This window comes from Trichomycterus rosablanca, chromosome 17 (genome assembly GCF_030014385.1).
Source record: "Trichomycterus rosablanca isolate fTriRos1 chromosome 17, fTriRos1.hap1, whole genome shotgun sequence".
NCBI lineage: Eukaryota > Metazoa > Chordata > Actinopteri > Siluriformes > Trichomycteridae > Trichomycterus > Trichomycterus rosablanca.
The window spans coordinates 15,992,272-16,136,450 of record NC_086004.1 but is presented as its reverse complement, the minus strand read 5'-3'; the positions used below and the strand labels follow the sequence as shown (position 1 = coordinate 16,136,450).

Below are 144,179 nucleotides of genomic sequence, written 5' to 3'. Positions count from 1 at the left end.
GTTCCCTGTATGTGAATTGTTTTTCCACTGTTACAAGATGACGAATGTATAATGCCAAATCAGATGACACAACCCCTTCAAAAAGGTCGTGGCCAAGACATGGGGGTAACCCTGGTTGACAGACATGAAAGTAACTGAGCTCATTAAACACAGAGTCAAATTTGACACCACCACTGGAACTTAAAGCTGCATCAGTACTCAGAGACTGGATGTGATCTCTATATAACTGCACTGTTCGCTTACTGCCTTTGAAAAGAGGATCTGCTTGAAATGCTGCTCTGTCAATGGTACAATATCTACAGAAGTACTCACTCTTACTAAAGTTCTCTAAGAATCCTCCTATATTATGCGCACCCAGATTATCCCCAACAATGGAACACAGTGTTCCCTTGCAAACCTGTCCATCAGGAAATGTTACGCCACTCACCTCTAGATCTTTAAGATCTTTTATTAGGGTACCCAGGACTTTCTCTTGGCCAAAATGCTTGAAATCCTGCTCTCTGCAAAGTAAAACAAGTTGCAGTTGGTCAATGCTTGATCTATGGTGTGGTACAATGTTTGCAAGAGTAGCATACACACAAAGTATTTTGTGTTTCTTCTTCCCAGATCCCAGAGGGTTGGCTACTTCTAAGGCATCCTGATATAGGATCAATCCAAATGAAGCCTCTGCCTGAAAAAACACATTTTCTGACATATTTTTACCATCCCAAACATCCTGAAGAATATCTTTACTTTGGAATGGTGTGTGCATTTGTTTATGATGTTCCCTAACTGAGTCAATCTGAAATAGAGACTCAATAGTTTCTCTGATTGGAACATACTGTGCAAAACATTCTTTGCCTGCCTCATTCTGCCCCAGACAAATTGGAACTGGCTCAATGTAATTGAAATTATTTTTGAAAACTGTTTTCCTTCTCTGGTCAGTTTTCAGTGTGTGAGAATTGCACCTTCGAAAAAGATCTTCTGTTTTCAAGACATCAATAACCACACTTATGTCAGCTTCATGAACCCCAAGTGTAGCCAACTTCTCTTTCAGTCTGAAAAATAAATGTGACTGGCTTATGTCATGTATTTCTTGCAGATGTTCAACAATTGTTTGTATAACAGTGGATGGAAGCAGACATTTGGCCTGCAGTTTTAGATAAAACTGGGCTAGACATCTCAAAAACAGAGCTTCATCAATGATTTCTGGGCAGACCTCTTCAGCACTTTCCTCAACATGAGAAGGATCACCTATCTGCATATCAGACTGCTCTGCCACAAAGGAGCAGTCAGGATTTACAATAAAGTCAACAAGATTTTGTTCACTACAATCCTTGTGCTTCCTAGATATGTGAGCAGTAAAGGTAGACACAATTGCAAACTTTCTGTTACACTGTCTAAATGGACAGGACACTTCTTTTCCCTCCCTAATGTGTGTTTTCAAATGAGCAAAAAAGCTCTTAACATTTTCACACCTGATATCACATAAATCAACATGACAGGTCAAGTCTAATATGGCAAATGGCCTAGACGTAATGGCAGACTTTCGTTTATGTCGATATGTGTGAGTTTTAAATGCCGAAAATTTTTGGAAGGTTCTTTTACAATCAGCAAAACCACACTTAAAAGCTACATTGGCGACATGCCTGTGAATTTGCATGTGCCGAACATGTGCGTTAACCGTACTAGCTTCATGTCCACAAACCTGGCAAATCATTTTACAGGACGTCGCACATCCAAAAGAAAAAACACTAAGAACACTTCATAAACAGAAGACATGAACAATTTTCACACTATTGTCCAATTATGTCACTATTAGCAGCAATTAATTGTGGAGCTAAATTCTACAATCAACTTATTCTACTTGTGCGATTTTCAGAAGATATTTCTGAGCATACTTTTTTGGCTATGGTAAAACAAGTGGTGACCAGGGACTTTCAAAGTAATGAGGCATGCCAGTTCGACACTGCAAATCTCTGTAAAATGCTGTATTATACCGTAATTTGAAACGTGACGATTCAGTTATAAAATCAGGATTAGCAAAAGCTGGCAAAATAGCTGGCTATTTAACTTACACTATCAAGCTGCTAACATTTAGCTAGGTTTAGTCTACATATAACTTACTTTCTTAGCTAATGTTTGTGATTTTTTTTTCTATTTGTTAAGGACACTTTTAACAGGTAGCAAAACAAAACTTAATTAAGGTAACAATTATCTTCTTAATGATGAACCACAGGAGAATTAATGCAGACAAGCAGCTTTCAATAACAGTTGAGCAATTATTTTAAAAAATATTGTACTACCTTAACGTAACAGCAAACACCTGTTGGTTTGCGTTTCTAAACAAACCAGTCAGCTCTCACATTCAAAGCCAGCTAAAACTTAATCATGTAGTACTGTTTTTCTTAGCTAGACATCTAATCTGATAATCAATCCAAAATTCCCCACACATCAAAACATTAATTTATTTTTACAGAGGTAGCTTACCTGATAGACAATGAAGGAGTAATCCTGATGGGTTTTGAAGACAGGGGCATCTGACCGTAGGCGGGGCTGAAGACGGCTTTGAGAAAATACTGTTCTGTACCGTAAAAAGCTTTACTGTTATTCTACTTCGTCAAAATACGGTAATACTGTGAATAAAGCGTTGTTATTCACAGTATTACTGTATTTAACAAAAAACAGTATCTTACTGTTGCAATTTGCCTGTATTTTTACAGGAATTTTTTACAGTGTGTATACTGTAAGTTGCTTTGGATAAAAGCGTCTGCTTATTGCTGAAAATGTATGTGCGGCCATCAACAGCAATGGGGTTCTGCATCATGATGTTACATTAGAGCCCTACAACACAGAACATTTAACATTTCTGGATGGTCTACAAGATGCTTTGCTTGGACTTGAGTGGGGGATCCTGAGCTGAGAAGCATCCTGTGTACATTGTCATTTGGGACAATGTGAGCTTTCACCGTTGTCAAAACATATGTGAGGGTTTATCAATAACCTCCATTTCATAAATCTAAGCCTTCCAGCATACTCTCTCTTTCTAAACCCAGAAAAGAATGTCTTTTTACAACAGACATTGTCTCAAAGCAACTTTACAAAATCCAGGACCAACAGATACAAAAAGCTGCATTATTTACACTCTATATGCTTCCACTAGGAGAAATTATTCATAAACATGGCATACATTTTCACTGCTATGCAGATGACACACAGCTGTATATATCAGTCAAACCAAATGATACTGACACAATCAGTAAGATAGAACATTGTGTAAACGACATAAAAAACTGGATGTCAGGTAATTTTCTGTTACTTAATTCAGATAAAACAGAGGTTTTACTTGTTGGCTCTAAAGCTGCAAGAGACAAGTTGTCTAACCTGGTGCTAAACCTAAACACTTTCTCTGTTACTCTTAGCTCTGATGTAAATAACTTAGGTGTGACAATAGATTCAGATCTCTCCTTTGATACACACGTTAATAATATTACTAGAGTTGTTTTTTATCATTTGCGTAATATTTCTAAAATAAGAAATATACTATCTGTTAATGACGCTGAAAAACTGATCCATGCGTTTATAACTTCTTGGTTAGATTACTGTAATGCTCTTCTAACTGGATGCTCTGGTAGATCCATACACAAATTCCAGTTAGTTCAAAATGCAGCAGCTCGAGTGCTAACTAGAACTAAAAAATTTGATCATATTAGTCCTGTTCTATCATCTCTACACTGGCTGCCAGTTAAATTCCGCATTGATTACAAAATACTTTTACTAACCTATAAAGCGCTACATGGTCTGGCTCCACATTAAGTGAACTTATTAATCACTACAACCCAGCGCGTCCACTTCGCTCACAAGATGCAGGGTTACTCATAGTTCCTAGAATTAAAAAGATCACAGCTGGTGGAAGAGCATTTTCTTACAAAGCTCCACAACTTTGGAATAATCTTCCTGCCTCTGTTCGGGATTCGGACACAGTCTCAATGTTTAAGTCTAGACTGAAAACATATTTATTTTCTCAGGCTTTTGATTAGACAAAGGCGCAGAGCTTGGGGGTTCTTGGTCATAGAAACTTGTGGTGATCAGGGATGTTGGGTTGCTGTTGTTCTGCCTCTCCTGTCCGATCACTCTGGTTTGGGTAGGGGAGGTGGGCGCTGATGTCCTGTGAAAGCCTTCATGACCTTGTTACCTGCTCGCTCTCCCTTTTAGTTATGCTGTAATAATTAGGGCTGCCGGAGTCTAAAACTCTCTGTAAAACTGTTTTACTTAACTAGCATTGTACATTATTAACTACATTCTCTATTGTTTTACCCCAAGGGCATTCTGATGGAAACCTGTTTACCCGCCGAGGTTAAGGATTAAAGTCGAGACTGCAGTGCCAACAATGCTGCTTCTGCCAGATGTGACGGGTCGGGAGTAACTGCACCAAGAATTACAAGAACTAACTACAGACTTTATTAAAGACTAGACAGAATAATAACTCTATTATTATTTATTTCTTTATTTGGAAACTAAACGCCGCGTTCAGTATTGAACTGATACAGGACGCGCTTTGTTCCGTATTTTTATCAATGGGAGACAGTGTGATGTGTATAAAACAGAAGGAAACTGCAGCTACTGTGGGTAGCGATGCTCATACAGCGGTGTATTACACAGGTTATATTGCGCACACACCGCGTTACTAAGAATAAAAGTGAACACTACTTAATATAATTAATTAAACAGCAGTTTCCTTCTGTTTTATACACATCACACTGTCTCCCATTGATAAAAATACGGAACAAAGCGCGTCCTGTATCAGTTCAATACTGAACGCGGCATTTAGTTTCCAAATAAAGAAGGATTCTGTATTTTACGGGATGGTTGGTAACCCTGGTTTGATTGTCTCTTATATAGTGAGTGAGATAAAACACAGCGCCAAAGCTTCATCAGTCCCGCACATTCCTGCTGCTTTAATATAAGCTCCGATACACCGAGTCCAGTGTTACAAAAGTGAAACAAGCTTCAAAGCCTCGGTATCAAATGTTCCGTCTCTAATAAACAATGTTTTGTCCATTTTGTGTTAATTATTTTCATTATTTCGCTTTTGTTGTTCTTGTGGGAATTCCTTAGATGTTTAGAAGAGCGGACGGTAGATAGAGATGCACACACCACGTCTAAACATCTGTACAAACTATCTAATAACTTTCCACAAGAAAAACAATAGCGGGTCAACTGGATAAAATGATTTCCACAAACTAGACAAAACCTTGTTTATCGTTACCATCACAAACTCCGTTCACTTTACCGCTGAGAAACAGTTTGATTGACAGCAGGTAAGCAACACGCACTTCCGGTTTATTGTACCTACCCTTTCCGTCAGAAATGTGCGGCCGAGAAGTGCAAAAACAAATTTACATTTTAGAAAACAAAATTACATATGCCGAAAACAAATTTACAAGTGCTAAACACTTTTACATATGCCAAAACAAATTTACAAACACTGGGTACCCAAGCACTTGTAAATTTGTTTTTGCTTTCGTTGTAAATTTGTTTTTGTTTTTTTGTAATTTTGTTTTCTGAAATGTAAATTTGTTTTGCACTTCTCGGCCACCGTAACTTTTTGTGTGGCGACAGTGGCAAGGAAAAACTCCCTTAAAAATACAGGAAGAAATCTTCAAAAAATTCCCATCAAATCTAGCAAAAGCAGCATTGTTGGCAGGCAGTCTCGACAACCTCAGGTGGGTAAACAGGTTTCAGTCAGAACCACCTAAAACAACAGGAAATGTAGTTAATATGTGAAATTGTTAAGAGTCAATTATCTGTTCTGCAGAGAGTAGCATTAGACTCTGGCACCCCTAATTATTACAGCATAACTAAAAGGGAGAGCAAGCAGGTAACAAAGTCATGAAGGCTTTCAACAGCAACCCAACATGCAGCACCAGCAAATCCTACAAACATGAGAGCACCAGACTGCGCAGACCCCAGACATCCAGGACCTGAGTCACACACCCCTAGTTTGGAAAGACTAATCAAAAGCTTGAGTAAATAAATATGTTTTCAATCTGAACTTGAACATTGAGACTGTGTCTGAATCCCGAATAGAGGCAGGGAGATTATTCCAAAGTTGTGGAGCTTTGTAAGAAAATGCTCTTTCAGTAGCTGTAATCTTTAAAATTTTAGGAACTATAAGTAACCCTGCACCTTGTGAACGGAGTGAACGTGCTGGGTTGTAGTGCTCAATAAGTTCACTCAGATACTGTGGAGCCAGACCGTGTAGCGCTTTATAAGTTAGTAAAAGTATTTTGTAATTAATGAGGAATTTAATTGGCAGCCAATGTAGAGATGATGAATTAGGACTAATATGACCAAACTTTCTAGTTAGCACTCGAGCTGCTGCATTTTTTAAATTAAAGTCTGTTTATTTAGTTTTTTAATACCATTTTACAAGAATAACAACAAAGAAAGAAACAAAAAAAAAAGAACCAAATCTGCTTCCCCCAAGCCAGTTTTTATGTATGTAAAACAAAAAAAGTATGTGAAAGAAAAAAATACCACCACAGTGAAGTTACATATATTAATTATATTGTTCTACTGTTAGCCCCCACCTCCCCAACATGTGCCAGAAAGGGCGGCCAAATGTTGTAAAATTTCTCAATGGAATATTCTCCCTGTATTATTTTGTGCCAAACTTCTTCTGATATAATTTGGTTAAAATCTGCTTCCCGTTTGCCTTTAAGAAGGTCCAGTGGTGTCGAGTTCAAGCAGGCCATAAATTGTACTTATAGCTCTGTTATTAGTGGGGTTGCAGTTAAAAATTGAGTCCAATAGAGTAGTGGGAGGGCATGCTGGAAAGCAGTCCGAGCTGGAAGCTACAAAGTTTCGGAGCTGTAAATATCTGTAAAAATGTGGTTTTTGGATATTACAGAGCTGTTGCATTTTGAACCAACTGGAGTTTGTTTATGGATTTATGGTAGAGCATCCAGTAAGAAGAGCATTAGAATAATCTAACCGAGAAGTTATAAACGCATGGATCAGTTTTTCAGCGTCATTAACAGATAGTATATTTCTTATTTTAGAGATATAAACAAATGAAAGAATGCAACTCTAGTAATATTATTAACATGTGCTTCAAAAGAGGAATCTGAATTTATTGTGACACACAAGTTTTTTACATCTGAGCTGGGAGTTACAGAGAAAGTGTTTAATTTTAGCACCAGGTTAGACAACCTAAACCTCGCAGCCATGTTTATACTCATTTAGAGCATCTTTCCATGCAATCACACTTCCAATGTAGTGCTCCACAACTTGCACTCTAATTTTCATGCTGCTTGTTTTAAAGCATGTGTTTGGTCATTGTGCCATGGAGCAAGCCTTTTCTCCTGAATCAACTTAGTTGTTCAGTACAGGTTCAAAGAGATAAACAGCAGTGGGTAGCTACTGTTCAGTCTTTCCAAAGGGAAGGAGATGTCAGTGATTTGACCTGCTTTTTTTCCTCATGAACAAGAAGAAGCTTGTGCTGTCTTGAGAAAGTACTGGAGAATCTTTAGTTAGCATGATAGTGATTTTGAATGTACTACACTGGTTCAGCACACTATTCCATTTTTGGATTCCATTCCAGTGAGGCAGCGGTATCCACGAGTTGAGATCTTTCTTAGGTTTTGCCTCTTATAATAGATGGTTTGTGAAGGGTGTGGTAGCCGTTAGTAGTTTTTTACGTTACATGCCAGAAAAGGTGTTTACTGTGGGTCACGCTGTGGCAGTAACAAAACAGTTTAGACCACTTCTCGACGTATTGGAAACTTCTCAAGACATTTGTAAACCCTAATATAATAATAATTATAATAAATATAATGTATATAACTAACTATAAAGATAATCATTTTATTTTGTGGATGTCACTTACTTCGTTGGAACAATAAATCACTATGCACAATATATAACGTGTCAACTGAAGTGTGTGCAAAACAAAGCAGCAGCTACCACATTTAAAGCCTAAACTGATTGATCGCTTTGGAGGGATTAAAGGACGCTGGACAAAAGATACGGAAAACCGTGAGTAAATGGGTAAACACAAAGAAGAACGAGTCGATGCGCTCACGTAGTTTGATATAGAGTGCATAGTAGCCACAGTTTAAAGTGGACTTGTTTAAAACTGAAACGGAGGAGGTTTCCGAACAAGTGGTTGAGGAGGAAAGGAAACTTTTAGAGTTGATCGTTAAGCGAAGGGGGAAGCTTGGTGTTTTAATGAGGAAATGAAATTAAATAAATGCTCTGTTTGAAGCTGGTGAAGATAAAGAAACATTAGATAAACATGTTGCACTCTTTTGTACTTATCTCACTGAGTTCACTGCTTTACACGAATCTGTGCAAGCTCTATTAGATGATGAGGAAATGCAGCAAATGAAAGGGTCTTTAAATCAGTACGACAAGGGTCAAAGTCAAGTGATTCTTCTATATCTGGTCCTTCACCTCCTTTTAGACAACAAACACCTCAAAGGCACCTCAAACACACACACATCATGCCTGCTAAACCAAGTGCGTTACCACCACCATCAGAGAGTGTTAAACAATTGCAAAGTGCAAAACGGAAACAGAGAGAATTGAGGTGCATCATTCTCAAGGTGCTGAACCTGCTGGCTCATTTGGGTATAATGCATTTGCAGACGTTATGGCAAAGCAAAATGAAATAACTGAGCCGCTAATTAAACAACAAAATATGTCCCTTCCAGAAATAGAAATACCTGTCTTTGATGGTAACCCTCTTCAATACAGAACTTTCATTACAGCTTTTGAGAAAACCAAAACCATTTACAAAAGAGAAAACCAAAGTTTAAAGACCTCCTTAAGTTTATTGAAACTCAGTCCCTAATTGCAACACATCCTGTATTTGGTGAAATACAAAGTCCAACAGACAAAGGGTTTTCCAAAGCAAAAAGGCATCGCTATAGTCCCTGTTAAAGTAAAGTTAAACAAAGGAACAAAATGTATTCACACTTATGCATTTCTTGATCCAGGCTTTTGAGAAAACCAAAACCATTTACAAAAGAGAAAACCAAAGTTTAAAGACCTCCTTAAGTTTATTGAAACTCAGTCCCTAATTGCAACACATCCTGTATTTGGTGAAATACAAAGTCCAACAGACAAAGGGTTTTCCAAAGCAAAAAGGCATCGCTATAGTCCCTGTTAAAGTAAAGTTAAACAAAGGAACAAATGTATGAAGACTACATTTTGCACCGAGGCACTAATGGCAAGACTGAACGCATCAGGAAAGAAAATGGAAATCCTTATAAAAACAATGGGCCATGAAAAACTTGTCAGTAGTTTTAGAATTTCAGGAATGGAAGTGGCTGCTCTTCAAAGCAACACTTTCTTGACATTGCCGGATGTATATACACAAGAAAAATATTCCAGTCACCAAGGATAACATTCCCAAAGAAGAAGACATAAAAAATTGGTCTTATCTGACAGAAGTGGAATTGATACCAATTGATGCTGGCATTGGGCTGCTTATTGGTGTAAATGCTTGGAGGCCTTGGAAAATAAACAACAGTGAAGGTAGTGGGCCTTATGCTGTAAAAACTTTACTTGGATGGGTCATTAATGGTCCTCTTAATTCTGGTGGAAGTTGTGATGATGGTGATTGTCTGTCAGCACATGTCAATAGAATCACTATGAATACCTTGGAAAAGATGCTAATTCAACAATACAGTCAAGAATTTGTGGAACAACATTATGATGAAAATAAAGAAATGTCTATGGAAGATCAGCAGTTTATGAATATAATGACCAACTCTACAGAACAGAAAAATTGACATTATTATTTGAAACTGCCCTTTCACAATGCTGATGTGAGTATGCCAAATAACAAACACATGGTGCAGCTACGAGCACAGCACTTAATGAAAAGATTTAAAAGGAATGAAGCGTTCTTCAAAGAGTATAAAACCTTCATGAATGATCTGTTTGAAAAGGGGTATGCAGAAGTTGTGCCTCATGACCAACTGCAACCTACAAGTGGAAAAGTGTGGTATATCCCAGACCATGGAGTCTATCACCCACGTAAAAAGAACTTACGTGTGGTTTTTGACTGTGCTGCGTCATTTGGAGGCAGTGGTGTATAAAGTACCTGAAGTCCATACTTGAGTAAAAGTACAAGTATCTTACCAGAAATTTACTTTGATAGAAGTAAAAGTCACCTTTTAGAATATTACTTGAGTAAAAGTCTAAAAGTATCTGATGTTTAATGTACTTAAGTATCAAAAGTAATTTGATATTAAATGTACTTAAGTATTAAAAGTAGAAGTAAAAGTAAATGCTGTTAGTATAAAAAGAAGCAGTCATTTAGAAAAATATGAAGATTGTTCTTTTAAGCCTGTAAACCACCTTAACAACCTTTTTCTTCCTTCCATCTGAACATGCCAATTCATGATTATAATCAGCTGTTCACATCACCTATTTGAAATCACATCATTATTTAACCTTATTTAACCTTATTACTAGCCCTAAATTGTCCTGTTCCAACTTTTTAAGAATGCGTTGTGGGCTTAAAATGCATGTTTATGTATGTTAAGAATTGTAATGAAGAACCAGACAAAACATGAAATATTTTGGGTCCATATAAGATGAAAAAAGAGTCGATGTAAATGTAAAAAACACTGCATCTATTTTATTTAAATTTATTTTTATACTGTCACATTTTTTTATTTAGGTTGTACATTCAAGTCATAGATACTGTATACATCCCAATAACCAAAAAACAACTGAATTTTGGCAGAATTAATTTGAAGCAAAATTTTAACAAAAAGTGGCACTTTTAGCACTTTAATGATCTGCTCAACCATTAGTTTAAATCGAAATATATGGGTAAAACACTGTATTTAAATAATCTTTTTGGGCCGTATCTACTACCTACGACGGCGTATTAGGGCCACTAAAGAAAATTTTTTTATTTGTTCTGAGATTAAAGTCGATATTATTCTGAGATTAAAGTCGATATTATTCTGAGATTAAAGTCGACATTATTCTGAGATTAAAGTCGACATTATTCTGAGATTAAAGTTGAAATATTATGGCCAGAGAGTGTGCAGCCGTCACAGGTTTGTCAGTTCAGAGAAACTCGGGTCTCAGTACCTGGATCGGCATGCATGCGCTGAGGGCAGTTTATAATGAGTGTTATTGTTGTAGCCTGTGGTACTAGGGTTTAGCCACAGGGAGGTAAATGGAGCACTAGGACCCTGGGGAAGAGACAATCTGTTGAAGCTGGGCAGAAACGCGATTTATAAAAGAGCCCTTGTGCGATCCGTAGTGGACCGGCATTATTGGAAAAAAAACGTGTGTAGAACGCCGCAGCAGTCTGGATTGTTCCGATTTACGGCTACAAATGCACTAGAAACGGTATGTGAGTTTATTTTATGCATCTCTAGTAGATTGCAGGTGTGTAGTGATGGTTAAATTCTGAGAGGTAGATGCCTAATGTATTATTATTTGCCCTGTAGTTGGGTGCAGTACTGGTGAGTGGCTGTTTTCCACTGAGTAGTATCGAGGAACAAGGGTGAATCGTAAAGGTATTTATGCTCTTTTGTTGAGTTAACTAGCATTGCAGTGCAAGCTACCTGTGCAGTGTGTATATGTATGTATATATAGTGGGGGGTAGTTTACATACTATTAGCAGATAGGCTAACTTGTAGCTTCCATTCATTATGGACTTGTGTTTTAGCAAATTATCGAGGAAGTTCTCCCAGGGCATCCACAGAGCTGAAGTAGCTGGTACAAAGGAAGGACTGGACAGGATAGTAGAGCAGAGACTGGTATAGCCACTGTTTTCTTCCGTTTTTGTTTCTTTTATATTTTATTTTCCTATTCTTGCGGGTTCATGTTTTGTTAACCCAAGTGTTATGAATTGATGGTGATGATGTGGGATTGTGCAATATGTATTGATGCTTAAGACCTATTGAGTAATGTGCAATGTCTCCTTCTATAATGGGTTGTAGTCCCTTGAGTGTATAGATGCAAGGGGGTGCTTGTGACTGCTGAACTTAGCAGGGTCTTGGGTAAAAGATCCCCAGCGCAGTCAAATCCACTACTGTGTTAACTTTCGCATGTCTTATGATTTATGTATGTTCTTTGTCTTCTCTCTGAAACCCACATAGTAAGCTGATTTGTGAACGGTGGTGGTTCGCGGATAGGCCGGTAAGTGGTTCCTGCCCAAATTGTATCGGTGATTGTGTGGTAGGTGTTGAAGATTTGTATTTCACTTGATATATCATTTGGTCAAATGTATACACGTGATTGTGGGGTAAATCTTTGTAGTGGAAATTTTGATGGTGATTGGCTTTTCCTTATATCCTTTATGTAGAGGGCAGCAGCCATTCCCCCCCCCTTCTGTGAAGCACCACCGGCCTATTTCATAACGTTGTGCGGGTTAAAAGAGGTTTTGGAGTTTTCCTATTCGTTTTAAAGAATTGAACTGTGTAATTTTATCGGTGTGACTTTCCTCCTCAATAAACATGTATTAAGACATCAGCTGTGTGTTTCATGTATATCATGATTAATTGAACCAGTGGGGAAGATTCCTTTTCTGTTGTTGTTTAAGTGGGGTCTCCCACCCCTTATAACCAGGGAGTGGCGTTGTCGGGTTTACTATCACTTTTCCTAAGGTGATTAAGGCCACATTGTGGTTATCCAATAACCCACGATTATTTTTGGGTGGCTGTTTGTATTGTACACTTCCATCCACATGACATGACGACTATACATGTCACTGCAATCATTTATAGCGATGTCATACGGTTTTAGTTTATCGTACGAGTCCATAAGGCTCGGTTGAGGTACCGGCGACGACGCAGACACCGAGCGCACCGGTGCTGCACGTTCTTCTAAATAAACCCAGTTTATTACAAGGCCGTTTCATTGTCCTTATACTAATAACAAACTGGTGCTGATGTGCAGGAGAGTGATTTCTTTATTTGTGTAACTGATATGAAAGTATAACAAATCATGAACACCCCTTATTTCAACACAAGGAGGTTGCTATGGCTATAATATTTTGACTTTAATCTCGTAATTATTTTGACTTTAATCTCGTTATTATTTCGACTTTAATCTCGTTATTATTTCGACTTTAATCTCGTAATTATTTTGACTTTAATCTCGTTATTATTTCGACTTTAATCTCGTTATTATTTTGACTTTAATCTCGTAATTATTTTGACTTTAATCTCGTTATTATTTTGACTTTAATCTCGAAATCGAAACTTATATGACTTTATTCTCAAAAAAAAATAAATAATAATAATTTCTTTCAAGTGGCCCTAAGATGCTGTCGTAAAATAAATAGACAGACACTATATATGTGAAATTATTGAATTTTTATTTTGTCAGATGCATGCATATAAACACATTTATTTTAATATAACTACAGACACAATCTCTTAGAAAGTGACTTCAGTTCCGAGAACCCACTGGCTTGGCTCAGCTCATCAGTGGATCCCCATAGCTGGTGTTGAGAAGCTCAGTTCTAGATATTATCTAGTATTTGATTTCTTAAGAGAATGCACAGTTCAGCTGCATGGTATGCATCAACAGGAGCAACCCAGCCATTTTCATCAATAAGAAGAGCACAAAGGTAGATGGTAGGAGGTAGATGGCGCCGCGGAGGTGGCTGCCTGTTGCAACAGCTCCTGCTCATGTTTGAGTTTTTTCTTACTTTTTTTCCCTTTATTGTAGTACTTAAGTTTTACTTTTGTTAGCTAAGTGTTTGTACTTGTCTTTATGCACAATGGACACCAAACTTGTGCTTGTTTTGGTTTTTGCACTACTATTTTCGCTGTTTACGTCTGGAGATCCCGTGAGAAGCCATGCTCCTATTGTTTACACCAGGGATCAGCTGTTAGCGCTTAGCAACACAGCTGTGCTACCGCACGAGAGGCATGACATCCCCCGCGAGCTGAGGAGGAGGAAGCGGGGGAGACGGGCTGGAGCTCTGCGTCGGGACAGAAGGAAACGTTATAAACCGGTTCTTCCTTCCATCGTTATGGGGAATGTAAGATCTCTCTCCAATAAGATGGACGAGCTGACGGCGCTAACGCGGCATCAGAGGGAGTATCGGGAATGTAGCGTTATGGTGTTTACAGAGTCATGGCTCAACACGCTCATCCCGGACACGCTCGTATCTCTGGACGGCTTTCACCTCATCCGAGCGGACAGGACAGCGGAGAGCGGTAAGAGGAAGGTAGGAGGACTGGCAGTATTTGTAAATGAAAGATGGTGTAACTCTGGGCACATCGCTATTAAGGAACAAATCTGCTGTAAGAACATTGAACTGTTAGCCGTTAGCATGAGACCGTACTATCTCCCGAGGGAATTCTCGCATGTTATCGCGATAGCTGCGTATGTCCCGCCCTCTGCTAACGCTGACGCTGCCTGTGACGTCCTGCACTCAGCTGTGTGCAGGCTGCAGACACAGCACCCACAAGCCCTCCTCCTCATCTCAGGAGACTTTAATCATGTTTCTCCATCCTCCACTCTGTCCACCTTCACGCAATATGTAACCTGCCACACTAGAGACAATAAAATACTGGACTTGTTTTATGCCAACACAAAGGAGGCTTATAACTCATCACCTCTCCCTCCCCTTGGAAGATCTGATCACAATCTGGTTCGTCTTCTGCCTGTGTACAAACCCCTTGTGCACAGAGAACCAGCAGTCACCCGCACAGTGAAGAAATGGTCTAAGGAGACTGAAGAGGCTCTGAAGGACTGTTTTGAAACAACAGTGTGGGAAGAACTGTGTGACCCTAATGGGGAGGAAGGACATTGACAGTCTCACACATTGCATCACGGATTATGTCAACTTCTGTGTGGAGAACACTGTCCCCACCAAGACTGTTCGGTGTTTCTCCAACAATAAGCCATGGATAAATCCTGACATAAAGGCTCTCCTAAAAATAGAAAAAGAGGGCCTTCAGATCGGGCGATAAGGATGAGCTGAAAGCTGTGCAGAGAGAACTGAGAAGGAAGATCAGAGAGGGGAAAGCTGGCTACAGGAAGAAGTTGGAAGAAGAACTACAGCAGAACAATGTCAGTGGAGTTTGGAAAGGCCTTAAAACCATCTCTGGTCACAAGAAGCCCGACTCCCAGGTGGTGGAGGACCAGAAGTGGATGAACGAACTCAATTTGTTCTTCAATAGATTTGATCACTCACATGTCCATCCCCCTACACAGACATCACAGCTGTACCCCCCTTCTGTGGCACCACCAACATGCTGCCCTCCCCCGTCTCTCACACTCACGCCCTTATCACAGCCACCCCCCACTGGTTCATCTGCTGGCAACTTTAACTTTCCATTCACGCACTCCAACACCCAGCCTCCATGCTCCAATCTGTCCTTCACAACAGCCCAGGTGAGGAATGAGCTGAAGAAAATCAAAGTGAAGAAAGCTGCGGGTCCAGATGGCATCAGTGCCAGGCTTCTCAAGTCCTGTGCAGATCAGCTGTGCGGGGTAGTCGAGCACATGTTTAACCTGAGTCTGAAGCTGGGAAGAGTACCACAGCTGTGGAAAACATCTTGTGTGGTACCTGTGCCAAAAACACAGCACCCAAATGACCTAAACAGCTACAGACCGGTGGCACTGACTTCACATTTGATGAAATCACTGGAGAGGCTGGTCCTTACCCATCTCCGCCCTCTGGTGAACCCATCCATGGACCCTCTTCAGTTTGCTTACCAGCCTGGCGTTGGGGTGGATGATGCCATCATCCATCTGTTACACGGAGCTCTTTCTCACTTGGAGAAACCTGGGAGCACTGTGAGAATCACCTTCTTCGATTTCTCCAGTGCTTTTAACACCATCCGACCGGGGCTCCTGAAGGACAAACTGGATCATGTTGGAGTGGACAGTCACCTGTCCAATTGGATACTGGACTACCTCAGCAACCGACCACAGTATGTGAGGGCACGGGACTGTGTGTCTGATATGGTGGTCAGCAGCACAGGGGCCCCTCAGGGAACGGTCTTGGCACCATTCCTCTTCACCCTGTACACGGCTGACTTCATGTACAGATCACCGGACTGTCACCTCCAGAGGTTCTCTGATGACTCAGCAATTGTCGGACTTATTCAAGTTGTCGGGCAATTGTCGGACTGATTCAGGACTTCGTGGACTGGTGTATGCAGAACCACCTCCAGTTAAACGTGGGGAAGACCAAAGAACTGGTGGTGGATTTCCGCAGGTGCAGATCCACCTTGCCACCGGTGAACATCCAGGGAATGGACATTGAGAGAGTGGACTCTTATAAGTACCTGGGTGTTCATCTAAACAACAAACTGGACTGGTCAGTTAACACTAACGCACTTTATAAAAAAGGTCAGAGTAGACTCTACCTACTCAGGAGACTGAGGTCATTTGGAGTGCGGGGGGCACTCCTGAGGACTTTCTTTGATAGTGGTGGCATCAGCCATCTTTTACGGAGTGGTATGCTGGGGCAGTAGCATCTCTACAGCGGACAGGAAGAGACTGAACAAACTCATTAAGAGGGCCGGCTCTGTCCTGGGGAGCCCCTTAGACCCAGTGCAGGTGGTGGGAGACAGAAGGATGTTAGCCAAGCTGGCATCCATGCTGGAGAATGACTCCCACCCCATGCATGAGACTCTGGCAGCACTGGGCAGCTCCTTCAGTGACAGGCTGCTTCACCCTAAATGTGGGAAGGAGCGGTACCGCAGGTCCTTCCTTCCTGCTGCTGTTAGATTATACAACCAGCACTGCTCCAGATAGATCACACACACACTTTAAATTATTATTCATTAAAATGTGCAATTTTTTCCCCATGTGTAACTATTACAATGTGCAATATTCTCACGTGCAGTTATTTGTAAATATTTTTAGAGTTTTTCTGACTTTTTATTATTATTGTTATACATTGTACTATTTTTATTTTTTATCGTCTATTTTTTGTACTGAGTGCTGTACTATCCCTTTGCTGCTGCAACAATGTGAATTTCCCCATTGTGGGACTAATAAAGGATTATCTTATCTTAAAGCTCAAAGACTGTTTCATCACAGGGGAACTGGGATTTTGGGGTGCATTCTTCTTTGCAAACAGTGACCTCTTCTGGAAGCACATATTTGAGTTTGTCCTCCCCTGCACCATAAATCTGTGGCATGCAGTACATTAAAATTGGGCATCCTCCTGGAATTCCTGGCCTTGACCTTATTTGATGGGAGTTCCATGTCCTCACAACTTCGTCTAGTTCCTCCTGCATGAACATAAATATGTAAAACTTAGTTCAACTACTGTCCCAATAAAAAATCTGCACAGAACATTTACCTGCATCAATATATGGGACACTTGTCATTCAAAAAGCCTGTGTTGAGTCATAAGTTTAGTTAAACATATACGTCATTAAAATATTATCAAAACTTTATATTGTCAACATCTTATACCTGGCTTCAATGACCAGTTTACCAAGCACACCTACAATTAGTCACCGTGTCTCGTCTCTTGCTCCACAATTTATCAGCCAACCCCTAACTTGACCGTTAGTGGTAAAAGACTGCTGGTACGATGGGATCGCAGCTGATTTGTTGGTAAAGCTATTTTGGTGGTAGAATATTATCATCACAGCAGTGGCACTAACATAGTAGTGTGTTTTGCTGGTACAACTGAATGTGACAGCAATGTTGCTGGACTTTTTTGTAAGTGTGACTTGTGCCTGGAATTGTCTGCCAACAAAATAATACCTTTTGGTGGTGCTATTACATTAATAAATGGTGTAGATTAATAGACAGATTAATTACAGACTATAGCTGTTTCTGATCAAATGTAGTGAAGGTAGCTTAATAAAAACAATCTGGCAATACATAACTGATGAATATAAATACAGAAAGGTGTAGCCTGTGGCTATAGAGCCTACCTGAATTAGGTTAAGGAAGCAGAACTGTATCAGATTTCTGTCCAAGAAGTCACCGGAAAAATGTCCATCATCTCTGAGCGTCTGGAAAATGTCCATCCAGAACTGTCCACTTTGTTTACGCAGAATGCCCCACCACGATTCTATGCGTTGGTTTGGCGTGCTGCATCCATAAATGAAACTTCTCTCTCCTGCGTAAGGGTCCGAGTGATTTCTGCGTAAAAACATCTGCATTTCCCTCACATGCCCATTCTCAGTACCTGGATCGGCACGCAGGCGCTGAGGGCAGCCTCCAATGCGCGTTACTGTGCTTATCCAATAACCCGCAATTACTTTTGGGTCGTTATTCGTGTTGTACGCCTCCATCCACATGACATGGCGACTAAATCCGTCAATGCAACCATTTATAGCAATGCCATAAGGCTTTAGTTTATCGTACGAGTCCATATGCCATAAAGCGTTGGGGCCTCGGTTGCAGTACTGGCGACGGCGCAGACGCCGAGCGTGCCGGAGTTGCACTCCTTCAGGATCGATCATTTTGATGATCATTCTCATCGTCTCCTGTGAAACTACAAACCCTCTTCGAATAGCACGGAGATGTAACCACCGATAGCCTTGTAGCCTGCCACTACCCGCAAGTTCCGCTTCAACAAAAGAGATGGTTTCCTCTAAGTCCGTCTGGTTCTTTCTTCTAAATAAATGCAGTTTACTGCAAATCCGTTTCAGCGTCCTTATGCTAATAACAATCCGGTGCTGTTGTGCCAAGAGACTGAGGATTTCTTTATTCGTAAAACCGATGCGAAAGTATAACTTCACCAAATCATGAACATCACTCATTTTAACACGAGGCGGCTGCTATGGCCATATTATTTCGACTTTAATCTCAGAATAATATCAACTTTAATCTCAGAATAATGTCGACTTTAATCTCAGAATAATGTCGACTTTAATCTCAGAATAATATCGACTTTAATCTCAGAACAAAAAAAAAAAAAAAAATTCCTTAGTGGCCCTAATACGCCGTCGTAACTACCTGATTGATGTGTTAAACTCAAAAAATATTGGTATTCTTACTTTAAGAAAACACAATTTCTAATTTATGTGTCAACTAGAAGTCATCAGCTGAAAAATCATCCATAATAAATTGAGTTCTTGTTGAGACCATTAAAGGGTTAAAGATGTGCATTTTCCTCAACACCATGAATCTTTCCTCTGTCGGTGTAATTCAGAAGTTATCTGAGGAAATATTTGTCTGTAGGTGAGTTTTTATAAATAATGGACAAGTCTTCATGTCTGCACTGAAGTAATTACGAACTAATTTAGTGAAACGTTATATTTGTGGTTAGGGTTGCACCTGTAAACAAAATAACGGGTCTTACACCATCATAGGAACATTATCAAAATGTTTAATTTAGGCTGTTTAACATATTATTTATTATTTTCATTCTTTATAATAATAAATCAGAACCATATTTTAGGTTAAACAACATGCATTAAAAACATCATGTAACTTTTTTTCCTCAATAGTGAAAACAACATTTTTACATAATTCTTTTTTACATCTTCACACTGACATGCAGCCCCGGTTCTGGACTGCGTTGCTTAGGGGGGCAGTAAGAAAATTGAGGGAGGGTTGGGGCAATGCCCACCCCAGCGCCCCCAACGCCCTGCTTGTGTTACTTTAATTTCACCCTAAGCCGGATTCGAACCTAGGGCAGAAGAACGTGCGTGATGCGCTCTGGCCACTGCGCTATTCCAACAGCGGATTATTTATAGTGGTGGTAAATTTGGTTCATTTTATGCACTCGGGTTAATGTGAGTCACTCAGTAATGTGATCCGGTTCACTTGGGTCACTTGAGTCAGTTGTACTGACATTCTGATTGCGATTGATTTACTGCATTAAAATGCATCCAAATATCACTTGTCTTCCATGCACTCATCTTCTGTAAATAAATCCTTCTCTCTTAATTCTATTGGCCCCTCACACTTCTCTTATCAGTGACAAGTTGACACTTTTTTAAAGTGAAATCTTGATCATGGGGGAGGGGGGGGGGGGGGGGAAGAAAATATGCTGCATTACTAATCTATACCACTACTGCTGATAATAATAATAATAATAATAATAATAATAATAATAATAATAATAATAGCATGTGCATAAAATCAGCCACATAACGAACACCAGTTTCATCGCTGTTTATTGGAATATTTAACTTATTACTTCACTTGACTGGAGTGAAGTCGGTTCAGCCAAATCATCTGAGTCCGCGGTGTTTCCGGTGAGTCGGCTCACTCGCCTTGTGTACTGAGCAGCAGCCAGTCAGAGGACTCATAGGATCCGGGTTCATTGAGATTTCGGACTCGTGATTCCTGATTCAGTACAAAGATTCGAATCATTAACCCGGGTGATTCAGGAACTGCCCAGCTCTAGTATCGAACAGTCTAATCTGCAGCGTTTCTCTACCATTGATAAAAATACGGAACAAAGCGCGTCCCGTATCAGTTCAATACGGAACACGACGTTTAGTTTCCAAATACGGAACGATTCCGTATTTTACGGGACGGTTGGCAACCCTAGTCCCATTGCATTTATGACTGACATAGAAGCCATGTTTTACCAAGTTCGCGTAGCAGAAGAGGATATGGATTTTCTTAGATTTCTTTGGTGGCCAAATGGAGATCTCAGTAAAGACCTTGTAGAATACAGGGATGGTTGTACACGTCTTTGGAGCCGTGTCTTCACCAAGTTGTGCATCATATGCTTTGTTAAAGACAGCTGATGACAACAAAGAAAGGTATCCTGAGAATGTCATTAACACTATTTGAAAAACTTTTATATTGATGATTGCTTAAAATCCACTGACACTGTTAAGCAGGCAATTTTCTTGTATAAACACCTCACAGGGGCATGTGCTAAAGGTGGATTTCGACTAAATAAATGGATATGCAATCATAGTTCAATGCTTGCTGAAATTCCTGAAGATGACATAGCTACAGGGATTAGGACAATAGATCTTGACAAAGATCAGCTACCCATGGAAAGGGTTCTTGGTATACAGTGGGATATTGAATATGATGCTTTCACTTTTACCTTGTCACAGAAACACCACATAAATACAAGATGAGGTATTTTATCTGTCATCAGTTTGATCTATGATCCCTTGGGCTTGTTGGCTCATTCTCTCTGCCAAGCAGATTCTTCAAGGCTTATGCAAATCCAAGTTTGGATGGGACGAAAAGATCCCACAAGACTCAGCTCAAAAATGGCAAAAGTGGTTGAGTGATTTGTGTTTTTTGGGTGATCTTCGCATATCCAGGTGTATCATACCCAAAAGCTTTGAAGCCACAGCTGTCCAACTGCACCACTTTTGTGATGCCAGTGAGGAGGGATTTGGGGCAGTAGCGTGCACCTTTGTTTACTTAACAGCCAAGGAGAGGTTAATGTTACCTTTGTTATGGGGAGAGCCAAAGTAGCCCCCCCTTAAACAAATCACCATACCCAGATTAGAACTTGCTGCTGCAGTACTCGCTGTACGCCTTTATCGAATGTTGAAAACTGAACTGGAAATTCAAATGGAAGATTCAGTTTTTTGGACAGACAGTATGACTGTTCTCAAGTACATTGGAAATACTACAAAGAGATTCAAAACATATGTAGCAAATAGGATTGCTATTATTCAAGCCTCATCAAAAGTAACACAGTGGAGATATGTCAGCTCCAAGTTAAATCCAGCAGATGCTGCTTCACGTGGCATGGCCATAAAATCATTCATCAAATCTCAAAACTGTTTTAATAGACCAAACTTCCTGTACAGCCTTCAATGCTTCTGGCCAGAAAGGTTCAGACAAGTTAAGTTTTAGGTGATGACCCAGAAGTAAAAACAAAATCACAACATGTTTTGTCATTTTGAACCATGGAGACAGCCAAACAAGTAGACTTTTAAACTCTGTTTCAGCATGGAAAAGGCTACAAAGAATTGTGGCATGGATACTAAAAATTAAGGAAGCACTTTGGCAACAAGCATGTGAAAGAAAGAAAGCAGAGCACTCCCCAATGAAACAGCAAACCAGCACCAAGCAAAAGAAACAACAGTAGTATATATCATACACTATCTGTCAAAATATGATTTATGACACTTGATTTATGACCCCCTCTGTGAGCGTCAGGCTAGTTTGATTGACAGGTCATGTTGACTGACAAGCCATGGGTCCCTCAGACCCCTCCCTCAGACCAACCCCACACCCACCCCTAGCACCCACACACCCACATCTCTCCCCACCCCACCATCCATGATTGACAGGACATGTTGACTGCCAGAACATGGGCCCACACAGACCATCCCACCCAACTCACACAACCCTTCACACCCCACACATTGTCGGTTTAGTTTGGATACGTCACACCTAGGTTTTTAACATCAAAAGGTCAATTAGGTGCCATGTGTCTATATAGGTTTATAACAACGGTCAGGCTGGCAGACAGGCTAGGGGTTATCTTTACTACAAAGGGCTTTCCAGACATGTATCCCCCACCACCACACAAATGGTGGGACACAAACACGTCTCCAACGGTTTATGACGCCCATGTCACACAGACTGCTAAATCTTTTTAGATATTTTTCAGCAACCCCAACTGTTAGTTCTTGTGTTTGTAAAACAAATTTGATTTTTGCACCAAGGAGAAAAAGATATGTCAAAGCATATGGCAACCGGTATTGCAACCACTTTTAGGAAGTTAAAATAAACCTTTGATTCTCGGGCTTATGACGTTTGTGGGTTGAACAAAGAACATCATCATAGCATACCCCTGTTTTGTCTGGTAAAAGAAACATCAACACGTTTACTTACACCTCCAGCCTCACTCCACCACCACTCAGACACAAAAGCGATTTAAATTAGTGTCTTAAAGTAAGCATCATTGATTAATGCTAACTAAATATAAAATTATATTTTAAATTAATGTATAATAAACAAATAAATGAGAAACCCTTAGTTTTCTTTCCAGTCCAACACAATCATAAAAAACACATGACCCCCAAACCCTCACACACACACACACACATACATACCACAGCCACCACTCAGACACAAAAACGATTTAAGTTAGTGTCTAAAAGTAAGCATCATTTGATTAATGCTAACTAAATATAAAATTATATTTTAAATTAATGTATAATAAACAAATGAATGAGAAACTTTTAGTTCTTTACAGTCCAACACATCATAAAAAACACATGACCCCCAACCCCTCCCACACACACACACACACAGCCCCCACCATCCCCCACCCCACTGTCACTTAGACACATAAGCAGTTTAAGTAGTTAGTGTCTTGAAGTAAGCATTATTTCAATTATGCTAACTAAATATAAAACTATATTAAAAAATAAAAACAGATAAAACAAGTAAATGTATAATGAAACAAACACATGAGAAAGTTTTCTTTTCAGTCCAACACAGGCACTGCCCACCCCACCCCTGTCTCACACACAAATGCATCATGAATAAGGCAAAGTTTAAGGCATAATGCTGCTTTTTTAACATTAAACTATAGCCACCTTTCCTAAGACTCTAAAACTACATTTTCCTAAGACTGAAGACATTTTTTCACCAAGAGATTTAATTTTTTGTGAATGACAAAATACATTAAGATAAGATGAGATAAGATAAGACTTTATTGATCCCTTTAGGGAAATTAACTTGTTACAGCAGTATGAAAAGAGGGAAGAAAAAAAAAACGGAAAGAAATACAACTAAGTAAAAATATTGCACACATAGTGTGTAGTTATTTACTCTAAAAATATCTAACAATAATATATACATTAGAAATATGCAAAATATTTTAGGTTATTGCACTTATTGTAAATAAATTACATATTGCACTTGTTGTTACACCATGAACATGTAAGATTGGGTATGAGTGAGATTATTATATATTATTATTGTTGTCCTGATGGCTGCTGTAATAAAGGACCTGTGGTAGTGCTCCTTCTTACACTGGGTGTGGAGGAGTCTGGTACTGAAGGAGCTTGTTAGGTCTCCTACAGACTCATGTAGTGGATGTGTGGTGATGTCCAGGATGGATGACAGCTTGGCTATCATCCTCCTTTCTCCCACCTCCTCTACAGGTTCTGGGATTTAGCAAGTGATTGCACTGCCAAATTTAGTTTTATACAATGTGGATAAAGGTTCCACATACATTATCTTATTAGCTTATTAACCTATAGAACTACACACTAGAGAAATAATTAATCACAAATGAAAAAGTTACCAAATACATTTTCTATACATGTTTAACACATGTATAACTTTATAATACACCTATAGCCGTATTGCTAAACCACTGATCACATTTAAAACAATTACAACTTAAAATACAACTGAAATTTTGCTTGTTGCCCCAAAACTTTTCCAGTCTTTGTTCGAATGTGGATGGTGCATCAGTCCTTCAGATCTACTGCATTCAAACTCTGGAGCCCACCCTCTCCCACAATTTCTGTTCTGCTCTTCCATCTCTTTCTTCAAAGATCAACTAAAAACTTTCTTCTTTACAGCTCATTACTATTCTTCATCCATCTTTTACTGTTTTTATGTTTTCCTCTTCTTCATTATACCTATCATAAGTATCACCGAGTTTGTGAAAAGGTTATATAATTAGAGTTATCTAATATTATTATTATTATTGTAGTATTTAAGATGTTTTTACTTGCTGTTTTTGCATTAAAGTAGTTAACTTGCTACACATTTTACAGCGTTTTGTGTAAAAATAATATTATGTTAATCATTAAGCAGTTTCACACAAGGTTTTTTCCCCCAACTACACTTTCTTAAAGTGATGCAGCCATAAATTTCACATGTGGTTTTCACCATTTGTTTGGGTCTAATCATGTTGTAAGAAGGTGTGATGAGCGATGCTAATGAGGTGGCAGGGTATGTTATACATTTACATAAGTCATTGTTTTTTGTTGTTGTTCTTTTCTTGGTACAGGAAAGATTCTTGTCCATTGTCAAGTCAAGTCAACTTTATTTATATAGCGCTTTTTGTAATCACTAATGCTATAGAATGGGGCATAATATAAGGTTATAATTTATTCCTTTAACATAAGAGTACACATTTTCCAAAATGAGAATCATTAATGCTGGCACAGTTATACTTTTAACTTTTAACATATTCTTCACAACTCAGCAGTAGTACAATCCAAAGTATGAAAGTCACACAGGATCACTTTTTAAAGTGACAAAACTCTTAACTCCGTACATGCAGCACATGCTGTTGAATTATTCTAGTTAATTATTGTTCACTACATATACTAGGTTATCAATAATGCTGTGAAGTTTTTTGTTAAGTCCATTGCATTTGGGGTGCTTATTATTATTGTTTATAAATATTAAAAACTTAGATCTATAATCATCCATAGTATTACAGAATCGACACAGAATGTTGTAGAAGAAATGCCTTTAAGTTTAAATGTCTTAAAGAATTATTTAAATGTTTTTACATCAACCGATAAAGCTATAAGTTCTCGATGCAACTAAATACAAACCATTTTACAAACTGCCGTATGCAATAAAACCAAAGAAAAATAATTCGACAATCAAGAAAGACAGGCCATATTCGTCAGATAAGGTCACTTTTGTGATCATACAAACTGATCGCAACTAAAGACACGCAAATTGCTAGATAGGATGTCGGTGAACAAATAAACTTAAAAAAATTTATTGTTCATATAATTATGTATAGTTAGTAATTAACAAGACTGACTGATCTTGTAATTCTGACTTTGTAAAGCATCATCTATTGTTTTTAACTAAATAAGTTTATCATGTCTTGAATCTTGCTTGAAATAAAAAAGATTATGGTGAAATACATGATTGTAACTGTAAGATTAACAAAAAAAGAAAAGAAAAAAAGCATATTTACACCTCAAACTCAAGAAGGGAAATGTCTAAACATTCACTTATACTGTTCTGTCTACAAAACAGCTGTCAAACTTTGTTAGCTCAATAATATGACGCACAAGAGTTTAGTATTCTTCAAAAGAATGTAAAGACTCATTTCTCAATTTCATTTGTTGTTCGATATAATTTTTTTTTAGAAGTTGGAAGGTTTTCAATTTGGGCTCATCATTAAATATAACCGGTTTTTAAATAAAATGTGTTTGTATTGACACAATTAGAAATCCTATTTAATCGCAATACATAATGTATTAGTCCATAGATATGTTTTAAACTGTGTTACGAGAAATAATAAAAATACTGCTCAGGCTAATTCTTGAAATGCCGGATTCATCTGAAGTTATGTTTATTTTAGACATACATTTTTACACACAGACAAGGTGAGCATTTTCAACACATGCACCATGAATGCATTTACACTTAAACAGTATAGTGGAAAAAATGTCTTTTAACCAGCGTTTGTAAAGTCTCACTTACTACACAAAAGTAAAAATGGAAATGGAAAACAAATAAAAACAAATAAGTGTCACAGTGTAAGGACAAAATAAATATCTTTCAAACTTTTTTCTGAAGTCTTACAGAAAAAATAAAAAGTAAAAGTGCAAGAGAAACGCTCGCTCCAGGTGGACTGTAGTTATCCTCCTGAACTCATCTTTCACCTAAGACAAAAATTAAAAAATAACATTATAAGTTAGTAGTTATGAAGTTTATGTAGAGCTCAGAATGTTATGTTACATATTATCATTTAATTTTACTTCCTCAAGATTTGCTCAAAGGTCGCTTAATATTAACATTTATATATGAAAGACCAAAGAGTACATCCTAATACAGATTTATTTTCAAGTGGCAATATGAGCTTTCATGATCATGAGACAAAAGAAGTATTTTAGAACCAACATTTTAAGTACACATTCATTAAAAATAACATGTTATCACTATTAACACAACTACATAACATTAATTCTGCGATGCTAACATGCTAATTTGGCGCCATGTGTGTAGAAAGTTAAACAACTTTGTAAATATTAATAACTGGCACGGTAATGTATTTTTTTTTTTTAATGATAACACACCATAAAACAGTCCCCTTTAGCCAAAGCACGTCCTCAACAACCGAAAAACTTTGTGGTGAGAAGATCAGCAGCTACTTGCTATGCACTCCGTGTGTGAAACAACATGTCCGGACTTGCCAGCCAATCAATCGCAATGCACATGCGTGGAACGTATAGTAAAACTTACTAATAGTTTTAAGTTTTGCTTTGCTTCAATCCAAGAAATAAAAAAACATAGTAAATTTTACTTGGTATTTAGAAAATTTACGAATGTATTTGATGACAAATAGTTACAAAGAAACACCAAGTAACACACTAAATTATATGTGAAATTCTTAAGTAGCAAGACTGTACTAGAATATTCTTGTATAAATCTGTTGATGCATGCTCAATAATCCAGGTACACAAATAGACTGAAGAAGTCATTCGGATTGAGTGACGAAACATATCTCTACTACAAATGAAGTGAATCTACTACAAATTGAATCCAGATGAACTGATTCAACTTTGTGGATTCTTGTATAAAGTACTTTTTAAAGTACTTTTTCTTGTTTCATATACCCATCATTCATGGTGCATGTTTTGAAAATGCTCACCTTGTCTGTGTGTAAAAATGTATGTCTAAAATAAACATAACTTCAGATGAATCCGGCATTTCAAGAATTAGCCTGAGCAGTATTTTTATTATTTCTCGTAACACAGTTTAAAACATATCTATGGACTAATACATTATGTATTGCGATTAAATAGGATTTCTAATTGTGTCAATACAAACACATTTTATTTAAAAACCGGTTATATTTAATGATGAGCCCAAATTGAAAACCTTCCAACTTCTAAAAAAAAATTATATCGAACAACAAATGAAATTGAGAAATGAGTCTTTACATTCTTTTGAAGAATACTAAACTCTTGTGCGTCATATTATTGAACTAACAAAGTTTGACAGCTGTTTTGTAGACAGAACAGTATAAGTGAATGTTTAGACATTTCCCTTCTTGAGTTTGAGGTGTAAATATGCTTTTTTTCTTTTCTTTTTTTGTTAATCTTACAGTTACAATCATGTATTTCACCATAATCTTTATTATTTCAAGCAAGATTCTAGACATGATAAACTTATTTAGTTAAAAACAATAGATGATGCTTTACAAAGTCAGAATTACAAGATCAGTCAGTCTTGTTAATTACTAACTATACATAATTATATGAACAATAAATTTTTTAAAGTTTATTTGTTCACCGACATCCTATCTAGCAATTTGCGTGTCTTTAGTTGCGATCAGTTTGTATGATCACAAAAGTGACCTTATCTGACGAATATGGCCTGTCTTTCTTGATTGTCGAATTATTTTTCTTTGGTTTTATTGCATACGGCAGTTTGTAAAATGGTTTGTATTTAGTTGCATCGAGAACTTATAGCTTTATCGGTTGATGTAAAAACATTTAAATAATTCTTTAAGACATTTAAACTTAAAGGCATTTCTTCTACAACATTCTGTGTCGATTCTGTAATACTATGGATGATTATAGATCTAAGTTTTTAATATTTATAAACAATAATAATAAGCACCCCAAATGCAATGGACTTAACAAAAAACTTCACAGCATTATTGATAACCTAGTATATGTAGTGAACAATAATTAACTAGAATAATTCAACAGCATGTGCTGCATGTACTGAGTTAAGAGTTTTGTCACTTTAAAAAGTGATCCTGTGTGACTTTCATACTTTGGATTGTACTACTGCTTAGTTGTGAAGAATATGTTAAAAGTTAAAAGTATAACTGTGCCAGCATTAATGATTCTCATTTTGGAAAATGTGTACTCTTATGTTAAAGGAATAAATTATAACCTTATATTATGCCCCATTCTATAGCATTAGTGATTACAAAAAGCGCTATATAAATAAAGTTGACTTGACTTGACTTGACAATGGACAAGAATCTTTCCTGTACCAAGAAAAGAACAACAACAAAAAACAATGACTTATGTAAATGTATAACATACCCTGCCACCTCATTAGCATCGCTCATCACACCTTCTTACAACATGATTAGACCCAAACAAATGGTGAAAACCACATGTGAAATTTATGGCTGCATCACTTTAAGAAAGTGTAGTTGGGGGAAAAAACCTTGTGTGAAACTGCTTAATGATTAACATAATATTATTTTTACACAAAACGCTGTAAAATGTGTAGCAAGTTAACTACTTTAATGCAAAAACAGCAAGTAAAAACATCTTAAATACTACAATAATAATAATAATATTAGATAACTAATTATATAACCTTTTCACAAACTCGGTGATACTTATGATAGGTATAATGAAGAAGAGGAAAACATAAAAACAGTAATAGATGGATGAAGAATAGTAATGAGCTGTAAAGAAGAACGTTTTTAGTTGATCTTTGAAGAAAGAGATGGAAGAGCAGAACAGAAATTGTGGGAGAGGGTGGGCTCCAGAGTTTGAATGCAGTAGATCTGAAGGACTGATGCACCATCCACATTCGAACAAAGACTGGAAAAGTTTTGGGGCAACAAGCAAAATTATAAGGCCGCATATGTTGCTTTAAGATCTCAATGTAGTTTTCTGCATTAATGCTGCAATCACAGAAGTGTAAATGACCTTTGCCAAGGGCACTGACACAACCTCATACATGATAGACCCTGGCTTTTGGACTTGTTGCTAATAACAGTCTGGAGGGTCCTTTTCGTCTTTGGTTCGGAGCACACGGCGTCCATTTTTTCCAAAAAAAACCTGGAATGCTGATTCATCTGACCACAATACATGTTTCCACTGTGTGATGGTCCATCCTAGATGCCTCTGAGCCCAGAGAAGTCAACACTGCTTCTGGACATGGTTAACATAAGGCTTCTTTTTTTGCACAGTAAAGTTTTAAGTGGCATTTCTGCATGTAACTACATGTATTGTAGTGCTTGACAAAGGTTTATTATTTACCAGTTATTGTTACTGGCGGTGTAACAGTTCAGAAGGATATTTGGTATAAGATGGAGTAAACACAATGGGGTGTTTGATTAAAACACAGGACACAGGAGACTTGCAATAATGTTTCCTTCTTTACTGAGGATTGTAGTCAGAACTTGGAATGGTTCAAAACTCACAAATGCCTACAAAGCTTGAATACATACGCACAGTTTCACCAATCACAGTGAGTATATCTCACAATGTGGATGGTTTACATTCACTAGTCAAGTCAAATTTGTTTATATAGCGCTTTTTACAATAGACATTGTCTCAAAGCAACTTTACAGAATCCAGGACCAAAAGACCAAAAAAAAATGACTCCCTTAAAATTATAGGAAGAAACCTTGAGAGGAACCAGACTCAGCAGGTACCCATCCTCTTTGAGTGGCCTGTAGGATACTTTTAATGTATAGAATTTACACAAATCATACGAACACAAAATTCTATTAAACTGAAAGCTATAACTAGCAAAAAAATAATTGGAGTCCTCATCCCATCTAGTAGGAGCAGCGTTGTTGGCACTGCAGTCTTGACTTGCAGTCTTTAACCTCAAGAGGGTAAACAGGTTTTCGTCAGAACCACCTTGGGGTAAAACAACAGAAGATGTAGTTACAATGTGAAATCGTTAAAAGTAAAATGTCAGTTTTACAGAGAGTAGTTTTAGACTCCGGCACCCCTAATTATTACAGCATAACTAAAAGGGAGAGCGAGCAGGTAACAAGGTCATGAAGGCTTTCATAGGACATCAGCGCCCATCTCCTTCACCGTCATCAAACCTGAGTGATCGGACAAGAGAGAAAGAACGACAGCAACCCAACATTCCTGATCACCATAACTTTCTATGACCAAGAACCCCCAAGCTCTGCGTCTATTGTCTATATTTGGGGTGGGCAGCCTAGAGGTGAGAAGCTAATGCAGCCAGAAGCCAACATGCAGCGCCAGTAAATCTGACAAACATGAGAGCACCAGACTGCACAGACCCCAGACATCCAGGACCGGAGCCACACACCCCTAGTTTGAAAAGACTAATCAAAAGCCTGAGTAAATAAATATGTTTTAAATCTAGACCATAGAGACTGTGTCCGAGTCCCGGACAGAGGCAGGGAGATTATTCCAAAGTTGTGAAGCTTTGTAAGAAAATGCTCTTCCACCAGCTGTGATCTTTTTAATTCTAGGAACTATAAGTAACCCTGCATCTTGTGAATGAAGTGAACGTGCTGGGCTGTAGGGCTCAATAAGTTCACTCAGATACTGTGGAGCCAGACCACGTAGCGTTTTATAAGTTAGTAATAGTATTTTGTAATTAATGCAGAATTTAATTGGCAGCCAGTGTAGAGATGATAGAACAGGACTAATATAATCAAACTTTTTAGTTCTGGTTAGCACTTGAGCTGCTGCATTTTGAACCAACTGGAGTTTGTTTATGGATCTACCAGAGCATCCAGTTAGAAGAGCATTACAGTAATCTAACCAAGAAGTTATAAACGCATGGATCAGTTTTTCAGTGCCATTTACAGATAGTATATTTCTTATTTTAGAGATATTATGCAAATGAAAAAAAGTAACTCTAGTAATATTATTAACGTGTGCATGTAAAGAGAGAGCTGTGTCTATTGTATTCACTAGCAAAATAAAACAGGCAAAACCAAACAAACATTAACAAATTATTATGAAACAATTAACTAAACATAGATTAACAAATAAAACTTACATCACACATCCACACTGACTTTGCTCATGCTGCCAAACAGAAGAACAGCTTGGGTATAGGGTTCCATAGGGACAGAATCAGGTAAGGGGTGGGACCAGACTTACCCAGGTGATGGCAATTAATCAGGTAAACAGAAAAAAATCAGTTTAGTGGAAAGGAAAACATTTACATTTTCGGCATTTAGCAGACTTATCCAGAGCGACTTACAGAAGTGCTTCCATAGTAAACATTTCATTACTCTAGTTTAACAACAGTCCAAGAACACAAATCTGCTAAAACCCTGTTAGAACCAGTTTTTTTTTTAATAGAAATGAAAAAGAAATGAATAAGAGTGTTAGTAAGTAAGTACATGTCAGCTTAAGTGCTTAGTAAAGAGGTGGGTTTTTAATCGTTTTTTTAAAGACAACAAGAGACTCAGATGTTCGGACAAACAGAGGAAGTTCATTCCACCACTTGGGTGCCAGAACAGAGAAGAGCCTTGATGCTTGTTTTCCTCTAGTCCTGGGTGGAGGATCAAGTCAGGCGAGACTAGTGGCTCGAAGGTTGCGTGGTACAGAGCGGGTTTTGATTAGGTAGCTTGGGGCTGGTCCATTTTTGGCTTTGTAGGCAAGCATCAGTGTTTTAAATTGAATGTGTGCAGCTACAGGAAGCCAGTGAAGAGAATGCAGCAGTGGGGTGATGTGGCAGTGTTTAGGTTGGTTAAAAACCAGACGGGCAGCTGCATTTTGAATAAGCTGCAAGGGTTTATTAGTGGACATGGGAGCACCTGCCAGGGGGGACTGCACAAGTGACTGCACAAGAATCTGAGTAGCTTCCATGAAGAGAAATGGCCGAATCTTCCTGATGTTATAGAGGAGGAACCAGCACGATCTTGTCATGTTGGCTACACACGGAGAGAAGGTCAGCTGGTTATCCAGGACAACACCAAGGCTTCTTACATTATCAGATGGTATGATCTGGGAGTCGTCAAGAGAGATGACTAGGTCCTGGGTTGGAGATTGATCTCCAGGAATAAGTAGCAGCTCTACTTTTAAAACATTAGAATTACCTTTTTTACAGGCGGCATTACAGGCTAAGCTATTCACTAGATTGCATGACAACCATGGGCACCAAGGAGTTGAGCGCACTATTAATCTTGTACAACAAAGGTTTTACTGGCCCAAGATGTGAAAAGATATTAGAAGATGGTCTATGGATATTAGAAGATGGTCTATGCTTGTTGGCTTAAGCTACACACCCTAAGGTAAAAATGTTTAGGCTAGCCTGTTTGCTGCTAGACCCTTGGAGATAATGGCACTGGTCTGTTGGGCAAGAGAATGTTTCAGTCATTACTGTCTTTGTAACCTTTACGGCATTGAGAAAAGCAGGACAACACCTTGAAGAACACCAGAGAAGAAGTGGAAATGGCCTTTTCTGCTCCCACAGCTACTGTTGGCATATAATACCAGAATGCATCAGTCAATGCAATACTCTTCGTATGAACTGATGTTCAGTCAGAAGCTTCTGTTGCCAGTAGATTGTTTTTTTTGGGGAGGGAAGAAGAGAATACTGCAGGCGTTGACCTTAAGATTGTCGAACATCGAGATTATTCTTGAACATGTACAGTGTATCACAAAAGTGAGTACACCCCTCACATTTCTGCAGATATTTAAGTATATCTTTTCATGGGACAACACTGACAAAATGACACTTTGACACAATGAAAAGTAGTCTGTGTGCAGCTTATATAACAGTGTAAATTTATTCTTCCCTCAAAATAACTCAATATACAGCCATTAATGTCTAAACCACCGGCAACAAAAGTGAGTACACCCCTAAGAGACTACACCCCTCAATGTCCAAATTGAGCACTGCTTGTCCTTTTCCCTCCAAAATGTCATGTGATTTGTTAGTTTTACTAGGTCTCAGGTGTGCATAGGGAGCAGGTGTGTAGTACAGCTCTCACACTCTCTCATACTGGTCACTGAAAGTTCCAACATGACACCTCATGGCAAAGAACTCTCTGAGGATCTTAAAAGACGAATTGTTGCGCTACATGAAGATGGCCAAGGCTACAAGAACATTGCCAACACCCTGAAACTGAGCTGCAGCACAGTGGCCAAGATCATCCAGCGTTTTAAAAGAGCAGGGTCCACTCAGAACAGACCTCGCGTTGGTCGTCCAAAGAAGCTGAGTGCACGTGCTCAGCGTCACATCCAACTGGTGTCTCTGAAAGATAGGCGCAGGAGTGCTGTCAGCATTGCTGCAGAGATTGAAAAGGTGGGGGGTCAGCCTGTCAGTGCTCAGACCATACGCCGCACACTACATCAAATTGGTCTGCATGGCTGTCACCCCAGAAGGAAGCCTCTTCTGAGGTCTCTACACAAGAAAGCCCGCAAACAGTTTGCTGAAGACATGTCAACAAAGGACATGGATTACTGGAACCATGTCCTATGGTCTGATGAGACCAAGATTAATTTGTTTGGTTCAGATGGTCTCAAGCATGTGTGGCGGCAATCAGGTGAGGAGTACAAAGATAAGTGTGTCATGCCTACAGTCAAGCATGGAGGTGGGAATGCCATGGTCTGGGGCTGCATGAGTGCAGCAGGTGTTGGGGAGTTACATTTCATTGAGGGACACATGAACTCCAATATGTACTGTGAAATACTGAAGCAGAGCATGATCCCCTCCCTCCGGAAACTAGGTCGCAGGGCAGTGTTCCAGCATGATAATGACCCCAAACACACCTCTAAGACGACCACTGCTTTATTGAAGAGGCTGAGGGTAAAGGTGATGGACTGGCCAAGCATGTCTCCAGACCTAAACCCAATAGAACATCTTTGGGGCATCCTCAAGCGGAAGGTGGAGGAGCACAAAGTCTCGAATATCCGCCAGCTCCGTGATGTCGTCATGGAGGAGTGGAAAAGCATTCCAGTGGCAACCTGTGAAGCTCTGGTAAACTCCATGCCCAGGAGAGTTAAGGCAGTTCTGGGAAATAATGGTGGCCACACAAAATATTGACACTTTAGGAACTTTCACTAAGGGGTGTACTCACTTTTGTTGCCGGTGGTTTAGACATTAATGGCTGTATATTGAGTTATTTTGAGGGAAGAATAAATTTACACTGTTATATAAGCTGCACACAGACTACTTTTCATTGTGTCAAAGTGTCATTTTGTCAGTGTTGTCCCATGAAAAGATATACTTAAATATCTGCAGAAATGTGAGGGGTGTACTCACTTTTGTGATACACTGTATGTTTGTGCAGGCGCTTGGAGGCAGCAGCAGCGTACTACAGACGAGCGTGAACCGTTGCTCCCTTCACAGCATTTTGCTGTTTGCTTTAGCCGTCTTCAGGCGAGTGTGCTCTTCCCCCAAGAAGGTTAGCCCAGTTCTTTGCAGCTCTGATGTCTTCCTGTCCTCCGCCGGCTTTGCCTCTCTCTGCCACTCCAGCTCACCCATCATGTTTTAATTGTGCAGGTAGCTTGGTTGTGGGATCTTCTACTTGGTTGAGCAAATGATAGATTACCTATAATGCAGTTCAACTATGTATAACTATTAATCAGATGTCCAGTTGGTGTGACCCCCATACTCTTCAACATTACAATGCAACGTTAAACAACTGAGTCAGGTAGCCACCAGCATATCTAACATAGCAAATGTTCTTGAGAAGGCCTTCAAAAACACTCTTTGCTGGACATAACTGCCTTAATTTTAAACCGTTCAGGCATGGATGGAAAAAAAAGGAACCTGATAACTCTGAGCCACACAACCAAGATTACTTCTTAGAAGAACTTCAGATCTCATTGAGAAAGTCTCATTACACTGCACAAGGCCATTTCAAATAGACTACCAGTTTCTGAAACACTTGCCACAGGACGTTCTGTCCCTGCTTTAGAAAGCCTATAATCAGGTCTGGAAATCAGGAAATATACCAACCTCCTGGAAGGAGGCAACTATTATCCCCATATCCAAGCTGAGGAAAGATCACAGTAACCCAAATAATTGCGGGCCCATTGCCCTTAGCTACCTCTGCAAAAAACCTAGAGGGAATGATTAACAACCATCTGGTGTGGCAGCTAGAAACCATTAGGGAGTGCACATTTTGTTTATAGTAGGAACTTCTATAAATACCTACATTTTATTGCTATGCATGCACCATAAAAAGTGTTTACATGTATGTAGAATCATACTGTAATTTTTTATTTTTATTGCTTATTTTTATACTGTTAGTGAATGTTGTATGTATGCAAGGAGTTGTTGTTGTCTGATGTGAGCTGCTGTAACAAAGAAATTTCCTGCAAAGAATCAATAAAGTATCTATCTATCTATCTATCTATCTATCTATCTATCTATCTATCTATCTATCTATCTATCTATCTATCTATCTATCTATCTATCTATCTATCTATCTTCTATCTATCTATCTATCTATCTATCTATCTATCTATCTATCTATCTATCTATCTATCTATCTATCTATCTAAACCTTTGTTAAGGAACCTGGGTGTTCATGGTCCATTGTAAGGACCTCATAATGTTAATTATTAAGCTTATATGGGTCTGTAATGACAGTGCTTTTTCAATATATGTGTTTACTAATGAATTTTGTTTGGGTGAAGCATTCCGATTAGCATCTATGCTAACAAAGCATCATCATTTACTAGTAGTCACCAAGCCGTAGCTCGGAATCATCTGGAATTACTGAAGTATTGAAACTGGTTCATAGCAGGACAACATTGTAATCACATTTTCAGTGGAGGATTAATGCCATCAGATGCGTGAGATCAATCTTAATATTATGACTCTTCAACACTGAACTTTTTTTAGATTAATGCATGGCCGCATGCCTGTTTTTTTTCTGATTACAGCCTGTCCAGGTCCTTTTGGTGTGGAGTTTGCATGTTCTCCCCATGTCTGCGTGGGTTTCCTTCAGGAGCTCCAGTTTCCTCCAACAGTCTAAAGACATGCAAGTGAGGTGAATTGGAGATACAAAATTGTCTGTGACTGTGTTTGACATTAAACTTGTGAACTGATGAATCTTGTGTAACGAGCAACTGCCATTTCTGTCATGAATGTAACCAAACTGTGTAAAACAGGATGTTAAAATCCTAATAAATAAATAAAATCTTCTGTTTGTGACAGATAAAACCAGAAAGAGATCTTGACTAAGAGTGAGGGTGCAGTCCATTTCAACTACAGCAAAAACAACCCTTTAAATTAAATAAAGCAATCAAGGACACTTCTTTTAGTGGAGCTCACTCTCAAGCTGCACACAGGGTTAACATATTTTTGTAGCAGAAAAAAACTGAATCATTTGCAACTGTATCTGCTGGCCTATGACACTGTGCTGCTGCCACATGGACACATGTGAACCAGTCCTGGATCACATTAGAGCCAGCCGCCCCATCAAAATAAAAACACTTTCTCTCAAATAGGTCAGTGTCACAGTAAAGGAATAAGGAATAAGCACTGCACATAGCTTCCACAGTACCTTTTAGGACAGTTATATATATTGTTTGGTTATATATATTATTTGGTTGCCTTTGGCACAGACATCCCAAATGCTGATGCTTTGTTGAGAAATGTGTCAAAGCAATCCTTGTGAGCCTTTTTAAGGTAACATGCAATTCAGTATTTGCTGAATATAACAGATACAAAACATAAACAATATGTGATATGTGCAAAATTTGGCACCCAGCCTGTCAGTACATGGTAACATCTCCTTTGGTAGCAGTCACAAATTTCAAATGTGCCATGTAGTTAAACATTAGCAAAACATTGTTATTCATTACCTTTTTCCTTTTCCATTACTGTAACAGTAATGGAAAAGGAAAAAGGTAATGATATACAGTGTATCACAAAAGTGAGTACACCCCTCACATTTCTGCAAATATTTTATTATATCTTTTCATGGGACAACACTATAGACATGAAACTTGGATATAACTTAGAGTATTCAGTGTACAACTTGTATAGCAGTGTAGATTTACTGTCTTCTGAAAATAACTCAACACACAGCCATTAATGTCTAAATGGCTGGCAACATAAGTGAGTACACCCCACAGTGAACATGTCCAAATTGTGCCCAAAGTGTCAATATTTTGTGTGACCACCATTATTATCCAGCACTGCCTTAACCCTCCTGGGCATGGAATTCACCAGAGCTGCAGAGGTTGCTACTGGAATCCTCTTCCACTCCTCCATGATGACATCACGGAGCTGGTGGATGTTAGACACCTTGAACTCCTCCACCTTCCACTTGAGGATGCGCCACAGGTGCTCAATTGGGTTTAGTCCATCACCTTTACCTTCAGCTTCCTCAGCAAGGCAGTTGTCATCTTGGAGGTTGTGTTTTTGGTCGTTATCCAGTTGGAAAACTGCCATGAGGCCCAGTTTTCAAAGGGAGGGGATCATGCTCTGTTTCAGAATGTCACAGTACATGTTGGAATTCATGTTTCCCTCAATGAACTGCAGCTCCCCAGTGCCAGCAACACTCATGCAGCCCAAGACCATGATGCTACCACCACCATGCTTGACTGTAGGCAAGATACAGTTGTCTTGGTACTTCTCACCAGGGCGCCGCCACACATGCTGGACACCATCTGAGGCAAACAAGTTTATCTTGGTCTCGTCAGACCACAGGGCATTCCCGTAATCCATGTTCTTGGACTGCTTGTTTTCAGCAAACTGTTTGCTGGCTTTCTTGTGCATCAGCTTCCTTCTGGGATGACGACCATGCAGACCGAGTTGATGCAGTGTGCGGCGTATGGTCTGAGCACTGACAGGCTGACCTCCCACGTCTTCAACCTCTGCAGCAATGCTGGCAGCACTCATGTGTCTATTTTTTAAAGCCAACCTCTGGATATGACGCCGAACACGTGGACTCAACTTCTTTGGTCGACCCTGGTGAAGCCTGTTCCGAGTGGAACCTGTCCTGGAAAACCGCTGTATGACCAGTGGCCAGTATGAGAAAATTGTACCCAAAACACCAAATTTAACAGCCCTGCTCCCCATTTACACCTGGGACCTTGACACATGACACCAGGGAGGGACAACGACACATTTGGGCACAATTTGGACATGTTCACTGTGGGGTGTACTCACTTATGTTGCCAGCTATTTAGACATTAATGGCTGTGTGTTGAGTTATTTTCAGAAGACAGTAAATCTACACTGCTATACAAACTGTACACTGACTACTCTAAGTTATATCCAAGTTTCATGTCTTTAGTGTTGTCCCATATATATATGGGACATATATATATGGGACAATATATGGGACAATATATGTTGTCCCATATATATATGGTATATGTTTATTTTGTAAATACATGTGTATATATATGTCTGTGTGTACATACATGTACCGTCAAGGAGATGCTCAAAAAATTTCGTTGTGCACTGTGCAATGACAATAAAGGCATTCTATTCTATTCTATTCTATTCTATGAAAAGATATAATGAAATATTTGCAGAAATGTGAGGGGTGTACTCACTTTTGTGATACACTGTATATAGTATATAGTTATATATAGTATAGTAGTTAAGTATTTATTAAAATAAAATGAATAAACCATCCTTAATGTAGTTTCGACCCTTGATACCTTGAACTGTTTTTTTTTTCCAGTGGAATGCTGACAAACAAATTCACAATAAAAAATGATGTGAAAAATTGTTTATGTTACCTAACTGTTACATTAAAATATGTATATATGTTAAAAATACACAACTTGGGAGAAGGGTAGTACTAAATTGCTTGTTATCAAAAAAGTGAAAAAAATCAGTTTTGTTGTTTCTAGTTAAAAATGTGTTACGGTAATAAATTTATTTTTTCAAAGTGTCTCTGAAATTGTTTAAAAATACCTCAAAATGTGCCCATAAATTATAATTTTAAATGGAACAGTGAAATGATATACTATCCAATATAAAGTTTAAAATGTGTATATGCAGTGGTCTTTGATTTTTGCTGTGAGCTGGAAGTATCCACACATTAAATATTCAGTCAAGATAGGTGTCTGAAAGCTAACCTCCTTTTTTGGTTCATTTAGAGCTCCCTGGTTCCTTAAAAAGCTTTCCTGTTATATTTTTATGGATAGGGAACTGCCTAGAAAACTGTCTACTCCAAAGGACATAAAACTATTTGTGGATTTCTGTGTCCCACAACTAGACCATTTCCTTTCTGTACCACATCCAGCTGAGCATGCAGGTCTATTTGAAATCTGATGCTGACAAATTTATTTTGAGCTTTATGTATCTTGGAGGGTGAGACAAGAATGTCCATACTAGAGATGGGGTGCCTCTTTTGCATAGTAAGCACATCAAGTGTGGGGTCAAATGTAACATATTCCAGAAGGGTTTCACTACTACACTGGCAGCTGTGTTGATAGACAGCACCCTCTTGATCTTTTGCATTTAAGTGTGTAGAATATTTTATTTGGATATCAATATAAATGTAGTTTCCTTCCATAGATGCACCTTTTGTGAATGCAGTGTAAATTATTACTGTTGATTAAAAATATTAAATTGTTAAATTATTTAAATTATTACATACATTACAAAACATAGTAATGTTTTTAACATTCTTTTTATTGAAGTTTGCATTACGGGTGACAGGACAAAAGTAGAACAACAATGTAAAAAACAAAAACAAATGTTGCATATACATATTACCAGATTACAGATAACCAAAGTGCAAAATCCCATCTCCCTGCTCCCTGATCCCCAATTACACGTTGGGATAGTGAAAAAGACCGCTACAACAATATTGTTGAAGTACTAAACAATTCAAGGAATGTCTGGAATGTCAGGGAAAGTGATGTTAGAGAAAAACTCCAAAAACTTCCCCTATATATGGGAGAAATGAATTGTGCACTGATTTTTTTCTAAATAAATAAATTGCGCCTTAACCAGTGGTTATATTTGGGTGGGATGGCGATAATCCGAACGAAGCAACCAAAGGACAAGACTTAATGGACTAATCCAGATTGTTGAAGAAACAATGGAAGATTGATTGCCAGAAGTTTGTAATAGTGGGACAATCCCAGAGCATGTGAATAAACATAGAATGTTGGCATCTGTCGCAGGTTGGATCAAGGTCTGAATTTTGGCTAGTTTAGTTTTGAGTAAACAATGGGTTTCCATTAACTGGGTTTAACAGAGAGGGGACTGTAGGCCAAAATAAATTCTGAATTAATGGCAAATATGATTGGGTAGAAAAAAGAAATACTTAAATAAATATAAAAATTTGTGTAAGACATTTATTTTGACTGCGATTACTTGGCCTTCTAATGATAACGGGAATGAGTCCCATTTGGAGAGAGTGTTCTTAGTCTAGTCCAATATCTAAATAAAATTAAGTCTTATTAGATCTGAATCTTAAAAGGATAGGGTGATTCCTAAGTATTTAAAATTATGGTGCAACAACTGAAATTCCACTGTGTCCGATGGTAGGTCACACATTGATGGGAAAAATAATTTGTTTTCAGAAAATGTACCAAATGTTGAAATAGTCTGTAGAGTTTCTTACATTAACTTTGATTTTTATTTCATTGCAGACAGGATGAACCTGAGATATTTAGAACCTTTGAGATATTTCATGTTTTGTCTGGTCAGCTTCATTTAATTTATTAATAAACATCCATTCCTGCATTTCAGGCCTGCAACACATTCCAAAAAAGTTGGGACAGTAAAGCATTTATTACTTTGTCATGTGGTTTTGCATTGTCTTGTTAAAAAATGCATGGACGTCTCTGAAAAAGATAACGTCTTGAAGGCAGCGTATGTTGCTCTATAATCTCAATGTATTTTTCTGCATTAATGCTGCCATCACAGAAGTGTAACTTACCTTTGCCATGGGCACTGACACAGCCCCATACCATGACAGACCCTGGCTTTTGGACTTGTTGCTGATAATAGTCTGGATCCTTTTCGTCTTTGGTCCAGAGAACACTGCGTCAATTTTTTCCAAAAAAGACCTGGAATGCTGATTCATCTGACCACAATACACATTTCCACTGTGTGATGGTCAATCCTAGATGCCCCCGAGCCCAGAGAAGTTGACGCCGCTTCTGGACATACAGTGTATCACAAAAGTGAGTACACCCCTCACATTTCTGCAGATATTTAAGTATATCTTTTCATGGGACAACATTGACAAAATGACACTTTGACACAATGAAAAGTAGTCTGTGTGCAGCTTATATAACAGTGTAAATTTATTCTTCCCTCAAAATAACTCAATATACAGCCATTAATGTCTAAACCACCGGCAACAAAAGTGAGTACACCCCTTAGTGAAAGTTCCTGAAGTGTCAATATTTTGTGTGGCCACCATTATTTCCCAGAACTGCCTTAACTCTCCTGGGCATGGAGTTTACCAGAGCTTCACAGGTTGCCACTGGGATGCTTTTCCACTCCTCCATGACGACATCACGGAGCTGGCGGATATTCGAGACTTTGCGCTCCTCCACCTTCCGCTTGAGGATGCCCCAAAGATGTTCTATTGGGTTTAGGTCTGGAGACATGCTTGGCCAGTCCATCACCTTTACCCTCAGCCTCTTCAATAAAGCAGTGGTCGTCTTAGAGGTGTGTTTGGGGTCATTATCATGCTGGAACACTGCCCTGCGACCCAGTTTCCGGAGGGAGGGGATCATGCTCTGCTTCAGTATTTCACAGTACATATTGGAGTTCATGTGTCCCTCAATGAAATGTAACTCCCCAACACCTGCTGCACTCATGCAGCCCCAGACCATGGCATTCCCACCACCATGCTTGACTGTAGGCATGACACACTTATCTTTGTACTCCTCACCTGATTGCCGCCACACATGCTTGAGACCATCTGAACCAAACAAATTAATCTTGGTCTCATCAGACCATAGGACATGGTTCCAGTAATCCATGTCCTTTGTTGACATGTCTTCAGCAAACTGTTTGCGGGCTTTCTTGTGTAGAGACTTCAGAAGAGGCTTCCTTCTGGGGTGACAGCCATGCAGACCAATTTGATGTAGTGTGCGGCGTATGGTCTGAGCACTGACAGGCTGACCCCCCACCTTTTCAATCTCTGCAGCAATGCTGACAGCACTCCTGCGCCTATCTTTCAAAGACAGCAGTTGGATGTGACGCTGAGCACGTGCACTCAGCTTCTTTGGACGACCAACGCGAGGTCTGTTCTGAGTGGACCCTGCTCTTTTAAAACGCTGGATGATCTTGGCCACTGTGCTGCAGCTCAGTTTCAGGGTGTTGGCAATGTTCTTGTAGCCTTGGCCATCTTCATGTAGCGCAACAATTCGTCTTTTAAGATCCTCAGAGAGTTCTTTGCCATGAGGTGCCATGTTGGAACTTTCAGTGACCAGTATGAGAGAGTGTGAGAGCTGTACTACTAAATTGAACACACCTGCTCCCTATGCACACCTGAGACCTAGTAACACTAACAAATCACATGACATTTTGGAGGGAAAATGACAAGCAGTGCTCAATTTGGACATTTAGGGGTGTAGTCTCTTAGGGGTGTACTCACTTTTGTTGCCGGTGGTTTAGACATTAATGGCTGTATATTGAGTTATTTTGAGGGAAGAATAAATTTACACTGTTATATAAGCTGCACACAGACTACTTTTCATTGTGTCAAAGTGTCATTTTGTCAGTGTTGTCCCATGAAAAGATATACTTAAATATCTGCAGAAATGTGAGGGGTGTACTCACTTTTGTGATACACTGTAGTTAACATAAGGCTTCTTTTTTGCACAGTAAAGTTTTAAGTGGCATGTAACTCTGTATTGTAGTGCTTGACAAAGGTTTGACAAAGTAATCCCTTGCCCATATATCAGCTATTGTTGAGTGGCGGTTCTTGATGCCGTGCTGTCTGAGGGATCAAAGATCACGGGCGTTCAGCTTAAGCTTGTGCTATTGGCACAACACACTGAAATTCCTCCAGATTCCTTGAATCGTGATATTATGCACTGTAGAAGGAGAAATATGCAAATCCCTTCCAATCTTTCTTTGAGGTACATTGGAAGGGATTTGCATATTTCCTGAGCCTTTCCTGAGCTTAGGAAAGGGATTTCCTGAGCCTTTGATCAAAGACTCAGCCTTTCCTAGATGCTGCTTTTGTACCAATCCATGATTACAATCACCTGTTTGGAATCACATCATTATTTAGTTTTTTCACCTCACTACTAGCCCTAAATAGTCCAAAAAACTTTTTTGGAATGTGTTGCAGGCCTGAAATGCAGGAATGGAGGTATAATCCATAGTCATGGTGATGGTGAACGCTGGCGCATTTGGCTGCCGCTACCGTTGCCGTATTTTGTTTTATTTTATTTTATTTTTATCATAATTTTCTTTCATTTTCATCTTTTCGCACACTCCTGTGGTCACTAGCCATTTGTGCATTTTTGGGTCGTGAGAGATAATGCTGGTGCGTTTGAATGCCGCTTCTCCCCCGGTGAAACTGTTTGAACGGAAACATTGCACGAAACATTTTACTGGATTTTATGCATTGGATTTGGGATCTTTTTTACTGTGCTTGTGCTGCTGATGCTTCTATGATGTGGAGCGGTGTATCCGGAGCAGTGAGAGTTAGCGGATTAACTGTTTTCTGTGTCCGCTGCTCTGTGTAACATCTGCTGTTGTGTCTAACTGTCAGTGTGGATGGTTTTGAATTGCTCCTTTGGCTGCTGGGATTGGATGGCTGGAGTCTCTGCAACTTTTCTGGTCTAGACAACGTCTCATCATGACGATGGAGCGCTCTTACAGTGAACTCTATGCTCTGGGACATTCACGGTATAAACCTCCAACATCTTTACTGCTCCACCCCTGGTATTTTGCAAAGGCCTAAATATTCCCACCGAGCCTCAGGTCGGACTTCTGTTTACCAACAGCATGCTAACAGCAACATTCCCTCACTCTGGTCACTGCAACGCCGTGAGGTTGCCAAGGTGATGCTAGGCTCCTCCCACCAGAAGTACAGAAATCTCATCTGCAGCAGCGTTCAAACCCCCTCAAAACATCTTTTCCAGCTGACTCAGAACTGTGCCACATGTTTGGTGTTTCCTATGTTTGTAAATGTGTATTTTATTTATTTCTTGCTTAGTAAATGTGTATTTTATTTATTTCTTGCTTAGTAAATGTGTATTTTATTTATTTCTTGCCTAGTAAATGTGTATTTTATTTATTTCTTGCTTAGTAAATGTGTATTTTATTTATTTATTGCTAAATGTGTATTTTATTTATTTCTTGCTTAGTAAATGTGTATTTTATTTATTTCTTGCTTAGTAAATGTGTATTTTATTTATTTCTTGCTTAGTAAATGTGTATTTTATTTATTTCTTGCCTAGTAAATGTGTATTTTATTTATTTCTTGCTTAGTAAATGTGTATTTTATTTATTTATTGCTAAATGTGTATTTTATTTTTATTTTTTTTGCTTAGTAAATGTGTATTTTATTTATTTTGCTTAGATTTTCTATATTCTTATTGTACAGTGTCCTTGGGTGTCATGAAAGGCGCTTTTCAAATAAAATAAATTATTAATTATTATTATAATAACTGTTTGTCTGCTCAACAAACTGTATAATAATTGTTTGTTGAGCAGACAAAACATGAAATATCTTGGATTTAAACTGTCTGCAATTAAATAAAAGTCAAAGTAAATGTAGGGAAGACTGCATTTTTATTTTATTTGCATTTTCCATACTGTCCCAACGTTTTCTGATTTGGGGTTGTAAAAAATGACAGTCGGCCTTCAATAAAACAATCAAATTTGATTAGAGTGGATTTTTTTTGGGAAAAACTAATTCAAGGCGTAAGGCCAAAACTTTTGCTAGAATTTACATTAGCGTTTAATAGACTAATTGGGCGGTAAGTACTCAGGTGTTTCTTTGTCTTTCTTTAAAATCAGCTAAATTGTTGCCTGACAGAGGGAATTGGGAAGAATTCCCAAGTTAAATGAGTCCCTTATACATTGCCAGAAGGGGAGAGTACTTGGGAAATATTCATATATACTTCCCCCCAATTTTCTCCTCTAATCTAGTCATACCCAATTACCCTGTTATGCTTCACCTCCATCGATACAACCCTTCACTGCTGACCAGCATTATTTCCCAACTCTGCGCAGGCACCATCAATCAGCCAGCAAAGGCACCAAGTCCAGCTTCATATAGACTTTTATTGGAAAACCATCTGGGCCGGGGGTCTTGCCACTTTGCATAGATTGAATATCAGTTAAAATCTCTTGGGTGGTAAGTGGGGAGTCTAGCTCCACTCTAGTGATGCCATGGATAGTGGGAATTGGTAGGCCTTTGAAAAATTCATCTATTTGTGTTGACTGGGCATTTGATTCTGAATTATAAAGGGCCGAATAAAAGTCTTTGAAACGATCATTAATTCCTGTTGGATCTGCCACTATAGTTCCATTAGGTGAGTAAACTTTAGAAATAATATTCTGGGAACATTGCTGATTTAACTGTAGAGCCAGAGATCTAGATGGTTAAAAAAACTTTGACTGGAATTTGAGTAAAATTTGTTTGGCTTGTCTGGTAGAAAGTACTTTAAATTCAGATTGAAGTTCGACTATGTTTTTAAAAATCATTGGGTCAGCTATGTTGGCACAGAGTGCATCTAATCGCAGAAGTTCATTTTGAATTTCGGAAAGTCTGGACTTTTCAGGGACTCCCAAATTACAGATGGGGATATATTAGGAGTTATTTTAATGTCTAAGTAAATTTGCTGCTTGAAAACAGAAGGAAATTAAATTGCCCGGTTTATAAACAGCAGGCCCTTTAGGAAACAGAAGGGACAGGGAGATAATAGCATGGTCTGAGATAACAATTTTTTTTTTGAGTTTTGTCAATAAAAATAGTAAATACAGGAGTATAAGTGGTGTACAGGTGAATAAAGGGGTTCTGTCTGATGTTAGGGTGAAAAAAACGCCAAATGTCCACTTGGCCATATGTTTCCAAAAATATCTTGAAGATTTGGGTGAAAGATGAATGAGGCAAGGCCCTATTAATGGAATGATCTAGGTGAGGAAATTTCCACCTATAATAAAGAAACGAGAATTTTAATTCTGGAGAACAGATAGTATTTTGTTATCATTATCAGTGCGTAGATATTAGCTAAAATAACAGAGGTGTTATACAAAACTCCTGATACAATGATGTACCTACCTGATGAAACTGATACTACAGCGGAAAGACAGAATTGGGTATTTTTATTAAACAAAATTGCAACTGAACTAAATTATCTGAACTAAATTATCACAAAAAAGAAACATAAAATAAATTGTGTAAATGTAATACATAAAAAGTTTAAAACTGTATTCCTGAAAAACAAACATGCTTAAATTTAGATACGTTTTATTAGAATTTTTTTAAATGCATTTTCTCCCTATTTTCCTCCTGATTTAGTGCACTCAACTTTTGTCTGCCGCTGCTGAGAGATACCAGATTGCATTCGGGGAGAGCACATTGGTGTACACGCCTCTTCGGACACATGCACAGCCCACCTCTTCTCGCCCCTGCATTCTGCACATGCATCTCTTTTGCCAATCAGGGTCTTTACACAGCGTATGAAAACCCACCCACCCACACATAGTCCGGCCCCCATCCTGCAGATACGGTGGCCAATTAGTATCTGCTGCAGGCACTGCCAATTATGCCCGCCAGATGGCGCCCAGCCGACCGGTGGTAAAGCGATATATCCCACTGCGCCACCTGGGCGCCTTATTTGGATTTTTATTTTTAATAAACTCTTTTCTGGATCTCAGTGTTTCTTATATTACATTTACATCGACTCTTATTTCATCTTATATAAACCAAAAAATTTCATGTTTTGTCTGGTCAGCTTCATTTCAATTCTTAACATACACATACATGCATTTTAAGCCTACAACACATTCTAAAAAAGTTGGAACAGGGCAATTTAGGGCTAGTAATAAGGTAAAAAAAAAAATTAAAAATAAATAATGACGTGATTTCAAATAGGTAATGTCAACAGCTGATTATAATCATGAATTGGCACAAATCATGTTCAGATGGAAGGTGGTTAACAACAATAATAAGAAGAAGAACAATCTTCATATTTTTTTTAATTCTGATCGCTTCTGTTTATACTAACAGCATTTACTTGTACATCTACTTTCAATACTTAAGTACATTTAATATCAGAAAATTACTTTTGATACTTACAGTTTTTCTCAATCGCTAAAACACTAAACCCCATTCTTGGAACACAACTGTCAACTGCCAAAACTTGTCTATTGAATGATTCAATCTTTTCACAAAACCTTAAACCATTTTCTCCTAGTTTGACAAAACTAGGAGATTCATACCTGATTCAACCTTTTTGCAAAACTCTAAACTAGAGCTGTCGTTAACTGCATTAATTAACACGATTAATTTTGCTTAGTTATTAGTTAGCGATTAATTACAATTAATTTGGTTCTTTAATCGTGATTAATCTCGATTAAAAATTTTAATCGCATGACAGCTCTACTCTAAACACATTCTCACTGACTAACACACATTTCTCATGGTAGTGCACTTACAAATAACTGCACGTGAGAATATTGCACATTGTAATAGTTACACATGGGGAAAAAATTGCACATTTTAATGAATAATAATTTAAAGTGTGTGTGTGATCTATCTGGAGCAGTGCTGGTTGTATAATCTAACAGCAGCAGGAAGGAAGGACCTGCGGTACCGCTCCTTCCCACATTTAGGGTGAAGCAGCCTGTCACTGAAGGAGCTGCCCAGTGCTGCCAGAGTCTCATGCATGGGGTGGGAGTCATTCTCCAGCATGGATGCCAGCTTGGCTAACATCCTTCTGTCTCCCACCACCTGCACTGGGTCTAAGGGGCTCCCCAGGACAGAGCCGGCCCTCTTAATGAGTTTGTTCAGTCTCTTCCTGTCCGCTGTAGAGATGCTACTGCCCCAGCATACCACTCCGTAAAAGATGGCTGATGCCACCACTGTATCAAAGAAAGTCCTCAGGAGTGCCCCCCGCACTCCAAATGACCTCAGTCTCCTGAGTAGGTAGAGTCTACTCTGACCTTTTTTATAAAGTGCGTTAGTGTTAACTGACCAGTCCAGTTTGTTGTTTAGATGAACACCCAGGTACTTATAAGAGTCCACTCTCTCAATGTCCATTCCCTGGATGTTCACCGGTGGCAAGGTGGATCTGCACCTGCGGAAATCCACCACCAGTTCTTTGGTCTTCCCCACGTTTAACTGGAGGTGGTTCTGCAGACATCAGTCCACGAAGTCCTGAATCAGTCCTCTGTACTCGCTGTCCTCGTCATTGTTTATAAGTCCGACAATTGCTGAGTTATCAGAGAACTTCTGGAGGCGACAGTCCGGTGATCTGTACATGAAGTCAGCCGTGTACAGGGTGAAGAGGAATGGTGCCAAGACCGTTCCCTGAGGGGCCCCTGTGCTGCTGACCACCATATCAGACACACAGTCCCGTGCCCTCACATACTGTGGTCGGTTGCTGAGGTAGTCCAGTATCCAATTGGACAGGTGACTGTCCACTCCAACATGATCCAGTTTGTCCTTCAGGAGCCCCTTCAGGAGAAGAAGAGTAGAGCGTGGTGAAGAAGAGCAAGATGAGGACGAACAAGAACAAGTGCAATCATATCTAATACTGTATTCTGTATAAAAGCAGCACATGTATACAACGACATGAGGTCTGTTATGATGTGTCACATTTACTAAATCCCATTGGCTGAACAGAGTTCCCAGTTGCCTAAACTCATTTAGCTAATTGTTCAGTCTGTTGTCAATACATTAAACCATTTCACATGGTAAAACACTATTTGCAGATCTCACTTACATTTTTCAGCAAAACTCTAAACACATTCTCATTCTCAAAACACATTCTGCACTCTAATGCACATGTCATCCATACTGCTAAACACAAGTGGCAACAATTAAGTCATTGATTAAACACAACCACTCAAAATTGATTTCACTTGTTTCAAATGATGTGACACAACCAATATAAGCCAGTTCAGAGAGCAAACAGGTTGTTGAAGGTGGGAATGAGAAAGTCTGAGAATGGATAGAAGAAACTATGTGAGAGGACGAGTGCGTATGCGAGGTGGGGTACAAGGATCAAGAGGAGGAGGGCAAGAAAGAGGAAGAGGAGGACGAAGAGGAAGAGGAGGACAAAGATTGGAAATAGCCGATGAAATTCGAGCAACAATCATAGACCATGTTCTTGTCCATGGACTGACAATGAGGGAAGCAGGACTTAGAGTGCAACCCAATTTGAGCCGATTTTCTGCGTCCACCATAGTAAGGACATTCAGAGAAGAGAACAGGTACAGTATACAACTGTATTTTTGTAATTGCAAATTTACTGTACTACAGTATATGCAGCTGTTTCAATAGACATTTGTAAAGTTCATCACTGTATGTATTGTACTGAATGAATATTTTTTGTAACTGCACATCTACTTTTTGTAGAATTGCAAGGCTGCCACATGCAGGTGGAAGGACAGCTATATTCACTCAGGAGCAAGAGGCCGTTATAGTGGGCATGGTCCTTCAAGATAATACAATACAACTTAGAGAAATCCAGGAACGAGTGTTACAAGACAACACACACTTCCAGGGAATCAACAGTGTGAGCATTTCCGCAATTGACTATGCCCTCCATCATAACAGGATGCGAATGAAACAAGTACATTTTGAGCGCAATTCACCAAGGGTGAAAGAACTGCGAGCTCAGTATGTGCAAGTAAGTGTACATTCAGACATATTTACTGTAATCCAGATTGTCTACAGTACTGCCACATACTATGTGAATGACATTACTCTTCAGTACATACAATTTATTTGAATCAGAAGTGCATACAGTAGGCCTAAATGTACTCTACAGTATAGCACTGTCTCTGTACGACTTACAAAATTCTGCATACAATACATTGTATTTCTACACAGACAATATTTGACGTGGAATCCTTGGACAGACCCCATGACTTCATCTTTGTCGATGAAGCAGGCTTCAATCTAACAAAGATGAGAAGGAGAGGCCGAAACGTGATTGGACAGCGTGCCATTGTTGAAGTCCCTGGTCAACGAGGTGGCAATGTCACAATCTGTGCTGCTATCAGCAACCATGGTGTTCTACATCACCATGTTAAACTCGGGCCATATAACACCCAGCACCTTCTAAGATTTCTTGCCACTGTAAGAGATATTTTATTTGAGCAGCAGGGTGAAGAGCTGCAGGGTCAAGAGCTAAATGAGAATCCCATTACCACCTATGTGATAGTGTGGGACAATGTCAGTTTCCACCAAGCTGCTCAGGTAAGGGAATGGTTTAACATCAATGGGCAGTTTATGAACTTGTACCTCCCTCCATACTCACCTTTCCTGAATCCTATTGAGGAGTTTTTCTCCTCTTGGAGATGAAAGTATATGATCGACAACCCTACACCAGAGTAAATCTTCTGCAAGCCATGGCTTTAGCCTGTGGTGATATGGGTGAGGAATCATGTCAGGGCTGGATACGACACACAAGAGGCTTCTTCCCCCCTTGCCTCAGGAGGGAAAATATTGCTTGTGATGTCGACGAAGTGCTCTGGCCTGACCCAGCCCAAAGACAAGAAGAAGCACATTGATCACCTGTTTAGTCCTTTCATTTCTGTCCCTTTGTATATATGTATTGTATACTGTAGTACAGTGCATTTTAGGCTGTGTACTGTACAAAAAACAAATTGTATGACCCTGAACATTGTGCTTTCCATTTGTTTACAGTACTGACTGCTCAATAGATTTTGACTGGTTGCATACGGTGGCCGAGAAGTGCAAAACAAATTAACATTTTAGAAAACAAAATTACAAAAGTAAAAACAAAATTACAAAGGTAAAAAAAAATACATTTTAGAAAACAAAATTACAAAGGTAAAAACAAAATTACCAGTGCCGAAACAAATTTACAAAAGGTGAAACACTTTTACAAGTGCTGAAACAAATGTACAAGTGCTGAAACACTTTTACCAATGCCGAAACAAATTTACAAACGGCAGATCTGACGGAAAGGGTAGGAACAATACACAGGAAGTGCTTGAGGAAGTGCAGAAGAGCAGACGAAAGATGCACAGGCTACTCCTAAAACATCTGGAAATGTTAACGAAAGTAAGTGTAATGTAAACGCTAGCTGGCGTTAGGTATCTTTGGCAGAGATTTTTTTTTTATTTTTTTAAAAAGTATAATGCACCCAGTTAATTATTTGATTACCACCGGGAAAGGGCTGCTAACTCTCTTCTGATGTGTGGGGTGTTGGGGTGTTTAACTTTTGCAAGGGAGTTGGCAACCCTGCCACAACGTATGCTGGGACTGCTAACTTTCATGTCATATTGTGTGGATGATCAGTTTTATTTATTCCAGCTGAACAACCTTGCCAATCGTGCAAACAGTTTATGGAGTACAGAAACTACAAATCAAAAGAAAGACAGTCCTTTAGCTGTGGGCCAAAGAGACGACTTAAACATGAAAGACGACAAGTTCAGGTAAGGTTCCACAATATATGTTTTGTTATAAATAAACGACTATTGTCAGCAAGAAAATAGGTTTACAGTTAGTTTATGTTTTAATCAGTAGACCAGTTTGGTGTGCTATGCAACAATCATATAAATTAGGATTTACAGTAATCGTATTCTTTGTCTTAAATTTTTCTAGATAAACATAGGATTGATGGTGCCACATGGGCGTGATTTAAAACCTGCAAGAGGCAAAACACTCCCATTATTTACAGACCCAGAAATAGCAGCCCCTGATTTACTGAAACTTGCTGTCCATAAAATGAGAGTCTTTAACAAGGACATGGATGAAGGACCATACGTCCTTTTGTTTCCAGATTGCTCCGAAGTGGTCCATGTGCCTGGAACAGAAAGGCCATTCATATTGGCTGACTATAAAAAAAAATAGGAAAGACATATTGCAGGATCTGTTTTTTCCTATGCCAAGACAAACATTTTAGAGGAGGTTTGTGGATCTGAAGATTTTTAAAAATATATTTAAAACTGTTGTAGTTAATGTAGTGCTTTTGTTTCTTTTAACTGCAGTGGATGCTAGATCAGAATCAGACTCTGATTCTGAAATTGTCATCACAACTAGGAGCAGAACTGAATTCAATCAGGCTGACACCGTGGTGAGTTAACATGAAACATAATTTAGGGAAGAGGTACATGGGAGAACATATGCGTAATGCTGGCCAGTATTTTGGTTCAACAGTGTGTGTGTGCGTGCATGTGCGTGAGTCCAGTTCACTTCCTTGTATCTACACTCTTTGTTCATTTTATCAGCTCCACTGAGCATGTAGAAGCACTTTGTGTTACGTGGGTCATTCCCCCGAACTGCGCTACAGGCGATTTCGGGGGCTTTCTTGTTTTAAAAAGGTGTGCGTCTGCCCGGTGACAGCAAGGTGCGGCTGGTGTCAGAGCCACTGGTTCCCCCCGGACTACGCTGAGGCGAGTTCGGGTTTTTCTCTTGTTTCCTATAGGTGTGCGTCTGCCCGGTGACAGCAAGGTGCGGCTGGTGTCAGAGCCACTGGTTCCCCCCGGACTACGCTGAGGCGAGTTCGGGTATTTCTCTTGTTTCCTATAGGTGTGCTTCTGCCCGGTGACAGCAAGGTGCGGCTGGTGACAGAGCCACCGGTTCCCCCGAACTGCGAGTTTGGACTTTTCTCTCGTTTCCTATAGATTGGCTCTATCACCAGCTGTGTTGTGAAACGCGGCTGGTGACAGAGCCATCTGATCCCCGAGCTGCGCTGAGGCGGGTTCGGGGTTTTTCTCTCGTTTCCATCATGGAGAAGCTCCATCCCTGCAATACCGGTCGCGACGGCCTCGCAAGCGGCGATGGGGATTCGCGACTCGGATAAGTTTTCCTATATTTAATGTTGTTAGGGTTAGTTAATAACCCACCAAAGACTAGGGGGGAACCCAAAGGCGAGTGCACAAACAACAAAACCCAGAAGTGATAATACGATATTTTATTTAAACAAATAATAAATAAACGACAAAAACAAACAACCAAAAAGATAACAGAAAACGAGAGGGGAGCGGCAGGAGCGGTACTGGAAGCGCCGGGGAACTGCAGGGCGGACTGATGACCAGGAGTGATGAACCGGAATGCAGGATGACCAGGAATGGCAGGAGAACCAGGAATGGCAGGAACGCAGGAGAACCAAGAACGGCAGGAATGCAGGATGACCAGGAACGGCGGAACGGCAGGAAAACCAGGAACGGCAGGAACACAGGAGAACCAGGAACGGCAGGAACATAGGAGAACCAGGAACGGCAGGAACACAGGAAACCAGGAACGGCAGGAACACAGGAAAACCAGGAATGGCAGGAACACAGGAAAACCAGGAACGGCAGGAACACAGGAGAACCAGGAACGGCAGGAACACAGGAACGGGGGGAAGGTCTAGGAGGCGATGAAAAACAAAATACGTTAAAGAGGAGAAGGTAAAAGAAGAAGACTCACGGTTTAAGGACACAACGAACGGCCGTCTGTGTACCGTATGGCAAGCAGACAATCTGGCGACGAGTGAGAGAAAAGCCGGCGTTTAAATGCAGGAGTTGATGAGATGAGGAATGAGGCGCAGGTGTGTGAGGGGTCCGCCCTCCAGCGATCTATTGGCTGGTACCGCAGCAACCTCCGAAAACAGTACCGCTCCAGGCCGCTAGGGGGAGAAGGGAGCAAAACGGGAAAGCAAACGCAAACCACCACCAAGAACAAAAGCGATCGGGGAAACTAAAGAAAACGGAGAAAAACAAAATACAAACCGGAATGAAAACAAAACGCTGGGAAACCCTGAAAATGAAAGGTAAGTGCTGGCGGATCCTAACAGTACCCCCCCCTCAACGGCCACCTCTAGGTGGCCTACCGGGTCTATCGGGATGTAGACGGTGGAACTCACGGACCAGGTTGGAGTCAAGGATGGCAACCCGGGGAACCCACGACCGCTCCTCAGGCCCATAACCCTCCCAATCTACCAGGTATTGGAGGCCCCGACCACGTCTACGGACATCCAGCAACCGGCGAACCGTGTATGCCGGATGCCCATCGATGAGCCGGGGGGGTGGTGGGGGTTCGGTCGGAGGGTTCAAGGGTGAGGAAACCACGGGCTTGAGCTGGGAGACGTGGAATGTGGGGTGGATCCGCATGTGGCGGGGAAGTTTCAGTCGTACCGACGTGGGGTTGATGATCTTCTCGACGGTGTAGGGGCCGATGAAGCGGGGGGAGAGTTTCCGAGACTCGACACGCAAGGGGATGTGAAGGGTGGACAACCAGACAGCTTGACCAGGAGCATAGGGGGGGGCCGGTCTTCTACGATGATCGGCCGACTGCTGGTTGGCGTCCCGAGTGCGCAGGAGGGTGGTCCTGGTGGAGCGCCAGAGTCTTCGGCACCTGCGAAGGTGGTGCCCAACAGAGGGGACTGCCACATCGGCTTCTTGTTCGGGGAACAGTGGTGGCTGGTAGCCTAAGGAGGCCTCGAAGGGGGACAATCCTGTGGCAGATGACACCAGAGAGTTGTGGGCATACTCGACCCAGGCCAGGTGGGAGCTCCAGGCCTTGGGGTTGCGAGCAGCCATGCACCGTAAGGCCGACTCCAGGCCCTGGTTGGTCCTCTCCGCCTGACCGTTGGACTGTGGGTGGAAGCCGGAGGACAAGCTGACTGTGGCGCCCAGTGCCCTGCAGAAGGCCTTCCAAACCTGGGAGGTGAATTGGGGTCCTCGGTCTGACACAATGTCCAATGGTATTCCATGAACGCGAAAAACTAGATTAACTAAAAGTTCTGCTGTTTGGAAGGCTGTGGGGAGCTTCGGCAGAGCAGCAAAATGTACGGCCTTGGAAAACCGGTCAACGATGGTGAGGATGACTGTGTTCCCGTTGGAATCCGGAAGGCCCGTGACGAAGTCCAAGGCAATATGGGACCATGGGCGACTCGGGATAGGGAGAGGCTGAAGTAGCCCCGCAGGAGATTGATGGGATGCTTTGCTGCGTGCACAGGTGGTACAGGCCGCCACAAATTCCCCAACATCCTTCTCCAAGGATGGCCACCAGAAATGCCTCTTTAGGAAGGATAAGGTACGACTAGTCCCGGGATGGCAGGCGACGCGGGACTCATGGGCCCATTGAAGGACCGGCGAGCGAGCTGTGGCCGGGACGAAGAGACGGGTTTGGGTTCCTGTCCTGGGGTCTGGTTCCTGGGCCTGGGCTTCGGTGACTAGACGACGAACGTCCCAAGTGAGGAGCCCAACAAGTCGACTCGGCGGGAGGATAGTCTCGGAAGAGGTGAGGGCTTCCTTCGGGGCAAACTGGCGAGAGAGGGCGTCCGGTTTGATGTTCCGGGATCCAGGCCGGTAGGTCAAAGTAAAATCAAAACGGGCGAAGAACAGTGCCCATCTGGCTTGCCTGGCGTTCAGCCTCTTTGCCGTCTGGACGTAAGACAAATTCTTGTGGTCCGTCCAGACGACAAAGGGCTGAGCGGCCCCCTCCAGCCAGTGCCTCCACTCCTCCAAGGCCAGTTTCACCGCCAGTAGCTCACGGTCCCCGACATCGTAATTGGCCTCAGCTGAAGAAAGGCGACGTGAAAAAAAAGCACAAGGGTGCAGAGGGTTCTCGGGACTCACCCGCTGGGAGAGCACAGCCCCTACCCCAGTATCGGATGCATCCACCTCCACCACGAACTGCTTGTCGGGGTCGGGCTGGATGAGGATGGGGGCGGAAGTGAACAAAGTCTTGAGCCGGAGGAAAGCTTCCTCTGCCTCCCGGGGCCAGGTGAAGGAAATCTTAGTCGAGGTGAGGCGAGTGAGGGGTGCTGCCACGTGGCTGTAGTTTCGGATGAATCGTCGGTAGAAGTTAGCGAAACCCAGGAAGCGTTGGAGCTCCTTCCGAGTGGTAGGGGTAGGCCACTCTGTGACCGCTCGGATCTTGTGGGGGTCGGCTCTAACCTGGCCGCTCTCCAGAACGACCCCGAGGAATTCCACAGAGTCGACGTGGAACTCACACTTCTCGACCTTGACGAACAATCTGTTCTCTAATAACCGAGAGAGGACCCTCCGGACATGCGCTCCGTGTTCTTCCCGGGACTTGGAAAAAATCAAGATGTCGTCAAGGTAGACGAACACGAACCGGTTGAGGAAGTCTCTGAGCACATCGTTGACCAAGGCTTGGAAGACTGCTGGGGCGTTACAAAGCCCGAAGGGCATTACGAGGTACTCGAAGTGGCCGAGCGGGGTGTTGAACGCCGTCTTCCACTCGTCGCCTTCTCGGATCCGCACCAGGTGATACGCGTTACGCAGGTCCAACTTTGTGAAGATGGTAGCACTGTGCAGGGGTTCAAAGGCCGACGACATCAACGGCAGGGGATACCGGTTCTTGACCGTGATCTGGTTGAGGCCCCGGTAGTCGATGCATGGCCGCAGGGTCTTATCCTTCTTTTCGACAAAAAAGAAACCAGCTCCTACGGGAGATGATGAGGGGCGGATGATTCCGGCGGCCAGAGACTCCGAGATGTAGCTCTCCATCGTGCTCCTCTCAGCACGAGAGAGGTTATAGAGCCGACTGGTAGGCAGTGGGGCACCAGGCAGCAAGTCGATGGCACAATCGTAGGGTCGGTGAGGGGGTAGAGACTGGGCCCGGTACTTGCTGAACACCTCGCGGAGGAAGTGGTACTCCCGGGGCACCTTGGACAGGTCAGGGGATGCTGCAGAGGGGGTGGTGCTTGTCCCGTTCCCCGGCTGAGGGATGGCAGAGACCAGACAATTGGCGTGGCAAAAGTCGCTCCAAGCCACAACTCGTCCACGAGCCCAGTCGATGTGGGGGTTGTGACGTGCCAACCAGGGGTAGCCTAGGACCAGGGGGGTCTGAGGAGCTTTGATAACTACGAAGGAGAGGGTCTCCCGGTGGTTTCCTGAGAGGATCAGGGACAAAGGCGCGGTACGGTGGGTCACCCGGGCAATGATCCGTCCATCCAGGGCTCGCGCAGTGATAGGAGGGTCCAGGGGCTCCAGGGTCCCCCCCAGCTGACTTGCCAGCCCTTCGTCTAACAGGTTGTCCTCCGCACCCGAGTCCACCAAGGCCTGGAGAGGGACCGAGCAGCCATGGCAACAAAGGGTTGCCTGCATGCGGAGGTGGCGTTGCTGGGAGGATTGGGATAGTTGTGGGAGGGGGGATAGCTGAGAGTCGCCCGCCAGTACCCCCACGGCTACTGACGGGCGCCCTCTTTTGGCCGGACAGGGCATGCCCGGAGAATATGGCCTGCCTGACCACAATAAAGGCATTGCCCGGCCCTGAAGCGGTTAGCCCGCTCCTGGGGGGTTAACCGGGCACGCCCCAACTGCATGGGTTCAGGCATTGGTACTAAGGGTATAGGGGCAACACTGGAGGCACCTGAGGGCTCTGAGGGGCTCGAACAGGTCAAAGGGGAAGGTAGCCTGGAACCGGTTCTGGCCGCCCTTTCATGGCGGCGGCTGCGGAGGCGGTTATCCAAGCGGATGGCCAGAGCTACCAGGGAGTGGAGGTCGGGGCTCTCGTCCCTTGCCGCCAACTCATCCCTCAGGGAGTCGATGAGACCTTGCCGGAAAGCCTCCCGGAGGGCCTCGTCGTTCCACCCCGAGTCGGCGGCCAAGGTCCAGAACTCAATAGAATAATCAGCCACGGACCGGGAACCTTGGTGCAGGGAAAATAGTCGGGAAGAGGCACTCCCCGAATAATCCGGGTGGTCAAACACTGTCCTGAACCGGGCGAGGAAGTCAACAAACGAGCCCTCTCGAGGGTCCGTCTGTGACTGTACCGCTTCGGCCCAGGTCAGGGCCCTGCCTCTCAGGTGACCAATAATAAAGGCCACCTTACTGGCCTCGGTGGCAAAGGTAGTGGGACGCTGACGGAAAATGGATTCGCATTGGAACAAAAACCCTCTGCACCTCTCCAGGTCTCCACAGAAGGGCTCGGGGTTGGGGACAGGTGTTTCCACGGAGGACCCTGGAACCACGGGACCCGTCGGAGGTACGACCGGAACCTGGGAAGGAGCAAGAGGTACAGGATTAGGAGGTATTAGACGTACTACCTGCTGGGTCAAGTCAGCGAGCTGCTGGCTGAGTGTCCCCAGCATCTGGTTATGGCGGATAAGGATCCCCTCAACCGTTTGTGCACCCGTGGGTTCCATGGTGGCCAGATTGTACTGTTAGGGTTAGTTAATAACCCACCAAAGACTAGGGGGGAACCCAAAGGCGAGTGCACAAACAACAAAACCCAGAAGTGATAATACGATATTTTATTTAAACAAATAATAAATAAACGACAAAAACAAACAACCAAAAAGATAACAGAAAACGAGAGGGGAGCGGCAGGAGCGGTACTGGAAGCGCCGGGGAACTGCAGGGCGGACTGATGACCAGGAGTGATGAACCGGAATGCAGGATGACCAGGAATGGCAGGAGAACCAGGAATGGCAGGAACGCAGGAGAACCAAGAACGGCAGGAATGCAGGATGACCAGGAACGGCGGAACGGCAGGAAAACCAGGAACGGCAGGAACACAGGAGAACCAGGAACGGCAGGAACATAGGAGAACCAGGAACGGCAGGAACACAGGAAACCAGGAACGGCAGGAACACAGGAAAACCAGGAATGGCAGGAACACAGGAAAACCAGGAACGGCAGGAACACAGGAGAACCAGGAACGGCAGGAACACAGGAACGGGGGGAAGGTCTAGGAGGCGATGAAAAACAAAATACGTTAAAGAGGAGAAGGTAAAAGAAGAAGACTCACGGTTTAAGGACACAACGAACGGCCGTCTGTGTACCGTATGGCAAGCAGACAATCTGGCGACGAGTGAGAGAAAAGCCGGCGTTTAAATGCAGGAGTTGATGAGATGAGGAATGAGGCGCAGGTGTGTGAGGGGTCCGCCCTCCAGCGATCTATTGGCTGGTACCGCAGCAACCTCCGAAAACAGTACCGCTCCAGGCCGCTAGGGGGAGAAGGGAGCAAAACGGGAAAGCAAACGCAAACCACCACCAAGAACAAAAGCGATCGGGGAAACTAAAGAAAACGGAGAAAAACAAAATACAAACCGGAATGAAAACAAAACGCTGGGAAACCCTGAAAATGAAAGGTAAGTGCTGGCGGATCCTAACAAATGTTATATCACTGGTTATTATTTGTTTACTTTTCATTAATAAAACATTTTTATTTTATTCTCTGCATCCTGGGTCCTCATTTCTCCCCCCACGTAACACTTTGTAGTTCTAAAATCACAGTTTGTAGTCCATCTGTTTCTCAGCATACTTTGTTACCCTGCTTTTCAAAAGTGAGGACCACCACAGAGCAGGTATTATTTAGGTGTTGGATCATTCTCAGCACTGAAATGACACTGACGTGGTGGTGTGTTAGTGTGTGTTGTGCTGGAGTGGATCAGAGTTTTTAAACACCTCATTGTTGCTGCTGGACTGAGAATAGTCCACCAACCAAAAAATGCCTGCTCTGTGGGGGTCCTGACCATTAAAGGTCAGCATGAAAGGGGACTAACAAAGCAAGCAGAGAAACAGGTAGACTACAGACTGTAATTATAGAACTACAAAGTGCTCCTATATGGTAAACAGAGCTGATAAAATGGACAGTGAGTGTAGAAACAAGAAGGTGGTTTTAATGATATATATGTATATCTCATAAGGGAAGAATAATACAGGCTATATAAGTTTGTTGAAAATTGTATGTTTTTTACCCTCAGGTTTTTAAACCCCAGAACCAAAGTACTCCCAAAAACAAACCCGAAGATGAAGTGTAAGTACTAACATGTAAATTTAAATTATTTGTCCGTAAGCTGGTAATGTAATGAGGTCACATGTTTGGAACAGAACCTTGAATTTATGTTTAGACCAGAGTTTTTTCTCTGACTAAATTAAGTATGAAATAGTACAAGAATAATGTGAAACATAACAAAACTATCCAGATTATTATGGCTTACCCTGTTGCACTAAGTAAGCAATTTAAACATGTTTTAGAGATGCAATAGGACATTCTTCATCTACAATATCTGCTGGACAGGTATTGAAGCAGATGTTACCTCCATTTCATTGCTTTCAGTTTTGTTGTGTTAGACATTTAGGTTCCTTTAGATTCTAATATCAAATTCTGAGGATAATCTGGATCCACCTGGATCCAATCAGGCCAAGTCTCTTTGCTACAGGTAAGCAAAAAAAAGACTCGCTTAATAGAAACTTTGATTATATAAATTTAGACTAGATGGAAAAAAAACTGATAAATTGTTTCTAAAAACATCTGTAGAATGGTTATCCTACAGAAAGCCCTTCAGGGATCTACATAAGTTGTAAATCACTTAAAAAGCATGTTTCAGTGTAAAATGGATATAGTACCTTTTTAACACAGGAATGATAAATTTCCTACAGTAAATACACAGACTTTTATGCACCATGTGTTGAGGATGAGGAGGATGAAGAGCCTGTTAATGTTCAGAATATACCAGACTTGACCATGTAAGCTGGCAGTTATTGATGGTGGCAATTTAGTTTTTCTCTTTACATATACTGATTAAATATTAAATTACATTACTATGTGAAATCAGCCTTTTACTGCACATCAGCTTTGTCAAACAGCGTGTACTGTCTGGAATTTCCTATGTAAGTCACTCTTGTGTAATTATAGGGAGGAGGTAAACATTACACTACCTGAAATCATCACAAATCTGTCACATCCTATTGATCATGGAAGAGTCAGCCGGTTTAACATCTCAAGGTCAAATGTTTGGGATGGAGCAATCCGAGGTTTCAGGCGTGCAACCTATTCAGAAACCTGTGACATGCTGGTCAGATTTACTGATGATGCTGGTGTTTTTGAAGATGGAATTGATGCAGGTGGTCCTAGACGAGAGTTTCTAACTCTATTACAGTTTTTTGCAGTTGCTAAGGCCCAAAAAATGGTACTAGTAGCACAATTTTAGAAATTACTAACTCAAATAGCCTTTCTATTGACCTGGTACTCTAAACTATAAGCTTATTCTCTACCTTACACTCAGCTAGCAATTCTAAAACACACTTTTAGCCAAACACTAAACACAGGTTGCTACATTTAATAAAGCAATACAAACTGAATACCCTGTGTTTATTTTTGGAATACACTGCCATGCAAACACCACACCCATGAACCAATTGCCCAAACCCAGCCCCCACAGGTGAAAACACTTCTGGATAATCTTTACAAATTAACACCTGAGCCCTATAAAAGAGGTCACAGGTTACACATCTTGGTTTGCACAACAATGGAGGCAAATGCAGGAGAAAGAGGACAAAGCCAGGGAAGAGGACGAGGAAGAGGACGAGGATGAGGAAGAGGAAGAGGACAAGCATGAGCAAGAGCACAAGCACCAGCAATCGCACCAGCAGCAAGAGCACCAGCACCAGCAATCGCACCAGCAGCAAGAGCACCAGCAAGAGCACCAGCACCAGCAAGAGCACCAGCAATTACACCAGCAGCAAGAGCACCAGCAAGAGCACCAGCACCAGCAATCGCATCACCAGCAATCGCACCAGCAATCGCACCAGCAAGAGCACCAGCAAGAGCACAAGCAATCGCACCAGCAGCAAGAGCACAAGCAATCGCACCAGCAGAAAGAGCACCTGCAAGAGCACCAGCACCAGCAGCACCAGCAAGAGCACCAGCAATCGCACCAGCAGCAAGAGCACCAGCAAGAGCACCAGCAGGAGCACCAGCAAGAGCAACTATCACCGATGAGATCCGGGCCACTCTGGTTGACCATGTGATCAACCATTGGTTGAGTTTTCATGAGGCTGGGCAGAGGGTTCAGCCTAATCTAAGCCGCTACACTGTAGCAAACATTATCCGGACCTTTCGGAATGAGAATAGGTAAGTAAACCTATTTTCTATACCACACTACTGAACTCTCACAACTGAACTGTGTACACCACTGTACTACTGCAGTGTAGTGCCAGATCATTTACAGTAGCATTTCACTTTACACTAATAACCATTCACATCATGTTTCTGCAGAACTGCAAGACTACCTCTTACTGGAGGAAGAAGATGGCCATTCACCCCAGAGCAGGAAGAGAAAATCATAAACATGGTCAGGGCAGACAACAGCATACGCCTTCGACAAATACGACAATACATCATTACATGTAAAGACAATGTCACATTTAGCAATATCCATTCCGTGAGTTTATCTGCACTGGGCTGTCTCCTTCATAGACATCAAGTAAGCATGAAGCAGATATACAGGGTCCCGTTTCAGCGCAACTCTGAACTGGTGAAGCAACTGCGCTATGAATGTGCAGGTACACTATGCTATCCTCTCACAGGTACTGTAATCCATTGCTCTGTGCAACATAATATTGAGTACTTTGTATATTTAAATTTTCTGTAATGTTTGGTTTCAGAGGGTGATGGAGCTAGATGCTGCTGCTATGGAACAGAAGTTCCTTTACACAGATGACGCTGGCTTCAACCTTGCCAAAACAAGGCGCAGGGGGAGGAACGTTATAGGACACTGTGCCATCGTCCGTGTTCCTGGGCAGCTTGGTGGCAACATCACAATGTGTGCAGCTATAAGCCAGAATGGTGGTGTTCATCAGCATGCCACCCTTGGTCTCTACAACACAGCACACATCATCACCTTCCTTGAAACACTGCACAACATTCTTATTCCCCATCACGAGGGGGAGGGACCAGGGCAGTCCAGCATCGTTGTTGTCTGGGACAATGTTAGTTTCCACCTGGCTGTTCAGGTCAAAAACTGGTTCACTGATCATCCACAATTCGTTTTGCTTTACCTTCCACCATACTCTCCATTCCTGAATCCCATTGAGGAGTTCTTTTCAGCATGGAGGTGGAAGGTATATGATCGGCTGCCCCACCAACGCATCCCGCTTCTCCAGGCAATGGAGGAGGCTTGTGGTAACATTGATGAGGGGGCGTGCCAGGGGTGGATACATCACTCCAGACGGTACTTCCCTAGCTGTCTGGCCAAAGAGGACATTGCTTGTGATGTAGATGAGTTGTTGTGGCCAGACCCAGACAGAAGACAAGACGCACCCTAATTTTTTTTCCCCTTTGTTTTTCTTTGGAGCTACTGGCCTATTATATTTTTGTGTTTTGTAATGTTACAGTATATACAGCATGTTTGTTTCAGTAATGTTCATACTCAAAAAATAAACATTACATTGTTTTACTTTATGGTGTTTATTTACTAATTATGCATAAATAGCCTGTGTATTTATGAAAACATATGTACATATGAGTACTATGACAGACTTTTACAGCAGACTGCTGAGTTTTGCACACTGAACACTCAAAAACCACAAGCTAGTAGTGTTTTGGATTTATTCCATCAGTGTGTAGTTGTCGTGTAGAAAAATCTATTCAGTTGCTGTGTGTGTCGAGTTTGGATTCAAAAATACCATTCTAGCAAGAGTTTACAGAGCTTTGGGTGAAGTGTTTGCTTTGTCCAGAAGTGTAAGATATTCTGCATATTGTGTATGTCGTTTGGGCAGCTGTGTGTTAAGTTTGGACAAAAGAAGAGAGAGTCCCAGAAATTGGGTCTAAGCGAACTCAAAAAACTGTAATGAAACATCTAAAAGATCGGCCAATTTTTGATGGACCAGCAGGACAACGTTTCTTGGTCTACAATGCAAATGGTATTTATAGTGTTAGACTTGTGACTTCCACTTATGTTACATCATTGATATGATTTGTTAATTGAACTGTTCCATAGATATTAAGCAACAATTTGCTGAGTTTCAGCTTATCTGAATTTAGAAATAAGAATAATTTTCATTCACAGCTGTCAGGGAGGATGAGTACTACTTGGCAGGGAAGATGATTGCAGTGTCAGTTGTGCATGGAGGTCCAGGTCCCCATTTCCTGTCAGAAGATCTTGTACATTACCTAGCAGGCCAGCCTTCATTCAAAGCAACAGTTGATTTAATAATTGAAGAAGAAATAGGGAAAGCTTTGCAAGAGGTAAGAAAAGCATAAGGCTATTGTAGGACAGGGTTTATTGATTTGTTTCTTAAAAGTTTACTTCCATGCACACATACACAGAGGAATGGCTGCATTTACTATTTTGTGATAGTACAGGAAGTAGGATTAAGCTATGTATGTAATGGAATGAAAAGGCGAGCAGATACAGTATATACATTTATTGACTGAGCTTATACACCGATCAGCCATAACATTAAAACCACCTCCTTGTTTATATGCTCTTTGATTATTTGTCAGCTCCACTTACCATATAGGATAATTTTGTAGTTGTTAAAAACTGACTATAGTCCATCTGTTGTCCAATCTGCATACTTTGTTAGCCCCCTTTTACTGTGTTTTTCAATGGTCAGGACTCTACAGAGCAGGTATTATTTAGGTGGTGGATGATTCTCAGCACTGCAGTGACACTGAAATGGTGGTGGTGTGTTAGTGTGTGTTGTGCTGGTATGAGTGGATCAGACACAGCAGCACTGCTGGAGTTTTTAAATACCATCCACTCACTGTCCACTCTATTAGACATTCCTACCTAGTTGGTCCACCTTGTAGATCTAAAGTCAAAGATAGCTCATCTGCTGCCCATTGTGTTGGTCATCTTCTAGACCTTCATCAGTGGTCACAGGATGCTGCCCATGGGGTGCTGTTGGCTGGATATTTTTTGTTTGTGGACTATTCTCAGTCCAGCAGTGACACTAAGGCGTTTAAAAACTCCAGCAGCACTGCTAACTGCGTAACACCAGTTAAAAAGGTGTTAAGGTATGCCAAGAAACATATTGTCTACACACATTTAAAAAATTTTCCTCAAGGGTTTTTAATAAATGCAGTGGTTATATTTATAATGCTGCATGAACATGCATAAGTAGTTTTTCATATTATTGAAGTGTTGTATATGCATGCAAATAATTCAGTATTGAACTCATGCCTTTATGTAGAGCCATTGTCTTTACCAAAGAACCTTTGAAGAACCTTTTGTGATATACAGCCTGAAACCAAAGAACTCCTAAGTGCACCTATATGGTTTGTTGAGCTGATGAAATAGACAATGATACAAGAATATTGTTTTAATGAAATGGTTGATTACTGTGGGCCCCATTTTTGTCTTTTAGATTGAGAATGCTGCTTCTGTGGAAGCACTGAAACTGTACTCTGAGGCACAGCACAATGTTACAGACAGCTGGCTGTCTGAGACATGTGGCTGCTCTTGAAGAAAAGAAAACAGTTGTGTCAGACTATCTCCGATGGTATATTATTGACCGCAACATGTGTGTAATCGACAGGTAACAGCATATTCCATGTAAAAAGCAAATATAGTGCCAGTCTGCAATTCAGCTGTTAAATGGCAACTTACAATAAGTACTGATGTCAGTTAAGTATAGCATCAATAATGTACTAGATTTTTAAAAAATGTTTCTGGTGATTGTTTTAATGGATAGTCATTTTAAAGAATGTTTATCATATTGTTTATACACATACTGTATGTGATTGGCACTATACAGCAGTGTAACTGTGTGGTACTCTTTAGATTTAAGGAAGGTCTTTCAGCCCTTCAGTTTTTAACTGCACTGCAGCAGTACCATACATTGCTGGCCCCTGTCCTGTGCTACTCAGAAAAGAAACTGACTGCTCTTGAACTTGAGAGACTTTTCAAACTTGACCTCAGTCCATCAGGGAGCAACAGGAGGCTCAGAGAAGGACAAACCTTGGGTTACTGGGCAGACTATCTCCTTGATTGTGAAGGTGTGCAAAAGATTGCATAATAAATTTAAATTTTTACTACTTGGATGTGCATGATAATTCTATTCCTTTACAGAAGGCCAGGCTGCTCTGTGTGTGAAAGATGTTTTAATGTTTGCAACTGGACTAACTTCACTTCCCCCATCTGGATTGGAACCCCTGCCAAAGATCGAGTTTCTGGATGATTTACCATTCCCAATGGCAAATACTGTACATGTTCAAACACATTCAAATTACCACTCCTAGATTCTTACAATGTGTTTAAATCACATATGGGTTTTGGAATTCAGAATTCCCCCAGGATTTGGCTGTTTTTAAAATTTGTGATCAGTTTGTAGATATGAGCTGAGGAAAATCATGTTTTGGTTAGTAGGTCTATATGCACGTGTGAACATGTTCTTGTTCATGTTAGGTTACATTTGGACAGATTTATTAAAGTCCTGATATCTCAAAGAGGTAATAGGAAAAAAAAATACAGATAAAGAGTTAAATGTTTATTTTCCATTTTGACAGTTTTATAAATATTTTGTACTATTTATTGCTGTTACTCAATTTATTTCAAACTTTTTCAACATTTTTTTCCTGTGATAATTGAGGTCAGATGTGGGAGCTTTTCCAGTAAAACTTAAATCATGGACAGCAAAAGTTAATTTAAAAATGTACTTTATAATAATTAATCAAAGTAATTTATGTAATTAAAACAATCATAGCTGAGCAATTTCTTTAAGCCATAAGTATAGTTCTGATGCGGACTCCCAGTTATTTGGCTTCTGTAGTTGACTGCACTCCATAACAAAGTCCAAGTACTCCTGGATGTTTTGGTCATGAATTGACTGACTGTCTTGATTCAGGGAAAACATCCAGTTCTGTTTGTTCAATTCTAAATCCACAGTCTCTGGAGCCAAACCTAGAATGAGGAATGGATCTTATTAGTAGCGTTTATTTAAATATGAGCTACAAATAAAACAATAACAGCTACAGGGAAATAGCAGTCCATCACCAATCAATTATCTGTGTGGTAAGTAGTACAGTTCATTGGGCACTCCTCCAGGACATGATGCAGTTCTAGAAGTGCGAATCCTGTGACTGTTCCACAGTGTCACACATTCATCCAGGTCCTTCTGTATGACATCACTGAAGCAAAATCTCAGCAAGCATTGGTGTTCATGACTTCCATTGAAGTATCCTGCATCTCGGAGGTCTGCAAATAACTCCATCCAGAACTGAGACCTATAGAAATTAACATTAATGGTCTACAGTGAGGTTAAATATACTGTACAACAAATGTATTAACCGGTGTGTTTTCACGCACTTAACTATTGAATTTACGTTCTTTATAGTGAGGTTCATGTCAGTTAATCTATGAGATTATAACTGACACAGCAAAGCGGCAAAAACCTATAGTCTTAACAGTAATTATGAAAACGGAAACTCAAAGTTACATACCTTCCCTTTCTGAATGTGGACCACCATGACTCAATGCATTGATTGTTGGTGGATGAACCATACTTATGGCTAGACGCTCCCGAGTAGTAGTCAGTGTGCTGGTGCCGTAGGGTACACTGAACTGCAGCCATAATGCCGTTCTCCGTGCCGCAATCGGTCCTCAATCTCATGGGGAAAGCACCAAGGTTTCGCACACAAGTGAGGAAATTGTGAGCAATAACTGAGGGATTGTTATTTGTTGGTCCACATACAAGCCACAGTACTTTCCGCGAAAATTCGTCTATGCATCCCAAAAGGGCCAAACTGAATGGCTTGAGTTTGTCGTAACCGTCAGCGTGCCACATGTAATTCGGCCCCATTGAGTGGTAGGTTCTTCTAATAAACCTTCTGCATGCTCTCATCTCACATCCTCGAGGATTAAGCTCCTGGAGTAACACCATAACATCATCCCTCTTTACTCGTAGATTGTACTTTTGCATGAGTACTTGCCACATTGTTCAATAGCCAAAGAGCTGTCCAGGTCCACGAAGCTCCAACCCTATAGCATTCCTGACAGCGTGTGTAGAAGAATAGCCCTTTCTACGGTACAGTCCAGCCTGTTTAAGTTTAGTTTTAAGAGATCGCAAACTAATGTTTACACCATGTAAAGAGGACATCATGTCAACGATAACATCGTAGGAGTGGCCTTTATTGAAATATCCTATACACAAATTTATTACATCTTCTTTCGTCTGCTCTTCTAAAAATTCTAACGATTTACCGCAAGAAAAACAAAAGCGGACTAATTGGCTAAAATGATTGCCACAAAATGGACAAAACATCGCTAAGCATTCACAGTCACAACTGCCGACACAACTCTGTTCACTTTATCCCCGCCAAACAGTTTGATTGACAGCAGGTAAACAACAAGCACTTCCTGTGTATTGTTCCTACCCTTTCCGTCAGATCTGCCATTTGTAAATTTGTTTCGGCATTGGTAAATTTGTTTCAGCACTGGTAATTTTGTTTTCTAAAATGTATTTTTTTTTTACCTTTGTAATTTTGTTTTTACTTTTGTAAGTTTGTTTTTTTAAATGTTAATTTGTTTTGCACTTCTCGGCCACCGTAGTTGCAGGTTCATATCAACAAAGAACAAGAATTGCAGTTGAGCTACTATGATAGAACATGTTTTTGTTCATCAAAAGACAATGACGGAAAAATATGAAATTTGTTTTGAGATTAAAAATTTACTTCTCCCTAAGAACTATATGTTTTGAACAGTGTGTTTTCTATTTTTTGGTGTATTGTTTACTGACTGCTTGATAGTGTATATCATTTTGATGGCTTTGTTTATGATTTGAGAGCAGTGTTTGGTTTTGAGCACAGGTAAATCTGTTTTGAAGCGAAAGTTTGATTTTGCAAGAGGAGTCAGAGGTTTTGTAAATGCTGCTTGAAGATGAGGTTTTGTGTTTAATGTTTTAAGAAAATGGAGCAAGGTTTCAGAAATTGTGTTTTAGCAATTGAGAAAAACTGTAAACTAAACCCCCGGAGAGGCCCCATGAATGTTTATATTTGGACAAAGCTGGATTTAGTCTCACAAAGAGGTGGAGAAGAGGGCTCAACATAACTGGTCAACATGCAATTATAGAAATGCATGTCCATCGTGGTGGCAATGTGACCATGTAGCCTAGCGGTTAAGGTACTGGACTAGTAAGCAGAAGGTTGCAGGTTCAAACCCCACCACTGCCAGGTTGCCACTGTTTGAGCAAGTCCCTTAACCCTCAGTTGCTTAGACTGTATACTGTAAGTTGCTTTGGATAAAAGTGTCTGCTTATTGCTGAAAATGTATGTGCGGCCATCAACAGCAATGGGGTTCTGCATCACCATGTTACATTAGAGCCCTACAACACAGAACATCTAACATTTCTGGATGGTCTACAAGATGCTTTGCTTGGACTTGAGTGGGGAAAGCATCCTGTGTACATTGTCGTTTGGGACAATGTGAGCTTTCACCGTTGTCAAAACATATGTGAGGGTTTATCAATAACCTCCATTTCATAAATCTAAGCCTTCCAGCATACTCTCTCTTTCTAAACCCATTTGAGGAATTTTTCTCAGCATACCCAGGAAAATCTACTCCAGTCAATGGATGCAGCATGTGATGACATTAGAGTGGATTCTTTTCAAGCTTGGATTCTGCATGCAAAAGGATTTTTTTTGCATTGTCTAGGTAGGGAGAATATTGTCTGTGATGTAGATGAAGTCCTGTGGCCTGACTGAGCCCAGAGACATGAGACAGAATAAATAATTGACATTGCAAACAGTATATACAATAAATAAATATATTGCAGTTCATATACTGTATTTCTTTGTTGGTTCTCTAGTATATAAATATATAAACACATCAGTAAATATGTTTTATGTAAACAAAAACCATTCCAGAATAAAGATTTTTGGTTTTGCTATGATAAAAGCAGAGTGTTTTGTATTGTTTTATGTAGTGTGTAATGACTGCTGTGTAGTGTTTATGCATTGGCTGGATTTGTGTGTATTTTGACAGCAAAGATAAAATAATTTTGAGTTGATTGTTTGATTTTGCAAGACAAGTCAGACGTTTTGTGAAAGTAGCTTACATTTTGGGTTTTGTGTTTACTGTTTTGAGAAAAGGTAGAGGAAATTTCAGGAAATGTGTTTTAGCAATTCAGAAAAACTGTAAGTACATTAAACATCAGATACTTTAAGACTTTTACTCAAATTGATTGGTAGAGTCAGTGCAAATCGCTTGTGCACACACAGATAAGTTTGGTATAAAAGTTAGTGGTGCTCTTTGGCTTGACAGAAGCTCACCTGGGAGTGGACGCACTGCCCAGGATTTTTCCTGATCAATTGAGCTCCTGCCAAGACTGCACGAGCTTCACAGTCTAGAAGTGACAGGATGATGATTTTAAAGAGCTGATCGGTGAGGTTGTTCTAGCTCCTGTTTTCCTTTGCTGTGTGTTGCATAGATTAGTACTGTTATGGTCATTTGTGTGCTCTGTGAGTCATTTATGTATTTTGCTTGCTATATTATGAACCTTAATCCTCTGCCTCATTATTGATTATGAAAAGCTTCTGTCCCATTTTCAGATAAGTAATAAAAATTTTTTTAACTATTTGTTTTAACCAAAGTAAAACAGATAGACAGCACAAGATAATTTTAAAATGTGCAGAATGTTTTTTTAGTTTCCAGGGTTATAGCTGTGCAATTTCTTTAAGACGTATGTGCAATTCTGTTGCAAACTCCTAATTTTCTGGCTTCTGTAGTTGACTGTGCTTTATAACAAAGTCCAAGTACTCCTGGATGATTGGGTCACCACATAAATTCATTGACTGTCTTGACTCAGGGAATGCATCCAGTTCTGTATGTTCAATTCTAAATCCACAGTCTTTGGAGCCAATCTATATTATGAAATGGATCTTAATAAAAGCATTCATCTACATTGTTCTGTAGCCAAAGTGTTGTCCACGAAGTACACTAAACTATTGTAAACCATTATTTACATGACGTAAACTGGACATCATGTCTACAATTACATTGTAAGAGTGGCCTTCATTAAAAATACCCTATTTAACAATGTACCACATTTTACTGTCTGCTCTTTTAAAAAACTCGTAACACTTTCCACAAAAAAAATAAAAGCAGACTAAATGGCTAAAATGATTTTCACAAAATGGACAAAACATGGCTTAAGGTTTCCGTCAAAAATCCATTTACTTTATTCCTGCAAACCTGTTTGATTGACAAATATCGTCAGCAACAACCACTTCCTGTGTGATGTACCTACTCTTTCCATCTGAATTGCCATTTGTAAATTTGTCTTGGTACTGTTAAATTTGTTTTGCTGTTTGTAAATTTGTTTTAGTACTGGTAAACTAGTTTTAGTTTTGTAATGTTTTCTAAAATGTAAATTTGTTTTGCCCTTCCTGGCCACCACTCTTCCAAGTTTTACCCCTTACCTATTTTTATCCATAAAAAGAAGCTGTAAGGAGCTGTAAATATTTTTTTTGTTTCAAAATTTTCCATATATTCTTTATTGGACTGTAGGCAGGCCAGCCTAATACCCGTAACCTCTTCTTCTGCAGCCATGTCTTTATAATGTGTGCAACAGGGCAGCATTATGAACAGGGTTTAATAGGCTAATGCTAAGCTAATGCTAAATGTTATTAATAACCTGGAAACACTTAGAATAGGTCCCTAAACTATTCTAAACCCTATACTGGACAAGAATCAAGAATACTAATTCCTCAGCTAAACGATGCCCGTTGCTTTGAACCACTGTGTCAATGCTTGGTTCATTCTACAATGATTACATGACCATGAACATCTGAAGCTTCATTTCAGCCAACTGCTTCTGCTGAGTTCCGACACAACTGCTTCAGGGACTGATTCAAAAGAAGCAAATCTTTGCACATGCATGAGTCAGAAAGGGGGGGGGGGGGGGGGGCAGAAACCAAGACAAATGGCGATTAGGATGGAACCAGCAAAAAAAGGGCATTCTGAAGTTTGGGAACACTTTGAACTTTTGCAATCAAGTAAGATGGGGGTTTAATAGGAAAATAAATTGTTTTTAGTTTTTCTGAGTTGCTAAAACATTTTCTGAAATTTCCTCTACCTTTTCTCATAACAGTAAACACAAAACCCAAAATGCAAGGCTACTTTCACAAAACCTCTGACTTTGCAAAATCAAACAATCAACTCTAAACGATTTTATCTTTGCTCAAAACCAAATGCTGCCGTCAAAATACACACAAATCCAGCCAATGCATGAACACTACACAGCAGTCATTACACACTACACACTACTGCTTTTATCATAGCAAAACCAAAAATCTTTATTCAGGAATTCTGGTAATGTTTTTGTATACATGAAAATATATTTACTGATGTGTTTATATATTTATATACTGGAGAACCAACAAAGAAATGCAGTATATGAACTGCAATATATTTATTTATTGTATATACAGTTTGCAATGTCAATCATTTATTTTGCCTCAGGATCATGCCTCTGGGCTGGATAAGGCCACCGGACTTCATCTACATCACAGGCTATCTAGACAGCGGGAAAAAATCCTTTTGCATGCAGAATCCAAGCTTGAAAAGAATCCACTCTAATGTCATCACATGCTGCATCCATTGACTGGAGTAGATTTTCCTGGGTACGCTGAGAAGAATTCCTCAAATGGGTTTAGAAAGAGAGAGTATGGTGGAAGGCTTAGATTTATGAAACGGAGGTTATTGATAAACCACTCACATATGTTTTGACACCGGTGAAAGCTCACATTGTGAAAGACCACCCAAGAAGGATGGGCCCTGCTGAGTCTGGTTCCTCTCAAGGTTTCTTCCTGTAATTTTCAGGGAGTTTTTCCTTGCCACAGTCGCCCTCGGCTTGCTCAACAGGGGTTTTTGTATCTGTTGGTCCTGGATTTTGTAAAGTTGCTTTCAGACAATGTCTATTGTAAAAAGCGCTATATAAATAAAGTTGACTTGACATTGTCCCAAACGACAACGTACACAGGATGCTTTTTCAGTTTGCTTCAAGTCCAAGCAAATCGTCTTGTAGACCATTTAGAAATGTTAGATGTTCTGTGTTGTAGGGCCCTAATGTAACATGGCGATACAGAACCCCATTGCTGTTGATGGCTGCACATACATTTTACATTTACATTTTCAGCTTTTATCCAAAGCAACTTACAGTATACAGTCTGAGCAACTGAGGGTTAAGGGCCTTGCTCAAAGACCCAACAGTGGCAACCTGGCAGTGGTGGGGTTTGAACCTGCAACCTTCTCTTAGGCTCTTTCTCTTAGCCACCACCTCTGACACGCTCTCCTCTTCTTCTTCAATTGTTACTCTCCATTGCTAAAGTCACAATACAGCTCAGAAATGCCACATGCATTTGAACTGACCTCATGTCATTGTATACATGTGCTGCCTTACACAGAATACAGTATTTGTTATGACTGCTCTTGTTCTTGGTCATCCTCATCTTTCTCTTCACCACCACGCTGTCCTCTTCTTCTTCTATTGTTGCCCTCCATTGCTAAAGTCACAATACAGCTCAGAAATGCCACATGCATTTGAATTGACTTTTATTCTGTTTACCTACTAATTTTAACCCTTTTAACTGATATGACACGTGTGCACAGTTTTTACCTGTAGTGTGTTTGTTGTGTTTAATCTTTGTGGCATGTGTGTGCCATTTTGCATCAAAGTGCACTACCATGAGAAAAGTGTGTTTGACAGTGAGAGTTTTGCAAAAAGGTTGAAACAGGTAAGAAAAAGGTGTCAAACTAGGAGAAAATAGTTCAAGGTTTTGTGAAAAGAGTGATTCATTCACTAGTCAAGTTTTGGCAGTTGACGGTTTGTTCCGAGAATGGGGTTTAGTGTTTTAGCGATTGAGAAAAACTGTAAGATATGACCATCCGCTGGAACAGCACTTTTGCCATGCTGCAAAGGTTATATCATTAAAGAGCGCCAGTTGGTGCTGCTTTTTTAAGCACTCTGAGTACAGATTTGACACCTTTAACCTTTGAAGAGTACCACACCATAAATCAGTGTCTGGGAATTCTATCTAGTTTTAATGAGACAACAACTAAACTATCTGAGTAAAGGAGAGTTTCAGGATTGAAGGGTATTCCTCTCAAGTTGACACACGCTATAAACATAAAGCAGTAAATGTTATTGTAAGTGTGCAGCAACTTCTTGAGACTAACTAAAAAGGGTCTCTTCTTAAGAAAACAAGCAGTATGACACTGGCCACTCTGTGAAATCCACTTTATAACGTACACATTGTGTAATCATGGAAACACAAGAAAGAGGTGGTGATCATGAACATGAGGGCAAATCACTAGACAGGAGCACAGACAAGGGAGGCTTGAAACAAACACAAACACTTACTGCATTTGCTTCGGTATCAAGGGGCATCAGAACAAAGTGTGTTTTTGTTTATTTTTTACTCCAGTGCATTAACACCCTTTTATCTGGTATAAACATTAGCATAACATTATGACCACCTTCCTAACATTGTGTTGGTCCCCCTTTTGCTGCCAAAACAGCAGTCGATGCATGGACTCCACTAGACCCCTGTGTGCTGTGGTATCTGGCACCAAGATGTTAGCAGCAGATCCTTTAACTCCAGTAGGTTGCGAGATGAGCCTCCATGGATCAGACTTGCTTGTCCAGCACATCCCACAGATGCTCGATTGGATTGAGATCTGGGAAATTTGGAGGCCAAGTCAACACCTCAAACGCATTGTTGTGCTTCTCAAACCATTCTTGCCTGTGTTTACCATTTGCATTAAAAGGTGTACATGGTCTGCAACAATGCATAGGTAGGTGGTACATGTGGTAAAGTAACATCCACATTGATGGCAGGACCCATCAGAACATTGCCCAAAAGCATCACACTGCCTCCGTAGGCTTGCCTTCTTCCCATAGTGCATCCTGGTGCCATGTGTTCTCCAGGTAAGTGACACACACACACCCGGCCATCCATGTGATGTAAAAGAAACCATGATTCATCAGGCCAGGCCACCTTCTTTCATTGCTCCGTGAGCCAGGTCCGATGCTCATTTGCCCATTGTTGGCGCTTTCGGTGGTGGACAGGGGTCAGCATGGGCACCCTGACTGGTCTGCGGCTATTTTGCATCAAAGTGCACTACCATGAGAAAAGTGTGTTTGACAGTGAGAATGTGTTTAGAGTTTTGCAAAAAAGGTTGAATCAGGTATGAAAAGGTGTCAAACTAGGAGAAAATGGTTCAAGGTTTTGTGAAAAGAGTGATTAATTCAATAGCATATGCAACAATCTGTGATGCACTGTGTATTCTGACACCTTTCTATCAGAACCAGCAATAACTTCTTCAGCAATTTGAGCTACAGTAGCTTGTTTGTTGGATCGGACCACATGGGCCAGCCTTTGCTCCCCATGTGCATCAATGAGCCTTGACCACCCATGACCCTGTCACCGGTTTACCACTGTTCCTTCCTTGAACCACTTTTGATAGTGTGGTGGAGCTTTTCCTGTCAGAAAGCAAACTCAGACACAAGAGATTCTTTTTAGCTTGATTGAAGTTTAATGAAAGCACAATTGTGGATTCTTACATACAGCATAGAAGCATACCGCAGTAAGAACCACCTAAGTAAATTTACATAGTTCCTTTATACCCATGTAATATCGCCATCGCCCTCTCCATTGCCAACCCCTCCTCCTCAGAGCCAGACACAAGAGAATCATCAGGAGGATGATTCTTACATACACGTGTTATTAAAAAATAAGAAGATACATCTTGGAGCCATAGCGCCATAGAGTCTGCTGTGTTCTAAATAATTCTGGTCTTGTGATGTGATAGTCTGTCGTTTTTAGATATCCTTTGTTTTTACATCCTTGTTATGTTTATCTTTGCACATTCTGTTGTCTTTCGTGACCTCGGTCGCAGTGCTCTTAAAACCTTCTTACTGGATACGTGAAAACCATCTTACACTTTAAATATGTGAAATACTTTTATATGATTTCATAAGAAGCCCCTTACTCATAATTTTCTATCAAATTTAGATACTGACCACTGCAGATCGGGAACACCCCACAAAAGCTGCAGTTTTGGAGATGCTCTGACCTAATCGTCTAGCCATCACAATTTGGCCCTTGTTAAACTGGCTCAAATCCTTACGCTTGCCCATTGGTCATAATGTTATGCCTGGTCGGTGTGTATTAGCTGTTCCGTTGCTTGTGACAACATTAAAACCCGTTTAGAAAGCTAGAGAGACGACACGGCACACGCATGACCACTTTGGAACTCCGTCCGTTTATTATATAACTCCCCCCCAGTCAACATAACATTACAAAGGTTCCTACCCCATAACTAAGCTGATACTACATCCCCCTTTCTAGGTAACTTGTCTGGGGGTACTGTACCAAGTTAACAATTTAACAACATTGAACAATAGTGCAAACCATTTTCTGTTTCTACTATTTCCATGTTTTATTTATTTATTTTTTTAAGAAGGGTGGGGTGGACTACCCATCCCTTCTGCCGAGTGAGGGGATTATTCTGCCCCATTGCCCACTCAGCTCTCAGTCCTTCAACTATGTACTGACAAAGTCCTTAAAGTGACCTGGGGCCCTTCTATTTCTAATGGGGTATCGGCGCTCAGGTGTCTTGCTCCTCTGCTGATGTTGAACTTGAGCCTCTGGTGAAAGAAAGGTTCTGTCTGTGTCAGACACAGTGTTTTCTTCTGTCGGTGTATCAGGTAAGTTGGTTGCATTTTCAGGAGCCACCGGGGTTGGCGAGAGATGGAACCTGTTTCTCCGGAAGGTACCCCGTGGTGTCTCCACCATGTAAGACCTGGGTGTATCTGCAGCAGACACCACTGTGCCTCGTTCATCAGTGTCCTTTACCCACACATGTTTTCCCGGGTGCAGGTGTGTCATGTCATGTGTTTTGTGTCTACGGTCGTAGTTTTGTTTTTGCTTTTGCCTGTATATGTTCTCTGTCTCTTTTAGCTTACCCCAGTCCACACATCTTGGCTTGAGTTGTGATGGGGCAACAGGAACAGACGTTCTTATCCTTCTTCCCATGAGAAGCTCAGTGGGGCTGTATCCATTGGCCAGTGGAGAAGCACGGTAGGCCATAAGGGCAAGGTAGGGGTCGGTTGACTTTTTTAGAAGATTCTTGACTGTCCTCACCGCCCTCTCTGCCTCCCCATTGCTCTGTGGAAAATGAGGACTGGACGTCACATGGTCGAAGCCCCAATTCTGTGCAAAGCGTCTGAAGCTATCAGATGAAAACTGTGGTCCATTGTCCGATCTCACCACATCTGGAATTCCATGACGAGCAAAGATTGATTTAAAATGCTGGATCGTTGCTTCTGAAGTAGTGGATGACAACTTAGCGACTTCAAAGAACCTGGAAAAATAGTCAACAATGATAAGGTAGCGTTGGTTACCATACTGGAAGAGATCAGCTCCGACGGTGGACCATGGTCTAGCTGGAAACAATGTTGGCATCATTGGTTCTTTTAAGTTTATTCTTTCACGTGCACATGTGTCACAGTTCTGAATCATCTGTTGTAATTCTTTGCTAAGGCCTAGCCACCACACCGACTGTTTAGCCCTCTCTCGGCATTTTGTGATGCCCAGATGTCCCTCGTGCAACTTGTTTAACACATCCGCTTGGAGTGATGCTGGAATGACAATTCTTTCTCCTTTAAGCAGTACTCCGTTTTGCACAGTGATTTCACCTGAGAATGGCAGATAGGGATGAATCACCTCTTCAACAGAGAATTTATCTGGCCAACCGTCTACACAGTGTTTCTTGAGCTGGCGAAGTATAAAGTCTCTGTCTTGGTGTGTTTGGATTTCTTTGAGTCTGGGCTCCGTAACTGGCAGACTTGCCATGACAGTATCGACGTAAAGGTTTATTTCTTCCTCTTGTAGTCCGTCCACTGTGTTACTTACAGGAGCCCTAGAAAGCACGTCTGCTGTTGCAATATTCTTACCGGGCACATGGGAAATTGAATATGAAAACCTCATCAGTCTCATTTTAAGACGTTGTATTCGCGGTGGGAGCATGTCTAGCGTTTTTGAACCCAGCAGGGGGACCAGGGGTTTATGGTCTGTCTCTATGTGGAAGTTTTTCCCAATGAGAAACTCTGCAAACTTTTCGCAGGCCCATGTGGAAGCCAGTGCCTCCTTTTCAATTTGAGCGTACCTCTGCTCAGTGCTGGTGAGGGATCGGGAAGCATATGCTACTGGTTTCCACTGTTGATCTGATTGCTTTTGGAGGAGGACGGCGCCTAACCCATATGATGAAGCGTCGGCGGAAACCAGCGTCTCAGCATTTGGATCATATAGTGCCAGTCCCGGTGGTGTTGTAAGCTCTCTTTTAATTTTCTCAAAGGCCTCATGCTGTTGGGACCCCCACGCCCACATGTTTGACTTCTTCAACAGATCTCTAAGTGGACGTGTTTTCTCAGCTAAATGGGGTATAAATTTCCCCAGATGATTTATCATCCCCAGGACTCCTCTCACCTCGCTAATGTTGTGGGGTTCTCTCATGGCCTTCACAGCTTTCACCTTTTCCGGGTCTGCACTCACTCCTGATGCTTCAATAATCTGTCCCAAAAATTTGATTTTGCTCTTAGAAAACTCACATTTCTCGTTGAGTGTAACCCCGGCCTCCTGGAGTCGTGACAGTGCTGCACGTAGCCTCTCATCATGCTGCTGTTGGGTAGCTCCCCAGATGAGTACGTCATCCATCTGACACAAAACGCCCTCCAGACCCTCAAGGATTTGTGACATGCGCTTTTGGAAGTGCTCTGGAGCAGAAGAAATTCCAAAGCATAAGCGGTTATAACAATACCTCCCAAACGGCGTTATGAAGGTCGTGAGAAGTGAGGATTCTTTAGATAGAGGAATCTGCCAAAACCCAGAATTCGCATCTAACTTTGAAAACACTCTGGCACCTGCCAGTTGTCCCAGTGTGTGCTCTACAGACGGAAGTTGATGTCTTTCCCTCATGACTGATTTGTTCAGTTCCGTGAGGTCAGTGCATATTCTCACCTTTCCTGTTTGTTTAGGCACTACTACCATGGGTGCACACCACTCCGTTGGCTGTTCCACTTTTGAGATGACTCCTTGCTGCTCCATTCGGTTTAATTCTTCTTTAACCTTTGGTAGGAGAGGGAGAGAAATGCGTCTGGGAGTGGAGAGAGAGAAGGGTTCAGCGTCTGTTTTTAGAACAATGTTATATTCGCCCTGCATTCTCCCTAGACCATTGAATAACTTAGGGAATTCAGCCCTTACTGCTTCGTCTGTATCTAGGCTGACAGCATCCAGCCTGGCTACCAACTGCAGTGCTACAGCAGCTGAACGGCCTAACAATGGTGTGGCCAGCTCCTTCACAACATAAACTTCCTGTGAGGTGCTCTTTTGTCCTTTCTTTAGTGTGGCTGTGAATATACCTTTTACCGTTAGTTGCCTTCCTCTCGGACCCTTTAAAACCTTCGAAGCTCTTTTCAGTTTACTGAGCTGGTCCTGACTGCACATCCTCTCCGGAACTGCGGTTACGTCTGCACCTGTGTCTATTTTACACACAACATTACTATGATCCATTTTTATTTCTGTCATCCAAGGGCCTTCATCTGCCTTTGCAGTAAGTGAGCCAAGGAATACCTCTTCATCTTCTACGCCTTCAGTCAGTATTGCAACATTCCCGTCATTAAGCCTTTTAGTTCGGCATACTCTGGCATAATGTCCCTTTTTTCTGCAATGGTTACACACTACGTCCTTAGCTGGGCATTGCTGCAGACTGTGACCTCTCAAATCTCCACACCTTTTGCACTGTGTGTGTTTGATGGTCTTTTTTCGTGCTGTATTGCTAACTGATAGGGATGACTGTGGCTTAGCTCGTGTGCTTTTGTGGTTCCATCGCTGCTGCGAATGCACGCTGTCAAGCTGTGTGTTTGATGCATCAGCCTTAAAATGGCTTTTTAGCATTTCTTGTTGTTTCTTTATTTGCTCGCTCTGTCGTGCTCTGGTGACTGCTTTGACAAGTGTTAATTCGGGATCCATTTGTAATTGTTCTGACAGTTTAGTGTCTCTTAGTCCAACTACTAATCTGTCTCTCACCATTTCATCATGCAGTGCTCCATATCCACAATACTCGGCAAGACAATGAAGTGCGGTAATAAAACAGTCAACTGACTCACCCAACTCTTGCTGCCTCTGATTGAATTTTGCTCTCTCAAAGATGACATTTCTCCGTGTTATAAAATGTGCATCAAACTTGGTTGTGACTGTGCTGAATTCACTCGCTTCAGCAGGACTCAAATGCAGAGAAATCAAAATGTCCTCCGCTTCTTCCCCCATCGCGTAGATCAGCGCATTCACTTGGTTTTCATCAGCTTGTGTTTCCAAGCCTGACGCTATCCGAAACCTCTCAAAGCGCTTTATCCACTTCGGCCAGTCTTCAGCCTTGAAAGTGAATTTCTCCGGCGGTGGGACCTGAAACAGGCTCATATTTCACTGCTGCGGCGTTAGCTTGCTTTAGCGGTTTATGCTGCCCTCCGGCACTTTTTTTTTTCTTAGACAAAAAAGATCAGGTTCGTATTCCTAATCCCACTTCTTACACCATGTTCCGTTGCTTGTGACAACATTAAAACCCGTTTAGAAAGCTAGAGAGACGACACGGCACACGCATGACCACTTTGGAACTCCGTCCGTTTATTATATAACTCCCCCCCAGTCAACATAACATTACAAAGGTTCCTACCCCATAACTAAGCTGATACTACATTAGCCAAACCCAGTGACATTAACACAATCAGTAAGATTGAAGATTGTGTAATTTTCTTTTACTTAATTCAGATAAAACAGAGGCATTACTTGTTGGATCTAAGGCTGCAAAAGACAAGCTGTCTAACCTGGTGCTCTGGTAGATTCATAAACAAATTCCAGTTGGTAAACAAAATGCAGCAGTTCGAGAGTTGACTAGAACCTGAAGGTTTGAGATCATATTAGTCCTGTTTTATCATCTCTACACTAAATTTAAATCCCACATTAATTAAAAAACACTTTTACTAACCTGTCAAGTGCTACATGGGCTGGCTCCCCAGTATTTGAGTGAACTTACTGAGCACTACTGAGGGATTCAGACACAGTCTCAATTTTCAAGTCCAGATTGAAAACATATTTACTTACTTAGGCTTTTGATTAGTATTTCCAAACCAGGGATGTGTGGGCAGTCTGGTGCTCTCGTGTTTATCGAATTTTCTGGGCGCTACGTATTGTCTTCTGGCAGTGCATGGTTTCTGACCCCTAGGGCCGGAATATTAAGGGTGCCAGAGTCTCATGCTACTTCTCTGCATAACTGATATTTTACTCCTAATGATTTCATATCACAGTTTAACTACATTTTCTCCTCTTTGGTTCTGACATAAACCTGTTTACCCACCTGATGCTGAAGAAGCCTGCAAGTCGACTGCTGTGCCAACAATGCAGCTTCTGCTAGATGTAATGGAAACCTGCCATGCTGCCCTGAAATTGTCCAGAATTCACTATTGTTTTTATCACAGACTGAACTGAATAATAAAGAATTTCGAATTTCTTGTTTATTCTTTTTGCTAATTCTAACTTTTAGTTTAAATTAATGTTGTGTATATATGATTTCAAATGTATTCAAATTATTCCCATTATCATTATTACAGTTTATCTCAATCGCTGAAACACTAAACCCCATTCTTGGAACACATCTGTCAACTGCCAAAACAAACACACTATTGTCATCGTTAACACACTGCAGGTAAAAACTGTGCACACGTGTCATATCAGTACATAGGGTTAAAACTAGTAGGTAAACAGGATAAAAGTCAGTTGAAATGCATGTGGCATTTCTGAGCTGTATTGTGACTTTAGCGATGGAGGGCAACAATAGAAGAAGAAGAGGAGAGTGTGGCGAAGAGTAAGATGAGAATGACCAAGAACAAGAGCAGTCATATCAAATACTGTATTCTGTGTAGAGCAGCACATGTATACAATGACATGAGGTCTGTCATGATGTGTCACATTTAAACAAACCCATAGAGAGGCCCTATGAATGTTTATATTTGGACAAAGCTGGATTTAGTCTCACAAAGAGTTGGAGAAGAGATCTCAACATAATATGCCTGTCCTGTGGTAATGTGACCATGTAGCCTAGCGGTTAAAGTACTGGACTATTAAGCAGAAAATTGCAGGTTCAAACCCCACCACTGCCAGGTTGCCACTTTTGGGCCTTTGAGGAAGGCCCTCAACTCTCAGTTGCTTACCTATACTGTAAGTTGATTTGGATAAAAGCGTCTTCTTATTGCTGAAAATGTATGTGCGGCCTTCAACAGCAATGGGGTTCTGCATCGCCCTGGCCCTACAACACAGAACATCTAACATTTCTGGATGGTCTACAAGACGCTTTGCTTGGACTTGAGCGGGGGATCCTGAGCTGAGAAAGCATCCTGTGTACATTGTCGTTTGGGACAATGTGAGCTTTCATCTTTGTCAAAACATAAGTGAGTGGTTTATCAATAACCTCCGTTTCATACAGGAATTCTTCTCAGCATACCAAGGAAAATCTACTCCAGTCAATGAATGCAGCCTGTGATGACATTAGAGTGGATTCTTTTCAAGCCTGGATTCTGCATGCTTTTTTGCATTGTCTAGATTGGGAGAATATTGCCTGTGATGTAGATAAAGTCCTGTGGCCTGACCGAGCCAAGAGGCAGAATAAATCCTGAGGCAGAATAAATACTTTCGACTGACACAAATTTAGGTTTTAAAAAAGTTTGCTGCTTCAGTGTTTTTAGATCCTTTTGTTAAATGTTTCTATTCTGGTATTCAGAAGTGCAATTATAAGCACTGCAGTGACAATGACAGTGGTGGTGTGTTAGCATGTGTTGTGCTGGTATGAGTGGATCAGACACAGCAGCGCTGCTGGAGTTTTTAAATACTGTGTCCACTCACTGTTCACTCTATTAGACACTCCTACCTAGTTAGTCCACCTTGTAGATGTAAAGTCAGAGATGGTCGCTCATCTATTGCTGCTGTTTCATCTTTGAGATCTTCATCAGTGGTCACAGGGAGCTGCCCACAGGGCTCTGTTGGCTGGATATTTCTTTTGGATGATGGACTATTCTCAGTCCAGCAGGGACAGTGAGCACAAGGCGTCCATTTTTCCCAAAAAAGACCTGGAATGCTAATTCATCTGACCACAATACACGTTACAACTGTGTGATGGTCCATCCTAGATGCCTCCGAGCCCAGAGAAGTCGATGACGCTTCTGGACATGATTAACATAAGGCTTCTTTTTAGCACAGTAAAGTTTTAAGTGGCATTTGCACATGTAACTCCGTATTGTAGTGCTTGACAAAGGTTTGCCAAAGTAATCACTTGCCCATGTGGTTATATCAGCTATCGTTGAGTGGCGGTTCTTGATGCAGTGTCATCTGAGGGATCAAAGATCACACACGTTAAGCTTAAGCTTGTGCCCTTGGCCTTTACGCACTGAAATTCCTCCCGATTCCTTGAATCATTTAATATTGTGCATTGTAGAGGGAGAAATATGCAAATCTTTACCAATCGTTCTTTGAGGTACATTGTTTTTAAACATTTCAATAATTTTCTTACACATTTGATGACAAACTGGAGATCCTCTGGCCATCTTTGCTCATCAAAGGCTCAGCCTTTCCTGGATGCTGCTTTTGTACCAAACTATGATTACAATCACCTGTTGACATCACCTGTTTGGAATAACATAATTATTTAGTTTTTTCACCTCATTACTAGCCCTTCATTTCCCCCATCCCAACTTTCTTTGGAATGGGTTGCAGGCCTCAGATGCAGGAATGGAGGTATATTAACTAATGAAATGAAGTTGAAAGGACTAAACATGAAATATCTTGGGTTCAAACTGTCTGCAATTAAATAAAAGTCAAAGTAAATGTAAGGAACACTGCATTTTTATATTATTTGCATTTTCAATACTGTCCCAACGTCTTCTGATTTGGGGTTGTATTTAAGCAAGGTAATAGATGGCATAATCAGTGTGACTTACTTTTTGAAAATCAAGAGGTGTGTTGAAGGACAAATGCTTTAAAGGACAAAGAAGGCTCTCTAAAGTCCCAGTAACGACAATGCTTAGTATTCATTATACGTAGTATACTACGTAATAGTTGACAGTGATGTATACAGTGATAAATTCCTGAAGTTGCGTTAACTTTTTAACTTTAGTTGTTTTCACTGTTAAATAAAACTAAAGTAAATAAAATGCACAGTTGCAACCTCATGTCCACTCCTTTAAACATGGAATATAATAGAATATAAATAGTAAATGGTGATTGACAGTGAGTCTAAATCAGTAAAATCAGCCAAAATAGATTAAATGCATAGTAAAACTAGGTGTTGTGTCATGATTTGAGTTACATAAGAAAAAGAGAATAGCTTTACCATTCCCACTTCGCTTACCAGTTGGCTGCAAACTTTTTTTTGTTTGTTTGTTTATTTGTTTATACGTCATGTTTTCTATACTTTGGTTACTTTCATGACAGGAATGGTAGTCACTCATTACACAAGGTTCATCAGTTTAGAAGGTTAAATCGAACAGTCATGGACAATTTAGTGTCTCCAATTCACCTCACTTGCACGTCTTTGGAATGTGGGAGGAGCTCCCGGAGGAAACCAATGCGGACACGGAGACGCAGACTCCACACAGAAAGGACCCTGGTGGGTGTTAAGTTGTTTATGACCATGCTACTTTAAATCCACTTACTACAATGTACAATAAAACTTCCTTAAAACAATTTTATTAAATTACCCACACAAATTGTAATAACAAAAAACAAGAGGTTTTCATATAGAAATGCACATTCACTGCCTTGTGTGATTACACTGAAGGAAAAGACTGTTTCTTCTATTCTCTTTCCTGAAGTTGACAAGTCTCAATCTGCTACATTAGAGCCAGTGTCTGCAACAGAAAAACATTGCAAACAAAATCAGTATACAGTTGTGTCCGACATCAGTGGCACCCCTGAATATGAAGGATATCTTGTAAAATATGTTCTTAAACAATGTTTAGAGAAACTGCTTCAAAGTATATAAACTCATATGTTTGATATAAAATAAAACGAACAAAAAATAACAAAAACTGAGCCTATTCCACCATCTAGTGACCACAAGTGGTTAATGTTTGTGGTGGGGTTTTCGTTCAAGTGAATTTGTGATGACTTCTTATTTGCTACATCAACCGAAAACACACAAGCAAGTAAAAAAAAAAAATGTTGGAGACCCGCTCTCAGGTCAGTTCACATAATTTTTGGATGCGTTTCGCTTGTGTTGTGATGGCAATGGTTGGACTTTGTGTGGAGGAACTCCATGGGGTTTGCTTCTTGGATATGTTACTGAGCCACGTGTATTCTGTTTGATATCAGGTTGACATTGATGTCTTTACTGCTTTAGCAGAGGTTTTGGTAAATCTGAAGCTTGGCTATTCTTTTACTTTTTTTTTTTTTTTTTACCTCTGCATGCTGCACGTAGTCCTCAGCAGTTTCTGCATTTAGGACCTTTGCTCTTCTCCACAGTTGCAGCACTTACGCATATCGCAGGTCTGTGTCCATATTTTTGCCAATTGTAAAAATATGGTGCGATTTGTAATGTATAGGAGGTCTACGTCAACTCTTTGGTAGACAATCACGATCTTGCTGGGAGGTGTTGGTCTACTGAATATATATGAAGATATACACAGATGAGGCATAACATTATGACCACCTCTTTGTTTCTACACTCACTGTCTATTTTATCAGCTCCACTTACCATATAGGAGCACTTTACTGACTGTAGTCCATCTGTTATTCTGCATGCTTTGTTAGCCCCTTTTATGCTGTTCTTCAATGGTCAGGACTCTCCCAGGACCAAAACAGAATAGGTATTATTTGAGTGGTGGATCATTCTCAGCACTGAAGTGATGGTGGTGGTGTGTTAGTGTGTGTTGTGCTGGTATGAGTGGATCAGACACAGCGGCACTTCTGGAGTTTTTAAACACCTCACTGTCACTGCTGGTCTGAGAATAGTCCATCAACCAAAAATATCCAGCCAACAGCACCCTGTAGGCAGTGTCACTGCAGTGCTGAAAAAGATCCACCACCCAAATAATACCTACTCCTTGGTGGTCCTCTGGGGGTCCTGACAATTGAAGAACAGGGTGCAAGCAGGCTAAAAAAAGTATGTAGAGAAATAGATGGACTACAGTCAGTAATTGTAAAACTACAAAGTGATTCTATATGGTAAGTGGAGCTGATATAATGGACAGTGAGTGTAGAAACAAGGAGGTGGTTTTAATGTTATGGCTGATCAGTGTATGTGTTGATCTTTACAATAAAGTCTTGATTGTAATTCTTCTGACATTGCTAACCTCCTGTGGCATTACTTCTTTAGTAGTTCTTCCTCTTCCACATACTTAAGTTTGCAGCAGTGTGTAACTCATTTGCTGCTATGTAAGGTGGGGTGAGGGAAAGTCTTTATGTTGATGTTTAAGAATGTTTCAATGCGCAGGAGGTTCTCTGTTTGAACTTTGTTCAGGCACTCAACTGAGATTTGTTCTGATAGCTTTTTGTGGTCTTTGACTGTGCCTGCTATGCCCATAATGCCTTTTTGTAAAGGAGATAGTTTGGTGAGCATCATGTCAGTTTGCACTGATTCTGTTATTATGAATCTGGGCCAGTTCTCAAGTGAGCCAACAGTATTCGATTCATATGAGTGGTTTGTGTAATCTAGAAATTCACATTAAGGGTTTTGGTATTCATATATGTTACGGCTTCTCTTCATCATATTTACTCCCCACCCACGTCAGAGACCAAATAAGGGATATGCAGAGTAACAGAACTCCAGTGGCTTCATACCAGGGCTATAAGAATGATGTACTTGATTCACCAGATGTACATGGTTTACATCAATGCCTTTTAGGAATCTTACTAAGAATATGACCTAGGACAGGGGTCGGCAACCTTTAACACCCAAAGAGCCATTTGGACCCGGTTTCCACGGAAAAGAAAACACTGGGAGCCGCAAATACTTGTTGACATCTAAAATGAAGATAACACTGTATATATTGTTTTTTACCTTTACGCTTTGTATAAACAAGTACAGTGGAACCTCGGTATACGTCTGCTTTGGAATAAGTCCAACTTGGTATACGTCCTGTTTGGACGTGAAAAATTTACCATTCAGTAAACAACCCGCGCTATAATCTATAGCTATAACGCGCTATAACTCTGTGAATTTTCAGGTACTGTACTACAGGTACTGTAGTCCCGTTAACGGTGTGCCGTGTTGCTAGGCAACATGAGGGCGAACATAACATTCGCAAACTATTACACTATTTCTTGGACGAAACACCCGCTTAATGATCAGGATTACTGTTTATATTAATCTGGACATTTCCATGTATGATACATGACTTAAAATAATGTTCAACCAAGTTTGTACAGTTTCTTTTCAGTGGCGTATTAATATGGAATGATGTGAGGTGGTCACAGGTGTGCTTATATCGGGGATTATAAAACGGATAGTTCCGGTCCTAAAATCTGATTGGCTGAGCCGCGTTCGAAGCCGTTGTAAAATCCCCGATAAACGCACACCTAGGACCACCTCACATCATTTCATATTAATACGCCACTGAATCGAAAAAGTTAATGTTATTTTCGCCCTCATGTTGCCTAGCAACACTGTTAATCGAACTATTTTGCGTCGCGGAAGAATGCTTTATTGTAAGTTTATACACGATAAATACATTTATGAATTAAACATTGTTGTATTTATTATATTTTTTGTTGACCGCCGTTTTATAAAAGCAATAAGCCACTCGAGACCGTGCATTACTGTTATGATTTTAGCACGGGGAAAGAAGTTTTAGGCACTCCGCTTCGCGTCGTGCCAAAAACGTCATCCCCGTGCTAAAATCACAGTAATGCACGGCCTCTCGTGGCTTATTGCTTTATTTTACAACAGCTTTAAAAACGCAGCTCAGCCAATCAGATTTTAGGACAGGAACTATCCGTTTTATAAATTATTTTATACAACCCCATCAACGTATAATATGCCAGTAACAATAGGATTTTCGTTTGGTATACGTCCTGTTTGGTATAAGTCCAAGGATCTGGAACGGATTAAGGACGTATACCGAGGTACCACGTGTTGCTTATGAAATCCATGAAGTGCTACAGAGAAAATTACAATTTATTTATTTAATTAACACATTTTAAACTCTTAAAAAAAAAATAATAAAAAACACGCCGAATTGAAGGTCTATTTCAAATGAATTAAAAAGCTGAACTTTAAATATCCATGTCGCCTTTGGGCTTTCGGAGCGTGTAGCGGAGCCTTGACCTGAACCTCTGCGCACAGCGTCTGCAAATCGGGGCTGTACGAAGTCACTCATCGTTGTGCAGGACTGTAAGCTGCCATCTGTGAGGCGTGAGCGGTGTTTGCTTTTAACATAGTTCATGGTGGAGAATAGCTGCTCACATACATATGTGGATCCGAAGATCGACAGTACTTATACATTTATTTTCCCAAGCCACGCGGAGCCGCAGTATAAGGATGAATGAGCCGCATGCGGCTCCGGAGCCGCGGGTTGCCGACCCTTGACCTAGGACATGTCCTGACCAGACGATTAATTGGAGTGGGCCTCTCCAACCTCCCGTCTATGCAAAATCAGGGTCAAAGTGCTGTGTTAGGTGCACTGCAGCTGCACTTCCTTGAAACACCAGGATCTCTTCCTCTGCAGACTTCTCACAGCAAACAAGGCACCCCATTTGCTCGCCTCTTATGAGCAGCCTACCCTGGGCCCCCACAGGGCGTTGCACAAAGTAATGTTGCATATTACCGTATAAAATGTATTATAAACATTAATAATTAATCATGCAATTACTGTCAGCAAAATATAACATGATCAGATTAAAATACATGGAAGAAAGTGATTTGTAATTATTGTGACAGGTTATAATTCTAAAGTAATTGTTAACTTGCGAAATGCAAAGAATGACAAATTAGCAAAATCAATTTATTAAGAATAAGTAATCTTACTTTTCCCATCACAGGCTACTATCTTCACTTTATCCACCTTTACCAGGTCAGTAACCTCACGGAACTCCACATCATTTAAAACAAATGTCCACACGTTGTCACAAAATCTGTATGTATTTAGTGATCCCTGCAAAGAGTACAAAGATAAGTTGTTAAAAATTATAGATGGGGCTTAAAAGTGTTTTATTCCTTAAGAGGAAACTTGGGGCTTAAACACTATTCTTATTCTATGGAGGTGTGTAAAAACCCACATTCAGGAAAGTAAAATTAACATGTTCAGTACACAATGTATAACCTAATACATGCATTCACATGAAATTTGCAAAATTGTCAATTATTAATAATTCATTTTTACAGATGCATTTAAATGTCACAAAAAAACACCTGGTACAACCTTAATCTGATGTTCTTGTTTAAAGCTGTTTCATGTGTAGTTTAACAACAACTCTACACTTCTTGAATTCTAACATTTTAAACTTGAAACAAATAAAAATAATGATCGTACCATATTGATATACAGTATATACTATACAGTGTATACTGTGATTGAGGATGCTGCCTTTGTGAAAAGCAGTAGTTGAATTGCGCTGATAAATATCACATTGTTCAATTTTGTTATACACTATATATACTGAACAAAATTGAACAATGTGATATTATTTATCAGTGCAATTCAACTACCACCAAATTGTTTTACTATAATGAGAAGTGATTAAAGATTTCTTGGCATTAAATGAATTATATACAGTCATGGCCGAAAGTGTTGGCACCCCTGAAATTTTTCCTGTTTTGTTATACACATGTTTATTTCCTTTGTGTGTATTGGAACAACACAAAAAAGCAGAGGAAAAAAAGGCAAATTTGACATAATTTCACACAAAACTCCAAAATTAGGCTGGACAAAATTATTGGCACCTTTTCAAAATTGTGGGTAAATAACTTTGTTTCAAGCATGTGATGCTCGTTTAAACTCACCTGTGGCAAGTAACAGGTGTGGGCAATATAAAAATCCCACCTGAAACCAGATAAAAAGGAGAAAAGTTGACTCAATCTTTGCATTGTGTGTCTGTGTGTGCCACACTAAGCATGGAGAACAGAAAGAGAAGAGAACTGTCTGAGGACTTGAGAACCAAAATTGTGGAAAAATATCAACAATCTCAAGGTTACAAGGTTATCCGTCGACATTTGAATGAAACGAAATGCTATGGCAGGAGACCCAGGAGGACCCCACTGCTGACACAGAGACATAAAAAAGCTAGACTGCAGTTTGCCCAAATGTACATGAGTAAGCCAAAATCCTTCTGGGAAAACGTCTTGTGGACAGAAGAGACCAAGATAAAGCTTTTTGGTAAAGCACATCATTCTACTGTTTACCGAAAATGGAATGAGGCCTACAAAGAAAAGAACACAGTACCTACAGTCAAATATGGTGGAGGTTCAAAGATGTTTTGGGGTTGTTTTGCTGCCTCTGGCACTGGGTGCCTTGACTGTGTGCAAGGCATCATGAAATCTGAAGATTACCAAAGAATTTTGGGTCGCAATGTAGGGCCCAGTGTCAGAAAGCTGGGTTTGTGTCTTAGGTCATGGGTCTTCCAGCAGGACAATGACCCCAAACATACTTCAATATTTTTTCCAAAGGGTGTGCAACCAAATATTAAGTTGAGGGTGCCAATAATTTTGTGTGAAATTTTGTGTGCATTTTTGGAGTTTTGTGTGAAATTATGTCAAATTTGCCTTTTTTTCCTCTGCTTTTTTGTGTTGTTCCAATACACACAAAGGAAATAAACATGTGTATAACAAAACATGTAATTGCAATAATTTTCTGGGAGAAATACTTCATTTTCTGGAAAAATTTCAGGGGTGCCAACACTTTCGGCCATGACTGTACATTTGATTTAGTTAAGTATTCAGACCACTTTAGTTTTTACACACACTACACTGTTGACGACAAATGGATATAATTGCTATCTTAACCCAGTAATAGGGCTGAAACGATTCCTCGAGTAACTCGAGTAAATCGATTACTAAAAATCATAGATTCAAATTTTTTGCATCAAGGAATCGTTTAATCCGCACAACCATATACAGCTCACGGTGTTTTACACGGACGACTTTCACTTTTGCGCAGCGTGTTTAACGCTGTGTGCAGGTGACGTGAAGAATCTGAGGGCTGCGTCCCAAATATCTTAAACATAAACAGAACTTAACAGGACTTAATCCGGGTTCTTTTTGCGGACAGTTTAATGAACACTACGTATTTGGACACGTATCAGTTTAGGACACAGCCGAGATTTGATAGCGCGGACTGCAAAATATAGAGAGAAAATAGCGAACAGGAGGAGACTGGACAGAGAAAACCACAGAAAGTTTGAGATCATTTTAAGCTGATAAAACTAAAACTCAGTATAACATCCACACCATCAGAGCGTCGTGTTTACTTTACTCATGTTTACTGACTTTACTTCGTTTCAACCACCACAGGCTTTTATGAAGATTTAGGCAAACACACACACACACCAGATCTACCTCATCTAGAGACACAATCCTGACAGATTTTTATCCCCCTACAAACACCACAAAACCTCCCAACAAAATATTAAAGCTTTATGTTCTGTGAGCTGTAGCTGAAAATTAGAGGCTTATGTTTATGTATTTTTGTTTATTATTATTTATTACTTGATGTTTCAGGTTGCCTGTTTACATTTTAAAAGTAAATTGATTTATTTTTGATTTATTAATTTTTGCATTTAAAAAATGTTAAACTGTCCTGTATGCAAGGAATAAAAATGTACAGTTTGGTTTAAGAAACATGTCTTATTTAATCTAATATGTATTTGTTTTTGCTCTTTGTTAAAGCAAAAGTATTTCTTATCCGATTACTCGATTAATCGCTGGAATAATCGATAGAATACTCGATTACAAAAATAATCGATAGTTGCAGCCCTACCCAGTAATATACATTTAATCCTCTCCAACGAAGTTAAAAACAAGGTTTAAAACATTTTATCAAAAATGAATAAAAAAAAAATAAATCTAATAATAAATCTCTTATTTACAAATGTTTTTAGACCAGTAATTTAATACTTTGTGTGTCAAGCATCTCCCATTCCAAAAAGATCATGGCCACTCAGAGATAGATATTAGTTATTGTTTAATGTTACTGCCCTAATCTATGCTTTATCCACTGTGACTGCAGAGACTCACAGACAGTTCCTTGGACTTTATGACTTGGTTTTTCATTGCTCACAGACTCATCTTTCCAAAAAATGTCCAGACAATTTAAATTTAAATTGCAACAGGACTAAGTTCAAGACACATTTTTATCATTTGTCTGACCAAAATTTGGAGTGTCACAGCAAAGGGTCTAAGAATTCTGGTGAATAAGAGATTTAATTCTTTTTTATTTAATTAAATTTCCAAAAACTTAAAAAAACATTTTCTTACCTCATCATTATATGTGATTGAGTGTAGACTGATAAAAACTGCAATTATTTCCATTTAAAATCAAATTCACAACACAGTGTGCAAGAAGTCAAAGGGTAATTTTGTGTCTTACCATAATACCCTTTAAAGTGGGAGCATAGAATTTTTAATTGCAACTGTTCAAGTTTCTAAACAAAATGACAAAAAAGCTAAATTACAGTGCAGACTTAACCTTGATAAATGATAAAATATTAAATTGATCAATTTAATAAAAACTTTAAAAATTTTCCTAAAACCAAGCTGAAATGTTTTTGTCTTTTAGCTACCCAAAAATCCTTAACTGTCTGTCCAACAGCGAGTGATGTGCATTGTCCTTGCACTGTAAGAGTTCATAAAAACAGGAGTCAAATTCTTTTTTTACACATAGTGTTTTACAGATAAGAAAGGTTGAGCTGGATAGTGTTTATGTTCAGAGAACATGGTATTATTTTCAATAGAAATTTGTTTGTCAGCCCAAAAATCTTGACATTATATAAACTTTTTACCGGTCACATTATGAGTTTTCTTACTTTTCTTACATTACAAAAGAAAATCTTTTATAATTTTATTTTACCTGCTGTTGTATCGAGTGGTTTTGTTTGTGGGGTTGTGTGTGTATATTCAGAAGCTCTCAGTAATGATCTTTTAAAATACACATCCTGTCTAGTTAAGCAATCTATCATCTCCAACATTTAGGCTAGTCATGTTAACATTTTTAAATTAATTTATTACAGAATAAAAATTTTGCATTAAAAAAATATGCCAAAATAACAATTTAGTTACATGTACATTTAACAAAGTTGCAAACCTCAAATATCTAAGCAAGCTAGTAAACGTGTATATTATAAATTTTAGAAAGAATTGTACGGAAGACAATATTCATATTCTTATTCAACAGAACAATTGCATGTGTGAGTATATTTGGATATGTTCGATTCTCACTAAACAGTACTGTTTTGCCATACTGTTTTAAGATTTTTTATTTTTTATAATTTAATGAATTCAATTTAATATAGTTTAATATACTCACTTTAAAGTTGACTCTGTTGCGAACTCGATTGGCCAGTGCTGTGTTGATAGCTTTGTCAAATTGCAGCAATACTTGCAAGGCTAACTGTGGAGTAATCTGTTGAGTCTAAGCAAGAAAACAGAAAATAAAATAAAACTGGTAAAATGACATTTGCTCCAAATGACAAGATCGAAACCTCTTAATCAGCATTACACATTACATTAAATATTTAAATAAAAAAAAGAACAAATGGTGTTATTCACAAAAATAACTAGCAAGCTAGCCACCATAAAGTAAATTTTTCTGTCCCGCTTCAAAGATGGGGTAGAGTGCAGTGGGTTAAGAGCCCAACAGTGGCTGCATGGCAGAGCCAAGATTCAAACACACAACCCTCCGTTCAATAGCCCAAAGCTCTACCCACTAGGCTACTACTGTCCAAAACATTATTTATGAAGAGTTTTAACTCTTAAAGTAAAATACTTTTTTGTAATGAAGCACCTATAGTAACTAAACAATTAAGTAAGATCAACCTTTAGTTATTCTGGTAACAGTAAAACGCATGCAGCCAATAATTTTCTGATTTCTTTGTTAGTGATTTATAAATGACAATAGCTGTAAAAAAGACAGTTGATTAAAAAAAGGTTTAACTGCACTTACGTCATCTTCATTTACATAGCACTTTTAATTATAAATCCAAAAAAAAATTTAAAGTTAAAACAATCGCCTGATCGTGATTATTTGAGCTGACCATGAAAATATCCCACAGGGATTTTAATTTAAACTCAACAAAAGGAATATTGATTAAGCTGTTTATATAAATCACTTTACACTCACTTCAAACAATGTGCAAATAGCAAGAATGCCTTTGAACATGGATTTGGATCTAGTTGCAAAGCCAAGCACAAGATCATCGTTGTGGGCACACAAAAACTTTGTTTGTTTGATATACAGTGAAATGGTGGCTGTGAAAAGTTCTAATACAAAAAAAGACCAATCCAGCCAGTTCACCAAACCTAAAAAAAAGACAACTGCTGCCAAAGAATTATCCTGGCAGCTGGTTATTCTTGGCTTATTATTGCCAAAAGTATTCGCTCATCTGCCTTCACACGCATATGAAATTGAGTGACATCCCATTCTTAATCCATAGGGTTTAATATGATGTCGGCCCAACCTTTGCAGCTATAACAGCTTCAACTCTTCTGGGAAGGCCTTCCACAAGGTTTATGAGTGTGTTTATGGGAATTTTTGACCATTCTTCCAGAAGCGCATTTGTGAGGTCAGACACTGATGTTGGACGAGAAGGCCTGGCTCACAGTCTCTGCTCTAATTCATCCCAAAAGTGTTCTGTTGGGTTGAGGGCAGGCCTTTCAAGTTCTTCCACACCAAACTCACTCATCCATATCTTTATGGACCTTGCTTTGTGCACTGGTGCGCAGTTATGTTAAAACTTTCAAAAATGTTATATTGTGTAAAACTGTGTTAGATGTTTTATTTAGGTTGGGCAAAGGTATGCTACTATGTTGTGTAGCAGAGTGTGTGCCAGCAGTGCGAGTTAGCAGATTTCCTGTTCTCTGTCTGCTGTTCTGCGTAACATCTGCTACGGTGACTAACTCCTCTCCCAGGTTATGTGAATTGCTATGGGATTACTCCTTTGGTTGGGTTGTGATAACTGTGATGCCTCGGTGGTTTGATCATGATAATAAGGTACTCATTCAGTGGACTTAATGCTCTACAAAATTCACGGCAAAAAAAAAAACCAAACAAACAAACAAAAAAAAAACTCTGGCTTTATTGCATCATCACCTTGGTATTTTGTGAAGACTTGAAAATTCCAATCAAGGTTTAGGTCAGACTCTTGACTACCAACAGCATTCAAACAATATTCCACCCTTCTGGTCGCTGATGCCAGGTTCCTCTAATCAAATAAATGGTCGAAATCTACTATGTTCCATTAATCGATCTGGCCCCACTATGAATGAATGTGAATGTCAAATGTGCGCCGTTCAACATTTGCTCTCTTTCTGACTGAAACTTTGCAACAACCTTACGACTATTTTACTCTATTAATACATACATACATACATACATACATACATACATACATACATACAGTGTATCACAAAAGTGAGTACACCCCTCACATTTCTGCAAATATTTTATTATATCTTTTCATGGGACAACACTATAGAAATAAAACTTGGATATAAATTAGAGTAGTCAGTGTACAGCTTGTATAGCAGTGTAGATTTACTGTCTTCTGAAAATAACTCAACACACAGCCATTAATGTCTAAATAGCTGGCAACAGAAGTGAGTACACCCCACAGTGAACATGTCCAAATTGTGCCCAAAGTGTCAATATTTTGTGTGACCACCATTATTATCCAGCACTGCCTTAACCCTCCTGGGCATGGAATTCACCAGAGCTGCACAGGCTGCTACTGGAATCCTCTTCCACTCCTCCATGATGACATCACGGAGCTGGTGGATGTTAGACACCTTGAACTCCTCCACCTTCCACTTGCGGATGCGCCACAGGTGCTCAATTGGGTTTAGTCCATCACCTTTACCTTCAGCTTCCTCAGCAAGGCAGTTGTCATCTTGGAGGTTGTGTTTGGGGTCGTTATCCTGTTGGAAAACTGCCATGAGGCCCAGTTTTCGAAGGGAGGGGATCATGCTCTGTTTCAGAATGTCACAGTACATGTTGGAATTCATGTTTGCCTCAATGAACTGCAGCTCCCCAGTGCCAGTAACACTCATGCAGCCCAAGACCATGATGCTACCACCACCATGCTTGACTGTAGGCAAGATACAGTTGTCTTGGTACTTCTCACCAGGACGCCGCCACACATGCTGGACACCATCTGAGCCAAACAAGTTTATCTTGGTCTCGTCAGACCACAGGGCATTCCAGTAATCCATGTTCTTGGACTGCTTGTCTTCAGCAAACTGTTTGCGGGCTTTCTTGTGCGTCAGCTTCCTTCTGGGATGACGACCATGCAGACCGAGTTGATGCAGTGTGCGGCGTATGGTCTGAGCACTGACAGGCTGACCTCCCACGTCTTCAACCTCTGCAGCAATGCTGGCAGCACTCATGTGTCTATTTTTTAAAGCCAACCTCTGGATATGACGCCGAACACGTGGACTCAACTTCTTTGGTCGACCCTGGCGAAGCCTGTTCCGAGTGGAACCTGTCCTGGAAAACCGCTGTATGACCTTGGCCACCATGCTGTAGCTCAGTTTCAGGGTGTTAGCAATCTTCTTATAGCCCAGGCCATCTTTGTGGAGAGCAACAATTCTATTTCTCACATCCTCAGAGAGTTCTTTGCCATGAGGTGCCATGTTGAATATCCAGTGGCCAGTATGAGAGAATTGTACCCAAAACACCAAATTTAACAGCCCTGCTCCCCATTTACACCTGGGACCTTGACACATGACACCAGGGGAGAACAACGACACATTTGGGCACAATTTGGACATGTTCACTGTGGGGTGTACTCACTTATGTTGCCAGCTATTTAGACATTAATGGCTGTGTGTTGAGTTATTGTCAGAAGACAGTAAATCTACACTGCTATACAAGCTGTACACTGACTACTCTAAGTTATATCCAAGTTTCATGTCTATAGTGTTGTCCCATGAAAAGATATAATGAAATATTTGCAGAAATGTGAGGGGTGTACTCACTTTTGTGATACACTGTACATACATACATACATACATACATACATACATACATACATACAGTGTATCACAAAAGTGAGTACACCCCTCACATTTCTGCAAATATTTTATTATATCTTTTCATGGGACAACACTATAGAAATAAAACTTGGATATAACTTAGAGTAGTCAGTGTACAACTTGTATAGCAGTGTAGATTTACTGTCTTCTGAAAAGAACTCTTTTTCTTATTCTCTCCACTTGACGTTTGGATACATTAAAGATGTCTGCCACCTCAGCAGCAGACTTGGTCTTCAAGGTCTTGATGATCAGCACTTTGGTTTGTGGTTGAATCTTTGGCATGTTGTGATGAGCTGTGTTGCTTTTACGCCAAATATAACGTTTTGCATTGTGGCCAAAAAGTTCGATTTTGGTTTCATCTGACCAGAGCACCTTCTTCCACATGTTTGGTGTGTCTCCCAGGTGACTTTTTATAGATATCTTTGAGAAATGGCTTTCTTCTTGCCACTCTTCCATAAAGGCCAGATTTGTGCAGTGTACGACTGATTGTGTCCTATGGACAGAGTCTCCCACCTCAGCTGTAGATCTCTGCAGTTCATTCAGAGTGATCATGGGCCTCTTGGCTGCATCTCTGATCAGTCTTCTCCTTGTTTGAGCTGAAAGTTTAGAGGGACGGCCGGGTCTTGGTAGATTTGCAGTGGTCTGATACTCCTTCCATTTCAATATGATCGCTTGCACAGTGCTCCTTGAGATGTTTAAAGCTTGGGAAATCTTTTTGTATCCAAATCCGGCTTTAAACTTCTCCACAACAGTATCTCGGACCTGCCTGGTGTGTTCCTTGGTCTTCATGATGCTCTCTGCGCTTTAAACAGAACTCTGAGACTGTCACAGATCAGGTGCATTTATACGGAGACTTGATTACACACAGGTGGATTCTATTTATCACCATCAGTCATTTAGGTCAACATTGGATCATTCAGAGATCCTCACTGAACTTCTGGAGTGAGTTTGCTGCACTGAAAGTAAAATGGCTGAATAATATTGCACGCCCCACTTTTTAGTTTTTTATTTCTAAAAAAAGTTTAAAATATCCAATAAATTTCGTTCCACTTCACGATTGTGTCCCACTTGTTGTTGATTCTTCACAAAAAATTACAATTTCATATCGTTATGTTTGAAGCCTGAAATGTGGCAAAAGGTTGAAAAGTTCAAGGGGGCTGAATACTTTTGCAAGGCACTGTATATATATATATATATATATATATATATATATATATATATATATATATATATATATATATAAATACATATATATATATATATAGTATATATATATATATATATATACAGTGGGATCAAAAAGTATTTAGTCAGCCACTGATTGTGCAGGTTCTCCTACTTAGAAAGATGAGAGAGGTCTGTAATTTTCATCATAGGTACACTTCAACTATGAGAGACAAAATAAGAAAAAAAAATCCAGGAAATCACATTGTAGGATTTTTAAAGAATTTATTTGTAAATTATGGTGGAAAATAAGTATTTGGTCAATAACAAGAGTTCAACTCAATACTTAACCTTAATAACATAACCTTTGTTGGCAATGACAGCGGTCAAACGTTTCCTGTAAGTCTTCACCAGGTTTGCACACACTGTAGCTGGTATTTTGGCCCATTCCTCCATGCAGATCTCCTCTAGAGCAGTGATGTTTTGGGGCTGTCGCTGGGCAACACGGACTCCACAAATTTTCTATGGGGTTGAGGTCTGGAGACTGGCTAGGCCACTCCAGGACCTTGAAATGCTTTTTACAGAGCCACTCCTTCGTTGCCCAAGCGGTGTGTTTGGGATCATTGTCATGCTGGAAGACCCAGCCACGTTCCCATCTTCAATGCTCTCACTGATGGAAGGAGGTTTTGGCTTAAAATCTCACGATACATGGCCCCGTTCATTCTTCCCTTAACACGGATCAGTCGTCCTGTCCCCTTTGCAGAAAAACAGCCCCAAAGCATGATGTTTCCACCCCCATGCTTCACAGTAGGTATGGTGTTCTTGGGTTCTTTTTCTTCCTCCAAACACGACGAGTTGAGTTTTTACCAAAAAGTTCCATTTTGGTTTAATCTGACCACATGATATTCTCCCAATCCTCTTCTGGATCATCCATATGCTCTCTGGCAAACTTCAGACAGGCCTGGACATGTACTGGCTTAAGCAGGGGGACACGCCTGGAACTGCAGGATTTGAGTCCCTCTCGGCGTAGTGTGTTACTGATGGTAGCCTTTTTACTTTGGTCCCAGCTCTCTGCAGGTCATTCATCAGGTCCCTCCGTGTAGTTCTGGGATTTTCTTACAATTGCTCCCACAGTTGATTTATTCACACCAACCTGCTTGCCTATTGTAGATTCACTCTTCCCAGCCTGGTGCAGGTCTACAATTTTCTTCCTGGTGTCCTTCGACAGCTCTTTGATCTTGGCCATGGTTGAGTTTGGAGTCTGACTGTTTGAGGCTGTGGACAGGTGTCTTTTATACAGATAACGAGGTCAAACAGGTGCCATTAATACAGGTAACAAGTGGAGGACAAAAGAGCTTCTTAAAGAAGAAGTTACAGGTCTGTGAGAGCCAGAAATCTTGCTTGTTTGTTATTGACCAAATACTTATTTTCCACCATAATTTACAAATAAATTCTTAAAAAATCTTACAATGTGATTTCCTGGTTTTTTTTTTCTCATTTTGTCTCTCATAGTTGAAGTGTACCTATGATGAAAATTACAGACCTCTCTCATCTTTCTAAGTAGGAGAACCTGCACAATCAGTGGCTGACTAAATACTTTTTGACCCCACTGTATATATATATATATATATACATATATACATATATATATATATATATATATATATATACATATATACATATATATATATATATATATATATATATATATATATATATATATATATATATATATATATATATATATATATATATATATATATATATATATATATTAGGGCTGTCACATGATTAAAATCTTTAATTAAGAAAGATTAATCGCAATTGATCAACTGCTAAAATAACTAAGCAAAATTTGAACAGTTATGCACATTTTTATTACAGGAACATGTTTACCAATAAAAAAATGCATACAATTATGATTAAATTATTGAAACTAAATTATTTTTAGAAAGCCAGCCAATGCTTATATAGTGTTGTTAACAGTTACCCATCTTTCAGCCAGTTATTTAAAATGACAAGTCTGTTCACATTATCTGGCAAAAGTGAGGATCTTTTTCTGTTCATAACCCTGCCACTAAAAACAGGCACTCAGGGTACTAATATGAACCATTTCTAGATGTAGACCCACATCGTTAACTATGTTAAAGCGTCTACAGTCCATTGCGATCCATTTAACACCAGTATTTGTAATGTTCCCACGACGTGAACAGTTCGTCAAAGATGATATTAAAGCGTCAATTAATAACCGTAATTTTGTCTAGTGATTATTTCTCACGCTTTTTGAAAACAAACATTATTATTTGAAACACCCTACATTTTGCAATATTTAGCAGCAGCAGCGTGAGTAATTTGTAACCATAGTGATGTCTGTTTAAAGTGGCACAAACATAGCCCAATAAAAATCGTTTGATTAAAAGTTTTATTCTCGATTAATTTTTAATCATGGTTAAAATTTTAATGCGTTAATCGCATTTATAAAACGGATAGTTCCGGTCCTAAAATCTGATTGGCTGACCCGCGTTCGAAGCCGTTGTAAAATCCCCGATAAACGCACACCTATGAACACCTCACATCATTCCATATTAATACGCCACTGAAAAGAAAAAGTGAATGTTATGGTCGCCCTCATGTTGCCTAGCAACACTGTTAACGAACTACCTGGGGTCGCGGAAGAATGCTTTTTGTAAGTGTTTTTGTAAATAAAAACATTTATAAATTGAACATTGTTGTATTTTATTTAGGGCTGTCGAAGTTAACGCGATAATAACGCATTAACGCAATCTCAATTTAACGCGATTAAGTGCCGTTAACGCAAATTCTATACAGGAAAAATTTACCTATACAGGCAGTGAGTGCCATGTAGAATTACATCACGAAGACCCGCATTGTTATGTTTTGTACTTAACCAGGAAATACAAATGACACTAGTTATGTGGAGAATGTGTTGTCTTTATTGCTTAATCCACAACTTGGAGCATCACACTTAAACATAACACGCCGTTACCCGCTGGTCACCTGATACACATATCAGCTCAGTGACGTACAGTGGTAACGTGATGCGCAGATCACGTAAATGATATACAGGGTGGGCCATTTATATGGATACACCTAAATAAAATGGGAATGGTTGGTGATATTAACTTCCTGTTTGTGGCACATTAGTATATGGGAGGGGGGAAACTTTTCAAGATGGGTGGTGACCATGGTGGCCATTTTGAAGTCAGCCATTTTGGATCCAACTTTAGTTTTTTCAATGGGAAGAGGGTCATGTGACACATCAAACTTATTGAGAATTTCACAAGAAAAACAATGATGTGCTTGGTTTTAACTAGAGATGGACCGATCAGCGTTTTTGAGGCCGATTTCGATCGCCAATCTCCTTTCAACGCGATCGGCCGATAGCCGATACCGATCGGGGGCGGGGCTATATGCCACGCAGGGCAACATGCTATTTTTAGCGCAAGCAAGACATGAAACATGGTCTAAACTGGTTTTTGGCCTTTTTTTACGAACTTATGTGAAACAGCATAATATCTTTAACAAAATTAGCAGTAAATAAACAAAGTAAATTAAACAAATACAGCCAGTACTGCAATGATTATATTTAGATCATTAATTAATTTAAAACGAAAAAAGTTAATTAAATAAATGCAGTCAAAACTGCAATGATTATTTTAAGAGCATTAATTAATTTAAAACGAAAAAAGTGAATTAAATAAATGCAGTCAAAACTGCAGTCATTAAACTCAAACTCTGGGTTATTTTAAAACGAAAAATGTTGATCTTAAATTGTTTTAAAACGAACTCAAATTGTTTTTAAACAGTAAATTAAACAGTCAATACTTCAATAATTAAACGTTGCCTTTAATAAAACGAAAAAACCAGTAAATCAAACAAATAAATTAAAACCATTAATTATTTTAAAAACAGTCAATTACATTAAACTTAGACCCTGGGTTATTTTAACGAAAAACTACAACCAATAAATGTAGATATTGAATTATTAAAAAAACAGCAAATTAAACAAATGTTTTTGGCATAGCGTCACTGAAAGTCTTAAATTGATTTTACATAAAACATAAAAGCAGCTATATAAAATATGGAACGTTAGAACTAAACAACTGGGTCTGTTATAAAGGGAGAAAAGTCCCGTCTGCCCAATGGACTTACTGCTTCTTAAAGTTAAACTTTAAGGGCATATTTCTTTTTACAAAGAGTAACATCTCAGCTTTTTGGGATGACAGTCTGTTCCTCTTTTCAGTCAGTATATTTCCGCCCACTAATATTCCGACCAGTATATCTCCGCCCACTGGTCAAACCAGCGATGGATCCGCTACAGTTTGCCTACCAGCCAGGCATTGGGGTGGATGATGCAATCATCTACCTTCTTCAAAGATCCCTCTCATCTTGACAGGGCAGGAAGCACTGTGAGGATCATGTTTTTTGACCTTTCTAGTGCATTCAACACCATCAGGCCCACTATACTGAGGAACAAGATGGAGAGTGTAGGGGTGGATCATAAACTCACCACATGGACAGTGGACTATTTAACAAACAGACCACAGTATGTGCGGCTCAAGGACTGCGTTTCGGACACAATCCTCTGCAGCACTGGGGCTCCACAAGGGACAGTCCTGGCCCCATTCCTCTTCACCCTTTACACCGCGGACTTCACCTATAACACAGCAACCTGTCACCTTCAGAAGTTCTCCGATGACTCGGCTGTTGTTGGCTACATCCTGGATGGAGACGACAGTGAGTATAGGGAACTCGCCAAGAACTTTGTGGACTGGTGTGGACAGAACCACCTTGAGATCAACACCAGCAAAACAAAAGAGCTGGTGGTGGACTTTCGAAGGTCTAAACCACATCCACTGAAACCAGTGAGCATCCAGGGACGGAATATCGAGATTGTTAACTCCTACAGGTACCTGGGTGTTCACCTTAACAATAAACTGGACTGGTCAGATAATACACAAGCCCTGTACAAGAAGGGCCAAAGTAGACTCTATCTGTTGAGAAGGCTCCACTCTTTTGGAATAAAGGGGGCCCTTCTCAGCTCTTTTTATGACTCGGTGGTGGCATCGGCCATTTTCTATGGTGTTGTCTGCTGGGGCAGCAGCATGACAGCAGCAGACAGGAAGAAACTGGATAAACTGATTAGAAAGGCGAGTTCTGTCCTGGGCTGCACCCTGGACTCGGTGGAAGCAGTGGGGGAGAGAAGGATGATGACCAAGCGGTCATCCTTAATGGAAAACACTGATCACCCACTGCATGAAACTGTGACTGCACTGGGCAGCTCCTTTAGCGACAGGCTTCTTCACCCGCGTTGCTCAAAGGAGAGACATCGCAGCTCCTTTCTTCCTTCTGCTGTCAGGCTATACAACCAGCACCGTCCCAAACGTAGACAATTACCATCACAATAATTCACTTGGTTTTTAGTACTTCTCTGTGCAATTACTTTTAAATTATGTGCAATACTTGCTGTACCTGCTGTACTTTGTGCAATATTTTTTAATAACTGTGCATTTGGTTAACTTCATCTATAAATACTGTTTATACTTTTGTAATTTTTACTTTTGTAATTTTTTGTAACTTTGCACTTTACTGCTGTACTTTGTGCAATATTTCTAATAACTGCAATATTTGGTTTAACTGTTTATATTTTTGTAATTTTTATATATTCTTACTATTTAGTATATGTGTACATACATGTAAACATTTTGTAATTTTCTATTTTTTGTATTCTTGAAAGCTGCTGTAAACACTACAAATTTCCCCCTGTGGGATAATAAAAGGCTATCTTATCTTATCTTATCTTATTTGAAGCAAAGCTAAACAATCTTTCACCATCCACGCTTGTGCACGGCGCAGATAGGTAGGCTCGAGCGGCTTCGGCAAGAGCGGGAAAGCGGGTCTTGTTGCTTTTCCAATACGCTAGTGCCTGCGCGCTCCGTGGGATGGTAGCCTCTGAAAGATAGCAATGCACTTGGGATGCGATCGGACTGTTGCACTCCTGAACCTCCATGCTTTCCTCCAGTATTTCACTGTACATTGTAGACAAGGAATCTATTTGTGATTTTTCTGTTGGCTTGTCTGTGTTTATCTGACTTGGTCCTGGCATTTCTTCACCAGAACACAGCTCCCTTTTTGTTTGCGCACTCAACACATCCATGAGCTGCTCTCTTGCTTGTGTTTTGAATTCACCGGAGAAATAACGGTCCTTGTATCTGGCATTTAAAAAGAACACATACGGTAAATGTTAAACCTGGCTAATAAAATAAATAATATCAACTCTTTTCTGTATATGTTCAGGCATAAAAGGGCAGAATTTAGTTCAAAATGCTATTTAAACAGCTATTTCCCCATCTCACCTCGGGTCAAGGAGTGTAGCCACACTATAAAGGGTCTCTGCCTCTATGGTGCTGAATCGCTGCTCGGTTGCTTCCAAAAGGGTAGTTTTTGATGTTTTGACACCATGATCGTTTTCAGAAGTTTTCTGGAGAAAACGTTTTAAGGCTCTGATGGAGGGTATCACGTCAGCAGCGGTAGCAGTGGAAGCGCTGATTTCTTTAGTTAGCTCTTCGAATGGGGAGAGCAACGACACCATGTTTTCAATTAGCCCCCACTGATTTGCAGTGAAGGCGGCCGGCAGATCATATTCGACTCCGTAAGCACCCAACACATGTTTTTGTTGCAGTAGGCTCTGTAACATGTAATAGGTGCTGTTCCATCTTGTCGGAACATCCTGTTGAAGCCTCTTTACAGGTTGGCTCAGCTGAGTTTGGATACTCTGAAGGCGTGAATAAGCCAGAGGTGAGTGTCTGAAGTGGCCAACAATCCGTCTTCCACTTGCCACAATATCACTGATGCTGCATTGTGACAAAACCCCTTCATTCACTACTAGCTGTATTGAATGCGCCATGCACGGCAAACTTGGTAATTCAGCATCTTGCAGTGCTTTTGTGATGTTTCGTGCATTGTCTCTTAAGATGACGTGTATTTTACTTTTTGGAATTGACCACAGCTGAAACATGCTGTCGAACTCTGCCATCAGAGCACTAGCTGTGTGAGAGCCTTTAAACTCTCGCGCATGCAGAACGGCGCTTTGTAGATCAAAGTCTTGATCAATCCACTGAGCTGTTAAGCTTAACATGGAGGTGGGACTGACGTCGGAACTCCATATATCACTTGTAAAGCTCAGTGATGTTATGTTATTTTTTTAGAAGTTGGTCTATGTGGGTGTAAACCGCTTGATACAGCTCGGGAAGAGCGACTTCTGAGAAGTATTTTCTATTAGGGATGGAATAGCGTGGATCCAAGTGGGATATTAAGCGGCAGAATCCCACGTCTTCTACAACCGAGAAGGGCTGGTTATCTAGCGCTATAAATTCCATCACTTTGGCTGTGATTCCTTTAGCTTTTTGGCTGTTGCCGCTGTACTTTTCGTACCGGTCAAATGTGGTTTGCATGGTTTTCTGGGTTATTTGTTTTGTGCTAGCTTCCCGTGCTAGCTCTGCTGTTTTCTGATACTCACTGTATTCAGCCGCGTGGTGTACTCTCAAATGCCGTATTAGATTAGTCGAGTTAAATCTCTTTGTTTTGGTTCCTCCACGAGGCACATTAGTTTTACAAATTTTGCAAAACGCCCTGGATGAGTCCGTCTCATTGACGGTAAAAAACTGCCAGACTGACGACATGTTTTCTGTCCGCACATACAGCCGAAGACCATAAACTGTTTCTTTAGCCGTTTGCAATCGGCTCTCAAAATCGCCTACATTTGAAAAATATCGGCCGATCGTCGATCGCATATTTTAAATAAAAATCGGCCGATACCGATACATAGCCGATCGATCGTCCCATCTCTAGTTTTAACGTAACTTTATTCTTTCATGAGTTATTTACAAGTTTCTGACCACTTATAAAATGTGTTCAAAGTGCTGCCCATTGTGTTGGATTGTCAATGCAACCCTCTTCTCCCACTCTTCACACACTGATAGCAACACCGCAGAAGAAATGCTAGCACAGGCTTCCAGTATCCGTAGTTTCAGGTGCTGCACATCTCGTATCTTCACAGCATAGACAATTGCCTTCAGATGACCCCAAAGATAAAAGTCTAAGGGGGTCAGATCGGGAGACCTTGGGGGCCCATTCAACTGGCCCACGACGACCAATCCCCTTTCCAGGAAACTGTTCATCTAGGAATGCTAATCTAGGAACACAATTTTTGTCTTCCAACAGTCTTGGAGGGATCTATCCAATGTGGGTTAGTGTCAGACCAATAGCGGTGGTTTTGTTTGTTAACTTCACCATTCACATAAAAGTTTGCCTCATCACTGAACAAAATGTTCTGTGTAAACTGAGGGTCCTGTTCCAATTTTTGTTTTGCCCATTCTGCAAATTCAGTGCGCCGATCTGGGTCATCCTCGTTGAGATGCTGCAGCAGCTGGAGTTTGTAAGGGTGCCATTTGTGAGTAGCTAATATCCGCCGAAGGGATGTTCGACTGATGCCACTCTCCAGTGACATGCGGCGAGTGCTACGCTGTGGGCTCTTGCTGAATGAAGCTAGGACAGCCACTGATGTTTCTTCATTAGTGACAGTTTTCATGCGTCCACATTTTGGCAAATCCAACACTGAACCAGTTTCACGAAACTTGGCAAGCAGTTTGCTAACTGTAGCATGGGAGATGGGTGGTCTCGTAGGGTGTCTTGCATTGAAATCTGCTGCAATGACCCGGGTACTGCGTTCACCAGACATCAACACAATTTCTATTCGCTACTCGCGTGTTAACCTCTGCGACATGTCAATGGCTGTAAACAAAGAGAAGCTTGTAAATAACTCATGAAAGATTAAAGTTACATTAAAACCAAGCACACCATTGTTTTTCTTGTGAAATTCTCAATAAGTTTGATGCGTCACATGACCCTCTTCCCATTGAAAAAACTAAAGTTGGATCCAAAATGGCCAACTTCAAAATGGCCACCATGGTCACCACCCATCTTGAAAAGTTTTCCCCCTCCCATATACTAATGTGCCACAAACAGGAAGTTAATATCACCAACCATTCCCATTTTATTTAGGTGTATCCATATAAATGGCCCACCCTGGGCCCGTATATCACACGCATGATAATAATAAGCTTTTTTCTCTCTTAATTTTCCCTGACAAGTGAAAAACCAAAATATAGCAACCTTAACATTATGAGGAAGAATTTCAAAGATATTCCTTTCCAATACTTTATCATTTCAAGAATATGATAAAGACTGACCAACACTATTAAGCCAAATCAGCATTGAAAATTGACTTTGTTTTTAATAGCCTTCTACAATGCTGGTGCTTCTTAAAACTGAATATTTACTTTTAAACATAAGTGTTATTTAAATGCTATTAAATTGTTTTTCAACAAAATCAGCTCAATTTGGCAGATAATCGCCCAATCTGGCAACACTGGAACGCGTTATTATTATCGCGTTAACTTCGACAGCCCTAATAAAAACGTATTATTATGCTATTTATATAGCAGCAGGTAGAATAAGGTGAGAATAAGGTGCAAAAACAATGCAATATTGTGCAAAGATGCAAGTAATATAGTCACTAGTATGAGTTGTCAGAACCCAGGGAACAAGACTGTGTTGATTGTGAATGAGTTTTTGTGTATGTTAGTGTATGTACACCGATCAGCCATAGCATTAAAACCACTTTCTTTATATATATAAAAAAAAAAAATAAATAAAAAAAAAAAAATAATAAAAAAAAAATGCGATTAATCGTTTGACAGCCCTAATTTTATTATATTTTATGTTGACCGCCGTTTTATAAAAGCAATAAGCCACTCGAGACCGTGCATTACTGCTATGATTTTATCACGGGGAAAGACGTTTTAGAACAAAACAACCTTCCCTGTGATAAAATCTCAGTAACGCACGGTCTATCATGGCTTATTGCTTTATTATACATCGTATATACACACAACCCCAAATCAGAAAAAGTTGGGACAGTATGGAAAATGCAATTTTGTCTGCTCAACTTTATTTCAGTTGTTAATATACCTCCATTCCTGCATTTCAGGTCTGCAACACTTTCCAAAAAAGTCGGGACGAGGTAATTTAGGGCTAGTAATTAGGTGAAAAACTAATAATGATGTGATTCCAAACAGGTGACGTCAACAGGTAACTGTAATCATGGTTTGGTACAAAACATCAGAGTCTTTGATGAGCAAAGATGGCCAGAGGATCTCCAGTTTGTCAACAAATGCATGAGAAAATTATTGAAATGTTTAAAAACAATACCTTAAAAAAACTGGAAGGGATTTGCATGTTTCTCCCTCTACAATGCATCATTAAACAGTTCAAAGAATTGGGAGGAATTTCAGTGCGTAAAGGCCAAGGGCGCAAAGCTTAGATGGCACTGCATCAAAAACCGCCACTCAACAATAGTTGATATAACCACATGGGCAAGGGATTACTTTGGCAAACCTTTGTCAAGCACCACAATATACACAAATGCCACTCTATTGTGCAAAAAAGAAGCCTTATGTTAACTATGTCCAGAAGCGGTGTCGACTTCTCTTGGTTCAGAGGCATTTGTAGGGCAGTGATAGCTCAGTGGTTAAGGTACTGGACTAGTAATCAGAAGGTTGCCGGTTCAAGCCCCACCACCAAGTTGCTGCTGTTGGGCCCCTGAGCAAGGCCCTTAAACCTCAATTGCTTAAAATCATGTTCGGTCATAACTATTTTTTGATAAAAAGCATCTGCTAAATGCTGAAAATGTAAATATATTTAAGATGGACCATCGCACAGAAACATGTATTGTGGTCAGATGAATCAGCAGTCCAGGTCTTTTTTGGAAAAACAATGGACGCCGTTGGCTCCAAAAGCCAGGGTCTGTCATGGTATGGGGCTATGTCAGTGCCCCTTGGCAAAGTTAATGTACACTTCTGTGATGGCAGCATTAATGCAGAAAAGTACACTGAGATCTTAGAGCAACATATGCTGCCTTCAAGACATCATCTTTTCCAGGGACGCCCATGCATTTTTCAACAAGATAATGCAAAACCACATGCTGCACACATTACATAGGCATGGCTGCGGAAGAAGAGGGTACGGGTACTGGACTGGCCTGGCTGCAGTCCTGACCTGTCCCCAATGGAGAATGTGTGGAGAATTTTAAAACGAAAAATGCGACGACGACCCCGTACTGTTGCACATCTTAAGACGTGTTTGCAGGATGAATTGGACAAAATAAAAGCTAAAACACTACAATCGCTGGGTATTCTCAGTGCCAAAACGTCTTTTAAGTGTAGTGAAAGGGAATGGCAACATTAGACAGTGGTAAGCGCTTTACTGTCCCAACTTTTTTTGGAATGTGTTACAGGCCTGAAATGCAGGAATTGATGTTTATTAATAAATGAAATAAAGTTGATCAGACAATACATGAAATATCTCAGGTTCATACTGTCTGAAATGAAATAAAAGTCAAAGTAAATGTAAGAAACTTTTTTTTCATTATTTGCATTTTCCATGCTGTCCCAACTTTTTCTGATTTGGGGTTGTAGATTAATAGATATGAAAGTATTTCCATCATAGCTTATACGAACCGTAGTGAAAAGAAAAAGAGACTAGAACCGATAAAAAAAAGTGCAAAATAAATAAAAATAGGAAAAAAGTGGTCATGGCTGTTGTGACGGCAGCCGACCTTACCGGTGCTGGTGATTCCAGGATTCTTCATCGTTACCTTACAGATAGCGATGGACACTTTGTAAAGACGACACTAATGAAAGCACATTCCTTCATACCCACATAATAGCTTCTTCAATAAAGATTATTTATTTATTATTTATTACACATTATGTTTTACACACTTTGGTTACATTCATGACAGAAACGGTAGTTATTCGTTACAGAAGATTCATTAGTTCACAAGTTTAATGTCAAACACAGTCATGGACAATTTTACTTGAACCGGAGCTTCCAGAGAAAACCCACGCAGACACGAGGAGAACATGCAAACTCCACACAGAAAGGACCCGGACCGCCACACCTGGGGATCGAACCCAGGACCTTCTTGCTGTGAGGTGACAGTGCTACCCACTGAGCCACAATGCCGCCCTCTTCATTAAAGAAGCAGCAACCAACAGGGCCTCAGTAAACTTTTGCCAAGGATGTAACGAACTCATCCATGGGAACAGTACCAAGTTTGACATAAGATAATAAAACAGACTTTACAATTTGAACATTTGACAGTGTATAGTTGCAATGGGTGTTATTACATTTAAACATTGCATGAAATCCTTGGCCACTGAAATTATAATATTTTCAAATTACAGAATGTAGTCAAGGGAATGAAGATCAAAGGTAAGAACAAAAAACCTGTACACAAGCAAAATATGCCTAGACTATATGCCTAGAAATAGTGGATCAGATACACATGCAAAAACAGCTGTCAAACTAGACCACACCGATCTGGCTAGTCCAACAGATCCAACGGCAAAAAAATGGGTTTAGGTCTAGCATTTACTGATGATTATTCTGATTATTCTCAATCATTACTGATGATTGACTTCCGGTTTCCGGTGGTACGCACGTTGAGACTGTAGCCTAGTTGTTTGTTTGTTTGTAGCCATTAGCTAAATAACTTTTTATATACGTACAGTGTATCACGAAAGTGAGTACACCCCTCACATTTCTGCAAATATTTCATTATATCTTTTCATGGGACAACACTATAGACATGAAACTTGGATATAACTAAGAGTAGTCAGTGTACAACTTGTATAGCAGTGTAGATTTACTGTCTTCTGAAAATAACTCAACACACAGCCATTAATGTCTAAATAGCTGGCAACATAAGTGAGTACACCCCACAGTGAACATGTCCAAATTGTGCCTAAAGTGTCAATATTTTGTGTGACCACCATTATTATCACTGCCTTAACCCTCCTGGGCATGGAATTCACCAGAGCTGCACAGGTTGCTACTGGAATCCTCTTCCACTCCTCCGTGATGACATCACGGAGCTGGTGGATGTTAGACACCTTAAACTCCTCCACCTTCCACTTGAGGATGCGCCACAGGTGCTCAATTGGGTTTAGTCCATCACCTTTACCTTCAGCTTCCTCAGCAAGGCAGTTGTCATCTTGGAGGTTGTGTTTGGGGTCGTTATCCTGTTGGAAAACTGCCATGAGGCCCAGTTTTCGAAGGGAGGGGATCATGCTCTGTTTCAGAATGTCACAGTACATGTTGGAATTCATGTTTCCCTCAATGAACTGCAGCTCCCCAGTGCCAGCAACACTCATGCAGCCCAAGACCATGATGCTACCACCACCATGCTTGACTGTAGGCAAGATACAGTTGTCTTGGTACTTCTCACCAGGGCGCCGCCACACATGCTGGACACCATCTGAGCCAAACAAGTTTATCTTGGTCTCGTCAGACCACAGGGCATTCCAGTAATCCATGTTCTTGGACTGCTTGTCTTCAGCAAACTGTTTGCTGGCTTTCTTGTGCGTCAGCTTCCTTCTGGGATGACGACCATGCAGACCGAGTTGATGCAGTGTGCGGCGTATGGTCTGAGCACTGACAGGCTGACCTCCCACGTCTTCAACCTCTGCAGCAATGCTGGCAGCACTCATGTGTCTATTTTTTAAAGCCAACCTCTGGATATGACGCCGAACACGTGGACTCAACTTCTTTGGTCGACCCTGGCGAAGCCTGTTCCGAGTGGAACCTGTCCTGGAAAACCGCTGTATGACCTTGGCCACCATGCTGTAGCTCAGTTTCAGGGTGTTAGCAATCTTCTTATAGCCCAGGCCATCTTTGTGGAGAGCAACAATTCTATTTCTCACATCCTCAGAGAGTTCTTTGCCATGAGGTGCCATGTTGAATATCCAGTGGCCAGTATGAGAGAATTGTACCCAAAACACCAAATTTAACAGCCCTGCTCCCCATTTACACCTGGGACCTTGACACATGACACCAGGGAGGGACAACGACACATTTGGGCACAATTTGGACATGTTCACTGTGGGGTGTACTCACTTATGTTGCCAGCTATTTAGACATTAATGGCTGTGTGTTGAGTTATTTTCAGAAGACAGTAAATCTACACTGCTATACAAGCTGTACACTGACTACTCTAAGTTATATCCAAGTTTCATGTCTATAGTGTTGTCCCATGAAAAGATATAATGAAATATTTGCAGAAATGTGAGGGGTGTACTCACTTTCGTGATACACTGTATGTTTTAAACGTTAATCTTTCGCGCGTAGTTGATATAGAGTGTTATTTTGTCTATCGTAAAAAAGCACTTGTGTTTACGCTTGTTTACTAATGTAAATCCGTGCTAGTGAAAACTTCTGCTACCGGCATCCGAACGAAGCCGGTTTTAGTTTGTTTTGTAATTCAGCGCATAAACATATTATTCATCCAGAATTAAAACCGCTTTCTGTCCGCACGAAGCACGTTTGTGTTTGTTTTTGTATTTTAGCGCTTAAACATATTTACTTTGTGGAGAGTTAAAGCCGTTTTCTGTTCGTAGGAAGCGCGTTCTGTTTATTTGTTTTGTACACCAGCACATAAACACCATTTTCCTTTAGAATTACAGCCGGTTTTGTCGGAAACAAAGCGCGTTTGTGTTTGTTTGTTTTTGTAGTTCAGCGCTTAAACATCTTTGTTTTGTGGGGAGTTAAAACCGTTTTCTGTCTGTAGGAACCGCGTTTTGTTTATTCGTTTTGTACATGAGCGCATAAACACCGTTTTCCTTTTCCTTTAGAATTACAGCCGTTTTATCCAAACGAAGCGCGTTTGTGTTGTTTGGTTGTTGGTTTTTGTATTCCAGCTCATCATCGCCTGTTTCGTCCGGAATTAAAGCCGGTTTTCTGTGACTCACTCATCATCACACTCACTCATCATCGCCTGTTTCGTCCGGAATTAAAGCCGGTTTTCTGTGACTACCAGCAGAAGCGCCGGTGAAACCAACATAAACATCAACTCATCAACTTCAACTCATCTTCTAAAGCTAAGTACATTTCTCTGTTATTATGGCCCCAGCAGGAGCTTTATATCCATGTTCCGAGTGCAACATGTTCAGTTATTCCTTCTCCGTGTTTAGTGATAACTTTATATGTGATAAGTGTAGATTAGTTGTTAGTCTGACGGAGAAGATCTCAGTGTTAGAAGGGCGCATTCGGGCTTTAGAACAGACTACTACTAGTGAGGGCTTAGATTCAGCTGTAGCAGTCCCGAATGCCAGCAGTTCAGGTATAGAACCCCAGACTCCGGCATTAGAGCCCTCACAGCGGGGCGACTGGGTGACATCTCGGCGACATAGTCGTAGGGCAAAGCACCGACCATCTCAGTTGCACGTGTCCAACAGGTTTTCCCCACTCAGTGAGCCACCCGCTGAGAAGCCTGTTAATGTAAGTGCTCTGGTTATAGGAGATTCTCAGCTCCGACACGTGCGTATTGCAACCCCCATAGAGACACCAGCAACCATAGTCACTTGTATTCCGGGGGCCAGGGCGCCTGACATCAGAGCAAATCTGAAAGTGCTGGCTAATGCTAATCGTAGATTTTCGAAGATTGTTATCCACGTCGGCACTAATGATGTTCGTTTACGGCAGTCTGAGGTTACTAAGAGTAATGTTAAAGAGGTGTGTGAGTTAGCTAGGTCGATGTCTGAGGCAGTAGGCTCCTATATACCAGCGATGATTTTTTAAAATTCTTTAATGACAAGATAGAAAAAATACGACTTCAGAGTCAGTGTGTCACTTGCCAATGTTAAGTATGGACTCACTCCGAGTGCATTGGTGATAATAGTAACGAGTTAATCCAACTAAATTCCTTTAATCCAATCTCCCAAAATGAACTAACTGTGTTGATTAAATCATCTAAGTCATCATCGTGTATACTCGATCCTGTTCCAACTCGTTTACTTAAAGATTTACTCCCAGCTATTGTAGAGCCCCTGCTTACATTAATCAATGCATCCCTTAGCCTTGGGTACGTACCTAAATTGTTTAAAAGTGCCATTATTAAACCCCTGATTAAAAAACCTAATCTTGATCCACATGTACTAGCTAATTATAGGCCAATTTCAAACCTTCCTTTTGTCTCTAAAATATTAGAAAAAGTCGTTTCCAAACAGTTATGCTCTTATTTGAATGAAAATTGTATTCATGAAAAATTTCAATCAGGATTTAGACCCAATCATAGTACCGAAACCGCATTAATTAGAGTAGTTAACGACTTAATTAACTTAATGTTAATGTCTTCTGATAATGGATGTGTCTCTTTTAGATCTATTAGATCTTAGCGCAGCGTTTGATACGGTCGATCATAACATTTTACTGGAGAGGCTAGAAAATACAGTAGGTGTTAAAGGACTCGCACTCTCTTGGTTTCAATCATATCTGACTGACCGCTCGCAATTTGTTTATGTAAATAATAAATGCTCGGAAACTACAAAAGTAAAGTGTGGTGTTCCACAGGGGTCGGTACTTGGACCGCTATTATTTACACTCTATATGCTTCCACTAGGTGAAATTATTCATAAACATGGCATAAAATTTCACTGCTATGCAGATGACACACAGCTGTATATATCAGCCAAACCAAATGATACTGACACAATCAGTAAGATAGAAGATTGTGTAAACGACATAAAAAACTGGATGTCGTGTAATTTTCTTTTACTTAATTCAGATAAAACTGAGGTTTTACTTGTTGGCTCTAAAGCTGCAAGAGACAAGTTGTCTAACCTGGTGCTAAACCTAAACACTTTCTCTGTTACTCCCAGCCCAGATGTAAAAAACTTGGGTGTCACAATAGATTCAGATCTTTCCTTTGATACACACATTAATAATATTACTAGAGTTGCTTTCTATCATTTGCGTAATATCTCTAAAATAAGAAATATACTATCTGTTAATGACGCTGAAAAACTGATCCATGCGTTTATAACTTCTCGGTTACATTATTGTAATGCTCTTCTAACTGGATGCTCTGGTAGATCCATAAACAAACTCCAGTTAGTTCAAAATGCAGCAGCTCGAGTGCTAACTAGAACTAAAAAATTTGATCATATCAGTCCTGTTCTATCATCTCTACACTGGCTGCCAGTTAAATTCCGCATTGATTACAAAATACTTTTACTAACCTATATAGCGCTACTTGGTCTGGCTCCACAGTATCTGAGTGAACTTATTAATCACTACAATCCAGCGCGTCCACTTCGTTCACAAGATGCAGGCTTACTTATAGTTCCTAAAATTAAAAAGACCACAGCTGGTGGAAGAGCATTTTCTTACAAAGCTCCACAACTCTGGAATAATCTTCCTGCCTCTATTCAGGATTCGGACACAGTCTCAATGTTTAAGTCTAGACTGAAAACATATTTATTTTCTCAGGCTTTTGATTAGTATAGACAAAGGCGCAGAGCTTGGGGGTTCTTGGTCATAGAAACTTGTGGTGATCAGGGATGTTGGGTTGCTGTCGTTCTGCCTCTCTTGTCCAATCACTCCGGTTTGGGTAGGAGAGGTGGGCGCTGATGTCCTGTGAAAGCCTTCATGACCTCGTTACCTGCTCGCTCTCCCTTTTAGTTATGCTGTAATAATTAGGGCTGCCGGAGTCTAAAACTCTCTGTAAAACTGTTTTACTCAACTAGCATTGTACATTATTAACTACATTCTTTGTTGTTTTACTCCAAAGGCGTTCTGATGGAAACCTGTTCACCCGCCGAGGTTAAGGATTAAAGTCGAGACTGCCGTGACAACTATGCTGCTCCTGCCGGATGTGACTGGTCTGGAGTAATTGCACCAAGAATGACAAGAAATCACTAGACATTATTGAAGACTACAGCGAAGAACAACTCTATTATTATTGATCTATTTATTACCAGTTATAACTTTTAGATCATTTAATTCTGTGTTCGTATGCTCTGTGTAAATCATGTATTTATTTAAAGTATCCTCCTGGGCACCCAAGAAGGATGGTCCCTGCTGAGTCTGGTTCCTCTCAAGGTTTCTTCCTGTAATTTTCAGGGAGTTTTTCCTTGCCACAGTCGCCCTCGGCTTGCTCAACAGGGGTTTTTTGTATCTGTTGGTCCTGGATTTTGTAAAGTTGCTTTGAGACAATGTCTATTGTAAAAAGCGCTACATAAATAAAGTTGACTTGACTTGAATTATTCAGGTGTTTGTACATGTCCTGATGGGTAAGAGTGACACTGTGAAAGACACTAAGCAATTTTTGGTTGATTAAGTCCCATATGAGACAGTAAAGTGGGATGGTATTGAAAGATCCGGAAATCACAGCAATGGATTTTCAGTCATTGCTCAATGAGAAGAGTATAAAACATGAAACTGCAGCACTGTATTCACCACATCAAAATGGTACGGCTGAGAGACACTGGCAAACCCTCTTTGTGATAGCAAGGTTTAAGCTCATATGAAAACTCACCTAAGGAGTTGTTGACATATGCTGTAATGACTGTTGCAGTAATTCAAAACAGATGCATTAATAGCTGTCTGAAACACACCCCATACTTCCCGCTGACAGGAAGAAAACCTGACCTTTCACAAATGAGAACATTTGAATTAATATGCTATGCTTACAAACATAAGAGAAGAAAGATCGACTAAAATGTGAACCTTTATTGGACACATCAAAAAGAGCCCAGCATACTTAGTAACCAGTACCATACTACCCAGACAATGGAAAAGTCCTCAAACACAGGCTTGTAAAATTTGGCACAAAGTGTACTGCAGAACAGCAAACCCAGACTGACCTGTCATTGACTAATGATGATTTTCATAAGAAGAGATACACACCCCCATGCCACAAGCTGAGACTCCAGATGAATTTCAAGATACTTAAATGCTCAACATAGTGCTCAGACAGAAGGAGACAGCTATAGTGCATGCTATCCAAAAAGAGGGCACATCAGTACTTAGCTGACTGGCTGACAGAGAATGTAGTGACCAAATACTGTTCAATATAGACTACTGTTATAGGGTCTGTAATGTAACACAGAGTTTTAAAAAGGCAGTTAGTTCAACAAAGTCACAAATTTGGGTTGATGCTATGAAACATGAGATTTACTTATTGAAAATGAAATGTTTGCATTGACCCCTTTACCAGAAGGCAAACATGCAGCGTTTGGGTGGGTATGATGGTTCATTTGGTATACCGGCTTAAATTCTTTAAACGGTGTGGAATTTTCATATACCGCCATACCGTAGCATAGTTTATACAACAACTGTAGGCTTTAAATAAAGGCAAAATGTAGGCAGTAAATTATATAATATTGTTCACCACTACAAGCGTTGCGGAGCGCTGTGCAGATCAGGTACAGCTCACTAGTTAGCCAGGTAGTATTAGCATAACAGTGTTAACAAAGGAGAGGCTTTGTCGCTACGGTGGGAAAAAAAATGGATGAAGAGATAGAGAGCAGAGATCTGCATCTCTAAAGCAAACGGTGGAGTGACATTATGAATGCAGGAACAATCCACCTGTGCAAGGACATTTATTCCTCTATAGACAGTTGAGAAATAAAGTCAATAATTAAAAGACAATAATTAAAACACTAGATATGAGGTATGTCTAACCGGATCGAAAATACTTCAGTCAAATTGCTGTTCCAAAGTAATACCAGACATGTATAGTCGCTCACTTTTCTACTACAGATCTGTGGTTATGTTGTACAATAGTCATATCCCAGTATAACAGTGCACGTAATCAGTGGTGACTGAGTTTGCAAACGTTGTTTTATGTGTTAAAAGGAGGTTACAATTAATTGTATAGTACTACTTAAATATTCAAAAGTTTTTGTCATCCAAGTTCTGTTTTCACCATGTTGCAGTTTGCACAATAGAAATAGTTTACATTCTGCAGCTGTTGCATGCATATTGATACCTTCATATACCATCATTTTTGTGGTGCAAGGCAAGCCTTACAGTACTCAAAACCTTAATTATATATACACACCATGAAATTAAAATGCTTTATATTTTATGTACTTTTGAAAATAGAATAAGCCACAGACCATAAAAAAATACAGTGAAACCGTCAAAAAAATACAGTGATACAACTTTTTGGCCATACCGCCCAGCCCTATTGCTAACATACAAAGATACGTTGCTAAGTAAAGCAAGTAAATTATAAAGAGACTTTCTCTCCAACTGCAAGCATCACATTAATACATACTTTAACGCAGATGTCTGCACTGTATGACCTTGAGCTCCATCAGATGGATGTTAAAATAGCTTACTTACATGTTCCAATTGACTGCAAAATCTACATACAACCAGGACAATTTAAAGTCAAATCAGACACAAGTAAAGAGATTATAATAATAATAAGTCAAAGTATGGCCTAAAACAATATGGCAGAAACTGTGAAGTGTAAAGCGTTACCTTATTATTTTATTTTATTTATTTTTATTATATATTATAAGTGAAAATAGAGAATCTAGCTGACCACTGTGTTTACAGCAAACACGCTTAAAGCAAGAGAGTAATATTGATAATATGGGTTGATTACCACATTATTGCTGCCAGTGACAATCAATTGTAATGAAAATGTTGACAGCAAAATTTAAAATGAAGGATCTTGGAAAACTGTCCAAGAGTCCACGAGAAGCAAAGATGAATCAAAAAAGGTACATATTAAAGATACTAGACATATTTAGTATGTCAGACTGTAGGGCAAGGACAACTAAACAGAAGGTACAGTGGGATACTAACGGTGATCCTGTTAATACTACATGGTATCACGAGGTAGTAGGTAGCCTGATTTATGTTATGACATGCACAAGACCTGATCTGAGTTGGATTTTCAGTAATACTTATTAGAGCCACAGAGGACTGCAGAGGACTGCAGTTAAAGCATGTGCTGAGGTACTTGAAGGGTACAACTGAGCACAAACTGTGTTATAGGACAAGTGATGAGAACTTAAAGCTTAAGGCATCCAGTGATGCTAATGGGAATCAGATATAAAGCATGACAGAATACTGTTTTAGTCTAACCAAGGATGGTCCTTTAATTTCCTGGAAAACAGCCCACAGTTGCTTTATGCACATGTGAAGCAGAACACATGGCTTTGGCTGAAACCGTTCAGAAGTGGCTTGTATCTTGCACAGCTATTTAATTGGATGGACAATGGCAATCAATATGCACCTGTAAAAATATTTGAAAACAATCAAGGGGCAACTGCTCTATCCAAAAACCCAGTGTGTTATCAAAGATGTAAACATGTAGACATCCAAAACGACTTTGTTTGGTCAGCACTTAGTGAACCTAAAGTAACAATCACATACTGACCAAACCTGCAACCATGTTTGAGATTAAAATATTAAAGAGTTTTATTTTTGGTAAGTAATTTCAACAGGCAGGTTAGGGCATGTGTTGTATAATTGCCTTGTACAGTATGAGAGCAAGTGGGGGTGTTAGCGTTTTGTTAAAGTGTGCTCTCAGTAATCTGTTTTTTAATAGCGCTAAAGTAAAATAGTATTTTTATTCCATCAATAAAAAACAAATGTGTTAGTTTTTGTTAGTGTTTTATTAGAATATGTTCTCATATAGAGATTATGTATCTATGGATGTCTTATTTTAATAAATCAATAATAAAGCCATATTTAGTTACTTCTTTTTTGTATTTGTGTCCTCTGTCTTCACAAAAATCTAATAATAAAAAAATTGAATTAAAATAGGAGGACTTAGTTATAAACAAAATGTACACATGACCATTAACAGAAAATACAATATTAGTAAAAAAAGTTACATGTCAATTTAATTTTTTCCTAAATATAAAACAAGATTTACAGAAACCCTTGAGGATGACAATACTAATACACTGACTACACTAAGTACAGCTTTTTTCATTTAGTATTTTCGTGTGTGGTTTAGGAAACATTTTTTGTGGATTTCACATATTAATGACATAAAATATCAAAATACAACGTGACACTAAAAGTTACCCACAAATCCTAATTAGATTTTTTACACCTAAGGAAAGATGTAATGGTGTGTAGGTAAACAATTGATAATAAAAATGTTTATTTATAAATAACAATAATGATTACACTGTTTAGCATTATGGAAAGAGCAAAAATTCTCATTTCTCAGTCATGGGAGCGCGTGCGTGTGACGTCACTGAGGTTAAGCATGCAACGGAAAAATGCATTAATATAAAAAATAAAAAAAAATAAAAATAAAAAAAAAAAGCAAACGGTACGTTGCCGTTACATGGTTAATTTTCCCGTTGATGTCACTGAGGCGGTGTGCATATGAGACAGCGTGCATGTAGGTAGCCAGACTCTAATGTACGCTAAACAATGGAAATACTAACACTTTTTAGCAAAAAGAGTTATCTTTGGCATATAGTTTCCAACTAGTGCATGACATTTCCAGAAAAACTGATTCTGAAAAGCAATACAAATAGCAGGTCTCGCTATATAAAACCAATTCGCGTTTATAATGTTCTCGATACTATTTTATGGTATCAACAACCTTTCACTGTTTATTTAAAAAAAAATACACTCTAGACACACAAAGTATATCCGCTTATTCCGGTTAACAATCAAACGTATTACTGTTAGCCGACTAGCTATATTAACGAAGGCGAATATGGGACATTTTTACCTGAATAAGTTCGTCAAGGCTCTCCTGCAGGCTGTTTCCAAGTGTTGTATTACGGTACAGTTGATATGCCATTGTGTACAAAATGAGTGTATATTATGGTGAAATATACACACGTACCAACAGATGACTTAGCTACTTAGCTTAACTACCCGACCGTCCCGACAGCCTGCTACTTCCTCAAATTTGCAAAGTACGGAAACTCGAAAGGACAACAAGCTATGAAAACGTACATAACGCCGAACGGCATCTCTCTCTCTCTCTCTCTCTCTCTCTCTCTCTCTCTCTCTCTCTCTCTCTCTCTCTCTCTCTATATATATATATATACTGTATATACAGTATATATATTTTTTTTTTTATTATTTTTTTTTTTTATTGAATTGAATTGAATTATATATTGAATGGAATGTATTGAATTAGTTGGGCACATTAACAGAAGACATGCTTGGTGCAAACCATCTGTCCAAAAACAGAAGCGGAAGTGGACCGTGAAGCATGACAATGACCCAAAACATTCCAGTAAATCCACCAAAGGAATGGCGCAAAAGAAAGAAACACAGAGTTCTGGAATGGCCAAGTCAAAGCCTGGATCTTAATTCTATTGAGATACTGTGGGGTGATTTAAAACGGGCTGTGCATGCAAGAAACCCCTCAAACCTCACACAGCTGAAGACATTCTGCATGAAGATTGGGAAAAACTTTCTCCCAGTCGATGTCAGAGACTGGTAGATGGTTATAGGAAATGTCTAATTAAGGTTATTTCAGCCAAAGGGGGAAATACCAGCTATTAGGGCATATGGTGTCCTAACTTTTTTCTCACAATAAATTTCCATTTTTGTTTATTACATTTTACAACTTGAGTTTAAAAGTATTTTTTTCAGTTTTATTTGTTAAATGATACAAGCTCCATCTCTCAGTACTGTTCAAATGAAACTCAAATGTCCATATGTTTAAATATGTTCAAAAAGATGTTCTCATGGGGTGTCCTAACTTTTTCACATGACTGTACTGTATATATATGTTGCATTGAGAATCGAATAATAATAATAATATTTTTAATGCTTTAACCGCTTTTTTATTGATTGTATATGTTTTGCATTAAATAGTCTATTTCACTGTATGCGCATGTCTGTACAGCGTTATATTTTCAGGGTTGTGAGGCCTGGGGTGATTGGGTTTTTACTGCCAAGGATATTTATTATTAGTGGGGCAATTACATTTTCAGATTAGTGATTTTTAAATATTTAGATAAAATTATCATGTGTAATAAGGACTAGGAACAGCATATGCAACTTGTGCTGGCAGTTCATGTGTAAATTTGTATTAATGTGTGCCACTGTTTTTGATTCTCTTGAGAACACTGCAGCCACTCCTGGTAACATAGACCTGGGGTGTCCAAACTAGGGCCCATGGGCCATTTGTGGCCCAGTATTATTTTTGCAATGACCCACAAGGTACTTTAGGAACAAAGTAAAAGTTGGCCAGCTGGTAAGCAGGTTTAAAAAAAAATAAATTCCTAGTTTGAACACTGGGTCTAAAGTGATCCCCATCTCCTTTTCCCAACTCAAAAATAACGTTAAAACTACGTTAATGTCACTGAGCTTTTGGATAGACATGGCTTCCCTGACCAATGTGGTGTCTAGGGCTGGCTCTATACCACTTTTTTATGTCCGATACCGATACTGCAAATTGGTACTGCAAATCTACCGATACCAATCCGATACGTCATTTCTCCTCTCAAACAATTAAGCAGTAATAATACATGTCTCAATGCACCATGGTTAAAGTAGCTCTCTAAATGACAATGCTCAGACTGTGAAACAAATACAGTGTATCACAAAAGTGAGTACACCCCTCACATTTCTGCAAATATTTTATTAAATCTATGTCCAAATTGTGCCCAAAGTGTCAATATTTTGTGTGACCACCATTATTATCCAGCACTGCCTTAACCCTCCTGGGCATGGAATTCACCAGAGCTGCACATGTTGCTACTGGAATCCTCTTCCACTCCTCCATGATGACATCACGGAGCTGGTGGATGTTAGACACCTTGAACTCCTCCACCTTCCACTTGAGGATGCACCACAGGTGCTCAATTGGGTTTAGTCCATCACCTTTACCTTCAGCTTCCTCAGCAAGGCAGTTGTCATCTTGGAGGTTGTGTTTGGGGGTCGTTATCCTGTTGGAAAACTGCCATGAGGCCCAGTTTTCGAAGGGAGGGGATCATGCTCTGTTTCAGAATGTCACAGTACATGTTGGAATTCATGTTTCCCTCAATGAACTGCAGCTCCCCAGTGCCAGCAACACTCATGCAGCCCAAGACCATGATGCTACCACCACCATGCTTGACTGTAGGCAAGATACAGTTGTCTTGGTACTTCTCACCAGGGCGCCGCCACACATGCTGGACACCATCTGAGCCAAACAAGTTTATCTTGGTCTCGTCAGACCACAGGGCATTCCAGTAATCCATGTTCTTGGACTGCTTGTTTTCAGCAATCTGTTTGCTGGCTTTCTTGTGCGTCAGCTTCCTTCTGGGATGACGACCATGCAGACTGAGTTGATGCAGTGTGCGGTGTATGGTCTTAGCACTGACAGGCTGACCTCCCACGTCTTCAACCTCTGCAGCAATGCTGGCAGCACTCATGTGTCTATTTTTTAAAGCCAACCTCTGGATATGACGCCGAACACGTGGACTCAACTTCTTTGGTCGACCCTGGCGAAGCCTGTTCCGAGTGGAACCTGTCCTGGAAAACCGCTGTATGACCTTGGCCACCATGCTGTAGCTCAGTTTCAGGGTGTTAGCAATCTTCTTATAGCCCAGGCCATCTTTGTGGAGAGCAACAATTCTATTTCTCACATCCTCAGAGAGTTATTTGCCATGAGGTGCCATGTTGAATATCCAGTGGCCAGTATGAGAGAATTGTACCCAAAACACCAAATTTAACAGCCCTGCTCCCCATTTACACCTGGGACCTTGACACATGACACCAGGGAGGGACAACGACACATTTGGGCACAATTTGGACATGTTCACTGTGGGGTGTACTCACTTATGTTGCCAGCTATTTAGACATTAATGGCTGTGTGTTGAGTTATTTTCAGAAGACAGTAAATCTACACTGCTATACAAGCTGTACACTGACTACTCTAAGTTATATCCAAGTTTCATGTCTATAGTGTTGTCCCATGAAAAGATATAATGAAATATTTGCAGAAATGTGAGGGGTGTACTCACTTTTGTGATACACTGTATTCTAAAAGAATAAATACAGAACCTACAACATCACACTTATGCAAAACAGCTGTTTTTATTTGAACTTTTACACACAGAACATTTAGCAGCATTTTTGGCATGTTTAACAAAAGTGTCTACAATTGGAAGATGTGGATGTCAATCAAACGCAATGGACCAATTAAAATTGACGCAGAGTTGAGTTTTTTTCGTTAAAGTTCTGTCACGTTTTTAGTTTATTAAAAACCAAAGCGCGCTTATTAAAAAAACCTGCTGGATTTTGAAGAGGAAAACGGGAAACGATGTACAGTAGTTTGTTTTATTTCATAACACTAATGGATTAATAGTTGAGGAGACTTGAGGAGTCCCATTTATCATTTATAAAGCAATTTATTAAAGCAATAAGCCATGAGAGACCGTGCGTTACTGCGATTTTATCACGGGGAAGGTTGTTTTGGCACGACGCAAAGCGGATTGCCTAAAACGTCTTTCCCCGTGATAAAATCATAGCAGTAACGCACGGTGTCCAGTGGCTTATTGCTTTTATAAAACGGCGGTCAACATAAAATATAATAAAATACAACAAATGTTCAATTTATAAATGTTTTTATTTACAAAAACACTTACAAAAAGCATTCTTCCACGACCCCAAGTAGTTCGTTAACAGTGTTGCTAGGCAACATGAGGGCGAACATAACATTCACTTTTTCTTTTCAGTGGCGTATTAATATGGAATGATGTGAGGTGGTCATAGGTGTGCATTTATCGGGGATTTTACAACGGCTTCGAACGCGGCTCAGCCAATCAGATTTTAGGACCGGAACTATCCGTTTTATAAAAAGCAATTTTTATTGTGTTTAAACAGTGTTTTAAATGTGGCAGTAGAAGATGATTTTTTAAATGCTAAAAGTTGAAGTAGATCAGTGTGTTTTAATTTCTGAATGGCTGTTGCGGATGAGTTGTAGATCAGTGGCACATGTTAATGATGTCATCTAGCGTGAGTGGCAATAAACGACACTTGTCATGTAACGTGAATTACATATACATTTAAAATAAAGCAATAAGCCACGAGAGACCGTGCGTTACTGCGATTTTATCACAGGGAAGGTTGTTTTGGCACGACGCAAAGCGGAGTGCCTAAAACTTCTTTCCCCGTAATAAAATCATAGCAGTAACGCACGGTCCCGAGTGGCTTATTGCTTTTATAAAACGGCGGTCAACATAAAATATAAAAAATACAACAATGTTCAATTTATAAATGTTTTTATTTACAAAAACACTTACAAAAAGCATTCTTCTGCGACCCCAGGTAGTTCGTTAACAGTGTTGCTAGGCAACATGAGGGCGAACATAACATTCACTTTTTCTTTTCAGTGGCGTATTAATATGGAATGATGTGAGGTGGTCATAGGTGTGCGTTTATCGGGGATTTTACAACGGCTTCGAACGCGGCTCAGCCAATCAGATTTTAGGACTATCCATTTTATAACAATGAATTTCTCATAAGGGGGGGGTAATAATTTTTTCCTCAAGTGTATAAATTGTCTGGCCCTTTAAGAATGTTAAGTGTACAATGCTAGGGTATAGGGAGCTAGTGTGCAGGGAAGAGATTAGAAAATGAGAAAATCTCCGGCTGTGCTATGTAGTTCTGTGTTTGTGACATTAAAGTAACGTTCTCGTGAAACCCCACTCGAATTTTTGAACATTAAATTATTTTACAACACTCTGTTGTAACGTAGCTTTGTGTGTTATTTGTTTTGCACACAAACAATGGCCTTATTTACATTAAGTGTTATTTACTTTAAGCAACAGTATCGGATCGGATTACACGTTTTTTTCCTTCTGATATCCGATCCTGTGAGTATCGGATCGGTGCCAGCCCTAGTGGTGTCCTATGCAAAATTTTGGCAGGTGCCCCATGATTCCTTCATCAGTCATTGTGTTTATACACTCACGCAGACACTGGAAAGCTTTATGTCTTTGAGACAAAAACAGTATTAAAATCAGGAAAAGTTGGGATATTTTGAAAAATGTAAATAAAAAAAATTCTATATATTTTTTACATTCACTTTGACTTTTATATCATTGCAGACAGTGACTGGTGCAATTTAGGGCTGGTAATGACATAAAAAAAATTATGGAATTTCAACAGATGATAACCAAAAGAAAAAGAGAGCTGAATTGAGAATGTTGAATTGAGAAACAGATAATGTCAACAGGTGATTGTAATTATGATTTTTGAGGAGCAAGGATAAGCAGAGGATATCCAGTTTGTCAACAAATGCATTAGAAATTTATTAAAATGTTTAAAAACAATGTTCCTTGTGGTAGAAAAACCCTTAATAAAATACCTTAAACACTGGATTGTGAGTATAAAAGTTTTATTCATGTCTGCAGAGAAGGATCACACCAACCGAGTCTCACATAGAGGCTCCGTGGATGCGATAACAATAATTATAACAAACATCTTTTTATACTTGTTGGTGACCTTAGGACAGTGGAAGAGTCCACTGTTGAAAGAGATTTTTGTAGCAGTATTATTGGAATATGATGCAAAAATGCCCTAAGCATATCTACATTTTCTAAGTAGTAATTGATTATGTATTAATATTTCTAGTCTAATGGTAAGTTAATTTATGCTTCTGTGGTGACAGTATTAATGCAAAAAGGTATACTGAAATTTAAAAGCAACATATGCTGCCTTCAGGATGACATACTGTATTTTCCAGGGACATCTATGCATTTTTTAACAAGGCACTGCAAAACCACGTGCTGCACACATTACAGGAACCTGCCATGTCTGCAAAGAAAATGTCCAAAACTCACTATTAACTTTATCTTAGACTTGACTGAATAATGAAGAACTCTTTTCTTTTCACTAGTTATAATTTTTTTGTTTTAAATATTTTTGTATGTATGGTTTGTGAAAATCCCATTTATTCAAATTATGACTAAATATTGACTTCGGCTCACTGCTGTATGTTACATTAATATTTGTCTAGCACAACACTATCAATTTAAGTGCACTATTACATCTTCTATTGCAGCTTTGCCTATCAGAGCACAAACAGCTTAAATAGGCAAGCCGACTGTTAGAACATAAAGTTCTTCACTACTGTAGAATGACTATGCTTACGCTTTTTTGCGCAAGGGACTTTTGCCTCTCGATCCCCCGCTCCCCTGTTGTGAGCCACTTAGTACCCATTATCATGGTAATGACCCACGGCCTGTCTACACACAAACACCTCTCATCCCCCTGCCCAAATTCTACAGACAGGCCTAAGTGAGCTGGCCAGAAATGGCTCCATGAGCTTCATGACGACATTCTCAGACAGTCTTTCACCCTTGGGACAACTGGGGTCCTTTCCTAAATATGGAATGGCGTTGCACATATACTTCATCTCCAAGTCTGCAGCAATCCAGAACTTTATGCCAAATGTATCAGGCTTAGTTGAGATGTACTTCGTGATATATATATATATATATATATACATATAGTTATAGTTTTAGTTATAGTCACTGCGCTTTGTAGTTCTATAATATATATACATATATATATATATATATATATATATATACAGTGTATCACAAAAGTGAGTACACCCCTCACATTTCTGCAAATATTTTATTATATCTTTTCATGGGACAACACTATAGAAATAAAACTTGGATATAACTTAGAGTAGTCAGTGTACAACTTGTATAGCAGTGTAGATTTACTGTCTTCTGAAAAGAACTTAACACACAGCCATTAATGTCTAAATAGCTGCAACATAAGTGAGTACACCCCACAGTGAACATGTCCAAATTGTGCCCAAAGTGTCAATATTTTGTGTGACCACCATTATTATCCAGCACTGCCTTAACCCTCCTGGGCATGGAATTCACCAGAGCTGCACAGGTTGCTACTGGAATCCTCTTCCACTCCTCCATGATGACATCACGGAGCTGGTGGATGTTAGACACCTTGAACTCCTCCACCTTCCACTTGAGGATGCGCCACAGGTGCTCAATTGGGTTTAGTCCATCACCTTTACCTTCAGCTTCCTCAGCAAGGCAGTTGTCATCTTGGAGGTTGTGTTTGGGGTCGTTATCCTGTTGGAAAACTGCCATGAGGCCCAGTTTTCGAAGGGAGGGGATCATGCTCTGTTTCAGAATGTCACAGTACATGTTGGAATTCATGTTTCCCTCAATGAACTGCAGCTCCCCAGTGCCAGCAACACTCATGCAGCCCAAGACCATGATGCTACCACCACCATGCTTGACTGTAGGCAAGATACAGTTGTCTTGGTACTTCTCACCAGGGCGCCGCCACACATGCTGGACACCATCTGAGCCAAACAAATTTATCTTGGTCTCGTCAGACCACAGGGCATTCCAGTAATCCATGTTCTTGGACTGCTTGTCTTCAGCAAACTGTTTGCGGGCTTTCTTGTGCGTCAGCTTCCTTCTGGGATGACGACCATGCAGACCGAGTTGATGCAGTGTGCGGCGTATGGTCTGAGCACTGACAGGCTGACCTCCCACGTCTTCAACCTCTGCAGCAATGCTGGCAGCACTCATGTGTCTATTTTTTAAAGCCAACCTCTGGATATGACGCCGAAAACGTGGACTCAACTTCTTTGGTCGACCCTGGCGAAGCCTGTTCCGAGTGGAACCTGTCCTGGAAAACCGCTGTATGACCTTGGCCACCATGCTGTAGCTCAGTTTCAGGGTGTTAGCAATCTTCTTATAGCCCAGGCCATCTTTGTGGAGAGCAACAATTCTATTTCTCACATCCTCAGAGAGTTCTTTGCCATGAGGTGCCATGTTGAATATCCAGTGGCCAGTATGAGAGAATTGTACCCAAAAAAACAAATTTAACAGCCCTGCTCCCCATTTACACCTGGGACCTTGACACATGACACCAGGGAGGGACAACGACACATTTGGGCACAATTTGGACATGTTCACTGTGGGGTGTACTCACTTATGTTGCAGCTATTTAGACATTAATGGCTGTGTGTTGAGTTATTTTCAGAAGACAGTAAATCTATGCTGCTATACAAGCTGTACACTGACTACTCTAAGTTATATCCAAGTTTTATTTCTATAGTGTTGTCCCATGAAAAGATATAATAAAATATTTGCAGAAATGTGAGGGGTGTACTCACTTTTGTGATACACTGTATATATAACTCATATATGTATATTCATATGTGTGTGTGTGTGTGTATATACAGTATATATATTGCTATAGTTTTAGAAGTCACTGCACTTTGTAGTTCTATAATATATATACATATATATATATATATATATATACAGTGTATCACAAAAGTGAGTACACCCCTCACATTTCTGCAGATATTTAAGTATATCTTTTCATGGGACAACACTGACAAAATGACACTTTGACACAATGAAAAGTAGTCTGTGTGCAGCTTATATAACAGTGTAAATTTATTCTTCCCTCAAAATAACTCAATATACAGCCATTAATGTCTAAACCACCGGCAACAAAAGTGAGTACACCCCTTAGTGAAAGTTCCTGAAGTGTCAATATTTTGTGTGGCCACCATTATTTCCCAGAACTGCCTTAACTCTCCTGGGCATGGAGTTTACCAGAGCTTCACAGGTTGCCACTGGAATGCTTTTCCACTCCTCCATGACGACATCACGGAGCTGGCGGATATTCGAGACTTTGCGCTCCTCCACCTTCCGCTTGAGGATGCCCCAAAGATGTTCTATTGGGTTTAGGTCTGGAGACATGCTTGGCCAGTCCATCACCTTTACCCTCAGCCTCTTCAATAAAGCAGTGGTCGTCTTAGAGGTGTGTTTGGGGTCATTATCATGCTGGAACACTGCCCTGCGACCCAGTTTCCGGAGGGAGGGGATCATGCTCTGCTTCAGTATTTCACAGTACATATTGGAGTTCATGTGTCCCTCAATGAAATGTAACTCCCCAACACCTGCTGCACTCATGCAGCCCCAGACCATGGCATTCCCACCACCATGCTTGACTGTAGGCATGACACACTTATCTTTGTACTCCTCACCTGATTGCCGCCACACATGCTTGAGACCATCTGAACCAAATAAATTAATCTTGGTCTCATCAGACCATAGGACATGGTTCCAGTAATCCATGTCCTTTGTTGACATGTCTTCAGCAAACTGTTTGCGGGCTTTTTTGTGTAGAGACTTCAGAAGAGGCTTCCTTCTGGGGTGACAGCCATGCAGACCAATTTGATGTAGTGTGCGGCGTATGGTCTGAGCACTGACAGGCTGACCCCCCACCTTTTCAATCTCTGCAGCAATGCTGACAGCACTCCTGCGCCTATCTTTCAAAGACAGCAGTTGGATGTGACGCTGAGCACGTGCACTCAGCTTCTTTGGACAACCAACGCGAGGTCTGTTTTGAGTGGACCCTGCTCTTTTAAAACGCTGGATGATCTTGGCCACTGTGCTGCAGCTCAGTTTCAGGGTGTTGGCAATCTTCTTGTAGCCTTGGCCATCTTCATGTAGCACAACAATTCGTCTCTTAAGATCCTCAGAGAGTTTTTTGCCATGAGGTGCCATGTTGGAACTTTCAGTGACCAGTATGAGAGAGTTTGAGAGCTGTACTACTAAATTGAACACACCTGCTCCCTATGCACACCTGAGACCTAGTAACACTAACAAATCACATGACATTTTGGAGGGAAAATGACAAACAGTGCTCAATTTGGACATTTAGGGGTGTAGTCTCTTAGGGGTGTACTCACTTTTGTTGCCGGCTGTTTAGACATTAATGGCTGTATATTGAGTTATTTTGAGGGAAGAATAAATTTACACTGTTATATAAGCTGCACACAGACTACTTTTCATTGTGTCAAAGTGTCATTTTGTCAGTGTTGTCCCATGAAAAGATATACTTAAATATCTGCAGAAATGTGAGGGGTGTACTCACTTTTGTGATACACTGTATATATATACTGTATATATATATAATATACAGTGGGGGAAATAAGTATTTGATCCCCTGCTGATTTTGTAAGTTTACCCCCTTACAAAGACTTGAACAGTTTATAATTTTTATGGAAGGTTAATCTTAACAGAGAGAGACAGAATATCAACAAAAAATCCAGAAAAAAAACATTAAATAAAAGTTATAAATTAATTTGCATTTAATTAAGGGAAATAAGTATTTGATCCCCTACCAACCAGCAAGAATTCTGACCCCCACAGACCGGTTATGTGCCCATGAGGCACACAAATTAGTCCTGTCCCTGTATAAAAGACTCCTGTCACAGAATCAGTTTCTTCCGTTCAAATCTCTCGACCACCATGGGCAAGACCAAAGAGCTATCAAAGGACGTCAGGGACAAGATTGTAGACCTGCACAAGGCTGGAATGGGCTACAAGACCATCAGCAAGAAGCTTGGTGAGAAAGAGACCACTGTTGGTGCGATAATTTCGAAAATGGAAGAAATACAAGATCACAGTCAATCACCCTCGCTCTGGAGCTCCATGCAAGATCTCACCTGGTGGGGTAAGAATGATTCTGAGAAAGGTGAGGTCAGTCCAGAATTACACGGGAGGAGCTTGTCAATGATCTCAAGGGAGCTGGGAGCAGAGAAATGCTGGATATGACCCCAAGAACACCATCCCCACCGGGCATTTCTCTGCCTCCAAACACGGCGAGTGGAGTTGATGCCAAAGAGCTCGATTTTGGTCTCATCTGACCATATCACATTCTCCCAAGCTTTCTCTGAATCATTCAGGTGTTTATTGGCAAACTTCAGACAGGCCTGTACATGAGCCTTCTTGAGCAGAGGGACTTTGTGGGCACTGCAGGATCTCAATCCATTACGGCGAAGTGTGTTACTAATGGTTTTCTTGGTGACTGTGCTCCCAGCTCCCTTGAGATCATTGACAAGCTCCTCCCGTGTAATTCTGGGCTGACCTCACCTTTCTCAGAATCATTCTTACCCCACGAGGTGAGATCTTGCATGGAGCTCCAGAGCGAGGGCAATTGACTGTGATCTTGTATTTCTTTCATTTTCGAATTATCGCACCAACAGTGGTCTCTTTCTCACCAAGCTTCTTGCTGATGGTCTTGTAGCCCATTCCAGCCTTGTGCAGGTCTACAATCTTGTCCCTGACGTCCTTTGATAGCTCTTTGGTCTTGCCCATGGTGGTCGAGAGATTTGAACGGAAGAAACTGATTCTGTGACAGGTGTCTTTTATACAGGGACAGGACTAATTCTTGCTGGTTGGTAGGGGATCAAATACTTATTTCCCTTAATTAAATACAAATTAATTTATAACCTTTATTTAAAGTTTTTTTTCTGGATTTTTTGTTGATATTCTGTCTCTCTCTGTTAAAATAAACCTTCCATAAAAATTATAGACTGTTCAAGTCTTTGTAAGGGGGTAAACTTACAAAATCAGCAGGGGATCAAATACTTATTTTCCCCACTGTATATATATATATATATATATATATATATATATATATTAGGGCTGTCAAACGATTAAAAATTTTAATCGCGATTAATCTCAGAATTTCATATAGTTAATCGCGATTAATCGCATTAAAAAAAATCTGTGTAAATGTTATAGAAAACAAGGATTTTTATGTGAAATGTTACAATTAAAATGGTGAACACATTTTATGCTAAATGTACTGATGTTAAAAACTGCTGGGACAAGAGAAAACTGTAAGGGAGTTTTATTCACTCACATACTAGGCAGTAAATGTCAGATTGTAGTTTAGAATTTCTCTATCAGCAAACATTGTAGATCAGCGGTGCTTTAGGTGGGATAAGGCGTAGTTATTGTAACAGACTTTTCTGTGGTTGTATTGTGACAATGGTTTGATGGCCGTTTCTACACGAAGTGAGTGTGTTTTGACCCTTTGGGGCTTCCATAGTTCATGGACTAACGTGCTTGACTCAGCTTTCCGGTATTTGGTACCTTAACAGAATAAGTTAATAAAAGTGTTCTGCTCCCGACAACTTGTGAATATAGCGTGTATTTATTTCTTTATAAGTGCATCACTACAACGCTCGGTTACATTATGCTAACAAACCGCAAATGAAAAACGGTGGCAAGTCCGACATTAAAACGTTTGTTTTAACATAATGTTAACATAATGTAACCGAGCATTGTAGTTCTACCAGTCAAGTCTCAACATTAACTAGAATTTGCGTTAACGGCACTATTATTTTTAATCGCGTTAAATTGAAATCGCGTTAATGCGTTATTATCGCGTTAACTTCGACAGCCCTAATATATATATACACACACACATCACTCATGCTCCCAATGACCACGTTTTCCACAATAATAGCAATTTCCCTTTCTACAATTCCTGACCGTGCCCCATAAAGCATCCTGTACACAAAAAACGGACACAGCAAAGGAACTAGTACGCTTAACAGGACCTTCTAGTTTTCACACACGCTTCCGAAAGTACTCCACACTTATGTCAGTTATGCCTGGTTGTAAACATATAACCTGAGCATCATCTGCATGCATATTATTCAATAGTGTTGATAGTGTCGTTGTTTGTCCTTGAGAAACAATCCCTACATTCTGAGTCCTTTCTGTTTTCATTGTCTGACTTACAATCACAGGCTGACATCAAAGCGGCACGGAATCCGTATTCCTCTTATTCCCTACTTTCTTTTCTTTTTCCTTCTTACATTCATCCCAAATACCTTTCTTTTCCACCCAAAATTCTAAACCATCTGTCATAAATTCATAATCCCAATCAGGGTCTCCATATGTATCCACTATACACAGTGTAGCAGTCTGCAAATATTTAGATTCAAAAGAACCTTGCTTTGGAAAAGATCTAAACCCTTTAGGTTTTGTCCATCCATGTAAATTATCTATCCATATACTTGTATAAATACTTTGTCCTAATCTATCAAGCCATTGTTTAGAAGTTTCATCAAATTTGGAACAATCACGGTTCTTAAAACCATTAGCACCCATTTTAAACACAAAAGACTGGACAACAAAAAGATTTTGAGAACTCCTCTCACAGGAAATGTTCAAGAAATATCAGATGTGCTAAAAATTGAGTAGCAATAATAATTGACCAAATAATTCATAATAAAACAATTGGAGTAGAATAGAGGAAACCTAAAACAACAAGAATAAATAAGGGATCTTAGACCAAAGTAATCAGATAGATGTATGGAACTTCCAGTCAACATCCTATTCTGAACAGTACTCTCAATGGCTGACCAGTCTCAGCCCACAATTTCCTCTTAAGAATGGCAATACAGCAGATAAGTAAAATTTTGAGAAAAATTACTTACCTGGACTGAATTGCCCACATTCTCCACTATTTGTTAGAACTTCAAGTTCTTTTAAAGAAACCTTCATGCTCAGATCTTCTACGCTAGTGTCATTTGCTTAGTATGAGCCTAGTGGTTAAGGTACTGGTCCAGTAATTAGAAGGTTGCCAGTTGATGCCTCACCACTGCCAGGTTGCCACTGTTGGGCCCTTGAGCAAGGCCCTTAACCGTCAATTGCTTATATTGTATACTGTCACAACTGTAAGTGTTGGGCTTTGGATAAAAGCAACTACAGTGCCTTGCAAAAGTATTCAGCCCCCTTGAACTTTTCAACCTTTTGCCACATTTCAGGCTTCAAACATAACGATATGAAATTGTAATTTTTTGTGAAGAATCAACAACAAGTGGGACACAATCGTGAAGTAGAACGAAATTTATTGGATATTTTAAACTTTTTTTAGAAATAAAAAACTAAAAAGTGGGGCGTGCAATATTATTCAGCCATTTTACTTTCAGTGCAGCAAACTCACTCCAGAAGTTCAGTGAGGATCTCTGAATGATCCAATGTTGACCTAAATGACTGATGGTGATAAATAGAATCCACCTGTGTGTAATCAAGTCTCCGTATAAATGCACCTGCTCTGTGATAGTCTCAGAGTTCTGTTTAAAGCGCAGAGAGCATCATGAAGACCAAGGAACACACCAGGCAGGTCCGAGATACTGTTGTGGAGAAGTTTAAAGCCGGATTTGGATACAGAAAGATTTCCCAAGCTTTAAACATCTCAAGGAGCACTGTGCAAGCGATCATATTGAAATGGAAGGAGTATCAGACCACTGCAAATCTACCAAGACCCGTCCGTCCCTCTAAACTTTCAGCTCAAACAAGGAGAAGACTGATCAGAGATGCAGCCAAGAGGCCCATGATCACTCTGAATGAACTGCAGAGATCTACAGCTGAGGTGGGAGACTCTGTCCATAGGACACAATCAGTCGTACACTGCACAAATCTGGCCTTTATGGAAGAGTGGCAAGAAGAAAGCCATTTCTCAAAGATATCTATAAAAAGTCACCTGGGAGACACACCAAACATGTGGAAGAAGGTGCTCTGGTCAGATGAAACCAAAATCGAACTTTTTGGCCACAATGCAAAACGTTATATTTGGCGTAAAAGTAACACAGCTCATCACCCTGAACACACCATCCCCACTGTCAAACATGGTGGTGGCAGCATCATGGTTTGGGCCTGCTTTTCTTCAGCAGGGACAGGGAAGATGGTTAAAATTGATGGGAAGATGGATGGAGCCAAATACAGGACCATTCTGGAAGAAAACCTGTTGCAGTCTGCAAAAGACCTGAGACTGGGACGGAGATTTATCTTCCAACAAGACAATGATCCAAAACATAAAGCAAAATCTACAATGGAATGGTTCACAAATAAACGTATCCAGGTGTTAGAATGGCCAAGTCAAAGTCCAGACCTGAATCCCATCGAGAATCTGTGGAAAGAGCTGAAAACTGCTGTTCACAAACGCTCTCCATCCAACCTCACTGAGCTCGAGCTGTTTTGCAAGGAAGAATGGGCAAAAATTTCTGTCTCTCGATGTGCAAAACTGATAGAGACATACCCCAAGCGACTTGCAGCTGTAATCGCAGCAAAAGGTGGCGCTACAAAGTATTAACGCAAGGGGGCTGAATAATATTGCACGCCCCACTTTTCAGTTTTTTATTTCTAAAAAAAGTTTAAAATATCCAATAAATTTCGTTCCACTTCACGATTGTGTCCCACTTGTTGTTGATTCTTCACAAAAAATTACAATTTCATATCGTTATGTTTGAAGCCTGAAATGTGGCAAAAGGTTGAAAAGTTCAAGGGGGCTGAATACTTTTGCAAGGCACTGTAAATGCTAAAAATGTAAATGTAAATCACACACAGACAGTCAGTAAATTTCTAGTTCATTATATGAAGGAGCAAGTATATATAGCTGAGGTGTACATGAGAATGTGAGCCTATGTCCAAGTTTAGTAGAATTTTAATGGTAGGGCACAAAATTAATTTTAATTAAGCATAGCACAGAGCAAGATTAACGGTTAGGGTGCTGGGGTTGTTAGAATCGAAAAGGACATAAAACCTGTTTAAACAGGTGCTGCAGTTTGTCAAAGTCAAAGTCAGCTTTATTGTCAGGTTCTGCAATATGTACAAGACATGCAGAGGATTAAAACTGCATTACTCTCAGACCCATGGTGCAGCAATAAACATTAAATAAACACAAAACGTAAAATATATGAAACATATATTAATTGAATAAACACACTAAACACAAAATGCGAAGAATATCTGAATTAAAGTAAAACACTGGATTGTAAAAATGTAAAAATATATACCTGTATATATAGGTCCCCGATATTAACATCCGAGACAGTAAAGTGACATAAGGCAAAGTCTGTGGGTATGACCGGTGCAATTATAAACAGTAGTGCAAATTGAATGAGCTTGTAGACTGGTTAAAGTGTTGAGTGCATAACCAGTTCCTGAGAATGTCAAAGTTCGGTATTGATTGGGGGGGGTGTCAGGATCCTGAGATGTTTGTGCAGGATCCAAAGTTAGTGAGTGCAGAGGGCGGGGGGGGGCAGAATAGGACGAGAGTTGAGCATCCTGACAGCCTGGTGGATGGAGATGTCCCTCAGTAGACTGATGGCAGCAGCCTGAAAAAGCTGTTTAGTGGGTGGGTGGGATCACCTGCCATGCAGAGGGCTTTTTGAGTGAGGCGGGTGTTGTTTATCTTTTGGAGGGAGGGAAGAGAGGTGCCAATGATCTTCTCAGCTGCTCTCACAATGCGCTGGAGGGTCTTGCGGCAGGATGTGGTGCGGGTGCCATACCACACAGTGATACAGCTGGCAAGGATGTTCTCGATGGTAACTCTATAAAAGGTGCACATGATGGGGGCTGGGGCTCTAGCTCTTCTCAGCTTGTGGAGGAAATAGAGGCGCTGATGAGCCTTCCTGGCCAGTGACATTGTTGTTGTTGGTCCAGGAGAGGTCCTCTGTGATGTGCACACCTAGAAACTTGGTGCTGCTCACCCTCTTCACAGCAGCACCATTGATGGTCAGAGGAGCATGCTGGGTGCACGTTTTCCTAAAGTCCACAATAATCTCCTTCATCTTCTCAACATTCAGAGAGAGATTGTTGTGTCTGAACCACAAGGCCAGGCGTCTCACCTTGCTCCTATAGTTTGTCTCATCGTTTGTTACTGATGAGACCCACCATAGTCGTGTCGTCCGTAAACTTGATGAAGAGGTTGGAACTGTACAACGGTGTGCAGTCATGGGTCAGCAGAGAGAATAGGAGGGAGCTTAGCACACATCCATGAGGGGGCCCGGTGTTCAGTATGATGGTGCTGGATGTGTTACTGCTGACCCGTACTGCCTGTGGTCTCGCGCTCAGAAAGTCTAACAGCCAGTTGCACAGTGAGGTCTTCAGCCCCAGCCTGTCCAATTTGAGAATAAGCTGTTGGGGAATGATAGTGTTGAATGCGGAATTAAAATCTATAAAAAGCATCCTAACATAAGAGTCTTTTGTGTTTAGATGTGTAAGGGATGTGTGGAGGGCAGTGGAGATGGCATCATTAGTGGAGCGATTGGACCGATATGCAACCTGGAAGGGGTCCCGCGGGGGGGGGGGGGGGAAGGGGGGGTTGGGTGTGGTTGTGGCCGGCTTGTGTGGGCTAGCCGCTTGCCTAGCTCGGATACCTTCACACTTACTAAAAATGTGGTCTGCCGACGTTGAGCAGGAACTCACGGCTATATGTGTGCTTCAAGACATGTAGACGCGATGAAAACGTACAAAAACACTGCGACTCACAGGACAAAAAATGCGAAAACACCAGTTTATCGGGAGAGACAAGTCGCAGTGTGTGCATGCGCTGCCATACCTTTAGTATTTACAGTGTATCACAAAAGTGAGTACACCCCTCACATTTCTGCAAATATTTCATTATATCTTTTCATGGGACAACACTATAGACATGAAACTTGGATATAACTTAGAGTAGTCAGTGTACAGCTTGTATAGCAGTGTAGATTTACTGTCTTCTGAAAATAACTCAACACACAGCCATTAATGTCTAAATAGCTGGCAACATAAGTGAGTACACCCCACAGTGAACATGTCCAAATTGTGCCCAAATGTGTCGTTGTCCCTCCCTGGTGTCATGTGTCAAGGTCCCAGGTGTAAATGGGGAGCAGGGCTGTTAAATTTGGTGTTTTGGGTACAATTCTCTCATACTGGCCACTGGATATTCAACATGGCACCTCATGGCAAAGAACTCTCTGAGGATGTGAGAAATAGAATTGTTGCTCTCCACAAAGATGGCCTGGGCTATAAGAAGATTGCTAACACCCTGAAACTGAGCTACAGCATGGTGGCCAAGGTCATACAGCGGTTTTCCAGGACAGGTTCCACTCGGAACAGGCTTCGCCAGGGTCGACCAAAGAAGTTGAGTCCACGTGTTCGGCGTCATATCCAGAGGTTGGCTTTAAAAAATAGACACATGAGTGCTGCCAGCATTGCTGCAGAGGTTGAAGATGTGGGAGGTCAGCCTGTCAGTGCTCAGACCATACGCCGCACACTGCATCAACTCGGTCTGCATGGTCGTCATCCCAAAAGGAAGCTGACGCACAAGAAAGCCCGCAAACAGTTTGCTGAAGACAAGCAGTCCAAGAACATGGATTACTGGAATGCCCTGTGGTCTGACGAGACCAAGATAAATTTGTTTGGCTCAGATGGTGTCCAGCATGTGTGGCGGCGCCCTGGTGAGAAGTACCAAGACAACTGTATCTTGCCTACAGTCAAGCATGGTGGTGGTAGCATCATGGTCTTGGGCTGCATGAGTGTTGCTGGCACTGGGGAGCTGCAGTTCATTGAGGGAAACATGAATTCCAACATGTACTGTGACATTCTGAAACAGAGCATGATCCCCTCCCTTCGAAAACTGGGCCTCATGGCAGTTTTCCAACAGGATAACGACCCCAAACACAACCTCCAAGATGACAACTGCCTTGCTGAGGAAGCTGAAGGTAAAGGTGATGGACTAAACCCAATTGAGCACCTGTGGCGCATCCTCAAGTGGAAGGTGGAGGAGTTCAAGGTGTCTAACATCCACCAGCTCCGTGATGTCATCATGGAGGAGTGGAAGAGGATTCCAGTAGCAACCTGTGCAGCTCTGGTGAATTCCATGCCCAGGAGGGTTAAGGCAGTGCTGGATAATAATGGTGGTCACACAAAATATTGACACTTTGGGCACAATTTGGACATGTTCACTGTGGGGTGTACTCACTTATGTTGCCAGCCATTTAGACATTAATGGCTGTGTGTTGAGTTATTTTTAGAAGACAGTAAATCTACACTGCTATACAAGTTGTACACTGACTACTCTAAGTTATATCCAAGTTTTATTTCTATAGTGTTGTCCCATGAAAAGATATAATAAAATATTTGCAGAAATGTGAGGGGTGTACTCACTTTTGTGATACACTGTACAGTTACAATAACTATTGCTGAAATGAGTACCTCTGTTGCAACACAGAGGTCAGAGGAGAAGGACAAATCACCAATAGTTTATAAACACCTTGATATTTTACCTAACACCGGCATTTGCATAACATTAGAAAAATCTGCACTAAACTAAAAGAAAAATACTGCTGGCAGCACAAAAATCAAAAAAAGTTGAAAAATGCAAATAAAATAAAAATGCAGTGTTCCTTACATTTACTTTGACTTTTATTTGATTGCAGACAGATTGATCCCAAGATATTTTATGTTTTGTCTGCTCAGCTTGATTTCATTTGTTAATATACCTCCATTTCTGCATTTCAGGCCTGCAACACATTCCAAAAAAGTTAGGATGGGGGCAATTTAGGGCTAGTAATGAGGTGAAAAAACTGTGATTCCATGTGATTCCAAACAGGTGATGTCAACAGGTGATTGTAATCATGGTACAAAAATTTTTCGTACAAAAGCAGCATCCAGGAAAGGAGTCTTTGATGAGCAAAGATGGGCAGGGGGGTATTCCAGAAAGCGGGTTAAGTGATTAAACTGGGTAAGTTAACTCAGAATTAAGGAAAACTCGGGGTTTTCCGTTCCAGAAACTGAGATTAAAAAGAGCCTGTGTCAGTTACTATAGGAATTTACGCTCTGAAGCTAACCTGCTCGCTGGCAGTTTAACTTAAACCTAACCCGGGGTTACACACACTTTTCTCATGTAAACCTGGCGTGTTCTTTACTCCAGGATCCAGTGGATCCCGACGCGCTAATTATTCGAAGAGATCTTAATCGGAAACGAGTCATTAAACTCAGATTAGTCATTTCCCGATTAATTTCTCTGCGAACCTTTCCGTTTTTATCAGTCAGTCAATTCGGGGAGAGTGGGGACGGTTGCAACAAGGGGCAGTTGCAACATTATTAATCACAATATTAATAAAAAGGCTTGTTATAGCATTAATTATAACATTATGAATGGAATGTTATGGATTAATATAGAATACCTTTAACACACACACAGTTTAGTAAGCTAAAATAATTTGTGGTTCAAATTAATTGTAGTAATTAACCCCAAACATGATTGTTAAACTTAAAACAGGGTGTTAAATTAAACTTAAAACAGGGTGTGTACATATGTATATATACAGTCACATTAATGAATGAAAACCCTATCTGTACACAAGAAAGTCTTTGCAAAATTATGTCAAAGAATGATTTTACTACATATTGATGAATGTTGCAACTGCCTGTTATGGGTCTATATACAAGTATTATTTTTTACACATTTGCAATATTACACTTTGTGGATCAGCCCTCACTTCTTTGCAGACTTTATGCATTGCTCTCCGTTTTTTGTATGTTGGTCCATCCAAAAAGTATGCCTAGCATTGAAACTCTTGTTTGTCTGTAATAAACATCAAAGATGAATGCTACAGAATAGCAGGTTTGTCTTTAATAATCAAGATAAAAACTGAAAAGTAATAAAAAAATTGCTCTGCACCATCTTAAGGATTCTCAAGGGTTAGTGGCTGCATGGATGGAGCCCACATTCCCATTAAAGCATCAGCAGAAAATGAAAAGGATTAGGTGAACAGCAGACAGAATATCCCTCCACGTACAGGTAGTGACCATTATCTTAAAAAATAAACAAATGTTTTAAATAAAACAGTGTAACATTTAATACACATTCTGCAACTTACTGTTCTCCATCAAGATCTTATGTGATGCTACCCACATTACAAATATTGAAGCCAAATGGTCAGGCTCTGTGCATGATCACTGAAAATAAAACAGTGCAACGAGTTAATTTCCTTGTCCTTATTCTTTAGTAAGAACATTTATATTTATACACCCTTCGCACTGACACCCATCTTAAATTCAAGCAACTAAATTTCTAGCCTTGTCTGTTTTATATGCTCCACCTGAGGATCACACTTTATCATCCCAGAGGAGATGGTTTCTCTATCATCCTTCAACAGTGTTTTTTTTTTTTTTGGATTAAAGAACATTATTTATACTCATCAGGATCTAGGGACATTTAGATCACTAACAATTGCAGAAGGCTCAAAACCACACCACCAATCACTGGAGAGATGGCAATAAAAAGTGTTCAGACTGTACCAATGCAGTTCTTAATATTCCACAGTTTATGCACTACAAACTTATTATTTACATTAAATAAACATGCCTTGAACATAGACAGTTTTTGTATTTTATTTTTATCTGATGCTATGTACATCTGATTCCACTTGGATTACACCTAGATTGAGTAAATGAAAGGGAAAAAACGTGTAAAATCGTGACAAACTGACATATTAAACATTTTGCCCTATCCTTCTGCTAAATGTTGAATTATGTTTCAAGAAGTTTTTTTTATTGAATTTAAACTCACACATTAACTCACATTTAACTAACTTTTTTTTTTGCCATTTGCGACATCTTTTTTTTACGGACGATGCTGTATTACTTTTACATTTAAAACATTTTCATGATCTGCACATGCAAACATTAAAATTAACAGTTCTATTGGTGTAAAATATTACAGACTACTTTTTCTTTCATTCACATCCATGATGAATCCATTTATCGCCACTCCATTGAGAATGCCTGTTTAGAGTTAACCGTGAACGCGCTTCTGCTGGGTTCAATCTACTCAGAGTTGAGTAATCTAACCCTGAACCGCTTTTCTGGAACAGAAAACTCCGGCTATGACACGGTGAGATAAGCCAACTCGGAGTTCAGGGTTAAGTTTGAAGTTTGTTAAACCCGCTTTCTGGAATACCCCCCAGAGGATCTTCAGTTTGTCAACAAATGCGTGAAAAAATTATTGAAATGTTTAAAAACAATGAACCTCAAAGAAAGATTGGTAGGGATTTGCATTTTTTCCCTCTACAGTGCATAATATCGTTAAACGATTCAAGGAATCGTATGTCATGGTATGGGGCTGTGTCAGTGCTCTTGGCAAAGGCCATTTACACTTCTGTGATGGCAGCATTAATGCAGAAAAGTACATTGAGATCTTAGAGCAACATATGCCGCCTTCAAGACCTCATCTTTTTCAGGGATGTCTATGCATTTTTTAACAAGACATTGCAAAACCACATGCTGCACACATTACAAAGGCATGGCTGCGGAACACGAGGGTACGGGTATTGGACTGGCCTGCCTGCAGTCCTGACCTGTCCCCAATAGAGAAATTTGAAATGAAAAATGTGACAACGATGACCCTGTACTGTTGCACATCTTAAGACATGATTGCAGGAAAAATTGGACAAAATAAAACCTGAAACATTAAATCGCTTGGTATCATCGGTGCCAAAAAGTCTTTTAAGTGTGGTGAAAAGGAATGGCAACATTAAAAAGTGCTAAATGCTTTACTGTCCCAACTTCTTTTGAATGTGTTGCAGTCCTGAAAAGCAGGAATGGATGTTTATTAATAAATGAAATTAAGTTTACCAGACAAAACATGAAATATCCCAGGTTCATCCTGTCTGCAATGAAATAAAAGTCAAAGTAAATGTAAGAAACTTTTTTATTATTTATTTATTTTTATTATTTGCATTTTTTACACTGTCCCAACTTTTTCTGATTTGGGGTTGTATGAATAGCATGGGGAAATGCCCCAGCTGAGTATTAACATGACCTTATTAAAGCTAAATCTTTTTATTATTTTTCTTTAAAAGAATAATTCTGAATTTACCTTTAATAC

The 144,179-nt window shown here is 40.2% G+C and overlaps 2 protein-coding genes, 1 long non-coding RNA gene and 1 pseudogene across 4 annotated transcripts; 2 read left to right on the top strand and 2 right to left on the bottom strand.

Moving 5' to 3' along the window:
• The first annotated feature begins 51,993 nt into the window (after positions 1-51,993).
• Positions 51,994-66,360, top strand: LOC134331874 (G2/M phase-specific E3 ubiquitin-protein ligase-like; annotated as a pseudogene).
• Positions 61,597-63,759, top strand: LOC134331906 (uncharacterized). 2 transcript variants are annotated; one of them, XM_063013442.1, is made up of 4 exons: positions 61,597-62,470; positions 62,615-62,690; positions 62,816-62,925; positions 63,004-63,759. In XM_063013442.1, exons 3-4 carry the CDS (start codon positions 62,890-62,892, stop codon positions 63,661-63,663), a joined length of 696 nt encoding a protein of 231 aa, XP_062869512.1. In that variant the 5' UTR covers positions 61,597-62,470; positions 62,615-62,690; positions 62,816-62,889; the 3' UTR covers positions 63,664-63,759. The 2 variants fall into 2 exon arrangements, with proteins under 2 accessions (XP_062869512.1, XP_062869513.1); XM_063013443.1 differs by having other exon boundaries at positions 61,599-62,470; positions 62,615-62,901.
• A 566-nt stretch (positions 66,361-66,926) lies between the features above and the next one.
• On the bottom strand, positions 66,927-70,067 carry LOC134331630 (uncharacterized). Its single transcript, XR_010015140.1, has 3 exons — positions 67,784-70,067; positions 67,338-67,567; positions 66,927-67,244 (listed from the first exon to the last, which is right to left on the bottom strand). It is a non-coding gene; the product is annotated as an uncharacterized LOC134331630 (long non-coding RNA).
• A 15,049-nt stretch (positions 70,068-85,116) lies between these two features.
• On the bottom strand, positions 85,117-121,617 carry gtf2a2 (general transcription factor IIA, 2). The gene is made up of 4 exons (XM_063012854.1): positions 121,426-121,617; positions 93,901-94,005; positions 89,409-89,535; positions 85,117-85,293 (listed from the first exon to the last, which is right to left on the bottom strand). The coding sequence occupies exons 1-4, from the start codon at positions 121,495-121,497 to the stop codon at positions 85,268-85,270; spliced, it is 330 nt and encodes a 109-aa protein (XP_062868924.1). The 5' UTR covers positions 121,498-121,617; the 3' UTR covers positions 85,117-85,267.
• Between the last annotated feature and the right edge of the window lie 22,562 nt (positions 121,618-144,179).

Bases quoted from the DNA above. Each gene is read 5' to 3' on its own strand.
- LOC134331906 (XM_063013442.1), top strand. From the start codon at position 62,890: ATGAATGTGCAGGTACACTATGCTATCCTCTCACAG. The intron at 62,926-63,003 runs GTACTGTAATCC...GTTTGGTTTCAG, and splicing joins ACTATGCTATCCTCTCACAG to AGGGTGATGGAGCTAGATGC.
- gtf2a2 (XM_063012854.1), bottom strand. From the start codon at position 121,497: ATGGCATATCAACTGTACCGTAATACAACACTTGGAAACAGCCTGCAG. The intron at 89,536-93,900 runs GTGAGTATATTA...TACTCTTTGCAG, and splicing joins GCAACAGAGTCAACTTTAAA to GGATCACTAAATACATACAG. The intron at 85,294-89,408 runs GTAAGATTACTT...TTTCTGTTGCAG, and splicing joins AGTAGCCTGTGATGGGAAAA to ACACTGGCTCTAATGTAGCA.